Source organism: Schistocerca americana, chromosome 6 (assembly GCF_021461395.2).
Source record: "Schistocerca americana isolate TAMUIC-IGC-003095 chromosome 6, iqSchAmer2.1, whole genome shotgun sequence".
Taxonomy (NCBI): Eukaryota; Metazoa; Arthropoda; class Insecta; order Orthoptera; family Acrididae; genus Schistocerca; species Schistocerca americana.
In genome coordinates, this window is record NC_060124.1 from 610,576,132 (window position 1) to 610,718,260 (window position 142,129).

Here is a 142,129-nt window from a genome sequence, read left to right on the forward strand (position 1 = left end):
GGAATATTCCTGCTGCTTGGGATTTTTCATTTATTTTTCATTTCTTTTAAACGTGAGTTTCTTGTATGACTGGCCCATACAAAAAGTTGTCAAAATTTTCTATACGGAACATTTTTTATATAACATTCCCCGAAGTGTGTTATACAAGGTCTTTGAGAAAGTACGAAATTTGTTTCGCTGCATAGTGATTATCGATATGTAGTAGAAGTTTCTCGATTATCTTTGAAAATATAGGTATGAGGGAAGTCTGTGGTGGGAGCACGTGAAAGGGAAGGTTGTGTGTTGCGGTGGGATTGAAATTGAGAAATAGACAAAATGTTGTTCGTTTGGAAATACGTTGGCCGTAAGGCTTTTGATTCTACTTACCATGTAACGGAATCGGCGAGTAAACATCAGTTTAGTACGCTTCTGAATAAGGTATAGGTTCCTGCGTTGCAGGACAAGTATTCATAAATCATTGGGATATCAGATTGTTGGAAAATAATCTGCTACTGCGATTAGTATACAACTATATGTATTAAATGTTCAGGCTTGTTGTACTTGCATTGGAGTTAGTGGTATTTACCTCCCTTTTTTCAGGTCGCTACACCGGCTCTTGGCGCAAACCAAAATGTTACGCAATTTAGGCACAAGTAAGTACTATATATCAACTGCTTAAAGTTCAAAACCGTAACAAAGATTCTAGTGAGATTATTATGTTTACTTGCTGCCCTTTGTCGTTACATTGCATGATGCAATATATTATATTTTTGCATGGCCGGTGTTAAATAAATTTGTTGGGCGTACTGGACAGAAACGATGTCATTGATGAGGCACACTGGCATGTTTTTCGTTCCAGGCGCGTCTTATGAACATTCTTCAAGATAACAATTTTTGCCGTGAAAACATTTTCTGGTCGAGTCTCGTGTATTGACGTTCTATAACTTGCAAGTAATTGGAGTATGATGAAAATGTAATTCTCTGCATTATGTAAAAGTTTATCAGGCCAGAAAAGAGGACAATGGTTTATGTGAGTTTGTAATTGCTGCAGTTGCACAAATTTAGTGATTTGGCTTTCTCAGTAACTTTGACCTCGTCAGTTAGTGAAATATAACTAATCAAGTGTTATATTTGATAAGACAAGCCAGTGCGTTTTGTACTTAGGTGTGAGAAAATGTTTGATGCTGAGTTGTTAGGTCTTGTTCCATGTAACAGGGTTGTGGTGAGATGTCATTACAATATTAAACCAATCTTTGATTGTATGCCTCGTGTGTAAGTGCAGTTAACATCAGTGATTTTGAGTTTCTACTGCCCAAACTGAAAGATCAAATTCTGTTTTAATTGAAAGTCAAGCTTATGTTCGTAGTGCTGTTCTACATCTACATTTATACTCCGCAAGACACCCAACGGTGTGTGGCGGAGGGCACTTTACGTGCTACTGTCGTTACCTCCCTTTCCTATTCCAGTCGCGTATGGTTCGCGGGAAGAATGACTGTCTGAAAGCCTCCGTGCGCGCTCTAATCTCTCTAATTTTACATTCGTGATCTCCTCGGGAGGTATAAGTAGGGGAAGCAATATATTCGATACCTCATCCAGAAACGCACCCTCTCGAAACCTGGCGAGTAACCTACACCGCGATGCAGAGTGCCTCTCTTGCAGAGTCTGACACTTGAGTTTGCAAAACATCTCCGTAACGCTATCACGGTTACCAAATAACCCTGTGATGAAATGCGCTGCTCTTCTTTGGATCTTATCTATCTCCTCCGTCAACCCGATCTGGTACGGATCCCACACTGATGAGCAATACTCAAGTATAGGTCGAACGAGTGTTTTGTAAGCCACCTCCTTTGTTGATGGACTACATTTTCTAAGGACTCTACCAATGAATCTCAACCTGGTACCCGCCTTACCAACAATTAATTTTATATGATCATTCCACTTCAAATCGTTCTGCACGCATACTCCCAGATATTTTACAGGAGTAACTGCTACCAGTGTTTGTTCCGCTATCATATAATCATACAATAAAGGATCCTTCTTTCTATGTATTCACAATACATTACATTTGTCTATGTTAAGGGTCAGTTGCCACTCCCTGCACCAAGTGCCTATCCGCTGCAGATCATCCTGCATTTCGCTACAATTTTCTAATGCTGCAACTTCTCTGTATACTACAGCATCATCCGCGAAAAGCCGCATGGAACTTTCAACACTATCTACTAGGTCATTTATATATATTGTGAAAAGCAATGGTCCCATAACACTCCCCTGTGGCACGCCAGAGGTTACTTTGTCTGTAGACATCTCTCCATTGATAAGAACATGCTGTGTTCTGTTTGCTAAAAACTCTTCAATCCAGCCACACAGCTGGTCTGATATTCCGTAGGATCTTACTTTATCAGGCGACAGTGCGGAACTTTATCAAACGCCTTCCGGAAGTCAAGAAAAATAGCATCTACCTGGGAGCCTGTATCTAATATTTTCTGGGTCTCATGAACAAATAAAGTGAGTTGGGTCTCACACGATTCCTGTTCCGGAATCCATGTTGATTCCTACATAGTAGATTCTGGGTTTCCAAAAACGACATGATACGCGAGCAAAAAACATGTTCTAAAATTCAACAACAGATCGACGTCAGAGATATAGGTCTATAGTTTTGCGCATCTGCTCGACGACCCTTCTTGAAGACTGGGACTACCTGTGCTCTTTTCCAATCATTTGGAACCTTCCGTTCCTCTAGAGACTTGCGGTACACGGCTATTAGAAGGGGGGCAAGTTCTTTTGCGTACTCTGTGTAGAATCGAATTGGTATCCCGTCAGGTCCAGTGGACTTTCCTCTATTGAGTGATTCCAGTTGCTTTTCTATTCCTTGGACACTTATTTCGATGATGTTATGAAACACAAAAGTTTGTGTTTACATTGCAGATGTAGCTTGCACTCTGAAATGCTTCCTTATAGAAGTATTGGAAGGGGAAAGGAAAGTATGGATAATTATTTTTTTCTTGGGGACATATTGTGTTTGTAGTTGGAGATCTGGGTCAAAGTGGAATCTGATAGCAAATTTTTGATGCTCTTGTAGTAGATTCCATCAGGGTTGTTATATTCACTTATTGTGGACGAGAACTATGCCACGCACTTTTACTGAAGTCTGATAATTTGTAATCATTGGAAAATATAATTTGAATTGTGTTACATGTGAAATGCAAGAATTAACCATATAAAGCAATATGACATCGTTAAAAAATTGTTGTATTTTGCTCCTTGGTGCATGTAAGAGTTCGTTCTACTCACTTTCTTACTTTTATTTTCAGATCAGAAGGTGTGAAAGGGGCTGTAGTTGGTATAGATCTAGGCACCACGAACTCGTGTGTGGCAGTAATGGAAGGCAAACAGGCAAAAGTAATTGAAAATTCAGAAGGTGCAAGAACCACACCGTCAGTTGTGGCTTTCACTAAAGGTATTTCTGTTGACAACAATTATTTCTTCCTTTTGATGTGACTATCTTAAGAAAATCCCTTTTTTGTATTCATACTCTAAGATTGACTTGTGTTGTATTTTGTGGTAGTTTGTAGCTAAACTATATGCACAGTAATGTATTTAGGAAGAAACCTAAGCTGATGATCTGTTCTCTCTGTGCATATGTGATATCACACCCATCATTGTCAAAAGCCAGTTTCGACATGCAGTTATCAGTCGATTCAACCAACCATAGTTTTGATTTTTTATCCGAGTGTGGACTCTTGGAATTTTACCAAACAAGGCAATGGTTAAAATCCTTATCCGGCAGTCCAGATTTGGATTTTCAATGCTTTTGCTAATGTCTATAGTTCCTTTGAAAAGACAACAATATTGGCGTCGACAGAAGCATCCGATCCCACGCGTCGGCTTTGACCCGTGACGTAAGGGTGTTGTCGTGTGTCACGTCATGACGGCGCGGAGTTTGGTTTTAGTGTGGCTGTCTCCAGTTCTGTTTTATCTTATTTTATTTACTTTTCTAATCTGTTCGTTCTACCTCGTGAGATTTTTTTTTTTTTTTTTTTTTTTAATTTAAAAACACTTATTACTTATTTTAATTATGTTTCCTCCAATTTCTGTTTTAGTTTATTATATTTATCTTTCTGATCTGTTCGTTCTATCCTGTGAGATTTTTTTTTTAAAGACAAAAAACACTAATCAGCTATTGAAGCATCTTTATCTTCTATGGGTTGCAGGGGTTACGACCCCTGGGGAGGTGGGTGGGTATTCATGCATGGCTGTCTTCACTTACACGTTGTAGCTACACAAGGCGTCTGAATTTGTTTATATTTAGTTTGCCCCCCCCACCCAAAACACCCCATTTCCCGCGCTTGTCCCGTTAGTGTCCTTAGGCTTCTTGTGGAAAGTGTGTGTGTTTGTTTTTGTTTCCGCCATATTTGTGACGTCATGGGTCAAAGCAGACGGGCGGTATCGGACGGTTCCGTATTTCCACAATATTGCCAATGTCATTCCTCAATCTGAGTTTTGTGCTGTTTCTGATGTTGGCCTCACAATAATTTTAATCCTCCTTTCTTCTCAGAGTGATGGTAAAGCTCAAAGAGATAGTCTTTTTATCTGGGTAGGCATTTTGCTGAACATTTCTGTGTTGTGTGAAGTTGTGGTACTATATATCTATATCAATTTTTTTTACAACAGTGTTAACACATTTTGTAATGTCAGTCATGTTCCACAGGTGAGTGAAGCCAGTGCAGTCTCGTCTTGCACTATTGCTTTGCCAAAGTTAATTCAAAGACTTTGTACTGTGGATTGCAGAGTCATAATTTTAGGAATTGCGTAGATGTCATGGGGAGATGTGTCAAACTTAAAAAAAGGCGGCAGTGTTGATTTCGCACTCAATTTAAATTGTACGAAACTGCGATGAGGAAAAAATGGGTTAGACACTTGTAAATTATAGAGCAGATCATTATTGTAGTGTCCTGCTGGGTTAAAGAATATACATTAGAAACACTGCCTCTGAAACAGGATTATCTACAAATATTGTTTGTGGTTATTATGGTTTTGTGTGAGGTATGTGATGTTATTGTCATGGGTAGCAGTGTTGCTATACATGGTGAAAATAAGGGTGTTGAAATAGATGAATTGCACGTCACAACCTGCAAGTAAAGGAAAGGACAAATTTTGAAAACCGAAATTGAACAGATATGGGTGTTTGGAGGTGTATGAAGGGTATCTCAGAAATGCTTTATAGTTAATGTATTTGAAGAATGAAGATCAGGATTTTGAGTAAGGTGAGTTAAATTACATTTAAGTGCTTCATTGGAAGACATTCATCTTCATCAACACTGTAACCAAAATTGGTATCTTGTGCCATGAGTTGCGCTCTTGTTCTCCATTGCTTGCAACAGATGTTGAAAATTACCAAGTCTACTGCCCCTGTGTCATTAATGTTACATTGTAAAGCTCACAGGTCTATGAATAACTGTCAACAGTCTGTGGAATATGGTTTAGTGCTTTTTTCTGAATTCAGTAGTGCTCCAGAGATAAATACTGATCTTTCACAGTTGTGACTGGTTCCAGTGAACTGTGAAGTCAAATAATAATGGTTCTCTGCACATGTATGTGCATTCTTAGACGTAAAACCTGTCCAATGCAGAGACTAAGTCACTCGTTAATGTAAAGCGGCCAATCAAACTGGCCGCCCTCAGTTGTGAGTCTGCCTATACGCATGATTTGGCAACATGGTAGAGTGCAGAAGTGTCTGGAGAAAATATAGTCTCTTTATTGAGCTGTTACAGTATTGTATTAGCTCGTAGTCTGGTACAGGATGATTAATCATTAACACAACCACCTGGCAAGGGTTTCTTGCAGACATCTTTCTAAGGCTAGTGGGAATTTCCTGTGGCTCTGACCAAATGGCTATAAATTTACTGAAGTTACAGCCCACTTTGTTTTCGGTTGTATCATGGTTCCACGAAGTGGATACATTAATTCACAAGATAACTGTTACTGGAGTTCCAAAGAACCTAACATAATATGCTTGTACCAACTGCGTAATTAACAAATAGGAATGTGGTGCGCTATTAGTGGTGGAAGCAGTTAAGTGACAGATACGTGCAAAAACATTTTGCAGCTTTTTTTCCAAATTAACTGAGAGAGAACTTGCTTTTGCTACCTTTCACCAGGAATATGTAATGGCACATAAGGCCAGCTTATCATTATAGGAAATTGTGTATTTCAAGATAGTTATCACTAACACCATATGGCCTCCTTATTTCTCCAGTTTAACACCCTGTGATTTGTCTCTAGGAGACATTAAATGAGAAAATGTGCAGATCAAATCGATGAACTTCAGATGAACTAATATACATCGAGAAATTGCTACCATGTCACGGAAAGAACTGCAGAGTGTAATGTTTATTTCCTAAGCAGGTGTTAGAAATTCATGAAAAATGAAAAGCAGCAGTCCAGATCTCCTTCCTTAATGTATGTGAGAAATTAAAATCAATTTTTAGGGCTTTATGTTGTGTATGTTAGAAATAACTTCCATGACAGACCACACTATATTTACCTGCAGACCTCCTATCACCACCCGCATGCCACGGAAAGTGATGGCTTTTATGAGTGATCACCCTGTAGTAAGTATGGCAAAATGTAAACACGAAGTCACAAGTTTGATTCCACGCATCTCCTTAGTTTTTAAACTGCATTTGTGCTGTCTGCCTGAAGTTATCAGTCTGAAACCTCAGAGATAATTTGCATCACTTCCTAACTCACGTGTAATAGCAAAAACTTTTGGAAAGAATTCAACTCAGTTTGTGGCTGCGTCAAGAACAAAATAGAATATACTCAAGTGTTTTTTTTTTTTTTGCCCTACTGCCTCTACTGGCCATCTCAGGTCAAGTGCTGTCCAAATGACTGCAGCACTGTGAGTGTATTTATCGACTCTCATTTTCTTGTTTGAAGTTCTAGTATTCACCTTGCAGTTACATATTATAAGTTGCATACTTGAAACTTACTAATGTTGTGTAAGCATTGTAAAATATTTACAACTGGAAAAAAGTTTCACATTTCAGACATATAGCTGCATATTCCTTGAATGTCATTAGATCCCTCATTGAGCATTCTTTTGTAGTATTGTTGTTGGTGACAATTTATGGCTGCTATTTGTTGCCAGCACCTGAGACACGTTTTGGTTGCAGTGTACAAAAATACTATTTTTTATACCATTTGTTTTTTGATTTGTTGATTTTTGAAGTTTCCAAAGTTCTGCAAGCAATTTTTGTCACATTTTGGAACCTTAAAATGGCCATATCTCAAAAACTACTTGCATGACAGACCTGACATTTGTATCAATCTATTCAGTTTCTCCTAAGCTTTGCAAAAATATGCTATATTACTATATTCATAAAGTTGAATTTTCCAAGACCAAAATTTTTAAAATTGTAAGAATTTCAAAATTGGAATTTTTTTATTTTGAAATAAATATGTTAATTCTACACTGTGTGTAAATGTGAGGGTATTCCAATGGGAACATGTTAAAATAAATTTTATTATATTGCTAAGCAGAGCATCCAACATGATGTCCATAGGACTGCACACTTATTACGAAGCTGTAATGGAAATCTTACATGGCAAAAACCGTGTAAGGTTGTGTGTGGGGCACTGTGTCAATTGCTTTTTGGAAATCCAGAAATATGGAACCTGGCTGTTGTCCTTCATCCGTAGTTCTCAGTATATCATGTGAGAATAGGGTAGGATGAGTTAAAGTGAACAATGCTTTCTAAAACCATGCTGCTTTGTGGACATAAGCTTCTCTGTCTCAAAAAGTGTATTATATTTGAAGTGAGAACATGTTAAAAGATTCTGCAGAACACAGAAGTTATGGATATTGGTCTGTAATTTTGTGGGTCTGTTCTTCTATCTTTCTTGTATATGGGCATCACACGCACTTTTTTTCTAGTTGCATAGGACTTTGTCCTGAGTGAAAGATTCACGATAAATGCAAGTTAAGTGGCCAATGCCATAGAGTACTCTTTGTAAAATCAAACCCAGATTCCATCGTAAAATCAAACCCAGATTCCATCGTTACCTGGTGATTTATTTGCTTTCAATTTTTTTAAATTGTTTCCCTATGCCATTAATGCTTGTTGCTATGTCACTCATACGGGAGTCTGTACGATGGTCAAATGACAGTATGTTCGTAAGATTCTCCTGTGTGAACAATTTCTTGAATGTGAAATCTAAAACTTTGGTTTTTGTTTTGCTATCTTCATCTGTCACACTAGAATGGTCAACAAGAGACTGAATGGAATCCGGCTGCTTTGTCACAGAATTGTTAAAAATCTAGCCTCCAGTGAGACCGGAACCGCAAGCCAAAACAACCTTCACTTTACAGACAGCTACATTCGCTCAGAGCTATTGCAGGGCTACCGTATTTCTCTCTCCCTTATTGTCCCAGTGGTGGCAGTGGCAGATATGACATTGTATAAGTTGCTATTAGTTGCCATTTCTCTGTGGAATAACTTTCCTGGACTCAAAACCATGCATTGCTACCATTCTTCAGAGAAAATAACTCCATTTATACAATGGAAATGTCATGAAAATCAAATGAATTTGGCAGGATGATTCTGTGCTAACCAAGAGGTAACTCTCCTGTCACAGACGCGCCAAACATACTATGTTTTTGCAAAGATTTAGTTATACTACTAGCAGGAAGAATACCAGCCAGCAAGTTCCCTGAGTAGACTAGGAAGCAACTATACCTTAAGTCTCAGACGTGGCTGTCGAGAATACACAAAGTATGTCAGTTAGCTTTACTATGATTTCTTTAATAGTATTTAGGGACTAGAGCATTGTTACCAACAATACTCAGGTGCATCGAATGAATAATATACTTGTACATCAAAAACTGTCATTATTTATGTTTTCCTATCTTAAGTGGGGTCGGCTGAAGCGTCTGATCCCACCTGTAGGCTTTGACCCGTGACGTAAGGCTGTTGTGTGTGACATCATGCGGAGTGGAGCTTGGTTTGTGAGGGTGGCGTGTTTGTAGGTGTCGTCGTGTTGCGGTTTGTGGTGCCCTCTGGTGGTGTGTTTAGGGGTTTTGTCTTATGTAGTGGTCTTACTGATTATAGTGGCTGGTTCGTGTTTTGGCTGTGTTTGGAGCGGAATTGGTTTCAGTGAGTTAACAGTCTAGTGGTTTTGTGTGAAAGTTATTGTAGTGCTGTTTGCTGTAGTTAGTATTTTAATGTGAGTAAATGAATTTGTTGTTGGTCTTGTTAGGTATGGATATGACTGATAAAATAGTGTGTGACTCCATGCTATGATGTTGAAGCTGATCAAATTTCTACAGTTTTTGGGTTGATTGTGGAGGTGGTGAAGTGTGCTGTCAGAAGGAAGTGACATTGGCAGAAGTTCCGGCATCTCGGACCAGGGATAGTTGTGTGGCAGTGCCGTAGGGATAACCTATGGTGCTCCATACGTCACGGTTCCTGGTTCGAGAAGTCTAGGTTGGGCCTGTGCAAGATTGTGTTGTTGACATATTCCTTTTGTTATAGATCCTCTCAAAGTTTTTGCGCATGAGACTGGGTGAGTGAGAGGAATGTGCTTGACTGGTTTTCGTTTTGCTGTGAAGTGTGTTCTGAGTTTATCGAGTATAGGGGTAAGTTGGGTGGGCCTGGGGTTGTGGTGGAGGTGGAAGAGTCACAGCATGGGAAAAGTATGGCAGGGTTGGTCTCTGGGGGTGGGGGTTCTGTTGTACCGGTTGGGTTGGTGTTTGGAATGTGTTTTCAGGGTTGTGGAGGGGGTGGTCTATGGCGGAATTAGTGTGGTTGGTTGAGGAGTTTGTAGAACCAGGTTCCACTGTAGTTCCAGATGCTTTTTCTTCTTATAGGGGGTTGGGTGAGAGGGGGTACGGTCATTTAATTGTTAACCATAGTTAAGAGTTTAAAAATCGTGAGACGGGGCTTGTGCGCGAATACTATAGAGGGGATGTGGGGGGGCTGTTAAGTCAGTTCTTGGGGGGGGGGGGGGAGGAGGAGGAAGAGCCGCTCTTTCAACCTTCAGTCTCATTTGGATGAGTACTGTTGGCGGAAGAGCGTCCCTGAGGGCTTTTTTTTTTTTTAAAAGGGGGCTATTAGTAAGATGTACAGGCCGAAAGTGGTTGGTTTGGGTGGGTGCAGCTGGGGGGGGGGGGGGTGTTGTGTTGGTTTGTGATTTAGTTGTGGAGGATCTATTCTGTTGCAGTTTTTGTTGAGTTGTAGTGTGTGACTGAGATTTTTTTATTTTGAGTTTGGTTTTTGTTTATGGGTATTTTATTTTGGGGTGATGAGGGAGGTTGGGTTGGGGGGATGGCATGTGGGTGGGTTGGGTCTTTCTTTTGGTTGTGTATTTTTTGTTGGTTTGTGGTTTTTGTGTGTGTGTGTGTGTGTGTGTGTGTGTGTGTGTGTGTGTGTGTGTGTGTGTGGTGGCCGACCTGGGTTGCGGTGCCAGGACTTTGTTGTGGTAAGTTTTGTTTTTCTTGTTTGTGCCCTGAAACCCCTATCGTTCAATCCTCCATCTCTTCTCAACTCTCATAGGAGTTGCATGAGAAGATACGGTTGAAGCCCTCTCTGAACCAATATGTTGAACTGTAAAACAAGCACACCGTGCAAGTAGAACGGGAGGCTTGGAGTGTCACTGAAGTATTAGTTGGCCCAGTGGGAGTGGATGGGTGAGGGGGCAAAAAATAAACTGTTAAGATTAAACTACAAAATGAACACAAGGGAAGAATGTTTTGGTTGTTTGTGACACAGTCTGCAAGACTTCGAATGGTACATACTTGGGATCAGTGAGTCTAGGCTCAAAGCTGCAGTACTACTATCCTCAAGTCTGGACACACCCTATTAAGTAATAACTGGGACATAAATTGGTATATTGGCAGCATAGCTCTGCTCATTTGCAATAGGACGAAACAGTTTTTCACCAAGTCTGATATTTCAGACAGTGATCCATGTGATCCTTAAGGTGAATTCTAAGGTTAGTCTTCAAATCAGTTGTGCTTATGCATTTACTTGTACTTCAACCTGTGAAGAATTAGAACAGTCCTATGAAGATTCCACAACAGCAAAAAATTCAGAAACTACCGCATTTTCCATAATACTTCAGTGTTAATACAAAAATGGGAGCGAAGTCTACAGAAAACGATCCCGTTGTTGCAGACTTTGGATTTTCAGCACGACACCAGAGCGCATAAATTATGATTTTTCTTAACAACCACTGACAAGTTAAGAGGAGTGGATCTGAATGAACTCTTGACAGCACTCCAAAACCAGACAAATCGAAGATTCAGCTTTGAAACAGAACAGCTGATAGAAGAAAGGTGAAACACTGACAGACGCCATACACTCACCTCAACAAAAATGTGAAGAAGGCGATCAGAAGAGATCATTGAATGCACAACAAAAGACTGATCGAGGAAACCGTCAAAATCAGTGTGAACAAAAAGTCCTTTGTACCAATCAATCAAAAGGGAAACTTAGCATCCACAAAATTCATAATGGCTGAAGGGAAATCGTTACCGAGAGAGAAAATTATAAAAACTGTCGGACTTTCATTAGACGCTCTACTGTCACTGGCAAGCCAAAGCCTGCGTGATGAAATAAGATTTGTTATTAATGTGGGATCATAAAAACTGGAACCTATCAAAAAAATGAATTGAAACAGCTTTGAAACAACTCAACAATTTTAAGGTGCTGGGAGATCAGATCAGATCATGTGTGAGATGCTTAAAATTCAGGGAAGACAAAGTGACACTCCTAGTTCAATTAAATAAATGTCTCAAGGAAGGAATATTTTCAGAGTCATGGAAAAATCCAGAAGTCATTCTCTTCTTCGAATAAGGTGACAACATGAACCCCGAGAATTAGTCTTTTTATCCATATTTTGCAAGCTGCTAACAAAAATCATTACGGACCACGGAAGTCAGAAATTTCTCCTCAGCCATTCTTAATGGTTTGTTTTACATTGACTGGAATGAAGGGCTCTCATGCTCACATGGATTCTGATGGTCTTCTCGATCGGTCTTGTTTTGCACTTGCTGATCTCTTCTGATGGCCTTCTGTGTGTGTGTGTGTGTGTGTGTGTGTGTGTGTGTGTGTGTGTTTATATCCGTCCTTTTTTTCCCCCTAAGGTAAGTCTTTCCGCTCCCGGGATTGGAATGACTCCTTATCCTCTCCCTTAAAACCCACATCCTTTCGTCTTTCCCTCTCCTTCCCTCTTTCCTGATGAGGCAACAGTTTGTTGCGAAAGCTTGAATTTTGTGTGTATGTTTGTGTTTGTTTGTTTGTGTGTCTGTCGACCTGCCAGCGCTTTCGTTCGGTAAGTCACATCATCTTTGTTTTTAGATATATTTTTCCCACGTGGAATGTTTGGAAACATTCCACGTGGAAAAAATGTACCTAAAAACAAAGATGATGTGACTTACCGAACGAAAGCGCTGGCAGGTCGATAGACTTACCTTAATTAATCGAATTAATTAATTACATTATTTTCATGTTTAATTTGTACGAATTTTGCAGCGAATGAATTGTCTTTCACTTTTAATTTACTGATCTTGTAAATTGTAAGTCAGTGGTGGCGTAAACACACGTCGATTTTGCTTGCTTTACGTCGTTGAGATTTACAGAATTTGGTTTTATGCTTCTTCTTCCACCATGACTACTTCTCATTTTTGACTGTGAATACAATACTGATTTTTATCGGACTTCCTCTTCAGATGCAGGCAGCTAGTGACGTGACATTAACATAATGCACGGAAGAAAAGAAAACTTTCGTGGTTTTGCACTTAAAAGAACTCTAATACTTCCATAAAAATTATTGTTAGGTAGCAAAATGTCTACTACACACTTCACAAGGATATGTCTTCTCCCCACGAGAACTAAAGACAATGTCCTCTCAATATTATTGTTAGTTATTTTATGGCCTTCATTGGACCACTGTAGTCAAAAATACAAAGTTCTAAACAAGTTGTTACACATGGATACAATTTGGTTCGACAATAACTTAATATATGTAGGTAATATAATTATTAGAGGCTATTCTTATATGAAAGGTGTTATTTTCTTTCTTTCTTCATCTGAGACAACTCTTCCTGTACTCCTTTTATCGATTTTCATTTGTAGTCTGGTTTGCGGGTCTTGCAGTATTCTGGTTTTCTGTGTCTTGTTTTTTAGGTCATCTACTGTAATTTGAAGTTCTTTTATATCTTCCTTAATTTCTGTGATCCATTTAATGTCGCCCTTGCTATTCCACAATTTTTGTGTTATTTTTTTACTAATTCTGTTTTCTGGAGTTCTCATCAGATGTCCAAAGAATGAGATGCGTGTCTTCCTGATTGTGCTCATGACTGGTTCTATTTTCTTATATACTGTTTCATTTGATGCTATTCTCCAATGTCCATTTATTTTATGCTGTTTATTTATACATGTCGTAATTATTCTTCTTTCTATTTTTAGTATTCTGTCAATTTCTGCTGTATTAGTTGTTTTGAAGATAGTTTCAGCTGCATATGTTATTTCTGGTTGTGTAACTGTTTTATAGTGTTTTAATTTTGCATCTATAGATAGTTTTTTTTTGTTGTATGTAGTTTTGGTAATGTAATTTGCATAGTTCAGTTTTTTAATTCTATTTTGCCATGTCTTCTCATTTAGATTGTATTTTATTATTTCACCTAAATATTTAAATTTATCAACAATTTTGATTTCCTGTTCTCCTATTGTAATTGTGTTTGCAAGTGGTGGATCAGTTAGCATAATCTCCGTTTTTTCAAATGATATTCTAAGGCCTACTTTCTCTGCTATTTCTTGTAGTGATTTCACTTGTTGCCTGGCTTCTTGAACGGTGTTGGCTAGGAGAGCAAGATCATCAGCGAATCCCAAGCAGTTTAAGCTAATATCATCTTTTGCACTTCCAGTTCTTATCCTCTTTGGATTGTCCTTGTACCATTCTCTCATTATGTATTCCAGTGCACAGTTGAAAAGTAATGGTGATAGGCAGTCACCTTGTCTTAAGCCTGTTTTTGTGAGGAATGGTTCCGAAATTTCTCCTCTAAACTTCACTTTTGATTTGGTGTTGGTTAGAGTGAGTTGTATTATTTTAATTAGTTTTGGATGGAGTCCTAGATTTCTTAAAATTTTTAATACTGAAGGTCTGTGGAGACAGTCATATGCCTTCTTAAAATCTACAAATGTTATTGCCAGAGGTTTGTTCCGTTTCTTGTAGTATGCCGTAATCAATTTTAAACTAATTATCTGCTCTGCACAGCTTCTCCATGGTCTGAAACCTCCCTGATATTCCCCTAATTCCTGTTCTAATTGCTCCTTGATTCTTTCATATAGGATCTTGGATAGAATTTTATATGTGCAATCTAGGAGAGAGATGGCTCTGTAGTTGTCTGGGTTGCTCTTATCTCCCTTTTTGTGTAGTGGGTGGATGATAGCTGTGGTCCAATGTTCGGGAAATTGTTCTGTTACCCAAATTTTTGTTAGAGCCATGTGTAAGGTGGTCTTCACTGTGTCACTTGCATATTTCCACATTTCAACAAAAACATGATCTTCTCCACATGCCTTATAATTTTTTTGTTCTTTAAGAATTTCTTCTACTTCTTGGAAAGTTGGAGGGTCTAGTTTGTTTTGGTTTTTATTGGGGTATTTATGTTGATTTGTAAGGGTTCTTTGGGTTCCTCGCAATTCAAAAGTTTGTAAAATGCTTTTGCCATGATTTCTGCATTTTCCTTGTTACTGTGTGTCATTCTTCCATCTTCATCTTTCAGTATTAGTGTAGGGGCCTCATATTGTTGTAGTTGTTTCCCGAAGATTTTGTAGTAGTTCCTAGAGTTGGTTTTATGATAATTACCTTCTATAGACTTTATAAAATCTTTATGAAATCCTCTCTTGATTCTTCTAATATTTTGAGTGAATTTTTTTCTTTCATTTTTTAGGTTGATGGCATTTTCTTCAGTTTTGTGTGTTTGAAACTTTAACCATGCTTGGTGTCTATCTTCATGGAATTTGTCACATTCTGATGTCCACCATGCATGTTTCCTTCGTGGATTCAAGGGAGCTAGATTCTCTGCTTCTTTTTTAAGATTAGGCACTAGTTGTTCTAGATCATCTGTTAATTTGATGGTTTGTGTTATTTGTTGGTACTTATTATTTTTAATTTGCTGATGTGGGTCAAACCTCCTTTTTATTTTATTAGTTTTTCCGGTCCTCTTCTTTAACGGTGTGAATTTGATTTTAACCATATAATGGTCTGAGCCTGTGTCTACTCCTCTCAGTACTTTAACATTGTGGATCTCCTTATGAAAATGTTTGTCCATACAGACATCGTCTAGCTGCCACTCGCCCTTCCTCCAGTCTGGATGTTTCCATGTTTTAAGTTTACTTGGCTTCCTCTTAAAGTATGTTGATTTAGATATAAGGTTGTGCTCTCTGCAGAGTTCTACAAGCCTTTGACCGTTTTTGTTTGTAAATTGACAAAAAAAAAGGAATTTCCATTATTTGTCATTTGCCTTCTGGTGTAGCAAAACACATCTTTTCCGACGCTTAACAGCAGTCGCGCTAGTGATTATTATCATTGGTTTTAAATTTTTGTTGTAGCTTGTTGGGGCTTTTCCTTATGTACTTATACATATGGTTTTGTGTATTTTGTGTCTGTATTTGGGTGTGTTTGTCAATGTTTCTGTGTTATTCCTCAAGCTCTTTTACGGTAGTTTCTTGTGTACTCATTGGCTAAACTCATTTCTTTTCTGTTTAAACTCATTTGTTGTTTGTCGGATCTTCCTTGGTATCATATGTTTCATGAGTTGAGTGTTAATGTGGCTGCCGGCTGTTACGGAAATGGACAGTTTATAATTTGATGATGATTCTGAAAAAATTGAAAAGGTACTGTTTACATTTTCCTAATCATATGCTACTAAAATGTTTTATAAATTGTAATGATTTCCTTTTGGAGTATGCAGTAAACCTGTCTATGAATGATTTCATCGCAGCAGCTTACTAAAGGTGCATTTATGCTTAGTTCAAAACATGTTCTGAAACATACTTCGCGGCTAGTACTGGACTGCCAGTATTTGCAACATGTTGTCAACATCTTGGCAACACATAATCAGTGTTAATACAACTGTCTATATAGATCAAAGGTACATCCTTCCTGTCCTGCTACCACTAAATGCTGCTAAACTGTGCTAGTGTTTTATTTTGCTGTCTGTAGTGTTGAGTGTTGTCTTTATGGATTTGTCTATCTCTTTTAGGCAGAGGAGTGCATCCAGAATGTTTGGAGTGATTGCTATCAAAATATTAAACAGAAGAATGACTCCCTACAAAAAATGTTTTTCTTCACACCAGCAGCAGTGGTGTAGATAGAATAATTAAATCTCTAATTCCCCAACACTGCAGCAGCAACAGCAACAACAGGATTCGCGATCCAAGTGTGGAAATCTTTTGTCATCTGCAAGTTAGATGAGCCTTTGCTATATGAAAGGGTGGGCCGACAATAAAAGTAATTACAATATTTTCTGTGCAGCAGAAATGAATGTACATAGGTGGTAGCAGTCCATAGTAAATGTGGATGTGTCAGAGGAGTCATCACCTGCAGATTTTTTGTTCAGTCATTTGAAGGTGTGTGACATTTAGGCTGGAGTAGTTTTCTTTAGTAAAGATGATGATTTGGGTTAATTTTAATATGAAAATAAATGTCACCAGTTAATTGCATCTTCTCTGTTTAGATTCAGAATGTGTTTGAAACATAGTGTTTAAAAGCCTATATCAGACTTCTTATATTTAAATTTTTCTGGCAGCTGGATGGTGTGTAGTGGATCTCCCCTCCATATTTGCCATGTTATTGACAGCCTCTTCTCAATGTTGGCAGTTGTGTGTTAGTATGGTTTCTGTTTGTAAATAGCCCATGGTTGTTGCTATATGTGTAGAAGATATTTATGAATGACACACCTTAGCAAAGTCGGTTGTTCGATATGATGTAATCTACTAATATCTTAACTGTGCTTGGAGGGCTTCTGAAGGTTCACTTGCTTTTTGGGTTTACTTTGTCAAATGTGTTCATGTAGAATAAATCATCTTTATTGCTGTTTGATTACTGGTGGTAAATTGTATCCGTAGTTCGTTCAGTTCCATTCCTCTTAACTTTTTTGGTTGGTTGTTAAAATTCATCATTTGCCCTCTGTTTTCTGCGTAAAGTCCCAAATTTTCAATGCGGGGATGGTCTTCTATGGACTACTTGTATTTTGGTGTTGAAGTTGACGAGTATTAATGAAAATGAGATGGTTTTTTAATTTTTACCTGTTGTCAGATCTTCATAGAACTGTTATAGTTCTTCCTCGTTTGAGGTAGAGGTAGGTGCATAGGCACAATTCGTTTGTAGGCTAATCTTAATATTCTACTTCTACTCAGATACTGTGGAAATCACATTTAAGCACCTGGCAGAGGTTTCATCAAACAACATATTTGTTTAGAGACTCAAGTAATGGATATGGTATTTCTAATAAAGTGTACCCTCCTGTTATGAATTAGCAGAGCCATGCTGCCAGTACATGAAATTGCCTGATTTACTGTGAAACACTAGGTGCCGATGCTTGAGGGCACTAGTCATTTCACTTTTGAGACGTGTTTCACTGACTCCAAGCATGTCTTGTTTGGTGTTCTGTGATTTGTGTTACAAACAGCTAAGATATTCTTCAATTTTCCAAGTGTTATTGTTATATGAGGTAGCAAAAATAGTTTTGTTCAAATTGAACCTATTTCCTGACTTTTCAGTGTGACATTCTTACGCTCTGGCTCTACTTGCCTCTGGCTATGCTTGTTTTAAAGGTTCAGGGAAGATTTGGACCATACATTGTTATGTTGATCCAGTGTGAGTTGAGAAGAGGTGGAGGATTGTACAAAAGTGAAGAGCTTTTGATGGATAAGGATTTTTTGGGACATGTTCCTTTCAGGTTATGCAGGTGAGGAAGAAAAAGTGCTCATGTAAGGTGCGGTCGCCACTCCCTGAAATGATCCTGCTCCTACCAGTTTGCGAGAGGGAACCAGCTGCTATCAGAGTTTTCACATTGTGCTTTGATAATTATCATATAAATATTTTGCTAAGCTATAGCCATCGTTTATATGAACTCAATACAGATTAAATTGATAAAGCCTACGCTAACTGTGAAATGCTGCACTGAAAATTAGCACCATGCACAGCTTATTTTAGATAATACTGTTAACAGTTCTGTGTTCCTTGTTCAAAATTTTGATAAAACTGCTCCACCGTTCATTAGCTGGTTTGACTGCCTCCACGCCTTTTTGAGCCCACTGTTTTGCTCATGGCGTACGGTTTCTGTGCACAGTAAACTTTCTTGATATGGAACTTTTGTTATTTATAGCTCACAGTCTCTCTGTGGAAGTTTTTAGCGTGAAGTACATTTAAGATAGAAAAATATAAATAATTATGACAGTTTTTGATGTACAAGTATATTATTCATTCGATGCGTCTGAGTATTGTTAGTAACAATGATCTAGTCCCTAAATGTTATTAAAGAAATCATAGTAAAGCTAATTGACATACTTTGTGTATTCTCGACAGCCACGTCTTAGACGTAAGGTGAAGTCGCTTCCTAGTCTACTCAGGGAACTCGCTGGCTGGTATTCTTCCTGCTAGTAGTATAACTAAATCTTTGCAACAACACGGAGTATGTTTGGCATCTCTGTGACGACTAACCTCCTGGTTAGCACAGAATCATCCTGCCACATTCACTTGATTTTCATGACATTTCCATTGTATAATTGGAGTCATTTTCTCTGAAGGTGTGAACTAATGGTAGCAATGCATGGTTTTGAGTCCAGGAAAGTTATTCCCCAGGGAAATGGCAACTTATATATTGTCATATCTGCCACTGCCACCACTGGGACAATAAGGGAGAGAGAAATACGGTAGCCCTGCAATAGCTCTGAACGAATGTAGCTGTCTGTAAAGTGAAGGTTGTTTTGGCTTGCGGTTCCGGTCTCACTGAGGGCTAGATTTTTAGTCATTCTGTAACAAAGCTAAAAGCAGCCAGTTTGAAAATCAGTAAGGAAGTCTAACAAAATCTTCGACATCTAAAGTAGTCTTGCTACTTCCAGTAACACCATAGTGTAAGGGTGAACATCTAATGACACTGCACAATTGATGCCTCTTTACACTTTTGTGTGCATAATTATTGGTAACTCTTTATGAAATGCCAAATTTTCATTCTCTTTGAGTATGACACAACAGCTAGTAAACATGGACCATTTCAAAGTCCAAACTGCATTAACATATCTCTCGTCCATAGTGATACAGGCACACTCATAAATATTTTGTTTTTATTGAAATAGACTTTTGTTGTGTGGTTGATATGGTAAGTTGTATTTAATGTGTATTATTAAAGTGCAAATTTAAATAGAGGTTTCCATTAGTTCATTAAACAGAACAGAAAGCACCAGCTATAAATTATAAACAATACAGGTTCTCCTATGAGGAATGGTCAGTATTTAGGGGTATGGTACAAACTATCAGTTGAAGCAAAAAAGTTTAGTAGTCACGGCACAGCTTAAGAGCTGTGATCACATCATCATCATCTTCAGTACTGTGAAGCAAATCTCTTCTGGGTCTTTGCTTTCCTTTTTTTGAAGCAAAACAAGAAAAATGTCCTATAGTGCAAACCATAAGAACTATTAGCAGTTGTTCATCTTTGCTATTGTGGAACACACCTCTTTTTCTGAACAAATGCCCATAGCTCGTAAGGTATGGTTTTTAGAGACTAGTCAGTTATTTTTCTCCTACTACCTCCTTCCAAAATACGGAGAGGGTAGAAGAGATTTTCTACATCTACTTACATACTCCGCAGTCCACCATACGGTGCATGGCGGAGGGTACCTCTTACCACAACTAGCATCTTCTCTCCCTGTTCCACTCCCAAACAGAAAAATGACTGCCTATATGCCTCTGTACGAGCCCTAATCTCTCTTATCTTATCTTTGTGGCGGCAGTAAAATTGTACTGCAGTCAGCCTCAAATGCTGGTTCTGTAAATTTCCTCAGTAGCAATTCACGAAAAGAACGCCTCTTTTCCTCCAGACTCCCACCTGAGTTCCTGAAGCATTTCCGTAACACTCGGGTGATGATCAAACCTACCAGTAACAAATCTAGCAGCCCGCCTCTGAATTGCCTCTATGTCCTCCCTCAATCCGACCTGATAGGGATCCTAAACGCTCGAGCAGAACTCAAGAATAGGTCATATTAGTGTTCTATAAGCGGTCTCCTTTACAGGTGAACCACAGCTTCCCAAAATTCTACCAATGAACTACCAACTATCCGCCTTCCCCACAACTGCCATTACATGCTTGTACCACCTCATATCGCTCTGCAATGTTAGGCCCAAATATTTAATCGACGTGACTGTGTCAAGCGCTACACTACTAATGGAGTATTCAAACATTATGGGATTCTTTTTCCTATTCATCTGCACTAATTTACATTTATCTGTATGTAGAGTTAGCTGCCATTCTCTACACCAATCACAAATCCTATCCAAGTCATCTTGTATCCTCCTACAGTCACTCAACGACACCTTCCCGTACACCACAGCATCATCAGCAAACAGCCGCACATTGCTATCCACCCTATCCAAAAGATCATTTAGGTAGGTAGAAAACAACAGCGGACCTACCACACTTCCCTGGGGCACTCCAAATGATACCCTCACCTCTGAACACGCACCATCGAGGACAACGTACTGGGTCTTCGAGCCACCCGCGTATGTGGGAACCAATCCCATATGCTTGTACCTTAGTTAGGAGTCTGCAGTGGGGCACCGAGTCAAGCGCTTTCCGGAAGTCAAGGAATATGGCATCCGTCTGGTACCCTTCATCCATGGTTCGCAAGATATGTGAAAAAAGGGCGAGTTGCGTTTTGCAGGAGCGATGCTTTCTAAAGCCGTGCTGATGCGTGGACAGCAACTTCTCTGTCTCAAGGAAATTCATTATATTGGAACTGAAAATATGTCCGAGAATCCTGCAACAAACTGATGTTACGGATATTGGTCTGTAATTTTGAGGATCTGTCTTTCTACCCTTCTTATATACAGGTGTCACGTGCACTTTTTCCATTCGCTCGGGACTTTACGTTGGGCAAGAGATTCGCGATAAATGTAAGCTAACTAAGTAGCCAATGCAGTAGAGTACTCTCTGTAAAACCAAATTGGAATCCCATCAGGACCTGGCGATTTATTTATTTTCAACCCGTTCAGCTGCTTCACAACACCAGGGATGTGTATCACTATGTCCTCCATACGGGAATCTGTACGAGACTGAAACAGCAGTATGTTTGTGCGATCCTCCTGCGTGAAAGATTTCTCAAATGCTAAATTTAAAATTTCAGGTTTTGTTTTGCTGTCTTCCATTGCCAGGCCAGACTGATCAGTGAGTGAGTGGATGGAAGCCTTCGACCCACTTACCGAATTTACATAAGACCAGAATTTCCTTGGGTTTTCAGCAAGATCTTTTGCTAAGGTATGACGGTGGTAGTGGTTGTATGCTTCGCGCATCACTCTTTTTGACAGCAGCACGAATCTCTACTAACTTTTGCCCGTCCTCATTCTCCTGATCTTTCTTGTACTGCGAGTGCAACTGTCTTTGCTTCCTGAGCATTCTCCAAATTGCACTGTTAAACCACGGTGGGTCTTTTCCGTCCATAACCCACTTTTTTGGCACATACTTCTCCAATGCGTGATTTACAGTGTGTTTAAATTTTGCCCATAATTCTTCCATGTCCATCGTACCGGAAGTAAATGAAGTCGATTCATTTACTAAGTGGGATGCTAACAACTGCTTATCTGCTCTTTCTAGTAAGAATACTCTCCTAGCCTTCTTGACCGACTTTTTAACTTTCGTAACCATAGTCATAATGACATCATCATGATCACTAATCCTTGTCTCAACACTGACACCGTCGTTTAGGTCTGGTTTGTTTGTGGCTACCAGATCTAAAATATTTCCATTAGGTGTTGGCTGTCTATTTGGCTGCTCAAGACAGTTTTCGGATAATTTGTTCAAAAGTAATTCACACGACGGCTTGTCTGTACCACCTGTAATGAATCCATAGACATCCCAGTCTATACTAGGTAGGTTGAAGTCGCCTCCGACTAATATAGCATGATCCAGGTAGTTCTGCGATACAGAATGTAGACTCCCTTTAAATGATTCTAGAACTGTCACGGTGGAACCTGGTGTCCGGTAATAACACCCAACAATAAACTTTTATTTCTCCTAGCCCTGTTAAACGTGTCCAGATAACTTCACAATCATGCTCTACTTCGACCTCAGTAGACACAATATTTTTGTCAACTGCAATGAAGACACCTCCTCCTACGGTGTCTAATCTGTCTTTCTGATACACGTTCCAACCCTCACTAAATATTTCAGAAATTCCTATCTCAGGATTCAGCCAGGTCTCAGTCCTGAGAATAATTTGTGCACCACACACTTCCTGGAGGGCAGTAAATTCAGGAACTTTATTCCAAACATTCTGAAAATTTATTGCTAATATCTTGATAGCTGAAGTGTCTTTACACTGAGCGCGTCCTGATATCCCTGCCTGCATGTCGACTGGTGAGTGTTCATCAGGAAACCTCGCACTACTGCCTAGCCTAAAAAACCTTCATGTGCATGCCACAAGTACTCTGCTACTCGAGTAGCCGCTTCCTGTGTGTGGTGCACCCCTGACCTATCAAGGGACGTCCTACAATTCCCCACCCAATAGAGCAAGTTTAGAAATCTGCAGCCAAGACCGTCACAGAGTCAATGAAGCCCTCCATTTGGCTCCAAACCAAATGACCCTGATCCACTCTGGGAACGATGCTGCAAATAGAGAGCTCTGCTTGCACCCCACGTGCGAGGCCAGCGGTCTTCACCAAATCCACCAGCCGCCTGCACGAACTGAGGATCACCTCAGAACCCAAGCGACAAGCATAATTGGTGCCGACGTGAGCAACTACTTGCAGACGACTGCACCCCGTATGCTCGATAGCTGCAGGCAAGGCCGCCTCCATATCTTGGATGAGGGCCTCCGGCAGATAGAGTGCACGTTGGAATTCTTTCCAGCCCTGTACGCTATTTCCCTAAGGGGTTCAATCACCCGCCAAACGTTGGAGCTCCCAGTAACCAGCACGCCTTTGCCCCCGTGTGTGCCTGCTCGGGCCCTGCTGAAGGAGCAGCCACCTGCCCACTGACTGTATCGAAGATGAAGTGCTCATAGCTAAGGTACGCATCATAGAGCCCATGTTTACAAGGCTTTCTTGCTCCAAATGATTGGTTCGGTCATCTCCAAATATTTATCATTCCTCCTGGTACACCTTGCATATTCTTTTACATTACCTAAAATTGCCTGACAGTGCTCCTGTAGTTTACATATTCCGAGCCTGTAGGAAACTTCCGAGCCTGTAGGAAACTTCCGAGCCTGTAGGAAACTTCCGAGCCTGTAGGAAACTTCCGAGCCTGTAGGAAACTTCCGAGCCTGTAGGAAACTTCCGAGCCTGTAGGAAACTTCCGAGCCTGTAGGAAACTTCCGAGCCTGTAGGAAACTTCCGAGCCTGTAGGAAACTTCCGAGCCTGTGGGAAACTTCCGAGCCTGTGGGAAACTTCCGAGCCTGTGGGAAACTTCCGAGCCTGTGGGAAACTTCCGAGCCTGTGGGAAACTTCCGAGCCTGTGGGAAACTTCCGAGCCTGTGGGAAACTTCCGAGCCTGTGGGAAACTTCCGAGCCTGTGGGAAACTTCCGAGCCTGTGGGAAACTTCCGAGCCTGTGGGAAACTTCCGAGCCTGTGGGAAACTTCCGAGCCTGTGGGAAACTTCCGAGCCTGTGGGAAACTTCCGAGCCTGTGGGAAACTTCCGAGCCTGTGGGAAACTTCCGAGCCTGTGGGAAACTTCCGAGCCTGTGGGAAACTTCCGAGCCTGTGGGAAACTTCCGAGCCTGTGGGAAACTTCCGAGCCTGTGGGAAACTTCCGAGCCTGTGGGAAACTTCCGAGCCTGTGGGAAACTTCCGAGCCTGTGGGAAACTTCCGAGCCTGTGGGAAACTTCCGAGCCTGTGGGAAACTTCCGAGCCTGTGGGAAACTTCCGAGCCTGTGGGAAACTTCCGAGCCTGTGGGAAACTTCCGAGCCTGTGGGAAACTTCCGAGCCTGTGGGAAACTTCCGAGCCTGTGGGAAACTTCCGAGCCTGTGGGAAACTTCCGAGCCTGTGGGAAACTTCCGAGCCTGTGGGAAACTTCCGAGCCTGTGGGAAACTTCCGAGCCTGTGGGAAACTTCCGAGCCTGTGGGAAACTTCCGAGCCTGTGGGAAACTTCCGAGCCTGTGGGAAACTTCCGAGCCTGTGGGAAACTTCCGAGCCTGTGGGAAACTTCCGAGCCTGTGGGAAACTTCCGAGCCTGTGGGAAACTTCCGAGCCTGTGGGAAACTTCCGAGCCTGTGGGAAACTTCCGAGCCTGTGGGAAACTTCCGAGCCTGTGGGAAACTTCCGAGCCTGTGGGAAACTTCCGAGCCTGTGGGAAACTTCCGAGCCTGTGGGAAACTTCCGAGCCTGTGGGAAACTTCCGAGCCTGTGGGAAACTTCCGAGCCTGTGGGAAACTTCCGAGCCTGTGGGAAACTTCCGAGCCTGTGGGAAACTTCCGAGCCTGTGGGAAACTTCCGAGCCTGTGGGAAACTTCCGAGCCTGTGGGAAACTTCCGAGCCGGTGGGAAACTTCCGAGCCGGTGGGAAACTTCCGAGCCGGTGGGAAACTTCCGAGCCGGTGGGAAACTTCCGAGCCGGTGGGAAACTTCCGAGCCGGTGGGAAACTTCCGAGCCGGTGGGAAACTTCCGAGCCGGTGGGAAACTTCCGAGCCGGTGGGAAACTTCCGAGCCGGTGGGAAACTTCCGAGCCGGTGGGAAACTTCCGAGCCGGTGGGAAACTTCCGAGCCGGTGGGAAACTTCCGAGCCGGTGGGAAACTTCCGAGCCGGTGGGAAACTTCCGAGCCGGTGGGAAACTTCCGAGCCGGTGGGAAACTTCCGAGCCGGTGGGAAACTTCCGAGCCGGTGGGAAACTTCCGAGCCGGTGGGAAACTTCCGAGCCGGTGGGAAACTTCCGAGCCGGTGGGAAACTTCCGAGCCGGTGGGAAACTTCCGAGCCGGTGGGAAACTTCCGAGCCGGTGGGAAACTTCCGAGCCGGTGGGAAACTTCCGAGCCGGTGGGAAACTTCCGAGCCGGTGGGAAACTTCCGAGCCGGTGGGAAACTTCCGAGCCGGTGGGAAACTTCCGAGCCGGTGGGAAACTTCCGAGCCGGTGGGAAACTTCCGAGCCGGTGGGAAACTTCCGAGCCGGTGGGAAACTTCCGAGCCGGTGGGAAACTTCCGAGCCGGTGGGAAACTTCCGAGCCGGTGGGAAACTTCCGAGCCGGTGGGAAACTTCCGAGCCGGTGGGAAACTTCCGAGCCGGTGGGAAACTTCCGAGCCGGTGGGAAACTACTGGTTCTGATTTAAAGGTGTCGTCGAACCTGGTTTGAATTGCATTTTCGTCTGGAACAGAACTTTTCTGATGGTTGTTCAATAAGAAATGGGAAAAGTAAACATTTGAGGGTGGAAGATCGGAATAATAAGTGTGCGAGGGCAGAATTCCCTAACAGACTTGTAGATAGTTTTGTTTGTGACATCAGCAGAGTGTGTTATTGCATAGTAGCAACACGTTATGCAGTTTTCTTAGTTATTTTTTGTACGTTGCAACCGAAAGGTATCTCGGATGTTGTCATCAAATACCAGCTGTGATGGACTCATCCTTAGGGAGGAGTTCGTAGAGCACAACACTAATTTGGAGCCTCCAGATGAAAAATATTATGTTGACTCTGCCCTTTGCTGAAGTAAATTCTTTTCTCAGGGCTCAGCCATTCTTATGACATTGAGGTAAACACCTCATAACTCGTCACCAGTAACAATACTGTCCAGGAATGCTCAGCAGGAAAACCAGTGATGTTCATGCAAATAAAATAAAGCATTTCAATTTTGTTGGTTTGTGTTAGAGCATGCAGTACTTCTGGACCTTGTCTATTGAATGCAGATCTCCACAATGGGTTAAATGGTTGCAGTAAATCATATATGTTGGTCAGTTATTGACACTTCCTGAATGCTGAAAATCATTCATGTCAGAACAAAGTATCTTGAAACAAGAAAAGCTTTTTCTGACGTGTTTTCCTGAAAGCACTTGTTGTGCACACAATACAAAGGATTCAAGCTGCTACAGCTGCCATCATTTCTAATGTGAAGCAAACAATAAGTCACTAATGAGCTACTCTTTCCCCTCTGGTGACTATTTTTCAATGCTTCACAACATTCATATTTTTTAATTATGCAAAATGCAATATAGTATTCCCCCTCTTTTACACTTGTCCAAGGATTGGAGGATTGGTGGGGCAAATGGGGGGGGGGGAGTGTAAATGAGGTAAATCGCTTTCAAAGGTAGAAATGCTCTGGAAAAGCCAGGCGAAGGTTTCGAAATGTTGTTTGTTATATAATAGTGTACATTGATCTTATTTCTAGTACTTACCTCAAATGTGAAGTGAAAAAAAAAACTGCTGATATTGCTCTGCCTTCTAATTATGCTTATCCAGTGGCAAGTTGAATGGTACTAATGGTTGGAACAGATAGCCTTCATGTGAGCTGATTATTTGTTTGCTTATATAATATAGCATGAAAACTGGAGCTATCCATAATAGAAATGTTATGTCTTTTTAAGAAACATCCAGATTTTAATAACAACTCAATATTTACAATTCAAAAAAATCACAGTTGTAAGTATTATTGTTGTTTACAAAAGAAATCCATAATAGTTTTGTTGAGCTCTTGTTTGATATGCCTCAGTCTGTTCCTCCAATTTGTAGAGAGTATCAAGTGTATATTCACGCCCTTCAACAGAAAAAAAAGTCTTTAGTCCCTCCACCGCTGCAATTGCTTGAGCACTGGGGCACAGTCTTCTCCTCCATCTTCTTCTCAGTCACTGAGAGAGGAATTAGGTGGCAATTCTTCTGCAGTGAATTCCCCCATGGTTCTTTCTTCTGCAGTTATAATGTTGTCATCTACCTGTAGAAATTCATTAAAAGTGCAACTTTGGCTGCAGTGTTTTCTGTCCCGCAGGAAGTAAGCCTTTGCTTTCTTCTTCCTCACCTTCTGGCAGCTGCAACCTCATACCCTTACTGAATCCTACCGCTTCGGTTTTTTACTGTATCCTTCACCAGCCTTCCACAACATAGCTGTGAAATACAGTGCTTTCAGAACTGAAATCCTGCTAATGTGAGACCATCAGGGACACGTCTTTCACTGAGATTGTTAATATAAAATGACGTGGAGTGTAAAATTCCCTGAGCTGCATTTGCTTGTGCTGTTAGCTAGGAAAAATTCTAACTGCACGTTTCTTAAGTTCACATTAAGAGGATGTGCAGGACAGTCATCAAATGAAAGTTTTTTCTGTTTTGAACCCCCATTTTTGCATCAGGTGTAGCTAACAGCTTTCTAAAAAGATGAGGTCATACAAGCTTTGTGATTGGCATCATATCTAGCTGGAAGTGAACATTTATCTACAAAATGAGGCTTTTGTTATTTCCCTGTTGCAAAGGGGTTGAGCTCCTCGGAGTCAACATTTGCACCCATCATCACTTTTAGCCTTAATTTATCGTGTTTGCCACCATAGCATTTATCACCATTGAATGACAATATTTTGTTTGGCAACAAATTTAAAAAAGTCCAGTTTCATCAATGTTAAATATGTTTTTGGCTTCATAATTTGCAGTTGACTTTGATAATTTTCTGTTTATCTACTGCTACACAGTACCACTGTCTGCATGATTTGATTCACCACAGACAGTTTTATAACAGGCATATCTTCTTCTAAACGTGGCTGTTCAGCCATTGGAGGTGCTGAAATTCTCAGTGCCAAGAATGTTGACCACTTTAAGTGCTTTGTCCCTTAAAAGCATGACATCAACGGGAATACATTCTGCTGCCCTTAATGTCTCAGACCAATGTTTTGTTATTTTATCCAATTATTCACATTCGAAGAACATCCCTTACTTTTGTTTTTGGGCATTTGGTGCACTTCCTCTGGCACTAGATGTATTTTCTGTTTCTTTTCCTTTTTTTTCCAATTGTGTTTAATGTTCATACTGAAAGTTGCAATTTGTGGGGAGGAACCCACTTTCTCCAAAATCTGGACCATTTCTTCAATAGTAAAATATTTTCTTTCTTTCCTCTCCATTGGTCAGAATCAGTAAAAATATCATAACACGCAAAGATTAAGAAGGAAACTAGTCAAGAAACAAAAGCAATTGTGGCAAATGTCGTGGCCTCCCAACTCTGGTACAACAACAACAAAAATCAAAATGAAAACAAGAAAATGACAGGTGATAAATACTCTCACAGCGCTGCACCGTGGTCACCTGGTCGTATGCCACTTGATGTGAGGTGAGGTGGCGTGTGACCAAAGGCCACAGTGAACCAAAGAAACTCTCAAGCGTATACTGTGCATATATTGTTGCAGTCGAGGTTCATCACACAATAACTCTAGCACATAGCTGAAATGTGGTTTAAAAAGTAAGCGAGTGTGTGAACTTGAACTTGCTACTTTGTATCTACATTTTGTGACATTTACTGTTGGACCACGAGCTCGTACAACATAGTAACAGCTGTAGAAGACAACACTTTCGCGAGACATCCGTATTCAATTGTGTTACCAAATCATGGGTATGGCTTAACTTGGAACTCTTTGACAGGTGGCTGGTTCTGTTGGCTGCCTTAAATGAACAACTTGGACTTACTTGTCTAAGACTGTACATGCATTACTTTGTTTGGGAAACACTTGAGTGACCCTGTCAACTCCCTGTCCCCCAACTATGTAATTGACAAACAATCTTTTTAAAGCATTGTCCATCAGATTATTATACATTTTTCCACTTTTGTATGATGTGCCACGTACATATCTAATGATATCTTCCAATTAAATCGAATGTAATGCTCTGGAAAGTATTGCACCCAATCTCATACTTATTCATATATTCTGTAAGCATGTATTTTCTATACTATGTTAGGGTGCAGAGCTATATTAAACGCTGTCCAAACGTCAAGAAAGATGCCCAAATGTCAATAAACATTGCATAAATGTGTGTTCAGTCAACAGCGTCATTCTGTATCTTATGGATAAACACCACTGGTGCTTGCGAAATCTATGTTGGTTCCCACAGGAAAGATCTGCAGTATCCAAATATAATAATCAGCTGTAAGTACAAAGTAAGTTCCAGAAATTTCTGATGGGTCAGACTGGTTCTGTGCAGCTACTCTATAACTCTTCTTAGCCTGGAATAACCTGTACATCTAATCGTGTAGGACACTGTTGTTTTGCCGTTCTGTGAAGACTTCTCCTTAGATGAAACATTGTATCTCACTAACTCAGTTCTGACGGAGACAAAAAAGAAAAATTATCATGTTGGGGTTTTCTGTGATCTTGCTACTGCTTTCAGTTGTACGGATTAACACCATACAATTTTACAAAGGCATTGCACTTCCATGGATAGTTGTATCTTAGTGATGGAAAATGAGGATCACATTGACCTTCTTTTCCAGCACTACAGCTCATGATGAGACGGGGCCTTGTTTGACCACCTATGTCATCTAATCCTCTCTTGACTTCACCAGCCTTATGCAGTCTGTACTACTACCTTTCTCAGATATGTCGTCCAGCCATTGCAGTCTCGATCTCCCCACTGAGTGGCTTTTATCTGACTTTGCAGTTAGCACCTTCTTTGGCTGTTGTACTTCCTATCTTTGACATTTCTGACCTGTTGTGTTATTGTCCTTGTTCTGCACCCATACACAACTGGTTTTATAACTGTTTCGTAAACTTATGTCTTCAGCTGTCTTATAATGTTAGAAGATTGCTACATGTTACAGAAGCTATAATAAAAAAAAGAAGCTATAATAGCACCTGTTACCTGCAGCTATTCTTGCCTTTGTCCCTCTTGTTACTGTATTATCTTCTGTAACCATGTCTCCCAAATACTTGAACCAATTTACTCTCTCAAAGCTTTCGGTCTGCTCAACGTCTCTCCACCTTGTATGGATTTGTTTTTTTCATACTCATGACCAAGCCAAGTGTAGCCACTTTGCATTCAAATGCTACAGTTTTCCAGCGTAGCATAGCTGTCATCTGCAAATACCTTATTCCGAGTTGTTCTGTTGAAAAGTGTACTATTTATTTTGCTTCAGTTTTCACATGACAGCCTCCAGAGCCAAATTCATATTCTTGAGGGGGAAAAACCTTGTTTCACAAAGCGACTAGCATCCAGCGCACGGTAGTCTATCGATTATTCATATGTCTTTGAAATGCATACCTGTCGGTTTTTGAACACATTCTAAGTTGATTTCTGAATGAATGGTAAGTTGATCTGTGAATGTGTGCATAGTATACATGATGTCTCTGTCAGAGGAATTCTCGACGCATATGGAAACAAACTTTCCTACAGACAAAAGGGGCTATACGAGCTGAGCGGAGTTAAGGCCGAGTGTTTATGACCTGTCGCCGCTCGTGGCATGACTTGTTTTTGTGCACGCTACTGCAGCTAACAATTAAAAAAAAAAAGAGGAATCGTCTCATTAGCAGAACAATGGCAAGAGACTGCTATTTATTGTTACTTACACTGCTGCTGCACTAAGCTAGAATGTTTGTCTGCAAGTGTTTTGGACTGCAAAACATTAAAAGTCTAACTTTTTGTTGCCTTGTCATAGTGCTTATTCAGTTTTTGCTATGTTATGTACGTAGATGAATACAAATTTCAATGTTTCTTCACACTTATGAAAGCAAATTAGACTGCCGTGAAACAGTTGTAGATCTGTTTAGTGGTTTGTCTGCACCACTGCAGTGTAGTGTGTGATCCTCTTTTGTGAATTAGTAAGGTAAGACTAGCCATATGAGGAAGATGCTACACCAATTTAGATTCTTAAATAAAATTTTCTGGTCTGCACTATTCGCAAGGTTATGGGAAATGCCAGAACAACTGCTTTTTCCTCTTATTTTTTACCTCAGCCAAAGCATCACTTAACAAACATACGTAAATGTGATGTGCATGCAAAGCTCTGCTCAGGAAAGTGGACCAACATTTTATAATACATTGCTTACTAGTAGAGATAAATGGAAGATTGTGTAATGTGTTTGTAAGAAAAGTTGAATTTCATGGGTTATGTTGACATTGCTAAATCATTGACTGGTAATGAAAGTGTATCAAAGGTCATACAAAAGCACAGCGTTGTAGTACTCCACAAGTTACACTGCCATACACCAAGAATTATTGCATATTAAAGATATGATGATTACCGTCCCCTCCTAAGGGATGTAGTTTTTCCTGCATTTAAACTTGAAATGACTTGTGTTTACGTTCGATATGACTCCTGTAACATGGAGCAGAAAGCAATACTTAAATATGAATCTCCATATGCTGTTGCTGGCACATCTGCGAGAGTTATCCTTTGTGTTTTTAAGCTTCTTTGCCTCAAAGGTATTACTTTGTCATATTTTTTGTTGTCTTACAACTATGCCCACCAAAGTGTCTTCTACATCTACTCTCTGCAAACAATCACGAGGTGAGTGGCAGAGGGTACATTCCATTGTACCAATTATTAGCATTTCGTCCCGTTTCACTCATGTACGGAACGCAGGAAGAATGAGTGATTGAATGCCCTGTGCGTGCAGTAATTATTCTAATCTTATCCTCACAATCCCTATGTGAGCAATATATAGGGAATTGTTGTATATTCCTAGAGTCATCTTTTAAAGCTGGTTCTTGGGACTTTGACGTTCTCAAGATAGTTTACATCTATCATTGAGTCTCTTCCAACTCGGTTCATTCTCTCTCTCTGTGACACCCTCCCACAGATTAAATAATCCTGTGACAATTTGCGCTGCCCTTCTCTATATACGTTCAATATCCCCCATTACTCGTATTTGATATGGGTCCCACACACTTGAGCAATACTCTAGAAACATTTACACAATTTATTTGCAAGCAATCTCCTTTATGGGCTGATAACAGTTCCCCAATAAACTGAAATCTGCCACCTGCTTTACCCATGACTCAGCCTAGTTTTTTTTTGGTCAGCTTTAGTCTTCCTGTTATCTAATTAGACATCTGGACACCTCTATTGACACAGCAGTAATGAATTTTTCTTTTCATGCTTCATATGCTTACATGATTGTTTTAATTAAATCTGGTAGCCTATAACTGTTGTGGAATATTTACCTAGTTTGTTCCATGAGCACATTGCACACATTTAACCTGCTGTATCTTGTGTTTTTGCTCAAATGCGCTAAGTCTTAACCATTGTATTAATCAAATAACTGAAGAAAAGTGTGAAAATTAAATGTGGCATTTGGAATGCAGGTACTTGGTAGTTGCAACTATTTGTAAGGAGGGGTACAGTGATACGCAGATTTGACACATCATCAAACTGTGGTGAACTAGTTGAGACAGAACTGTGACTGTAATGATGAACTCTCGCCCCTCACACTTGGCATTCCATTTTAACTCATCTGTTTGAGATATGGTCAATCCTTTGAATACACTTGTATGGTGGTGTGTTTTTTACCAGTGATACTTGCTTTAGTGCTTTCTTCCAGTCCTATCTTGTCTGGAGTGCAAACAGAAAGTTTGAGGAATTATTTGTAAATAAATCACGTGCATCATTGTAGGTTGTGTTGTAACAGAATTCTTCTTTTGGTATTTGGAGGTAAATATTATTTGCTGATAATTGTCAGTATCATTTAGTAGTCACTAACAACCATTCACCATAAAATATTCCAGATGGCGAAAGACTTGTGGGAATGCCAGCAAAGCGTCAAGCTGTTACTAATTCTGCAAATACGTTTTATGCAACCAAGAGACTTATTGGAAGAAGGTTCAATGATGCTGAAGTGCAGAAGGACATGTAAGAATTGTGCCACTTCTCTAAAAGTTGAATTTTTCTGTGCATATAATTTACTGTACATTGGATACTATTTGAGTACTAAATTTTGTGTAAACAAGAAACACATGACTTAATCCGTGCTTAGTTATAATCCGGTTTAGAAGCATACATCACACAAGTTTACAAAAGTGTTTTCTTTTAACATTCTTTGACAGTGTGTCTTTCCTTTGTCGAAGTTAATAAACGTTATGGAAATGGCTGACTCACATGTTGACAGTGTGGTAACACAATGATACCTCTAACTTGTAGTAGTAGTATTGACACAGTATTTGAGACTGGCTGAATAGGTCCACCTCACCTGCTCTGTATTGCTCCCACCACTCTGAGAATATTCTCAGTCATTTGAGAAAATTGTGAAAATGAACAAAATACTGTTGAATGCTCAGACATGCACTTAAAGTACTCTCAAATCCACATATTCAACAGTATTTTCATTTATCCTTGATCTGCTCTAATGGATTTCCAAAAAGTGTACCAACACATCCATCTCATCATTTATATACACCCTTCTGAGTGAGAATGTATCCCCACAACAGAATAATGGAACATTCTGAAAACTAAAGAGTATTTGGGAAGTTACTACTTGACAGCCTTCAATGGGAGGCTGGCAGTTTAATATAAATGTTTAAATAGCTCACATGAGAGAAGAGAACAGAATGAGCTACTTATGGTCTGCTCTTCATTTGATTCTCTCCATTACATAGTAGTGAAATGCCTTATAGATCAAATGGGTTGTCATCATGGGAATAAAATTCATTTCCATCTTGTGCTAAATTGATATGGTCAGAATCATGGTTGCATCTAATGATTTAGTGGAGAATAAAATATGGCTCAAGCCAAATTGGTTTATTACTTTGTTTTAGTAAATGCGGCAAACTTACAAAAAATAAAATAAATAAAAAAATCATGATTGAAGATATTCAGCCTGAGGGTAAACTGTGATGGACATGGCCACTCCACTTATAGCACTAGTAATGCCTCTGTCTGTAAATATATGAACTACACTGATGATTAAAAACATTGTTTTGGTGTTTGTTACTTCTTGTGCATAATTGCCACATAGGCAGTCACTTGTCTTGCTTAAGGCTGGGATAACAAGGAACCTGCTGCCAACAAGGGCCGAATGCAAGTTTTCCAGCTGCAGGCGACAACTTTTAAATCAGCCGCCGGTACTAGTAGCCGACAAATTACATTTGTAAGCTGCACTATTCAAACACTATGCTAACTGATGCTGTTGTGGCACGTTGGCATCAACAGACACTTATGTGACACTGAGTGCTCTTGTTAGAGGAACTAAGTTACAAGGTATAGTGTGAACCAACAAGTAATTTTAATCAAGCAGTAGCATGTGTAGTTCTTGTGAACTCCGTGTTGCTGCAAATGGTTATTGAAAAGTGAGCATTGATGGAACACTTACATTGTATCATTATTAGGTTTATTATTTTTGAAAGGGTTGTGGTGACAACTCTGCAGGGTACCCCAGATTTTACGCTAGTTTCAAGGCAAAATCTGTGTTGCAATAACAAGTACATGAATTAGTATAGATTGCTACATACCACATAGAGACGGTGTTGGATGGCAGGCACGCACATTAAAGAGTAAGCTGAGCTAGCAAGCATCCATCACACATTCATACTTACACACATTACGGTGAGCACCTGTCCCCCAATGGGGCTCACCACTCTGTGGTGAGTTTGTGTTTGGCTACCATGGGCTCCCAGCTTTTGCAGCACATTTTCCCTCTCATACTGCATGTCTATCCTCCTATTTTTGTCCCGTCCCTAGGGAGGGGAAATTTGCAGGAACATGTCTGCACTTTCAGTAGCCTGACGTCAGAACAGTCCCCACACATCTTTTCCCTATCCTTACTGTGTTTCGGCGTTTGATGATTCTTTGTTTCTTCTTCCTCACTGTGCACTCATCCCAAGCGTCTGTCGTATAACAGGTGACTAATTCCCAGCCTCAGGTCGACAAGTAGGTTGTGAGAATACCCCATGGTACAGCCACGGCCCAGGGAGAGGTGATTGCCTGAGCTGTTACCTTTCCAAATTGCCAATTGGTCCCTCAGTTAGGAGCTCTGGAGGTGTGACCTCTGGTGTGAGCGCCCCCCCCCCCCCCCCCCCCCAATCTTGAGCTGGGTTGCATTCTATTCCCTACATCCAATCCTTCCCACCCTAGCTCCCACCCCCCTCTTTCTTCTTTGGTGTTTCCCTTTTTAACTCGTTTCCATAGTGTGAGCCATTTGGGGACGAATCCACTCCCTAGTGTCTCTGGTGTGGGTTCCTCTCCTCCTCCTCTCCCCCCCCCCTCCTCCTCCTCCTCCTCCTCCTCCTCCTCCTCCTTCCCCACGATAGTCTCCCCATCCCACCTCAATAGGTCATGGCCACATGTAGCCAGTCCAGCTGCCTTGTGTATGTGTAGGAGTTGTTGCTCATCATTTTGGGGCATTGTAACTTCCAGCAATAAAGTCCATGGCAGGTAGACCTTGGCGTGGCTGGGTACACCCATGGGGTGAGCCCCTGATAGTAGTGGGTGCTAAGCTTCATGCTTCTGGCCACTCTTCCACGGCTGCATCTTCAAACAGGAACGGTTATGTCTTCTCTTACTGTTGCTTCCCCACCCTTCCCCTCCAGAGCCACCCAAACTGGTGGGGAAGGGCGGCAGACTTTAGTACGTTATAAACTGCTCTGCATGTGGGGACAGTCTTTGTCCCCTCTCATGAGATTTCCTGTTGATTTTTCGTCAGGGCACTGATGACCGTGATGTCGAGCACCCCCTCAACCAAACTCATCATCATCATCCAGGGCCACCCTTTGGGAGGAGGGCCAGGCCTGCTGGCTTGGATCAAAATCCTTTCCCCGTTACTTGGTCTGCACCAGGACAGACGAGAGACTTTAACTGCTCCCAAGCTGCTCCTTTCTGTAGAAAATTTGGTGAAGTTGACTCACTAAGATGTGACCTGGTTCACTACTGGTTAAAACATCTGCCAGTCATTTGACTTCCCTTTGTGCTTTCAAGTGCTTTGGACACATCATGGTGAGCATCACTCCTCACCAGGCCTTAAATATGACCCAGGCCATAATCTTCCAAGGGCCATCCTCTTTCAGTCTGACAAAGAACCCGGGACTGATCCGGCATGGTGCAGCATTCATTTCATCTGGCAAGTCTAGAGAGGTTTTTTTTGAAGGAGAATCATGTTGATGCAGGCATTTTTATCCTGTCTTTGGAGGGGATACTCTTCTGGAAAAAGTTATAGTTAACTATTGCGACATGAAGCCTTATATCTCACTTCCAATGTGTTGCCTCCGGTGTCTCCATTTTGGTCACATATCTTCGCGATGTGATGTAAATCCTATTTGTGGTGACTACGGCTGCCTCTCCATGTGGGGCATCCTTGTGCTCCACTGCCCAAGTGCATGAACTGTTCTGGTCCATATTCTCCTTGCTCATTGGGTTACCTGATCTATAAAAAGAAAAGGAAGGTACAGGAATTTAAAACTCTTGACTGTTTATCCTAATCATAAGCCTGACAGAAATTTGACAATCTCCACCTGATATCTTTAATGTCTGTCTTTGCTTCTGTTTCATCCTTTCCTCCTCTTCCTCCCTCCCCCCCTCCCCCCACGCTCTTCCCCCACTCCTCCTCCCTTAACTTTGGCCTGTTTTCTTCCCTTTCCTCCTCTCACAGAACCGCTCCTTCTCTTCAGCCAGAGAAGAAATCTTCTCTGGCACCCACAGAGGATGGGGCTCCCACTAGAAATCCCAATCTCCAATGTCTCCAGGACAAGAAACCTTTTATTTTGAACAGGACCAATGCTCTGTGGGCCTCAAGGCTGCTCATTCTTTCATATCTTACAATTCCTATGACTCTCTCTCTTTGCTACCACATCTCCTCACACCCTCCTTAGGAGGAGTAGCAGACGCACAAGTTCAGGACAAAGCCTCTCTGACATCCTATGGGGTGTTGCTCCCCCTCCCTCTGAATTCAATCATACATTCATTGATGACACTCAATGCTTACCTCTGACGGTCACTGACTTGGCACAGTGATCTATTCTGGCCTGTTCAGTGGCCATCCAGCCTCTAATACTACTCTCCTCCGATGAAACTCTTATCACCATCTTCCAGAATTGGTCTCTTCATTCTCTCTGCTATGTAGCTTTCGTTGTATTGCAGGAATCTTGTTTCATGGATACACATAGTGGTTTCTGAGCCTTCTGCCAGAACTGGGTTGATCCTTTGAGAGCCTCCAGTGTACATTGGTTCACATGGACACAGTTAGTTCTTGGGTTCATCCTTATACTTTGCTGGAAGCAGTGGCTGTTCAGATCTGTTTAGACTCTGCTGTAAAAATATGCAATATTTTGTATCCCCCCCCCCCCCCTCCCCAGACTGGCCTCCTATGCCTCCTGCTGTTCTTGCCCTCCTTAAACAGCTCCCTCCCCCCCTTCCTTCTTCTTGGTGTTTTGGCACCCCAACCATCTGTTGGGTGGTATTGTGACCACTAATTGGGGCAGCACTAACTGGGGCAGGCTTGTTAAGACCTGCTGGCTGGGCTTCATCTCTGTCTCCACAATGCAGGGGCCCTGACACACTTTGGTGTGACACATGGCACTTAGTCAGCCGTTGAGATTTCCTTCTGTAATCCTGGATTCCTCCCCTCCATTCAGTGGAGAATTCATGACAATTTTTGCAACAGCGATCAATTTGTGATCATCTTATCTCTTCTCCAGCATCACTGACCTTGGCCTTTAGTAATGTGGGTTGGGAGGGCTTTTCCTCAGCTGCCATCCCAAGTGCTCCACCACAGGATGGCATTGATGATCCCTTCAGCAGTTGCTTCTGTGATTCCTTCTTCCTCAAATTCTTCCCCACAGAAGACTGTCCCTTGGTGGACCAGCAAGATTGCTGCTGTTGTTAAAATGCACCATCACACCCTCTGATGCTACAAGCAGCATCCATCTGTCGATCAACCCCTGGCCTTTAAACAGCTTCTTATTTGGCCCAAAAGATTTGTAGGGGACAATATATCTCTGCCATAGGGCTGCATACTCCCTCTTGACAGGTGTGGGCAAAGATCAGATGCATATTTGGCTGTTGTCCTGTTGTAGATGTCCTAGGAATTTCCAAAAATTGTGCCGTTGCTGAGCATTTAACCCAGGCCTCAGAATTGGTCCACTAACTGTCCACATTCAGTCTTCTCAAACACCGTCTGGAACAATTCCCTTTCTTTCCCTGCTGCCTGGAGCCTTGTAACACCCAGTTCCGTTAGTGGCAATTTACCAGTTCCCTTGCCATCTGCTCAGACATGGCTCCTGGACCAGATCGGGTGCACAACCAATTGCTTCAACACTTATCAGTGGCTAGCAGATATCATAAACTTGCCCCTTTTTTTTTTTTTTTTTTTTTTTTTTTTTTTTTTTTTTTTTTTTTTTTTTAAAAAAACAGTAACTGGAGTGAGGGGGAATTCCCTTCCCAGTGGCGAGAAAGTGTCGTTCCAGTTTTGAAATTAGATAACTATCATCCAGTCAGTTAACCGACTGCGCTCTGCAAGTCACTTGTACAAATGTTGAGTTGAAATCTGTATTGGATCCTTGAACATTTGGAACTTTTGGCTTCAACTCGATGGTTTTTCCCAAGGCTGCTATACTGCAGATAATTTAGCCCACTTGGAACCTGATATCCAAACAGCTTTTGCCCAGGGTCTACACCTTTTTTCGATCTGCCTAAAGCTTTTGATACCACACAGTGCCACCACATCCTTGCCGCTTTACATGAATGGGGCCTCTACAGCCTGCCACTGATTTTTATCCATAACTTTCCACGTCGCACTTCTTCGGTACAGGTTGGCACCTTCCAGCTGCACGATGATGGAGTTGCACAGGATTCTGTTTTGAGTGTCCCTCTCTTTTTAGTGACTGTCAGTGGTGTGGTGGCAGCTGCAGGATCTGTGGTGTCCTCCCTTTGTGTACTGATAATTTTTGTGTTTAATTTTGTTTGGCCTTAATGGGTGGTGTTGAATGCAGACTGCAGGGAGCAATACATAGTGCAATCTTGGGCTCTTCGTCATGGTTCCAGTTTTTGGCTGCAAAGACCTGTGTTATCCATTTCTGTTGTTGCTGTAGGCCAGTTCCTCCTTGTGACTGACTAATTGTTTTTGGGACTGGTCTTTGATGCCCAATTGACATAGCTTCCCCACCTTTGTCAACTAAATAGTGCATGTTGATCTCACCTTAGTGCTCTTCGATGTCTCAGTACCGCCATTTGGGGCATGGACCACTCTACTCTGATACGGCTTTATTCAGCATTGGTCCTGTCCTGTCCTAGATTACGGGAGTCTCGCATATGGCTCAAAGTTGCCTCTGATGTTACAGATGCTGAACCCGATACACCGCTGTGGGGTATGACTGTTAACTGGTGCCTTTCGGACTAGCCCCATGATCAGTCTCCTAGCAGAGGCAGGGGTTCCACGAAGTGTGCTCTGCACCAACAACAGTTGAGCGCTTAAGCATTATGCATCCGCTGGTACCTGGAGCATCCGAACTACCATCTCGTCTTTCCAGATATGTTGATCCTCTACCAGCAACGGTGGCCCACGTCTGGAGTTATGATCCCCACTGCTGGCACAACGTATTTAGCTGGGACAGTGTAGCCGTACAGATTAAATACACACATCAAAAAAAGTTTTGCTTCACCTCGATTTTGTAACCTATACGGAAAATTGGAATAATAGTGATCAACATAAACGTCATTTCTGCCCCCCCCCCCCCCCCCCCCTCCCGCAGTAGCATGTCCTCTTGTGTTGACTATCCACAATTTCATCAAGGCACTGTTGGTCCAGATTGGCTCACTCCTCAATGGCGATATGGCATAGATTCAATCTATCCCAGGCATGTTTGATAGGGTTCATGTCTGGAGAACATGCTGGCCACTCTAGCCAAGCAATGGCGTTATCGTAAAGGAAGTCATTCACAAGATGTGCATGATAGGGGCACAAAATTGTCATCCATGAAGACGAAAGCCTCGCCAGTATGCTGCCGATGTGCTTCCACTATCAGTCAGAGGATGGCATTCACATATCGTACAGCTGTTACGGCGCCTTCCATGACCACCAGCAGCTTACATCGTCTCCACATAATGCCACTCCAAATCAGCAGGGCACCTCCAGCTTGCTGCACTCACTGGATAGTGTGTCTAAGGCCTTCAGCCCGACTGGGTTGCCTCCAAACACATCTCCGACGATTGTCTGGTTGAAGACATATGACACTTACTGGTGAAGAGAACATGATGCCATTCCTGAGCAGTCCATTCGGCATGTTGTTGGGCCTATCTGTACCATGCTGCATGGTGTCATGGTTGCAAAGATCGACCTCGCCATTTACGTCAGGAGTGAAGTTGTGCATCATGCAGCCTATTGCGCACAGTTTGAATCGTAACAGGATGTCCTGCGGCTGCACGAAAGCATTATTCAACATGGTGGCTTTGCTGTCAGGGTTCCTCCGAGCCACAATCTGTAGGTAGTGGTCATTGACTGCAGTAGTAACCTTTGGGCGGCCTGAGTGAGGCATTTCATCGACGATTCCTGTCTCTGTATCTCCTCCATGTCTGAACAACATTGCTGTGGTTCACTCAGAGACCCCTGGACACTTCCCATGTTGAGAGCCCTCCCTGGCACAAAGTAACAATGCGGACGGGATCAAACTGTGGTGTGGACCGTCTAGACGTGGTGGAACTACAGACAACATGTGCCGCGTACCTCCTGCCTGGTGGAATGACAGGAACTGATCGGCTGTCAGACCCCCTCTGTCTAATAGGTGCTCCTCATGCATGGTTGTTTACATCTTGGGCAGGTGTAGTGACATCTCTGGTTAACGTCTATCTTCAGGAGTTCTGGGAACTGGGATGATGCAAAACTTTTGTGTGTGTGTGGACAGAGCCTATATTCTCCGGGCATTTTTTTCATCCAGGACAAATTTGGGAAACAACCAAGAATTTTTGAGGATTTCGGAAATTTTTCGTTTCTTAGTTTTCAGTTAAATTTCTGTGGAATAATTTTACTTTTATCTTACTACTGCAGAATAATACTGTAGCAATAAAACATAAACGAGAGAATAACACCAAAATAAAACTTTAATTGCAAAGAAACTGCACTGTTTGGAACAAAACACAGTGGACATACAAGTGTCTGGCAACAGCAAAATGTGCCAAGGCTTTAAGATTAAAGAGTATATAATACTACAATAACAGCAAAGTGCTTTTGATGAACGTGATGTCAGAACTGTTTATGTTTCTAACAAGTTGCAAGAAAATATTGTGAACCGTGGTTTGAAAAGCATTACATAGTAAATTTCCTTTTATGCAAGACGAAACATGTTACGTGTGAGGATGTGCTATGAATTTCTTAAATTGTGGGTCGTTTGATGCTTTCGAAACTTAGAACCAGCCACTCAGAAAAATTTCAGGCTCAGCATGTCAACCATTTATGCCATCATTTAAAATTTTACCGGCACATTCGTATTTGATGCATCTGAAAGAGTAACGCACACTAAAAAAAGACCAATTTTTTCGAGGTTATTTTTTCATATTTATCATAATACTTTCATAGATTACAAATTATGCAATAACAATGGCAAAAAGTATAATTAGCCTTTAAAAAAAGTTGAGGTGAATTCTTGAGCATTTTCACGCATATTCAGCTTTTTTATGGAAATGTTGAAGTGCTCTACGGAACATGTATTCAGCCAGGTAACCCATGAAATGTTCGCTGCACAACAGCAGTGAAATTTATAATCGTGCTTTTCAGATGGTGCAGTTTAACCTGTGCTCTTAGGATCCTGGCTACCACACACTCTGAACAAGAGCAAACAATTTTTGACGACCAGTATTATATGTGAAAGCTTAGCCTTTCTTGATGAAAAATATCATCTAGTAGTCGTATTCTGGAAAGCAAGTATAAATGTTACTGGATTATATTTTCCCGAATTCTAAGGCCACTGAGTGCTATATGGTCTCTTTTTCCATATAGTAGCATGGGTATTCTTGTCTTTTGATGATCTGTGTTCGAAAATTACCTTGCTGTATTTGATGAATTTGTATATATACTTTTGTAGTGCCAAAATAAGCACTGTAATTGTTGCCGCACATTAAAGATCTTTCATGAATGTGTTGTTTTTGCTGGGAGTGCCAGAAAGTTCTACACCGGTGTATAAAGTCTCTACCATTCAATGGATTGATATCATTTACAGGTATACTGTGTGAGGGAGTGTTCGCTTTTAACAGAATATGGGCTGTGAGAAAGTAATTAAAGGGAAATTGCCTGGTAGAATTTAGCACAGAGTGCACACATTTAATCATTGTTAGTTGGTTTAAGAATTGAGAAAGAAGGATGTAGGCCTACATGTAGAAGAGACAACGAGACACTGGATGGTTTCAATTTTATTTTATAATGTAATGGTAAATAATGAAAGGATTAAAAGTAACCACTCACTGTACAGTGGTGGCATTGAATTGTCAGTAGGCACAAATAAGGACAGAATGTTGCCACCTTCCGCTTCACAATGCACACTCTGTGCAAAATTCTCCCATGTTGCTTCTGTCTTCCAGTTCATTACTCCAGTCCATTTTCCACTAATATATTTCCTTCCTTCCTTCCTTTTCTTATTACTGAATACCATTTCAGTTTCCATCTCCCGTAAAATTACTAAATCACTTATTTTATTTCATCATAAATTCTTCAATCTCCATCTGCGGTACTAGTCTGCCTACATATTTTTATTTCTGTGAGGCTTTGTCTCTTTCTCGGCAACAGAAATACATTCACTGTGGTATTCATAGTTGTTAACCTGCAATCATTTATTTTTTTTGGTTCATTATTAGGCATACTCTTATATTGTCCATTTCAAATTTTGTTGGTAACCCTGTACTCATCTAGCAATAAATCTTTTTATTTGTGCCACTACACTAATTCCACTTCAATCTCTCCCATTTCAAGTTCTCTAACCTACATGTCGAATTAAGGGACATAATGTTGTATGCTCTACCCTGTAGAATGCCAGTAGTTTGTTCTGTTCCCAGTAGTCCTTGCCTGTGATTTGGTTGCAGACCACACTGGCTGACAACAGAAAGTGAAGCACATCAGAAGACATGGTCAGATATCAATGTAATGCCTTACGTGCAACCACCGCCAGTGGATGTGCAAATGATTAAAGAGTTTTGGCACTGGCATACAGAACGGCTGTCAGAATGCATTAGTGTTAGTGTTGGGTATCAAGCTAGGTAGAATATGATGGTGGCCGGGAAGTAACTATGTATCATTGAATTGATATTGGTTGAATAATATTGGAAACAGTGCAGATACACAGAACATTAAATAGTATAGTGATTTTCCATACCGCGTAATACCGAGGTGGTACACTCGACAGTGAGAAAGATGGCCGACTGCATGGATTGCTTCATAGTTTGAAGTTTGAAATTTGATTGTTCTTTTGGAGAGTTGCTGGCATACAGTGAAGGGAAGAAGTGAATCAGTTTGTCTGGAGGCAATAAAAAATTGTCATTCGAAGATAATGACCACAGATTTGGTGAAGAATGCAGTGAAAACAGGTGATCCATCCATGTCATTGGTGTTCTGAGAATGTGACAATTCTGCAGAACTCGTGCAGTGATAGCCTGAAGAAATCGATACAGCCTGCAGCATGTGAAAATGGACTCGTGGGGCACCTGTGCATCAAGTATTTTATAAAAAATTAAACTTTTGAGCATGGAAATCCCATTACATGCAGCAGCTGACACTGGAAGACTGTGATTGCAGGATGGAGAATGGGGTGTTGTTATTGGATTGGCACTAAGATTGGCTCCAATTGTATCACATCACCTTCTGGAGTGATGAGGCCATATTTCTTGATAAGTTTCATCAGTCAGCACTATTGCCAATACCGGGCGTCACAGGATGCTGATGTTACGGTGTAGAGGATGTTTTCTCGTCCAAAAGTGACCATGCGGTGTGGCATATCAGCTACGAATGTCGTTGGCCCATATGTTGTCTGTGACACAATGAACAGGGAACACTACCTTTGACGCAGTGAATGGGGAATGCTACCTTCAAATACTTCATGATCACATTTGGTCCATGATATCTGGATGGGAAAATAATATATTCAGTATCTTCATGCAAGACTGTGTACCATGTATCTTTGCAATTGTTGAGTGGGACATTTCCTGGGGAGATATGGACATCACGAATGGCCTGCAAGAAGTCCAGACCTGACTTTTTATGGGGCTGGGCAAAAGAGGTGTACCAGACAAAACTTTCACATCGGACAGATCGGAAGTACGGATTCAGGAAGTTTCTTATTCTTATCAACATCTTACACAACTTCCTCCAAAAAGCTGTGTATTCCATTCCAGATTGTTTGAGAAGATTGGTTGATGCCAAGGTCCCTACGTTAAAATTTAATGGACTTTTAACGTGCGCCTGATATTCTCATATAGTTGTATATAATTAATTTCAAGTAAATAACTCTGCAGGATAAAAGTTATGTCAGTTTCAGTACCTAGTTACTTCTCACCCATCCTGTAAAAGGGTTGTGAAAAGTGCCAGATGTGTGAAGGACACAGAGATGGTGCGTGATCGTATAAGGAAAGGGCTTCAGTGTGGGTCTCCATTTGGCAGGCTTATTGAATTGTGCAATATCTGGACTTGTGGGGGAATTCAGATGTTACAGAAGTCCAGTGTTGGACTGCAAGGAAACTCAGTGGGAGGCATACTTGTCTTAAAGATTCTAGTTAACCACTACCCCCAATAGAGGATTGCTGTATTAGGCACCAAGCACATTCTAACCCCTTAACATCTGTGCCTGCCATAAGAGAATAGGTAATGGACTCCCTACAACTTTGTATGTCATCCTAGAGCATTGGTCAGAGATTAGGAGCAGCTATACTAGGGAATTATAGTCACATGTAGGTGCTGCTAACACCTCAACACAAGCAAGTGTTTAGAGTGGTGCTATGACTGGGAAGCAGGCCTGCTGTGAAGGGTTTCATATTGTGTTCAATGGTGGATCACAAATCTGTGCTAACCCTGATGACTGTTGCAACCTGGTGAGGAGAGCCATCAGGTGTTACTTAGTCTGGACTGGTAGTAATTGAGGGAACTCTGGGGGGCACAATGCTATGTCAGGGACATCCAGCATTCACGTATGTTACCTCTCGTGTCACATTATCGTGGTGGCAATTTCTCAACAGTACAATGCTTGTCCACAAATGAAGTGTGTATCTTTGAGCTGTCTGCTTGATGTTGAGGCTTTACTGTGGTCTGCAAGAACCCCAAATCTGTCTCCGATAAAATTTGTGGGACTAGCTTAGACATAAACGGTGATGCAGTGACAGTATCAAGGAGTGGCCACAACAGTTGAAGGCCAGCTTGCCTCAGGAGAGGATACTGTGGCTGTGTAACACCCTTTCAATCCAAATTAATGCATGCATGCATGCAAGCAAGCCACTTATCATCCTAATAAGTGGGTTCCTACTGCCAAATTATTTGCAAATTTGACTTGATATTGTAGTAAATAAAATAAAGTTCTGTACCTTTTCAACCACTGAGGTTTCGTTTTCTTTCCACTGCCTCTTTAGGGGCTTAACTTTTTTAGTCAGGCAATGTGTGTCCTTTCTCTGTAAGAAAGGCAGTGGGATGGTATTAATAACTATTAACTATGACATCTGCCATTTCCCTAGACATGTATTAACATATCAGGACAGTTGCTTACAACTTAACTTCACTGTTGCACAGAATCTACGTTTATACCCTGTGATCCACTGTAAAGTGCAAGCCGGAGGGTACCAGTTAGTAGGGTTTCTTCCCTTCTGTCATGTACGGAGTGCAGGAAGAATAATTGTTTGAATGGAGGAAAGTGCACAGGCATAGGCATAAAAATATTTGACCAGCTCCCTTGTCAATAAAAGGTCTTAATGGATGTTGTAATTCTCCCTATACGACAACTCCTACTCCGTAGATGAATTTCGAACGACGACGTATTTATGTGGTTGGGTTACATTTAGCAAATTTTGCTGTTGATTAGGATTAAAACAAAGTCCAGTTATGTCAGTGTAGTCTTATAAAGAGAAATTATACCTTATTTTTTGAACCTACTGACATATTGCCAACTAAACTAATGCTACTATCTGTACTCAAAATGAATGGTGGAAGGATTGCTTCCCCATTTGATCAATCTAATTTTGACTCTGTGATTTTTCTGAACAAATCAAAGAAATCACTTGGATGGTTTCATTGGAAGGGCCAAGGTAGTTTTCCTTTACAGTCCTTTAATTATGTGATCTTGTGCTCTATCTTTAATGATCTTGTCATTGGTGGATAATAAACTATAATCTGCCTCAAGTACTGCCAGTGTTTTCATGTCTCTTTCCCATCTTATTTCTGTCCAGCTTTTCCATTTGAGTTACTTTTCTCTTTTATGCTGGTATTTCTTTCCTTTCCTACACCTTCACTACTTACTTTCAATTTTCCTGTTGGTTTCTTTGTCTATTCTTCCACGTTTGCTACTGTTTCTTAGAAAGTAAGATTTTTTTTTCCATTTGTTGTACTTGATTATTAAGAGCAATTCAGAAGCCACAAACCAAATTGAACTGTAATACTTAACTTCACTACTTGTAGCTTTACTGTGTGTTGAACATACACAGCCGGTTTTGGAAGTTTGTGCTATTTTTAGTTGAACACCTTTATTGCATATTCTCTACTCTCTCCTGCTTTTCTTTCCTTTACCTTTACGTGGAAGGTAACAGTTCCATGGCACAACTTTGTTGACTTGCAATGAATGCAAGTTGCATTATTAACAGCAAAGTTTCGGACAGAAACATTTTTCTTTCGTAGTTTGAAGAGTGAAAACTTCACACACAGTAGACGGCTGTCCTTTGACACTACATATATCAACAAAATGTGTCTGCGTGCATCACGAAGTTATTGGGCCCTGTACTGAAGGGACTTGCTCATCATTCCCATGAAATAGCCTTAGAACAAAATAACTGGACTACTTTAACTAATATCTTCAAAGAAAGTTTCACTTATAGAACACACATTACAGAAAATATTCAGTTTTATACAAACAGTTTATACCAAGTACTCTACTGATAAATGAAACAAAAGAATAGAACTCTCCTCTTTTTCTATGGGCACACAAAAACTACTTCACATTATTCAGCCACTGTTGGCATTACCTTGTCAACAGAAAAACTATTAAATCCCTCATGAGAATCTCACAATATGAAATGATTGTGTGTCTCAGTGCATCAGTACTAGAAGATCCGCAGTTTGAGTTTCTATCTCCGATCACTTTTAGGATCTGTACATCAGTTATCACCTTTCACAGTGTTTGTTAATGTGAAATTTCATCATGTTTTGATGTTCATTTTAAAATGTCAGTCTGCCTAAATAACAATAAGTTAGTTAAGGTCAGGGGAAGGCAGTACTGTACCACTTCCATTAGGACATGCTGAGTAAAACATGGCGCATCCCAAACCGACTTTCTGATTACACTTCACCTTCTTTTTTATGAAACAGTATGCTAATTAAAACCTATTCTGGAAATAATACCGTAGCATATCAGTTTGCAGCTGTTCCTGTTCATGTTTTGAAAATATGCTAAAAAAATAAGTCGCATAATTACTTCATTCTAGTGACTTCACAAATAAATTTCTGGTCTTGACAAGTCAGTGTGAGTGAGACAGAATACCTTTTGTATGTTAATTCAAAATGCATGGACATTTTAAATGTGATGACCACTCATGAGTACCTCTTGCATTGTGATAACCGTAAACTGTTTAAATTTACAAATACTTACTTTTGCAGGAAAACAGTTTCGTATAAGATAGTTAAGGCATCAAATGGTGATGCATGGGTAGAGGGCAGTGATAAGAAAATGTACTCTCCAAGTCAAATTGGAGCATTTGTTTTAATGAAAATGAAAGAAACTGCAGAAAGTTACCTCAATACATCAGTTAAGAATGCTGTGATAACTGTGCCTGCTTACTTCAATGACTCGCAGCGTCAGGTAAAGATTGTGTTTCACACCGCATCATACTTTACAAAAATTCTTAAAGTACCATAGTTCGTATGAACTATTGCAATGATGTCTTATTTTTCGTCTCTGAATTATGTATGAAGAGAGAATTTTCTGAGTGTGCAGACATTATAAATAATGATTACTCAAAATAGTTGTAAGTCTGAAACCGAATGCATTCTCTATTTCAGGCAACGAAGGACGCTGGTCAGATTGCAGGCTTGAATGTGTTGCGTGTCATTAACGAGCCGACAGCTGCTGCATTGGCATATGGCATGGACAAAACAGAAGATAAGGTGTAAGTTTCTTTTACTTATAAAATTGATATCAGACCAGTATAGTACATGCTTCTTTATAATAAACAGAGCTGCCCTCCAGAATGAGATTTCCACTCTGCGGTGGAGTGTGCGCGGATATGAAACTTCCTGGCAGATTAAAACTGTGTGCCGGACCGAGACTCGATCTCGGGACCTTTGCCTTTCGTGGGCAAGTGCTCTACCAACTGAGCTACCCAAGCACGTCTCACACCCCGTCCCCACAGCTTTACTTCTACCAGTACCTCATCTCCTACCTTCCAAACTTTACAGAAGCTCTACTGTGAGGTCCCGAGTTCGAGTCTCGGTTCGGCACACAGTTTTAATCTCCCAGGAAGTTTCAGAACTGCCCTAACAACATACAAAAGGCAATTTTATTTTAAACTAGTGCACAGTTTATACACTTTGTATGGCGTTATGCAATGATGTCTAATTTTTCGTCTCCGAACTGTATATGTGGAGAGAATTTTCTGAGCATCTTTAAAACAAATGCCAGTACAACAAACTTGAGATGTGATATTACCTACAGATTTGGTTTTTTGACCTGTTTACTTTAACAGCTCTCTTGGTAGCCTACTTTAACAGTATGTTGATGGATTACTGTCAGCTGTTGGTTTCATAAGCAATGTCAGATGAGGACGATGGTTCAAACCTGTCTTGCCATCCTAATTAAGGTTTCCCGCAATTTCCCTAAATCACTTAAGATGGATGGGGATGGACTTGTCAGAAAGTTAAATATTTTGCTGTCTCTTTGATTGTGCCTGTCTGCACCTCAACACCACCTCCCTATGATAACTAGCAATCTATCCTTTCCATTTTGTTGACATGTTATGAAAACAATAGATTCCTACTCACCATATGGCAGAGATGTTGAGTCACAGGTAGGCACAACAAAATAATGTCAAAGAAGTAAGGTTTTGGCCAAAAAGGCCTTCAGAAGAATACCCCCCCCCCTCTCTCTCTCTCTCTCTCTCTCACACACACACACACACACACACACACACACACACACACACACACACACACACACTATATCTGGGTGGTATCCCGCTGTCTGCTGAACCTACACAATATCCTCATCCATCTCTACACAACTCCTGATAAATCCTGATCCCAACCCCTTGCCTCATGGCTCATATATATACCTGTAATCGATCTTGATGCAGGACCTGTCCCATACGTTGCCCCACCACCGCCTACTCCAGTCCAGTCACAAGCATTACGTGCACCATCAGAGGCAGCACTGTGTTGCGTTCTATGTCGGCATGATGTGACAGCCATCAAGCTGTCAGTCAGCATGAATGACCACTGATAAACTGTGGCCAAGAAACAGCTGGACCACCAAGTTGCTGAACACACTGCCCAACATGTTTCTTAATTTAATGATTGCTTTTCAGCTCTTGCCCCTTGGATCCTTCCTTCAAACACCAGCTTTCCTGAATTGCACAGGTGGGAATGAACTCTTCCTGCAATATATTCTATGTTCCTTTAAGTTTCATGGCCTCAACCGTTGTAAGTCCTTGTTTACACCCAACTAATTTTCTTCCCTGTTCCCACTCCAGTACTACACAGCCTTCTATTCCACCAACATAACCACAGTCTTTATACTTCTCTCATTTTCTGCTGCCCGCCGTCTGTCTAATTTCTTGACTGCATCTAGCTGCCCTACTCTCTCCCTCCACCTTGTCTCTGTATGCTCGCACAAGCAACACTTACCATCCCGCACTCCTATCCTGCTGTCCCTCCCCCACCCCAGTCTCCTCCTTATCCCCGCCACTGAGATTGCATCTCCCATCATGCGCTGCTGCTCTGTCTGGCCTCGGCAGTCAGAGACTGTGGTAGTGTGTGTGTGTGTGTGTGTGTGTGTGTGTGTGTGTGAGTTGCTCATTTGTGTGTGTGTGTGTGTGGGGGGGGGGGGAGGTGTCTTACTCCGATGAAAGCGTTTTTGATTGAAATCTTACTTGTTTGACAGTCTTTTTGTTGTGTGTATCTACAACTCCACATGTCTGTTATATGGTTAGTAACAGTCAAGCTTTTTCATAAGTGTGTCATTATTCCATCCAGGACTTCCCATTTTGTTGCTATTTAAATTCTTTGAGTGTGTTAGGAAAGACAGTGAGAATTTAGTAAGAGCGACAACTTGCAATAACAGAACGATGACTATAACTTAGTTTTAGTAGAAATCACATTTGGACATTTAAGATGACATAGGAGCTAGCAGAAATATAAGTAGGAAAAAGTAATGTAACCATGTTGGTACACAGGCCTGAATGATTTACATGGAATATGCCATAATTTATATTGAAACAAGTTTTGCTTTTAGAACTGATAGTCCGTCAATATTTAAACGCCGTTTTTAATTTTTCGTTGTTCATAATAAAGCCTGGTCCCCAATTTTCTCTCTGCATTGTTCCTCTGTAACAAGGCGTGTCTAGTTCTCAATTCTCTATTGGCTGTCTTTCTTCCTTTGAACTTCTGATAACCCTGCTATATATTATTTTATTTGTTTTTAATACAGTTTCTGCACTACTAAGATGCCTTTGATTGTTAAACTTTGGCAACTTATTTCTAGCTACATGGAAAGTAAGAATGTCGATAACAGATGGAAATGTTATTGCTCACTCAGCAAAACTTTTTGCGAAAGAAATAGCAGGGGATGTCCGCTGGGCTGAAAGCATTACTAGAATTCTGTCAGCCCACTTCTCCTCATAATCCAATATTATGAAAAGTATAGTTGTTATTCACCATATACCGGAGCTGCTGAGTCACAGATAGGCACAGCAAAAATAGTTGGAAAGTAACAGAAAGTAAGCTTTTGGCCAGCAAGGCCATCAGAAATAATCTCTCTCTCTCTCTCTCTCTCTCTCTCTCTCTCTCTCTCTCTCTCACACACACACACACACACACACACACACACACACACCAAATGACTGCTGTCTCTGGCTGCTGAGGTCACTTTCTGACGGCCTTTTTGTTGTGCCTGTCTGCGACTCAGCATCTCCGTTACGTGGTGAGTAACTGCTCTCCTTCATAATATTGTTACATTCCATCCTGGATTTTCCATTGTTGAATTTCTCCTAGTATTCCTTCATCCAATCCTAAACACTGACGTCCCAGGAACTCGCATATAACCATGGTACACTAGCTTGCCAGGGCCTTGAGAATTTGGTGAGATGCGTGATCAGTGTCTGCTAAACTGTTGCAGAACTATGCTAACAACAATCTCAGCCTAGATCTGAGTGCCTGCGAATATGAGCAAGGAATCAACACAACCTGTTCACATACCAAGCATGTGCTACCAGAACCCTGATCTCTCCAGTTAAGTGTCATTATTTGGCATTTGGCCAGTCTGTGGCCTGTAGTAGGTTTGGTCCAGATTGGTGAGAGTTTGACACAGGAAATTATCTGCAGTGCAGATAGGTTGTAGCTTCTCCCCGATGTTATTCAATCTGTATATTGAGCAAGTAATTAAGGAAACAAAAGAAAAGTTCGGAGTAGGTATTAAAATCCATGGAGAAGAAATAAAAACTTTGAGGTTTGCTGATGACATTGTAATTATGTCAGAGGCAGCAAGGGACTTGGAAGAGCAGTGGAACGGAATGAATGGACAGTGTCTTGAAAGGAGGGTATAAGATGAACATCAACAAAAGCAAAACGAGGATAATAGAATGTAGTCGAATTAAGTTGGGTGATGCTGAGGGAATTAGATTAGGAAATGAGGCACTAAAAGTAGTAAAGGAGTTTTGCTATTTGGGGAGCAAAATAACTGATGATGGGTCGAAGTAGAGAGGATATAAAATGTAGACTGGCAATGGCAAGGAAAGTGTTTCTGAAGAAAAATTTGTTAACATCGAGTATTAAGTGTGAGGAAGTCGTTTCTGAAAGTATTTGTATGGAGTGTAGCCATGTATGGAAGTGAAACGTGGACAATAAATAGTTTGGACAAGAAGAGAATAGAAGCTTTCGAAATGTGGTGCTACAGAAGAATGCTGAAGATTAGATGGGTAGATCACATAACTAATGAGGAGGTATTGAATAGAATTGGGGAGAAGAGAAGTTTGTGGCACAACTTGACTAGAAGAAGGGATTGGTTGGTAGGACATGTTCTGAGACATTGAGGGATCACCAATTTAGTATTGGAGGGCAGCGTGGAGGGTAAAAATCGTAGAGGGAGACAGAGAGATGAATACACTAAGCAGATTCAGAAGGATGTAGGCTGCAGTAGGTACTGGGAGATGAAGAGGCTTGCACAGGATAGAGTAGCATGGAGAGCTGCATCAAACCAGTCTCGGGATTGGAGACAACAACAGTTGAAGTCTGTAACATGTTTGTGTTGTGTTTATTAAACTTAGGCAGCAATGTAATATGTTATTTTTATCTTATTGTAATTAATTTACTGGTCTTCTGTCATTACTTACTCTGTTCAGTTCCTCCGTCATTTGCTGAAGTTCTGTTGGATTCCTGGCAAACCACCATTTGCAAATCAAACTTGGTTCTGAAAAGATCCGTTCATCCATACTCCTGCATCGTCGTCATCTTCATTTCCCCTCTATCCAACATCTGGTCAGGTTGGGGTATCAAGGGTACTTCGCCACTTTACTAGGTCTTTTCGCCATTCTTCTTCCACAATTTGGTTCCATGGCAGGTTTCTCCTCCTGAAACTCATCTTTGTTGTATCAATCCGTCTTGTTCTTGGTCTTCATCTTGACCTCTTGCCTTCAATCTTGAACTCTTATCATTCTTCTTGGTATTCTTCCCGCTCCCATCCTCTTCACATGCCCAAACTGTTTTAATCTATTATTTTCAATTTTTTCAGTCAACTTCTCCAATTTCCTTCCTAACATCGTCTCTCTCTCTCTCTCTCTCTCTCTCTCTCTCTCTCTCTCTCTGTCTTGCGAGCATACTTCTCAGAAACTTCATTTCACTGGTTGTATCCTACTCTCCTCTCTTCTACTCATAGTCAAAGTCTCTGAGCCGTGAATTAGTATGGTTGTGAAGCAAGTCTTGTATAGCACCAGCTTGCACTTCATTGGCACTTCCCTTCCCCACACCAAGCCCCTCACACACAGGTAAAATGTACTACTCTGATGTATTCTTTTGCCAATTTCTGTCTCCAAACGAGAATTCCCCATTAATACACTTCCCAAATATTTAAAGTTGTCTACTATTTTAATATCCCGTCCCTTAATATGAATTTGTCCCTTGCCCTCTCTATCCCCTCTGGTTACCACCATGGTCTTGCTTTTCTCCACACTAAATTTCATTCCATATTTCTCGACCATATGATTTAGGGTGTATTTGTTTTTGTACCTCCTTACTTCTTGTTTCCCACACTACAATATCATCAGCAAATAGTAACAGCTTCATCTCTTTCCATCAACTGTCTCATACTAAAGATTGGGTCCACTGTTTATCTACCATGAGAAAAGCCATACTGCTCCTCTTCTAACTGCCCTTTCACTTTCTCTCTCTCTTCTTTCCAGTATCCTCTCCATTAGTTTTGCTATTTGGGATATGAGTGTGATCTCTCGATAGTTGCCACATACTTTCCTCTCACCCTTCTTGAAAACTGGGGTTATTATTCCCTTTCCCCATTCTTCAGGTACACATTTTTGGTTCCAAATGCATCTTATTAGTCTATATAGCCGCTGTAGCCCAACTCGTCCAGCTGCCTTTATCATCTCTACGGTCATTTCATCTATCCCAGGTGCCTTTCCTGTTTTCATTTTCGTCAGGGCTAGTTCCACTTCTAACATCGTTATATCCTCTTCTTCCAGACGCCTGCCTTGCTTCTATTCCCTTTCCATTCCCGCTCTTCACATTTAGTAATTTATCAAAGTACTCTTTTCCATCTTTTCCTTATCTCCTCTGGTTGCATTAATAGCTCTCCGCTTTCCCCTTTCACTAGTTTTGTGTTTTTTTCCTTCCTCATACTCTTTGTAATTCCATATATCATCCTCTTACCACTAGTAACAGCTTTCTCCAACTCTCGGGTGAATTTCTCCCAGCTTTTCCTCTTTTCTTCTGCTACCATTTCTTACACTTATTTCTACTATTCTGGTATTTCTTTTTACTTTCAGCTGTTTGGTCTCTGTTCCATTCATGTCAGGTTTTTTTTATTTTCTTTTACTGCCTCCTTCACCTCTCATTCCACCATCGTGTCTTCTTTTCCTTTACCCTTTCAGACACTCTGCCACAGGTCTTCTCAGCAGAGCTTACAGACGCTTCTTTGAACTTACCCCATTCGTCTTCCACATTGCCGTACTCGGTGTTAGGGATTTTACACTTTTCTTGTACCATGCCATCCTTTAGTTTCCACACTTTTTTCCTTTTCCTTTCTTCCTTTATGCCTTTCAATTCATCGAATCTCATCTTTGCCACCACCACTTAGTGGTCTCCATGAAAAGCCTCTCCTCGGAGTGCAGTTACATCCATCAACTGTCTCCGATTTTTCTTTTCCATCAGAAAGTAATCGATGACTGTCTTCGTCCGTCTATCACTCCATCCATATCTCGTTACCATTTGGCTATTCTTTTTATGGAACCATATTACCCACAATCAGCCAGTTTCTTTCACAGAAATCAATCAGTTTCTCTCCTTCCTCATTTTTCCTTCCATATCCATATTGGCCAGCTATCTCCTCCTTCCCTAGCCTTTCTTTGCCTACCTGCGCATTTAGGTCACCCATTACTATTGCTTCCACACCTATATTTTCTAATACCTCTAGAAAATCCTCTATTTCCTGTTTGTGGTGCATATACTTGGATGAAGTCCTCCACTACATTCCTTGTCCTCAGCCGAATCTCCTATGTTTGGATTTACTATGATACCTACTCCATTCACCTCCTCCCCCAGGGGACCCACAGTCCCTTTTGTGGGTATGTGTGTGGTGCGCACGGGGCCTCGAGCTATTGCAGTCTTCTTCCTTTTTCCAGACTACATTACCGTCCGTGTTACTCTCCTTCCCTGTCCTTGCTCCTTTCTCCCTGCCCCCCTCCCCTCCCTCCCCTCCCTTCCCTCTTGGTGAACTTTTTTATATCGACCTGGCTATTCTCTCTGCTCTGTTTTTTGTATGTGCAATTGTTTAGTTTGCTGTTTACATCTCCTTTTCAGGGTTTTTGGTCCCCTTGGGGTTTGACCTCCATTTCAAACGTTTTCCATTCAGTGTGAGCCATTTGGGGATGAACTCCCAACCCAGTTTCCATAGTGCAGGCTCCTCTCCCCCTCCCCTCACTTTTCCCCTTGCACCTGGCTCCTTTCATGTTAGGTTCCCAGCACGGTAGTCAGTCCGTGTGTGGAGCTGTTAAGTACTCACTTGGCTGAGCCCCCTGACAGCACAGGGATCACACTGGTAGTATGCGAAACACGAAGTCAGTTCTTCCCCTTTTCCACTGTTAGGACTTGTAAAATCCTCTTCCACTTTCCAACCGTTGTCTGTCTTCAACTGTTACCCTGGCGAGGGGCCCTTACAGGGTAATACCATCGGGAGCCAGATGGACCCAGGTTTTTTAATGAGGGTGTTACTCCTCCGCCACCTCTTTCCTCACCACTTAAAAGGTGAGGCCCCAGGCTTGCGACTGGCACTGGTGGAGTTCCATACTCCTGCATCCAATCTAAATGATTTTAAGACCTCTTCCAAGGCTGTAGAAAAGGGTTTTGGTGATATGGTCACCTCATGCAATGCCTTTTCAGTTTTACTCTTTTAAGATTCTAGGTGTAGTCATATGGATGTTGTATTCTTGAATTTTTTCCTTCTGTGAAGATTTTCGAAGAAGTCTTCAGATAACTTCAGTATGGTCTCCTTGTTTGTCATAACAGTGCAATCTGACATCCTGACTGATGTGATAGATCCATGGTATAATTACCTGTTTCATTTACTTCATTTTTTGATTATCAGTTGATGTCTTAATAATCTTATCGTAATACATTTTGACATTTCCTTGTGAGAAAGTTTCTGAATATTTTTAACAATGATGGAAATTCCTGAATCGAGCAATACCCAAAATGAGGGAAAGGCAGCCACTCACTTATAGCAAATCAATGTGTGAAACACAATAACACAACAGTAAACAGCACTAACGCTAGTTTTTCAAGAATTAGTTCCCTTTGTAGCAATAGTACACGCGAATGAATGCACGCACGCATGCACACACACGTACACTTCATGGCAATGGGAAGTCTTGCTATGGCCATTGGAGGTTGTATCTGGGTGTCAGTTTGGAAGCTGGCTCTGGACATTCTCTGCCATACCCTGCATGGGAGGCACGATTGCTGTGTCTGATAACGCCAGCACACAAAACTATTCTACATGAAGTGGACATAAATGTTCAGTTGCAACTACAAAGTGTTTTAATAAATTGCTATACGTGAAACTGTAGAAAGGCTTTACTTAAAATAAATGCAATTTTATAGCTCATCTAAATTGCTTGCTCTCCTGATTTTTCTTCCTCCTCATCAGTGAGCTTCCTTTAAAGTTTTAAAATCACTTGTAAATGGTCAAATCACTCATATTTTCTGTTTACATATTCTTTGACATTACAAGACTCCCAGTGCCTTTGTAAATTGGCTTTGATAAACTAAACATTTTGCAAATTGATACTTTTGTGTAAAAAGATCTGATTCGTCGCACCGCAGATTGGAATGTGAATCCGTGACCCCCACTAAGTCGCAACTGTCGTGCCCTGAGAGAGAGAGAGAGAGAGAGAGAGAGAGAGAGAGAGAGAGAGAGAGAGAGAGAGTGCAGGGAGAGTGCTCAAATGATATTGTGAAGCTCTGCTATACAAAAAGACAGTCCCTCACTGCTGCTCTGATAGTGTTCATTTTATACCCCCTCTGCTACCCCACTGCATCTCTCTTGATATTATTTAGTTTCAGTTGCTGTAACCTATCTTCAGTCCCATGTATCCTACTGTTTAAGGTCCCTGTATGGAATGTGGTAAAAGCTGTCTTGGAGTCACAGCAGTTTATTTCAACCAGTTTCTATGCAGCAGGATGCAGGTGTACCCTGTGTCATGAATACATTGCCATAGTTCATTAAGTCCAGTGCTTCCCACATCCCTTAATCCAGTCTCAGATAGTGACACTCGGGAACTTTCACACGGCACATTTGCCACCTCGTAACCTGGAAGGCCCCTAAGAATTTGGTAAGACACATGTCTGCATCTAAATGTCACCACAGCAGAGATTAAACAGTTTCCTTCTGTTTTCGACAGCTTCTAAATGTAGATGATGGGTTTGCGTGTCTGCAAGGAACATTCTTCTGTGGTTAATTGTTGTCTCCTGTCTGATTAGAAGGGTGCTGATGCCAATGCTCTCCACACTCTTGTACTCTTGTGGTGCAGGTTGGATAGTTGCTTGCATGTGCCTGTTCACTAAACTTAGTATTTTTCAATCATCATCACATAGGACTACGATACAATCAGGTGAGCTGTGCCGTGGGGACTTCAGTGTTTACCAGGACTGTCGACATGGACCAGCAGCATACTTACGTGTTAGATGGTTTGGGCAAGGGGAGAAAGATAGTAGGGAGGAAGAGAGGGTAGGGTGGTTGTTGTCAGGAAGGGGCAGGAGAGCAGTGGGCATAGAGGATAGGAAAGCTGCATGGGTCACCTCACTTTGGTGGCATTTGTCTGCCGTGTCCTGCGGAACCCAGAACTCCAAACACTATTGTTTCATGTAACACGGCCCAAGTGAGCTCTCCTTATATTCCACCAAAGAATGTATATTCACTATAATGTATACATGAATGTTCAGTGAATGTGTATCCATGAACTTCACACCTTAAGTGGGAGTAACTGGTATTTATATCTAGAACTTCAGAAACTGTGAGATGCTGTCCGATTAATTGGGAAAAAACTTACTGACATGCTGTTATTTAGGCTCAGATTTAAGAGACAGGGCAAGAAACAGAAATTTAAGCATTTTGGTAGACTTAGTGTGAACGTGCCTCAGATTCTGCCAGAGGTGCAGTGTAGTAGTTGCAATGAAAGTTCTGCACTGTGTATGTGCACGTAGGAAGAAGGGGAGTGAAAATGCTCAAGGATTTGTAATAGGGAAAGAAGTATAAAAATTGAGTATTCAGAAACTTTTTCCAGACCATTATGAATATCTTTCCTCAAGACTGATGGAACAGTATTGATATCAAATAGGGCTTTACTTTTTTATCTGGTTTTGAACCCACCAATGGCTCCTTTTGTTGAGGAGTTGCAATTGGTATTTCTTGTTATTGCCATAGCGAGATCATCCAGGTTTAGCATTGTTTTGACATTGCACAGATGGGCATTCAGTACTTGGGAGCATAAGATAGCTCAGATTTCCTACACCATAGACACACCAGTGGCTTCAGTGGCCATTGAGACACAATGTTGGAATGTTTTCATCAATGACCAAGGATTGTAGCTTCACTTTTGGGATCCAGATGAAGTTATAAACCTAAACAACCAAACTAAAAATTTTAAAAAATCAGGGCAGCAAAGGTATAGTGGATGGAGGAAAGGCAAGAAGAAATTAAAAAATAAAGGTTGGAGGACTAATTCAGCATATAGAAAACTCAGACAACCTCTGGCGAAATTAAGAGGAAAGGGTAGTAACTAAGAGTGCAGCAGGAATTCCACTCTTAAATGCGGAAGGGGGAGAGGATGGGGGTGGGATAGGGTTGAAAAAGTACACTGAAGGCATCTATAAGGGGGAGGAATTGTCTGATGACGTGGCAGAAGAGGAAATTAGCGTCAGTAGGTATGTCATACGGGATCCAGTATTAAACTGTTACTCCCTTAATCGTAAGAAAAAAAACTTCATGTGAACATTACACTATGTATTCTTCCACATTTGCTGGAACTTCATTGGATTTCATTTAACATGGAGCACAAGCCAAGCTGTCTGGAGTACAGTCAAGTATGATAATGAGGATACATTTTGTCCTGTGTGTTACACGTACATCGACTCAGTGATATGGGGCAATGGCTTTACCAGCACTTTTGGGAAACTTACCCTCATTAAGTTTGCACAACCAGTTTTGTTGCATTGTCACCCAAGTTGCCAGCAGACAAGATTCCATTCCTTTCTAGAAATTGCTAAGCCCCATCCCCTTCTTTGTTTCCCCATGTGTGAGTGCAGGGGGGGGGGGGTGTTTGTGGACTGGCACAGAACTTGTTTTAAAAGCAGCCTTCAGGTTGATTGTTGCTTCGGTTTTGCTTTACGAATTATTGCACCCTAAGTACCAGATCACTTCCGTGGTAGAAATTGTCAGCAAAAGTTGTATTTACTTCAGTTAGTTACTGGTTGAAAGTTCAATTTGTGAATTATCTTGTGTTACTGTTTCAGGGTAGCTGTTTATGATCTTGGAGGAGGTACTTTTGATATTTCTATTTTAGAAATTCAGAAAGGAGTTTTTGAGGTAAAATCGACAAATGGAGACACATTCCTTGGCGGAGAGGACTTTGACAATGTTCTGGTCAACCATTTGGTTGCTGAGTTCAAGAAAGATGTAGGTTTCCTACAGTTTAATTACATATATTTTTACACAATTAAATATTATTGCTAATTTTGTGTGTTGTGTTCATGTAATTTGTTCTTATTTTGGTGACACATATTCTTGCAGCAAGGCATTGATATTACAAAGGATCCAATGGCCATGCAACGATTAAAGGAAGCTGCGGAAAAAGCGAAGATTGAACTGTCATCTTCCCTTCAGACTGATATCAATCTTCCTTATCTTACAATGGACGCTTCAGGGCCCAAGCACATGAATCTCAAGGTGGCTTAGTTTGTCTAGTCTTATTGTACACAGATAGTTTTGTAGAACGTCAGCTAATTGAAATCTGATTTCAGCTAACTCGTTCAAAATTTGAAAGCCTTGTGGGGGATCTCATTAAAAGAACCATTCAGCCTTGTCAGAAGGCCCTCCAGGATGCCGAAGTGAACAAGAGGGATATTGGAGAAGTATTGCTTGTTGGTGGCATGACAAGAATGCCTAAGGTAAGAACACGACTATGTTGTATGTGGTGTGCTCTATACTTGGTGCGCTACGAGTGATGTATGAGAGAAGAAAGTAACATGCTGGTATTGATATTTTATGATGTACAGTTTCATCCAAAATTTTGTGGTGTAAAAATGTTCAGTGTAGTTGTATGTTGCAACTAAGTAGTTGATTTCAGTACTTCCTATGTGATTATGCACAGGCTAGATTATTTGATGGTTAGGATATTGAACATTTGTGTAGGGGTAGTGATGATCGAATCCCTGCCTATCAAACCTAAATTAGATTTTCTGCGGATCCCATAACCAGCGATGTGATTGCAGAGTGTGTTTCTCATACAGTACTGCAGTAACTTTCCTACATGTCAATATAAAATTCCTTTATACCCTCTCTATATGACTGATACTGTTGGGCTATGAAACTATAACCTTACTTTCATTAGTTTGTGTAACTAAAATCTCCATAGACCATGAACATCGATGAGGAGGGATTGTTTGCATGCTTCAACAACACAGGTAGCCATAACTTAGATACAAGTACAATAGAGCAGTATCTGTGGAGAGGCCAGACTAACCTGTGGTTCCCAAAGAGGGCCAGCAGTCTGGATGATTCACTAATCTGGCCTCATAGCACTAGCCACAGTTGCCTTGCTTTACTGGTACAGTGAACAGCTGAAAGAAAGGAACTACTAAAGCTGTTGTTTTCCCCATGGGCATGCAACTCCACTGTATGGCTTAATGACGGCGTGCTCATGGGTAAAATATTCCGGAGTGCCCCTTTCAGGTCTAATCAGGATGATGACATGAGGAAAAACCAAACTGTCATTTAATGGAGCAGAGTGTGGAATTTTAGATCTTTTAATCAGGTAGGTACACTAGACAATTTGAAAAGGGAAAGTAATAGATTGAAGTCAAATTTCTGATTAGTTGAGTTGAGGGTGATAGGGGTTGCAGGAACAGAACTAATTATGAACAATAAAATAAGAATATTGGTAAGCTACTACAAACAGTATAGTGAACACATCAAAGTCGAGGTAGACACAAAGCCAACAGCCAACGGAGTAGTAAAAGTTTGTACACCACTGTCTCTGCAAATGTAGAGATTGAAAGAATTTGTGTTGAGATAAAATGATTCAGGTAATTAATGGAGACAAAAGTATGTGACGAAGGTGGAATTCAATATTAGGAAAAAGAAAAGGTCGTAAAACAATAGGAAAGATGCTTCTCGCGTAAATGTTCATAGAAAATGTACCATAAATCATCTTCTTTTCCAATAAAGCTATGATGTAAATGTGTCAGGACTGCTCTTGTTCTTGATATAAATAAATTATCTTACACACATATATGATGTACAGCAATCTGAAACTGCTTGCTGACAGCCACCTTGAAGGTCACTTACAGGGAAAGTGAATTGTTGACTTAGGTTTATTGGGAGAATCCGAAGATAGAGTAGCTCACCTGTAAAGGAAACTGCATGCAGAACACTTTTGTGACCCAATCTTAAGTACTGTCAGAGTTGGGGATCCCGAACAGCCCAGACATCAAAACAATTAGGAGGCATGATGCAAGATCTGTTACCATTCAGGCAACAGACTACAAAACGGTCCTACTGCCATCTGCATATGTCTCATATAAGGTCTATGAAGGCAAACTGAGAGTGGAGCTTATGTGGAATCATATAGACAGTAGTTTTTCCATCACACTGTTGAGAGGGAAACAGGATAAGGGAGGGCTAGCAGTGATAAGAGGCACCTTCTGTCATGCAATTTATAGTAGTTTGTAGCGTGCATATGTGGATAAATAGATTTCATTGCCACCTAAAAGTAATCACAGAAATAATCTAATGTTCTTGGTTGCACAGGAAGATGGTGAGGAAAATCACTAACTACGAAGCTTATGGAATGCTAAGACTTTATTCGAATCAGGCTTAGCTCGGCAGACAGAAACAAAGAAAGTTTTCAGTCAGTTATATAGAGGAGGGAATGCCAGTCTTAAAAGTGGAGTTGAACCTTTGTGCTACAATTTTGAGGTCCTTTGCAGTGTTTGACAAACATTCCCAACTGTGCCTAAATTCTGTCCAGCTTTTGAAAGTATTGGACTCTGATTCGAACCCATAAAGAACGTCGTGCCATTCCTAAAGACTATTACTATAAAAATCTCGACTTCTAGCTGCTGCATTGTAACACCTTGGGGAGGGAGAGGTGGATTTGTAAGGCACCTCTATTTTTTAAGTGCTGGAAATGAAGGGATGAGTAAAGGTATGTTTGTAAATTTGAATGAATTTTCATTGTGTGTCTAACCCATAAAACTTAGTCACTATTTTATTCCCATTAAGTGACTTTATTGCACAATGTGACAAAAACGTCAGTGATATCAATGCCAATTCTGACCATCCTGAGATTCTGCGATGAACTGCAGATTATTTGTGTAAGAGGGAAATAAAGCAATGGCTGTAGCTTCAATGGTTGGCACTCTGGACTCGCATTTGGGAGGACGACAGTTCAAATCGGCATCTGGCCGTCCTGATTTAGGTTTCACTCCAGGCAAATGCTGGGGATGGTTCCTTCCAAAGGCGTGGCTGATTTTCTTTCCCCATCTTTGACACAATGTGAGCTTGTGCTCAGTCTCTAATGACCTCGATGTCGATGGGATGTTAAACCCAATCTTCCTTCCTTGTAGAATCAGATCAGCCAATGTTGATTTGTTGAGGTTGTCTTAAATTGTCAGTGTGCCCTGCTTTTCCAGATTATTGTTTGTGCAGTTGTTGCTTTGCATATGTAGATAGTTTGCTCCCTTAGGAATTCACACACTTTTGAACAGATGTAGATACATAGAGAAATATGAAACACTAATGAGGGATGTTACATGCATACTAACATCAGTTTCTCTTTCCAGGTGCAATCAACAGTACAGGATATATTTGGTAGGCAACCTAGTCGATCTGTGAACCCAGATGAGGCTGTTGCTGTTGGAGCAGCCATTCAGGGAGGTGTTCTTGCTGGTGATGTAACAGATGTTCTCCTGCTTGATGTCACACCTCTGTCTCTGGGTATTGAGACACTGGGTGGAGTCTTCACGAGGCTTATATCACGAAATACCACAATACCGACAAAGAAGAGCCAGGCAAGTTTAAATTTAGTTGTGGTGCGTGGAATGCGTGTGTTTTACTACAAAAAAAAAAAGCTTTGGTTGGAATATGTTGTGTTCCATTATTGTTTTGTGTAATGTAAGGAAGTGGGTGTTTTATGTATCCAGAGATCGAAGATTACTGCATTGAATAACTTTCTGAAGAATTTATTCAGTAACATAAAAAATAAGTTTGAATTGTGTACAGGCCCCAATAGGATTTTTAAAAATTCCATTAAGTAATTAAAGATAATGGTATTAATAACTTTAGTGGAAATAACTGGGAAATCCTTTTTGGACATTCCAAGGTTCGTAGAGAGCATTTGGATACTGAGGTAATGCTTTGGCCATTCTTTCAGTACCATTATCAACAGTAGAAATACAGCTCAGTGGTGATTGATAAATATATTTGAATCCCCTGTCCTTTGTGGAATTAATGTGATTCCTATAAAATAATTTATAGCTGTGCTGGTGGAACAGCATTGCTGGAAGGGAAAAGTCCTGTTTCACATAATTATAAATGCAAACTTCATCACACGATCATGAGAGGATGACCGTGGGAAAAACTACAAAGGGCACGTGATAGATGAGAACGTAGTGCGTTGGAAACCCAGATTTCACACAGAATGGATCAGCGACAATTCCAATAGAAGTTGAGATCAAAACAACATTATCTAACATAGAAGGCTACTCGTAACAGAGGCTTAGAATGCAAGCAAACAAAACTACGAAACTGTTCAGTTGTTGTTGTACACAAAAATGCAGAACTGTAAAACCGAAGGAATTACAGATTGGAGCATTATTGGTCACGAAAAGAACTAAGTCAATAAAGCAAATTATATTCAGCTTCCTGGTATGGTAACAGTGTGCAGATGTTAAAATTAAAGTCATTGGCTGCTAAATGCAAAGTAGTTCTTCCTAGTAGTAATTGAAGAAGTGATTTAAAAAAAGAGCCAGACAGCTGATCCATTAATTAGGTGGGCATCACATACTTCACAACCAGACATGAGTTTACCCAAATTCTCTATTAGAGAGAGAACAAAAATCATTAGTCTCTGGAGAGCCGTAACTCTCCTGGTTAAGATGATACGTCGACCAAAGTATCAAAACTTTCAACAAAATAATATAATTGGATGGATAAAGTCTATTCACCAAGTGGCGGCAGCACACACACACACACACACACACACACACACACACACACACACACACACACACACCTAAAAGGAGGTTATAATTAGGCAAGCTTTCGGAGCCAGTGGCTGCTTCTTCAGGCAGAAGGGTTGAAGGGGAAGGAAGAGGGGTGAAGGAAAAGGAATGGGGAGGTCTAGGAAAAGGGGTGGATTTCAAGAAAGTCACTCAGAACCACAGGTCACGAGAAACCGGATGGGATGAGATGGAAGGACTGACTGTTGGGGCTGCACTGGGTGAGATTTGAAAACCTGAGAGCTTAAAGGTGGAAGACAGGGTAATACGCAAGACAGAGATTACTACTAAAACATCGTGCACAAGTTAATAAGAGTGAAAAGCCAAGTGCATTGTACGTAACGGGTGGGAGGGGGGTGGTGAAAAATAGACAGGTAAGAAAATGAAAGATGTAGAAAATCAAATGGAGGACAGAAAAGAGTTGTTACTGTGCAGAAATGCAAAGGTGGAAGAAATTAACACATACTAATGCCGAGTGGGTGGCAGGAATTAAGGACATGTTGCATCACTAGTTCCCACCTGCAGAGTTCTGAGAAACTGGTATCTGGGGGAAGCATCCAGCTGGCGGGTGTGGTGCAACAGGCAACAAGATCACAGTTGTCATGTTGTAGTGCATGCTGCGCAACAGGATACTGCGTGTTGCCCAGTATAAACCGTCTGCGTGTGCCCATTCATCCTAACTGATAATTTGGTGGTATTCATGCTGATGTAAAAGGCCGAACAATGCTTACACTGTCATTTCACAGGTGGCTCTCCCTTTTGATAGTGTGTGTTTTGCCAGTTACAAGGCTAGTATAGGTGGTGGTTGGAGAGTGCATATGGTAAGTCTTGCAGTGGGGTCAGTCACAGGGGTAGGAGCCATACGGTAGGGAGATGGGTGCAGGAGCAGCATGGAGTCTGACGAGAATACTGCCTAGATTAGGGGGGTGGTGAAAAGCTGTTCTAGGTGTGGTGGGAAAAATCTTGTACTGAATGGATCTCAATTCAGGGCCTGATTTTGGGAAGTCAGTGCCTTGTCAAAGTAGCTGATTAATACATTCCAGACCAGGATATTATTGAGCGACCAGTGGTTTGCTCCAGAGTTATTTGGAGGGATCAGCAGTACCAGGATTGAATATGATGGCCCAGGAAATCTGCTTTTGAACTAGGCTCGTGGGGTAATGATGTCCAGTGAAGGCTAAGGTGAGAATGGTGGTATATTGCTGTAAAGAGTTTGCCTCAAATGCCAAGGCTGTATGTAGAAGTTAATTTGTTTTGTACTTCAGTTTCTTGGTATTTTACTACATTCTTTTATTTTAAACAAATCATCTAAATATGACTTGGTAACAAATGAAAACCAGTAATGGTACTCTTCTGTGATCTGAGGCTGAAACATACAATAAAAAAAATTACGAGGCAGTCACTGTGTTTTCCTGTGTATGAAAGCGGTATATCTTAAACTCAGCCCTGGTAGAGCTGAACAAGAAAGTTTTTCGTGTCTGCATTTTCTATGATGCCAAAGCTTTCAGTTGCCCCTATCCCCCCCCCCCCCCCCCCCCCCACACACACACACACACACACACACACACACACATGTATCCTAGCTTTTAGAAGTAATAGTTACTGCCGTGGGGAGGAGAGGGAGATAGGTTGGGGAAGGTTAAACGGGAAGAGCAGGTAATGCAGACCTCAGGATGAGAGGGACCGGCCTATTGTGAGGGTGTGTGTGACGTGCCCTTCCTTTTTAACATTCTCCAATCTATCTATATCTTCTTCTCAAGGAAGGAAAGATTAGTTCCAAAAGCTACGAAGGTGTGTGCACTGTTATGTGTGCATCTATCAGCAGTACTGACATTTCTCATCAAGGTAAGTACTCATCAGCAGTTTTGTTGCAGTATTTTATAATTTTCTTGAGAGAATTTTCCCCCGACACAGAACAGGCTTAAAACTATTTCACAACAAACAGCTTAGCTCATAGTATAAAAAGACTTCCACTAGAAAATTCTAAGCAAAAAAAAAAAAATGGTTTACAGGTATCAGAAGTGGAAATCAGCAGGCACCTACTATATGAAACTCCATCTTTGTAGTTTTTAGGTATCATATTGCAACAGCATGTGGATAAGTTTAAAAAAAGCCTTAGATCCGTGTGTGTTGCACTTATAAGTCTCTTCCCTTGTTCTGATGGGATTATTAGCATACTTCCACTCAGTACTGTCACATGGTGTAATTTTCTGGGGTGATGCAGATCTTGCAGCAGAAGGCTTTTGTGAGTCTTTTGGATTCTTAAATATTTGTCAGTGTGTCACACTGTAATGGCATTTGAGGGTAATAAGTTAATTTTAAGGTGAGACGTGAAATTCTTGACCACGAACTAGAAGTAAAACGTATTTTCATACAGGCAATTGTGTCCTTATCTAGTTTTATATCAAGTTTTATATCAAGTGCGATGATGTATAACAGTTGGGCGACAGATGTCGCCAAAAACTGCAAGGCCCCAGTTGTGTGAATTGTGTTCTACAACCCATCCCTCTAGGGGAGATTTGACCATTATTAATAGAAAAATTGTTGGAAATAAGTCATTTATTTAATCACTTTAATCTTTATACTTTTTTTTCTTCCAGGTATTTTCAACTGCTGCTGATGGACAGACACAGGTAGAAATTAAGGTCCATCAAGGAGAACGAGAGATGGCAGCTGACAATAAATTATTAGGTCAGTTTACGTTGGTGGGCATCCCACCAGCTCCACGTGGTGTTCCGCAGATTGAAGTCACTTTTGATATTGATGCTAATGGAATTGTCCATGTTTCGGCCCGAGATAAGGGAACAGGAAAGGAGCAACAAAGTAAGATTCCTGTTATTATTTATTGTATAAGTAGTACATCTAATAATGAAAACAAATTTATCTCAATACATAGAGAGCACACATTAGTTCTACATGTGACTCTAAAAATGTAAAGCTGAAGCAGTATATTGAAATGTCACTTGTTTTCTGACATGTAAGTTCTCTGTGGGTGGAAATGTACGTTACTTACTGATCACCATAACTTTCATAAAAGATATTTGAGGTCTGTTCAAAAAATTCTGGAACTTTGTCCACAAAATTTTTCTACACTTACCTTTCACTTATTGTGCATGGTCTCCTTCGAAATACTATCCTCTGCAATTGATAGACTAATCCCAATGCTGTCCACTTCCCGAAGCAGTCTTGGTACACCTCTTGCTGGATTGTGCGATGTGCAGTCTGCGAATTTTCTTTTATCTCGTCTATCATTGCAAATCTCCATCCTTTCAACAGGGTTTTCAACTTCAAAAATGAAAAAAATTCGCAGAGAGCAATAGTCACATACCAACAGGGATGAATGTGCAGGTGTGCTATTGTGATGCAAGAGCCATGCATTCTCCCACCACATTACTGGCTGTTCCCTTCTCACATTTCCTCACAGGCGTCACAGCTTGTCCCTGTGGCATGAATTCATGATGAACATATCCTTCGATAGGTGTCGAAGGGTGCCGTGAATGAGGGTCATCTTCAACTTTTGTCGGACCATTTTTAAATGGTGTGAACCATTTGTAACACTGAGTACAGCTTTATTACTCATCACCATTGGCTTCCTGCATCACTTGGTGTGTGTCTGTAATGATTTTCTTGAGTTTCAAGCAAAATTTAATGCAGAAGCGTTGCTCCAACACAACGTTCTATTCAATGCAGCACCGAACAATAACGAAAAGACATACTACAATTAAACTTCCAGCAGTTACACATTAAACGCAGGCATGTGCAGGGATACCAGCCGCATTTCGCTGCAACACGCCATTGGTGCAAAATTATGAACACTCCATAATTTTTGAACAGACCTGGTAAATCACATTCTGATATTGAATTCTACAATTAAGTTAATACCAAAGCTGCAGAATTGAGTGGGGAAGGGGATCACTAAACAGGTAGATCACTAATTAAAGTGGAGGGTCATTGAACATGAAAAACACTCAAGGCATGAAAAAGATAACCATGTGGTGAAAAATGATGTACAGTTCCTATAAGCAGACAAATTGGTGACTGAAAGTAAGTGCCAAAGATCCTGTAAAACTGAAACAAGAGATGGTTAAATCTACTGCAATTAGTGGTGAAAAGCAAATAAGACTGCAAGGAAATGATCACAAAGTATAGAAAAACAGTAGCCAAACGAGAAAAGTTGGTAGGTGGGCAAAGAAAAGAAATTGCAAAACAGAGAGAGAAGGCAGTTCAACAATAAAATTGGGTAACCAATAAAGAAAATTGGATTGTAAGACACTGAAGATACAAGCTAACAGGAAATAGGTCACAAACCATTGAAAAAAGATACATGGTAAATTGAGTAGAATTGATATTTGGTAAGCTAACTGTCACATGTTAACTAAAAATTAATTCTCGTCATGTTAACTACAAATTGATTTTCGTGAAGTGATTCTTCATGAATCCTGAACTGTGATTATTGGTTAGTGTTGTTAGCTGACAAAAACAGACATTAACACATTGATATTGTTGTATTATTACATAAGAATCATTGAGTAGCTCTTGCAGAGGCCTTAGGTTAATAACAAGCTTCACGCTTAGCATTACCGATATCGGCAGTAGGGTGTGTGTTGAGGGAAGGAATATTATTTCCAATTGTAACAATAATGGTAGTGATCTGGTGGTAAGTGTTATGCATTGTTTGAACAATGAAATAAGTAATCCTGCAGTGAAACGGTCAGTAACAAGGACATGACAGAAGACGAGCTTTAGATTTGCCACAACAGGTTGCTCCACTGGCAACTCCCAGTAGCAGTAACAATGATGGTATCTGTGAACATACAATAGAAAATGAGGTGCGCGTAGATCAGGAACCATTGCCAACAGATTGAAATGTAGCAATACCACCACCAGAAAAACTTCCATGAGACTTATGCAAGCCCATAGATAATGGTCTGTGCATAATTTATTTATAAAGCTAGAAAACTGACACAAGGAGTATAGGAAAAATTATTCAGTCACATGCTAAGGATCCGTGGCCACTATGTTAGTATCTCACAAGCCGGCAGAAACAGTTTAAAAATTGAAGCCAAATCCCCAGCAGCTGCATATTACTTAGTACAGTCAGAAATGATATCTGAGCTAAATTTTGAGTCAAATGTTCCTAACCATATTGAGGAAAAATATTATTTAAAGGCAAGAAAACATTTTATTAACTTTGTAATTACACCCTGGATACGAAAAAAAACACATTTACTGTAAGAAGATACACAGAAGTTACACACAAGCCAAGAATAAAGATATTGACAGCAGAGTCATGGAGCAGCACATAAATAGAGACGTCAAGGAATTTTTTCTTTTCTTTTAACACTTCCTCCAAAAGAAAAAATCATGAAATTATTGCTTTGTCTCTTGCATGCCAATTTCTGAACATAGAAAATTAAATCGAATTCGTTCAAGAGGTTTAGTCAAAATATCTGCCAACTGATTGTGTCCATCAATGTGTTCCAAGAAAATCTCACCGTTCAGATATCTTTCACGAACATAGAAATGTCGGACCTCTATATGTTTAGAACGTCGATGATATTCTGGATTTTTTGCCAACTTCAATGCACTAGCATTGTCAATGTAAAGAACTGGAGGCTGCCCCGACATTTCCACTAATTCTGATAGCAGACGACGTAACCAAACTAACTCTTTTGCTCCTTCACTAGCTGCAATTATTTCCGCCTCGGTTGTGGATGTGGCCACTACTTTCTGCAACTGACTTGTCCATGACACTGCACCACCTGAGTACTTTGCAAGAATTCCAGTTGTTGAGCGCCTTGTCCGGTTATCACCTGCGAAATCTGCATCAGTGTAAATTTTTAACTCTTCTTTTTTATTATATACAATTCCAAAATTTAAGGTCCCTTTCAAATACCGGAAAATGCGCATTACTCTATTTCAGTCTTCAGTGGTTGGTTTCTCCATAGCTCGAGCAGCTTTATTGACTGCAAAAGTGATGTCTGGACGAGTTACTGTTGAAAGGTACATGAGACAACCAATTGCTTCACGGTAGGGTACAGATGACGAAACTTCTTCGTTTTGATTATTGCCCTCACGTCCAATAGGAGTTGAGATTGTATTGCATTCTGCCATTCGAAATCTTTGCAGAATTTCTTGTGTGTATTTCTCTTGACTTATCATTATTGCTCCATCTTCATATTGCTTTATTTTTATGCCAAGAAAATTGTCAAGACTGCCAGTTGTTGTTTCGAATTCATGTTGTAAAACATCCATAAAAACAGCAATTTCTTTCTTGTTACTGCCGACAATCAGGCCATCATCAACGTAGATTGCCACATAAAGGCTATTTCCATTTTGTCTACGATAAAATAGGCATGGGTCTGCATCACTGTTTGAAAAACCAGCTTTCTTCATGAACTCAACAAAACGTTTGTTCCAGCAACGTGGCGCTTGCTTCAACCCATAAAGACCTTTTTTTAAGAAACATACTCGGCCTGTACCATCTTCGAAACCTTCTGGTTGTTCCATATATACTTCATCTTCAAGTATTCCATTCAAAAAAGCTGTCTTTACATCGAATTGTTCTAGCAGCATTTTCTTTGAAGCAGCTACAGCCAACAGAGTTCGTATGGTGTCATAACGTGCCACAGGGCTAAAGGCGTCATCATAATCAATTCCTGCTTTCTGAATACAGCCTTTTGCAACCAATCTGGCTTTAAAGCGAGTACCTCCATTGACTGCGACCTTTCGCCGTAGAACCCAGCGGTTTTGCAATACTTTGGCATTCTTCGGACGGTCAACCAGCACCCAGGTATTGTTTTCCTTAAGTGATTGAAGTTCTTCACTAATAGTGTGCATCCATTCTTCCTTCTCGTTTGACTGCAATATTTCTGAAAAACAGTTTGGATCTTTGTATCCAAGTGCATCAACTTTTGTTGCCATACAAAATTCACCACTTTCCATCCAGGTTGGTTTTCTTCGTTGTCTTTTATTCTTCTGTTTCTCTTCATTAGAAGATTCAGCAGCTTCTGCTTTTAGAAATTCTGTTAATTCTTCATTTTCTTCAGATTCACTCGACTCTTGACTTTCTCTAGAATCGAGAGTGCCAATTTTTTCTTGAGTTTGGCTTCCTCCAGAAGTGTACAGCCTAGGAGATTTACATTGGTCATCTTTAGATGAATTCGGATCATTAAATTCTTCCCGAGGGACTTCAAATTCAACATGATCACTATGTAAATCACAAACAATTTCTGGCTTAAATTTTACATCGTGACTCAACACCACTTTTCTTTTAGATGGAATCCAAACTCTGAACCCATCTTTGTTATTAACATATCCAACAAGTCGTCCAAAAACTTCCTTATCATTAAACTTGGAACGGAATTGTTTGTTAATGTGAACATAGCAGCCTGTACCAAAAATTCTGAGATGATCAAGTCTTCCTACTGGTCGATTAAACCATAGTTCATAAGGGGTTTTATTTTCAACTGAAGATTTTCCAGTACGATTTATTAGGTAGACTGCTGTGTTACATGCCTCTGCCCACAACCCTTTAGGTAATTTACTCGGATTTAGCATTGACCGGGCAGCTTCAACAATGGTCCTATTTTCCCGTTCAGCCACACCATTTTGTTCAGGAGTGTAAGGAGGAGGAATCAGTAGCTCTATTCCCCTGTCTGCAAGCAGTTCACTGACATTCTTATTGTTAAATTCTTTGCCACCATCACATCTAAATTGTTTGACAACATGTCCATTAGTTCGTGCTTCATTTAAAAACTGCTTAAGCACAGTACACACTTCACTTTTGTGTCTTAAAAAGAAAATTCGACGAAATTTACTAAAATCGTCTTTGAAACATACATAATAATGCTTGCCTCCAAAAGATTTCGTGCTCATTGGTCCATTTACATCCGCGTGGATTAATTCACCAGTACTGGTAGCGTGTATTGTTCGTGTTTTGAATGGCAGCCTATGCATCTTTCCAACCGCACAGCCGTCACAAAATTCACTCTTGGCATCTTCCACATTAATGTTCATTCCTTTTAAAATATTCTTCACATGATGTTTATTCTGATGACCAAACCTTTCATGGTACACTTGCAATGTTTCGGATGAAGTCATCAAGCTCATACGATTCATTTTTGCATTTCTAACAACACGCATGTTCAACACATAAAATCCATTTTTCACATAACCTGTCATAACAATATTGCCACTGACTTGTTTTCGAACACAGACATTATTATAACTAAAATTAGTACTGTAGCCTCTGCAGGCAATGGCTCTCACAGAGAACAGATTAGCACTTGCATCAGGGACGTATAAAACATTGTCCATTCTAGCATTGTACCATTTATTGTTTCGTCGGATTTGGATGTAAACTGTTCCTTGACCGTACGCACACATTTTCACATTTTGTTTTCCCAATGAAATTACTTGAGGAACATCAAATTCACTATACGAAACAAAATACTGTTTGTTGGGAGTGATATGATTTATAGCGCCACTGTCGCAATACCATTTATTTGGGTCACTGTGATTACTGGTACACACACCCATAGCGTATGAAGTAAATGCAGCGTGTTCACTGTCTCGCTTCTTCTCTTTTCTTTTATTGCTGTCACGAGTGTTCTGTGGACACTCTGCTGCCCAGTGACCTAATTGTTTGCATTTATTACACGGAAACTTCTGTTTTAATTGTGACTTCGTCATCTTTACTTGCTGATTACTTGTTTGCCGTTTTCTTGTTTTAGAAACGACAAAAGCTGCACTTCCATTAACGTCTTGTTCACGCAGTTCAATAGTACAGAGTTTTTCAATCAATAAATTCAAGCTTTGCTTTTCTGTCGGTATCGTATCCCAGAGATCCTTAAAATTGTCGTAGTCTTTTCCCAGTGTAGACAAAATTCGACCATTTAAGATTCTTTCAGATAGAGTATTTTCTTCATGTTTTGATAATTCATCGTTCAGGTCCACAAATAACTTTTGCAGTTTGGCCACATGTGCACTAATATCTTCAGATTCATCACGTTTAACACGGAAAAATGTTTCAATCAACATATTCAAACGCTGAGTACTGCTACGTTCAAATCGGGCGCGTAATTTTTCCCAGATTTCTTTAGCATTCTTGCACGTTAAGACGAGTTCTGCAACAGGTTTACTTAGCGCACTTGCTATAAGACTTGTTGCCTTTGCGTCGTCCTTGTGCCATTCCACGTACGCTTCTTTTTGTTCACTTGTCGCATCTTGCGGCAACTCTACACGTTCACGTGTACCGTTAATAATAACTTCTAGTCCATATGAACGTAGCACCATAGAAATATGCCATTTCCATTTAGCCCAGTCGTCAGGTCCTTCAAGCTTATCAATGCTGACCTTATAATCGCTGCTAGCAGTCATGTTTCTTTACAGACATACGCTCATTTCAAATATTGTTTTAATTAAACTGTGTTGTTTGCCTTTACACGTGTACTGGGCCCATAACCTGATGAAAAATATTGTTTTAATTAAACTGTGTTGTTTGCCTTTACACGTGTACTGGGCCCATAACCTGATGAAAAATATTATTTAAAGGCAAGAAAACATTTTATTAACTTTGTAATTACACCCTGGATACGAAAAAAAACACATTTACTGTAAGAAGATACACAGAAGTTACACACAAGCCAAGAATAAAGATATTGACAGCAGAGTCATGGCCAAGAATAAAGATATTGACAGCAGAGTCATGGAGCAGCACATAAATAGAGACGTCAAGGAATTTTTTCTTTTCTTTTAACACATATGGTGTTGAAACCTGGAGTAACTCAAGGTGTGTCTACGGAACGTTGTGAACTTCCAATGTTCATGTCATCAGAGTAAAGCGAAAGACGAAACATGTCACTCAGAATTACATATGTTATGTTATAAATTTACAGGCTGGTAGTCTCACGTTTTACTCAAATCCTTCCACGGTATGTGTACATTCATAGCATGCCCTGTGACGTTACTCCACATGTAACAGCAGTGAATCGATGTTTCCAGTGTTTGTTGTGGGCACACAGCTTGGCAATGTTGCAGTCAATATCATTGCTGTCGGTGTTGCTGTCAATATAAAAGAGAACAGCGCCACAATGCCAGTATATCCTGCGTACATTGCTGTGATGGACATGAAGATATGAAGAAAAAAATGTAGTATCTTCCTATTTAGGAAAAGAGTTAATGAAATAGCAGCTCAAGACAACTGGTGCTTTAAAGAGATTAAGAATTAATTACGCAATGCAACCTATTCTCAGACTGTTCAGTCTTTCCCTCTGCTTGCAAATATTAATCTACCTCAATTTCAGCCATTTGGACTTACAAAATTTACAAAGGAATTGGAAACACACACACCCTTTCTCCAGCAAGAATGGACTGGAAAAAAAAGGGAGTGTAGAGGCCCTCAGAATCATACAATATAATAGGTATGACATGTCAACAAACTGCTAATCCCCCCATTGATAGAGCAGAATTGCTGCCAGAAAACACTTATATTGAGCAAACAAAAGAATCACTGAGGCTATAATTATCCACACCACTTGTTAATAGACCCAAGAGGAAGTTACGGAAATGCGATCCCAGATAACACACATTCTCTGGCTTTAGAACCACAGAGTAAACATGGTTGGGGTTTCAGTGATACTCCGGATGAAAAACTCTACAATGTAGTACTTCATTGGATGGAACAAATAAACTGAAGAAAATACACAGCTGTTGTTAATAAAATCATCAATTGGTGACCTACTGGTATCAAGTTATAGGGTTGAACATTTTACAATGGATCAGTTGTTCCATTATTTCAAGTAAAGTAAACTTAGTCAGAAGGCTACAGCTGTGCTGCGTAGCAACTACAGCATTATCCCGAACGCGGCTCCAGCCGAATAAACAATTTTTAGTGAAAGGCTATTGTACTGCCCACCATCGCATAAAAAAAATCCTGCTCAACATGTATAGGACTCTTGTGAGATCGGTCTTGGATTGTGGGTGCATATTTTTATCTTGATGGGAGGCAGGAAATTCAATATCGAAACTATACAAACTTCAAGTACGTATTCAAATATCCACTGGAGGCATGTTTTTTCACACCTACCAATGCTCTCCTTGTTGAGTCAAGGGAACAGTCACTGAATACTGGAAGGGGGAAAACTTGTGAATAAATTCATTTTGAAGTGAGTCTCACAGACAGGACACCCTTTAATAAATGGCATAATGAAATATTGGTCAGACACCGAAAAACTTAACTATTGATCTGAAAAGAAAAGAAACCAGTCGGTTATTAAATCCCTTGAATGGTGAACCTTGTATGAAAAGAAACTACAAAAACATTATTCTTACCAGAATTTCTAGCCCCATTCAGGTACTGAGAAGAAAATGTTCTGATCTTTTATAACATTGCACAGTATAAAAAGTCTCCAAATTTGAAGACTGAAATCAACCCAGTTTGCTCAATATTGTTTTCTTGAATTCAACGAAGATTTACACCGATGGATCCAGGACCATTGACAGCAATAAAACAGGATGTGCAGTATACAACCCTGCAGAAAATTATCAAGTCTTTTATTCTCTACCCTTGGAGGCAACAATCTTATTATGCAGAAGCCATCACAGTTAAGGGAAGCAGTAAAGTACATGATGTCTTGCAGATGAAGCAGTAAGATGGTATTAGCAGATACACTAACAAAATCCTTGTGGATTCCAGAGCACAGTGCCATCTTTCATAATGCAGTATTAGACAGCTTAGAGAAGCAAGCAATGAACTTAAGTGAAATTCTAAGTGAGAGACTTCCTTATCAAGGTATGCTGAGATTAATCAATGAAAAAGTGATACACGACTGATAGAAACTATAAGATTCAGCAAAGATATCAAAAGATGTAAAATGTGGCCAGCTGCAGCCTAAAATAACTGTGTCCTCTTGGTATATTGATTAGAAAAGAGCAGAGGATTCATAACCATTTCGCGCCTGTGCTTAAATCATGACACATTCCCAACCCACCTGTTCTGAGACTGTGAAGGAGACTTGAATCTTCTACTGTTCTTGTGTACCAGATACAAGACACAGGAAAAATCCTTTATGATCACATTGGTTAACGCAAAGATTCCACTTTCAACATCCGCTGCTGTGTTTTTGTCGACCAAAAAGTGTGTAGGGTTTTAAATGTGTTCACCCACTTCTATATGTGTGACTTCACTATCTAGAGACACGGAATTTTGTATATTGTTTTCTTTCTTTTATTATTGTGGTGTGTAACTTTGAGTAGTTGATAGGGGGGAACTAGCATGGCAAACAAGGACTATTAATGTAACTGTTTCATGAATTTCTCATTGTTATGGCGGCTTATTTTGAATAATAATTCAGTTCTCACAATATGACACGTATCGCCAAAGATACAGCCTTTTTATGCGCAAAAACCACATATTCGAGAAGTATACTCTTCTCTTTAATAGCTCTGCTTAAATTTAAGGCAACAGTGACCAGAAGACTTGAATATGCCGTTTAATTCACTACTAAAAGTCTGCAAATAATGATATATTCGTGTTGTACACAAAACTCACATATTTTTCATGTAAGATGTAACGCACCAGACACGAGGCGTAGCTTGCTTCCTTTATTTCTATTGTGCACTATAATCTAAAATCACAAAAACAAATTGCTTATGTGGGAAATATTTCTCATGCAGGGTCTTCCCACATGCCAGTTCTTCATTGGAGAATCAGAAGTCCACCATCATAAGATGGCATTTTCCAACTTCTCCAGTAGAATATTGGCTTTCAAAAATGCCTCAACAGTTTCTTTTACCGAAAATGTAATCTTGCTTACTTCTTTCAGCTTTGCTTAAGCAATCAGCAGTCCATGATTGCCTGTTTTGAGAAGCAGCAGCAGCATTTTCTTGGTGGTGGGAAGAAAGTTTGTCTGATTTAATATGTTTTTTGACATTACCCTTCCTATCCCACCCCATGTGACAGTTGCAAAATTTTCAGAACACTATTTGGAAATCTGTAGCATATAAACCGTGGCTTGCATATTGCTGAGTCCTGTCATGTGCTTTCACAGATCTGCGATCCATAATTCACGTACAAACAATGAAACAGTAAAAACGAAATGAGATCCGAACTTCACCGCGTGCTCTCGAGCGAGACTTTCGGATTCGGTGAGGGGACTGGTGTGAGCAGAGTCAATTATGAAATTACATGGACCAGCATTTATTGGTATCTGGTCGCTACCATTAGTAGTTATCAGATTACATTGTGTTTGGGGCAGTATGCTGTGGATGTGTCATGTTGTCAGTGTTGTGTTTTAGAAGTGACCATAAAGAATTTATAATCGGTGGAAAGTGGGATGGGTAACAACAATATTATGACAAGGATAGACTACTGCCCCTGATAAAGAGAAGACACTCACTCGTAGACATGGTCAACAAAAAGACTGCTGCATGTTTAAGCTTTTGGACAAAAGTCTTCCTGAAGTAAAAATAAAAAAAAAAAAAAAAACCACACACACACACACACGCACACACACACCACAATCTCTTTCTGCTGTGGCTGGAAGTTTTCTTATCTAGCACTTCCCATACTTTGTACTGTTCTTCGTAAATCAATTTTGTGATCTTGCATTAATTCAGTCACACCAATATGCCTAACACGAGTAATCTTTATTTTAAATGCGCGCAAATTACGGTACTGGTAGGTACCTCATTAATATTTAAAATTTTTGTTTTCAGTTGTTATCCAGTCATCAGGTGGCTTAAGCAACGACGAGATAGAAAATATGATACGGAATGCTGAAGCATTTGCTGCACAGGATAAGGTAAAGAAAGACCGTGTGGAAGCAGTTAATCAAGCAGAAAGTATCACTCATGATATTGAGTCCAAGATGGAGGAGTTTAAGGACCAATTACCAAAAGAAGAGGTATGCTAAAATTCTACCAAGTTCTTTAAATTTAGTTGTTGTGCTCTATACCTAAGAGATCACATATATAATCTGAGCATGTCTCAAGGCCTGACTCCCTTTCATTGTCACTGATGGGTCCACTTATTATTCCAGAACACTACTGCCAGAATTTGTCAAACGGTGTGTGAGAAAAGTATCAGTCGTTGAGAAGAGGTGGTGGAGGACCATGTCTTACACTGATAAAAGCGATTGATATATTTTTGAAAGTTGAATCAGCATTTCTGACAGCATTTATATAATTTCATTTCTGTTCATTTATTTCATTTAACATTTGCAGTGTCATGGTACAGCCACGTGGCTCCATTATCTCTGTTCTTCTAATGTGGATATTCCCGCATAGCCTTCGAGTGAACAGCTAGTGTTTGGAAACCATAGTAGGTGGCAATATCAGTGACATTAGAGGTCTGCTCAGGTGGCCTAATGGTTCAGGCGACTCCTCATGATAAGCAGGAAATTTGGTCTGAAGTCGTAGTTTGGTACACACTTCAAATTGCCAGTACGTATTCATTACATTGCGAGTTCAACTGACCTGGACAGTTTACATTCGTATCAGTGCATTGAATTCATTTCATTATGAACTGCCCTCTGGCATAATGGAAGACGAATAACTAAAGCAAGGCATAAAAATAACTTTGGTCTACATATGTCTCATACATTTATAGGAAAACTGTGATCACAAATTCACAATGATGGTGATGGTAAATTAATTGTAAGTAACGTGTAGTGAATAATGTCCCTTGACTACTTGTTAGTAATGGTTTATATTTGAAATAATAAAAACCATGGGTGTCTCTTTATTGGGATAAAAGTAAAACATTATTATTAACTGATCATCAAACAAATGCTGTTATAAATTGTAGCTCAGATTTGTAATTCTGTGTACATATTTTGCGAGGAGCCTTCACTGTGCAGAACGCACATACGTACATTAAATAAGCAAACTTCACGAACTGAAGTATGATTTTAAGCTTTCCCAGTGTATGATTTTGAAATGTTATTGGGTATTCAACCTAGTTGTGCCCTTCCATTTGGAACCCAAATTTGAGTCAACGCAGGTCCTAGAAGTCTTCAGAAATGTCATCAAAATGTTATGCTGTGACATCAGACATGTTTTTTAGTGGGTTGCTACTGCTAAGTACAGAACAGTTGTTCGCTAGTTATTGTCTCTCTTGTTGCAAGGGAAAACGTTCTCCATGAAAATTCCTAGCTTAAGGCAGAAACAAATCTCTGGCTTCTTTTGCTGCTGCTTCTTCCCACATTGGGCCCCTCTAGAGCCAGTGTTCTAATTTAAAGTCTTCATCTTTCCTTTCAGTATTGTTTCACTATGCTTATTTTTGCTTTCTTCTTTATACTTGTTGTTTTTCTTCCTCCATTTCTGAAACTTTCTTCCTAAACCTTTCTCTGTAGTATGTTAACAGGGCTTCTAAGCTGCAGATTTGAAATCAGTGATCTGCAGACTTTGCAGTTGTCGAACTGGGTGAGAGAAGGCACACCTGAACTCAGAGAACCACACTGTTCACCAGTGAAAAAATGCTGCCGCATCTCAACAGAAAACTTACAGCCAACAGAAGAAAATGAGCAAAGACTATTTCACAAAAGAAACTTTTTTTTTTCCCCTAAAGCAAATATTCCACTCAAGAATTATTAATAAAGAATAAAACTGTGTACTCTTTTTGTTAGTACTGCTATTTCTAATCACTGTTCTTTTATTTTTTGCGATCAGTTTCATCTTCAGGCATGCAAATCTCACCAAAAAATAGATACATTTCAGGTCCCTATGTTTGAGTACTGTACGTTTATCTGGCTCACTAGTGTTATTTTCTTTTGTTGTTTTCTGTGGCAATAACAACAATGTTAATAATAACTCTTTTTCAGTGTGACAAAATGAAGGAAGAGATACAGAAAGTTCGTGAACTAGTTGCCAAGAAAGATGAGACAGACCCTGAAGAAATACGTAAAGCAGCAGGTTCTCTTCAACAAGCATCACTAAAATTATTTGAAATGGCATACAAAAAGGTAAATTTACTTAATTTCTTAAAAGATGGTGTCGTACAAGTGTTTGAGCTTACAGAACAAATAAAAACTTGTCATTGTTTTGAACTTTGAAGTCGGTTATTGCATTGCTTCAGGAAGTTTCTAATAAGTTTGTGTGGTAGGTGTTAAATTTTGTAGTGAGGTTGTTACAAAAGCTTCCAAAACGAATAGAAACTTGAAGAGAAGCTGTAGAAGTTTCCTCTGTCGTATTGTTACAACTAATAATGGGTTCTGAGTTAGAGACAAATCAGTAGCATGTAATATTTATTTATCCATAATGGTGAACTTTAGCCCTCCCTCCCTCCCTCAGCCCCCTCCCCCCCCCCTTTTTTCATTTGCCGCCACTCCTCAGTTAACAAAATCATACCACAAAAGGCATGGAATATGACAGTTATCCTGCTGGAAGGTGCCACTGCTTTTGGGGAAGACATAAAGTGTGAGGGGTAACAAGTAGTCCCTGATAATGTTCATAGTCCACAGCTGTCATGGTGCCTTAGATTACTACTGCACGTCCCTTGGAAGCCCAGGTGAATGTACCCCATAACGTAATACTGCTCCCACTGGCCTGAGTGTGTGGCGCACTAAATGTTTTGAGCAGCCATTTGCGTGAATCATGGTATATCTGAACACAAGCATCAACCAGTTTTAGCAATAAACTGGATTCATCCGACCAGGCGACATGATTCCATTGATGTGTGAGCCAGTTTCTATGAGCCCCTGCCCACTGTAATGACAATTTGCCCTCAGTGCCAGCAGGCAGTATACAACCTTGCAGTGGACAATGGTCATAATGTTTTGGCTCATCAGTGTAGCCTTAAGTAAATATTTACAAATATTGGCACTGGGTGCATACCAAAAAATTGTATCATGGACAAGAATTCCAGCCTGTTAAAGAAATGTTCCAGCAGCAAATGGGCTGTGATCAGTTACCACCCCCACCCCCTTTTTTTATTTCCTAGTAAGGAAAGTGTGTGACCTTGAACACTCAGAACTGTATGAAAATGTGCTTACAACATAAATTGCTGATCCTAAAAACAATGACAAGAACCATTTGCATGCGAACTGGAGACGTTCAAATGATCACCAATTTGAGATCTGAGAGAGAGAATTTTGTGACATGAAGAAGCAAAATATGGATATAATTAGGACCATAAACACATGTTTCAATGTCATGACTTATTGCTGTAGATCCCTCAGTTTAAAATGATTACAATATAGGAATAGCAAAATTTTTCTGCTGATCACATAGTGTTGTACCATGATTGTTGGGATGATGAGTTTATATTCTTAACACATTTCTGAACATAACACTGAATGTGTCTACTCATTATGTTATACATTCGTCTTTATGTAATTATCCTAAGACAATACACACTGTACGGGGCTATTATTTTAATGATTCATTCATTTTCAAAGTTCTGTATCCCCCAAGGTGTTACTTGTACAAATATGGTTGATGTACAAATAAAACTGTAAACTCGTGGAGTTCGCATTGTGCCTACCAGTTGGCATTGACAAAATTGCGACAAAACAAAAAGTTTTTGTGTTGAAATATCCAAGATGTTTTTTTACAACAGTGTAGAATGTTTTCAGAAAGAATCATGGACAAGAACCATCATGTAAACAGAGCACTGTGTTGGTATCAAGAATTTAGGGGCACTGGTTGTCCCTGTAATTATAAAAGTACCAGTTGACAAAGTCTTCCAAATGCCATCTCTTTAGAGGATGAAGTAAAGCTTTTTATGCAGTCCAGTCAACAGTATATGCAAGTCACAAACTTGGAGTACAGCAGCAAACTATGGGGAAGATTTTACGGCGGTAGTTACATTGCAAGTGTGGTCTGCAGCTTGTACAGCAATTAAAACTTGAAGAGTAAGGCCTGCACCTTCAATTTTGCATCGCAATGCAGGAAAGACTTGAGGATGAACATTTCACCTCCAAGCTGATGTTTGTGACAAAGCAACCTTCCGTTTACCTGGAAAGCCCCACAAAATTAAGGTGCACGAATTAGATTTGTCAAAGGTTAGTGATTTCTGTACCACGTAACAGAGAATGTATATAGGCAGTGTTTCTTCTATGAGAAGATTAATAGGTACCTCTTAACCTGATGTAATGCAGCTCTGGTTGTTTCTACAACTGACTGCCAATTCCAATAATTACATCTTCCAACAAGACAGGGCAGACCCTCATCAGAGCATTCAGTGTTTGTCACCACCTAAACAACAAACTTCAGCATCACTGAATTGATTTAGTAATAAAGATTATGTGGCTCTGTTCTCTTGGCTCCCCAAAACGCCTTGTGATTTTTTCCTTTGGAGGTCCATTAAGGACCAAGTTCCTGTATCTCCATTGCCTAGAACACTGGAACAGCTTTGAGAATGCAACAGTGCTGCTGTGATGACCATTGACAAGATGATGCTACATAAGGTATGGAGCAATCATGAGTACCGCATAAACATGTTAGGAGACCTGAGAAGCATTCGCAGAACATGTGAAGAGTGCCAGTTATAAACTGGGGGAGTTTACGGTTCTGTTCGTGCACCAAATCATATTTGTACACATCCTACTTTGGAGAGAAAACTAATTGCTTACAAGTTCTAATATATGGGTGTGAAAGTTGGGAGAATTCGTCTGGTGGTGGTAACAATAATAATAATAGCCTATAACCTGTTCTTCTCACCTCCCCTCAGATGGCTGCAGAGAGGGACTCCTCCAGTACTGGAAGTAGTGGCAGCAGTGCAGATAAACCTGAAGAAGAAGAGAAAAAAGCAAAGAAAGAAGAATAGAAACAAATCAATATTCCATTGCATTAGCAAAATATAGTGCAGCTTTCTGCTTGGGAAGCAGAATCTCTGTACATAAACTGCTGTAGGTGTACAGTGGGCCACTGACTCCAGTGCTTGAACGTTACGGACAGTGTACATAAGATACATTTCATGGTCGCATATTCACTCATGGAGTCCCTGAAAATGTGTACAAACTGTGTGTGTGTGTGTGTGTGTGTGTGTGTGTGTGTGTGTGTGTGTCGAGAGATTTTTGTTAACGAGTTATTATCATTGAAACATTTGCAACTGCTGTAGATGTAATGTTGTATTTTAAACAGAGCTTAAGTTTTGTTGAGCTGTTTATTCCTGTAACAGTGTAAACATATTAAAGATTTTTTTTTTTTATTTCTACCTTGCTCAGTTTTTATTAACATGTGTTAACATTTCATTCCTGGTTCCTTTTTCAGAGGTATTTTGTTACTGAATTGTTACCCATTTATATCCAGCAGTTAGCCTACATTGAATCTTAGTTACATTTGGATCAGAATAAAAAAAAAAGTGAGTGACAGCTACTTGTATTGTAGATAGCTACTGTAGCAGCAACTAACCGGAGAATGAGTGTAGCTGCACCTTCTTTTTTGTTCATGGGTGTCATATCTTGCTGCTACCTCAGATGCCAGTTGCCACAGTCAGTTGCAGATGACATTTCTGGCTGGTAACATAACAGTTGTTGTTTGTTCTCATTGTTTACATTTTCTCTGTGCAGTATGTTTATTTTGAACAACTGAATGTCTTAAACTAGTTGTGAAAGGGTGCAGGAAAGTGAAAAATATTTCCACTCTTCTAAGTAAACCCATTAGTGCACGTTAATGGACAACGTGTGAATTTATCGAGATAAGAAAGGTCAGGCTTTTTGTACCACAGCTGTATTGTTCGGGCAGACAAACTGTAACTGACATCACTGCCCCCTTCTGTGCCCGACTGTCAGTAATTTTGTTAATGTAATTGAGCTATTGATGACAGTTTGAAAAGGTTTTTTTTCCCACCTCCTTCATTCTCTGATTATAACACAGACCTATAAAGACAAAAGTTGAATGGCAGATGAATGCTCCTAGATTTCCAAGAACTAGGTATTGCTTGTATTTTATCCCTGCCACCTTCAGAATTACAAAGAGTGTACTTCAGTCAACAGACTCAATAACTTTCTCTGAATCTATAGATTTTAATGATTGCAGATAGAACATCGCCTATTCTAAGAGTTCACTGACCTGAACATTACTGGACTATCAGTTTAAAAAGCCATGGTTGCATAACACTGACACACAATTACAGAAGACTGGAAAAACTTGTAGATACTGATGTTAGGAAAGATACATTTGGATTGCAAAGAAGTGTGGTTACATGAGGCGATGCTGATCAAAAGACACATGTTAGAAGAGAGCAAACACACACTTATGGTATTTGTTGGTTTAGAAAAAGTGTTTGTGACAACATTGACTGGAATATACTCTTTGAATCGAGAAGAGGTCCCCGTGATGGAATTGAGTTTTTTAAAGTATCTATACATTAATGTTGGTTAGGGTCCCAGGTATCTCACCTTGCAGCCATTCACCCTGATGATCCCTCATTTGCAAGTTATCGATGAAAAAATTTCATAATTATGTGAAACTTCAATAATTATAAAGGCATTTTGGTGGAGTGGTTAGCATAAGAGTGTGATGTGTAAAATGTGGTGGGTTCAAATCTCGTAAGCTGCTTTCTAATTTATTTTTATATTTTTACCAAAATGCCTTTGATTGTTGTTCGTATTCAAATAGTTGGTTTATAATTGTTTGTCATGTCATTTGAGTCACTGTATTAATGTTTTCATTTGCTTTCATTTTTCTTCCTATCACTTTTTTTTATTTGGAGTCTTTGTGCAAATGGTTTTTTTTATTGTGTGCATTTTAGTTTCTTCCATTTGATCATCTTATATGTTTGTCCATGTTATTGAATTTATTATTTCTATTCCTGACTTTGCGTGAATATCATTTTAAGTATTGTCCTTTCTTTTGTTTACATCTTCATCTGCATTATTTTGATGATAGTGCAAGAAGAATTTTGTTTTAATTGTTTGTATGACAATTATCATCCAAAAAATATGCATCTTGTCAGCAACGAAAAATACATTTTGACACCATTGCAAACTAATGTAAATATTCTTTTGTGTTTTGGTTTTTAACCGATAGGTTGGCATTTTCAAACATTTAAATGTTATGAGGGATAAATAAAAGTAATTGAAATCACATGCACAAAGGTTCCAAATGCAAAAAAGGATGGAAAGAAAAAATGAGAGCAAATGAAAAAGTTTATATTATGATTAAAATGAGGTGACAAAGACTTAGAAATTTAAAAAAGTACATTTAAACCAATTAATTAAATAAAAATAATAATCAGTTATTTCTATAAAGATTCAAAAATAAAAAATTTTAAGGCACTTGACAACATTTTGAATCTGCAGCCTTCTACACAGCAGGCTGACTAGTATGCTAATCATAACACCACAGTTCCCATATGATTATTTTATTAGTTTTAATGCCATAGAATAGTAACAAAACAAAAACGAGAGTCCACCAGGGTGAACAGCTGTAGGCTAAAGTACCTGAGACCCTAACCATATAAACGATTTCTGAAAGTTGTTCCCATCTCTGGGGCATATCCTTGTTAGAAGTGAAAACTAGTATGAAGATGAGTGTACACTTGCAGTTGAACAGAAAAAGGAAGCAAGAGTGAAATGCTTACAATGAAGGCAGTATGAAATGAATACGGAATACAGGCAGCAAAAGTGTGTGCGAGGAAAAATGGAAAGTCATGATCAAATGTGGAGATGGAAGACCATTACTAATAGTGTGAAAGCAGAATTTTTTTTAAAGAATATTAAACTCAGGAATATAGACCTAATGGTGTTTACAGATAAAGAGAGAGATTTTGTGACAGATAATCGTGTTCTGGCTGGATGGAGAGAGATTTATCAATGGAATTTTGAAAGGCATTCCCACGAGAAGTGAGCAGTTACCTTGTAAAACTGCAGACTGAAAGATAGATCAATTGAGAAGAGGTCGTGAAGGGAACCCACCTCCACAACTGAATCTACGTACTTCAGTTGATAGGAGATGTGAAAAGAATTCCACATTAAACTAAGGGGTCAATCCAAATGAAGTGGTCCAATAAAAATTAAGATGGTTGCTTGACCATTTATAATTACAGTATAACCTTGTTAGCACGAACTCGCGGTTAATGTGAAAAAAATATTGGTCCCACCAGGAATACATTAGTTTTTATGGTATGTTTTATCGGTTAACACGAATTTCGGTTAAGGCGAATTACGAACTCTGTTTCCATTCCTAGCGTAATTAAATTTCACTGTAACACAAACTTCTGACCTTAGAGTATTCTAAAGCATAATTATTTTTCCGAAATGAATGTAGGAAACATAGCTACAAAGCTAATTATACTTATTGTTGACTTGTTTTTAACGTGTTGTAGGTCAGTAGCCAGAATCAGCATATGCTGTACATTGTAAGACATTCAATAATGTGTGCAGCAGCATTTAGGAACGTACTCAGTGCCAGACTTGACAGGTCTTCTGTTAGTCGTAGCCATATCGAGTTGGAATACTGAATAAAAACTACAGTTACAACCGGTACCGTAGCCCATGAAAATGGCAAAGTGTTAACAGACAGCTGTAAGATTCTAGATGAAGTGCACTGTGTACCAAGAAAACAGCAGTTCCAGGGCAGTTTGGAATACCTAAATCTACTTTATCTATGATTATTAAGAACCGAGAAAAAATTCTTAATGCTGCGGCATCAGGTTCTGGAAACAAATCTAAACGACTTCGTACTGCCAAGTATGAAGACATCAAGACATTACAGCTAGAATGGTTCAGTCATATGCGTGCATCTAACATCCCTTTAACTGGCCCTGTGAGTCAGTCAAAAGCAAATGATACTGCTAAAGATATGGGCATCGAAGACATCTGTTGTTCTGCTGGTTGGTTGTATCGGTTCCAAAAGAGACATTCAGTTTCATCTGTACAATTTTGTGGTGAAGCAAATAAAGTTGATGAAGAAAGTGCGAACAGCTGGTTGCATCAATTCAACAGAGTCAGGGTAAAGTATGCCTCATGTGATGTGTTTAACATGAATGAAACTAGATTTCTACAATATTTTTCCAAATCACACCCTGGGGATAAAAGATGATTAGTGTCACAGTGGAGCACGAAGCAAACAACGTGTGACTGTTGTACTGTGCTGTAATGCTGATGGCAGTGAGAAGTTTCGCCCCTGGGTTATTGGTAAATCCGAGAAACCACGTTGCTTTAAAAACATAAATATGGACACTTTACACTGCATCTACTCTCATCATAAGAAAGCTTGGATCGATGGCACATCATTTCACTAGTAGCTTCTTCATTTCAACAGTCAAATGGTTGCTCAAAAAAGACATGTTGTTCTTACATAGGACAGATGTACTGCCCATAACATTCATGATCTGAACCTATCCAACATAAAGGTTCAGTTTTTTCCACCCAACGCCACAAGCCGCCTTCAGCCTTTGGACCAAGGCATAATCTCTCTCATAAAGAGAGCTTATCACAAGCGACTTGTAAGAGCTGGAATTCGTGCTGCTGAAAACAATAGTGCAACCCCAAATTGGAATATGCTTGACGCACTAAAGGCCATCGCAGCAGCCTGGAACTCAGTATCACATCATCATATAGGGATGTGCTTTAACAGAGCTTGGAGACATAGCAACACTGAAGATGTCCACGAGTTAGAAGATGCCACTTCACCTGATGAATGGACAGTTCTGCAAGACGTTGTGAACCCTGGAATTAGCTTCGAAGAATTCATTAGTGCAGATGACGATGTTGCCGTATGTGCTTCTGTGGAATCGGATGTGTCAAAAGCTGTGAACGAGGTGCAAGAAGGGCCATCAGAAGAAAGTGAAGAGGAGGAGATTACAGATACCATTCCACCTACCCGTCAGGAGATGTTTGCTGCCTTGGACTTTTTAGAACGGTTCGCTTCAACATCCGATGTCACTGCTGGGTTTACGGATGCTATCATTACAACTGGTTGTGAAGTTACAAAATATTAAGGTTCCCATGAACGTCGGCAAACAACGACCGAATTTTTTTCCAAGAAAGTAATGTACACAATTTGTGAATACTTATAATTTTACAATCACTTTATAGTGTTATAAGTCTACAATAACTTGATTGATAGTGTAGTGTATTACACATTAGTGTACTGCTGCACATGTATACTTATTAAAATCTGAGTTATTCATGTAACACAATTTTTTTGACACTAACTCCTGATTTTTCGGCCCCTTCAGATTTGTGTTAATGAAGTTTTACTGTATTTTAATTTTTTTGTGTGTGAGTATCCTGTAATTGAGAAGTTCAAAACAGTTTTTAAACAACTTTTACCTTTCATCTGTACTGAATGGCCATTTTCATTTGTAAGCACGAGACGATGTTTCAGTTTAGAGACGTTAACAAAATATGAATATCTCTGTGCTGGGTTAAGTTACATCATCACAACTGACATGACTGTTTTTAGAAAAGCATCCTCTACAACATTGTCTATTACACAAAATACCCTAAATTCAAGAATAACCAGTCAAAATGACCTCCCAAAGTTTAGTATCCAAATTTTCTAAAATCTACTTTTTAGGCCTGAAAATAACAAACAAGGAGTGATTTATGAGTCTTTTTTCCTATAGTCAGTTATCATACACTACTAGCCTCATATAGAACAAGAACACTTACAAATGTTTCCTTAATTTTTTTATGAATTTTTGAAATTAGTATCCAAACTTTGTCACTAGTAGATTTCTCAAAATTATGATCTTGGGCCAGCATGGTGGTAAAAATGCACAAAAACATCATTTTCCAAACTTATTCTTTCAACCTCTGCAAGCCCCCACTGTCCATCATTCACACATACCACTATGTCATTCAACATTAAAGATAGATGTAATTTTACTGACACAATGATCCTCATAAATTTCGGTTTCTGATGTTACATAGCATCAAACTAAGTTTTCCGCAATGCCAAGGAATTTGTGGAAAGCATTGTTCCTTTTATTGCTATACAGTTTTTAAATTTGGTTTGTAGTGTTGTTTTCACATGCAGAACTGCTTCTTTCTTGATCAGAAAATAGGCAATTCCTTTAATATTATCCTTGCAAAAGACATACATGTCCTGCACTGTGAGAATTTGGTCTTACTCCATCACATGCATTTTTACCACGGCAAGATGCAAAAAAGTGCCATTCAGCCTCCAACCCAAAGTGTACTTTGTAGTTGCACAGCTTTAAAAAATTCTTTTTGTTCTTATATTGACTACCACTACCATCTGAAAAGTATATCAGCTTCTCAACCTTGGGAAAATTTTCTTTTGTGTAAGTTGTCACATACTTTTGAAACACATGCACGGCGAAAGTGTTGTTTTCCAAGTAGTCGGTAAGAATGCAAATTGAAGAACTCCAAACTTCATCTTTTTCATTTTTAAAGTAGAGAACAAATGGATGCGCTGTTGCCTGGTCATTGACCCAGTTTTACCCTTGTGATTGCATCCTGAATCACAAAAGTAAAATTTTCTGCAAAATCAGCTAGCACTATGCATTCAGTTTCATGAAGTTGTGCTTTTTCGTCCTTTAAAGACTCACTTTGGATTTTAGAAACATAGTGGTGACTTTTGAGTTTTTGCGAGTTATCAATTAAAGATTCCAAGTACTCTTTGTGAGATTTAACCACTGTTATCATTTCTGCCCTGTCAGTTGTGACCCACTGTTTGAAGGTTATACTGTCTGGCACTTCCTCATCATATTCATGAAACAATTCAATAACCGTTTCCTTACCAGGGCATTTGTTACACAAACTCATCATGCAGTCATACTGTTAGTGTTGCAGACCATTAAATCTAATAACTCTTTGTAGTTAAGACCACGGAGTTTAGCACCCGCAATCATCAGTTTGACATTTTGATGATATAAGCAAACACATATGGAGTGTGTCCCTGAGGACCCAGCCAAAATACACCACTTAGGGCGGAGGTCACAAAATTTTGACCTTCCAATTTTGCACTCAGGATGAGAATTTTTTAAAGCTACATAAAGTTTATTTAAATTTGACAGCACTAGTCGTTTCTGCTTAGTTACTTTAACTCCATTTATAACAACACTCTTGCTGTCTTTGCAACCTTCAAAAAACTGCTGGATCTTTTTAATGGTTTCTTCACTTACCCCTACTCCTTTCTTCTTTCCTAAAACTGGAATGCACAGTTCTTTCACTAATTTTCGGTTTACTTTAACCAAACGATGGGGAACGTAGAATTCAGGAACTATTTTTTCTCTTCACCATGAGTCAGGGAGCAAATAAAAATCTTTACTTTTGCTTTTTAGATGTCACTGAACATTTAATTTTTAATTTCTGTATTAAGCTCAAATTTTCAGTGTCGGATAATGCTGGTGGTAGGTTTCCTTCTTCTTTAGAAATAATGTTGGTATCTGTATTATTAAAGCATGAGTCCAAGTCTTTTCTAATTTTGTCTGAAATTTGTTGTACATTATTTTCAATAGCTGCTTTTTTCTTCTACTTAATTTTGTAATTTTCAAAGCAGGAGATACACCTAAATTAGAACAAGCAAAATCCAATATGCTAACAGTTTCCTCATTAGGAATATAAATGTCATTAGCAACGTCCTACATGATTCTGGTTCTGGATTCACAACAAATATTTTTGAGTAACAATTTGGGCACATGGACTTTCCAGGAATCACATTACATTTCACTTGGGAAGTTGTTCTACTCTCGCATAACAAGGACAAATGTTCAAATTTTGTTTCCCTCAAACCTTTAGTAATAGGCTTTTTATGAACTTTAAGTGGTTCACGGCACTTTCTTCCAAAAATGTGGTTGTACTTCAGAATATATTTTTTCTGATGATACTCAAACACTGATGTTACAGAAGAACTTAATCGAAATTTAAACAAAGTTTGTCCAACTTCATCAAAGTCATTGACATTTTTTAAGTTTTTTGAAACTGAACCATAAACTGTTTTGTTACACACTTCACTTGCTATCTGTCCAACAGAGCAATGTTTATCCATGTTATTGCATTCCAGTTATTCTCTCAAAATAAATTACAAATTACACACAGAACAAAGTACACAACACATTCTACACACTATACATCCACTCTAACAGAGGTTTCAGAACAGACTGACTACAACAATGCCACACCCAGCAGTAATGTACTTCTCTATTGACAATAAACCTAAACGTAAATAAGCTTTTTTATTACCATAGAAACAAAGGCAAAAGCTCCTTTCGTTTAATATTGCATTATTAAAAATAAACTAAATCAATATTGGGTGATAGTGTTAACTAAATGTAGGTCACAATTAAATTTTATTACAGTGAAACAATAAACCATTTAAATACTTGTAGGCAACAGCCAGCCATAAGATCAGTAATGTGAATTATTTCCTCATTTTCAAAAATTCATATCTTTGTTCAGTCAGATATCACTGTTGAAATTTCTACAGTACGTTGCTATCATATAGGTGTACAAACTGTGCAAAAATCATATTTTTATATTCAGTTTCACCTGAGATAACTAACCCCAAACTTCGAAAAAATGAAAATTTTCAAATTTCAAAAATTCATAAGAAATTGAGGAAACATTTGTAAGTGTTCTTGCCTATATGAGACTAGTAGTGTATGATATCTAAAAACATACTCTCATAAATCACTCCTTGTTTGTTATTTTTGGGCCTAAAAAGCGGATTTTTGAAAATTTGGATACCAAACTTTGGAGGTCATTTTGACTGATTATTTTTGAATTTAGGGTATTTCGTGTAATAGACAATGTTGTAGAGGACACTTTTCTAAAAACAATCATGTCAATTGCAATGTTGTAACTTTACCCAGTGCAGAGATATTCCAATTTTCGCCAATGTCTCCAGACTGAAAAATCGTCGGGCACCTACAAATAAAAATGGCTGCCATCCAGTAAAGGTGCAAGATAAATTATTTTAAAAACTGTTTTGAATTTCTCAAATATAGAGTGATCACATGTAAAAAAATTAAAATATTTAAAAATGGTCAAGCAACCATTACTGGACCACTCCAGTGCAATGAAGGAAACATGGCTGCTGTTTGAATTTCTGGGGAATGGCTTTGCTAAATGTGGGGAAAATTTTTTCTAGTGGTATGTACAATAGATCAGCAGGAGACAGTTTGAGATAATATCAGTGTGACTTTGGTGGTAATAGGTCAACGGTAGATGAAGTATTTACCATGAGGCAAATACACTCCTGGAAATGGAAAAAAGAACACATTGACACCGGTGTGTCAGACCCACCATAATTGCTCCGGACACTGCGAGAGAGCTGTACAAGCAATGATCACACGCACGGCACAGCGGACACACCAGGAACCGCGGTGTTGGCCGTCGAATGGCGCTAGCTGCGCAGCATTTGTGCAACACCGCCTTCAGTGTCAGCCAGTTTGCCGTGGCATACGGAGCTCCATCGCAGTCTTTAACACTGGTAGCATGCCGCTACAGCGTGGACGTGAACCGTATGTGCAGTTGACGGACTTTGAGCGAGGACGTATAGTGGGCATGCGGGAGGACGGGTGGACGTACCGCCGAATTGCTCAACACATGGGGCGTGAGGTCTCCACAGTACATCGATGTTGTCGCCAGTGGTCGGCGGAAGGTGCACGTGCCCGTCGACCTGGGACCGGACCGCAGCGACGCACGGATGCAAGCCAAGACCATAGGATCCTACGCACTGCCGTAGGGGACCGCACCGCCACTTCCCAGCAAATTAGGGACACTGTTGCTCCTGGGGTATCGGCGAGGACCATTCGCAACCGTCTCCATGAAGCTGGGCTACGGTCCCGCACACCGTTAGGCCGTCTTCCGCTCACGCCCCAACATCGTGCAGCCCGCCTCCAGTGGTGTCGCGACAGGCGTGAATGGAGGGACGAATGGAGACGCGTCGTCTTCAGCAATGAGAGTCGCTTCTGCCTTGGTGCCAATGATAGTCGTATGCGTGTTTGGCGCCGTGCAGGTGAGCGCCACAATCAGGACTGCATACGACCGAGGCACACAGGGCCAACACCCGGCATCATGGTGTGGGGAGCGATCTCCTACACTGGCCGTACACCACTGGTGATCGTCGAGGGGACACTGAATAGTGCACGGTACATCCAAACCGTCATCGAACCCATCGTTCTACCATTCCTAGACCGGCAAGGGAACTTGCTGTTCCAACAGGACAATGCACGTCCGCATGTATCCCGTGCCACCCAACGTGCTCTAGAAGGTGTAAGTCAACTACCCTGGCCAGCAAGATCTCCGGATCTGTCCCCCATTGAGCATGTTTGGGACTGGATGAAGCGTCGTCTCACGCGGTCTGCACGTCCAGCACGAACGCTGGTCCAACTGAGGCGCCAGGTGGAAATGGCATGGCAAGCCGTTCCACAGGACTACATCCAGCATCTCTACGATCGTCTCCATGGGAGAATAGCAGCCTGCATTGCTGCGAAAGGTGGATATACACTGTACTAGTGCCGACATTGTGCATGCTCTGTTGCCTGTGTCTATGTGCCTGTGGTTCTGTCAGTGTGATCATGTGATGTATCTGACCCCAGGAATGTGTCAATAAAGTTTCCCCTTCCTGGGACAATGAATTCACGGTGTTCTTATTTCAATTTCCAGGAGTGTACATGGAAATGGAAACATGAAGTATGCTATTGCTGCGTAGGTCTCACTCATTTGAGCAACTATGGCTGGTCATGTCATATAGGCACAAAATATACAAAGATACATGCATATGTAAATGATGTAGCAGTTATTAATGGAAGAGGCTCATTTGAGAGAAGAATATTATATGAGCTGAAGGATGCAACACAACCTCAAAGGCCTTGCTTTCAATAGTGAAGTAAAAGTAAAGTTGTGTGGCATGTATGGATGGGATACATTGAAGGGCAGGCTCAGCCACCTAATTGGAAAAGTTTTTCTCTATCCTTTATACCCACAGACACCTTTCCATTGGGAAGTATGTCTGCCATGTGCGTATCTTAAGTGTAGGTGACTGTCTATGAAAGTACATGATATATGCCAGGAAGGAAACAAATAATTATTACCAACAAGTTTCAATTCTGATTGTGTGTAGCGCTATTTGTAATTTAATGTTAATGTGCCAAATTTCATGTCAACTGAAATATCAACAACATTATATTAAATTGCAAACACAGGGTGATTTAAAATTCCTGTTACAGGCTTCTATGGTTGTAGAGAGGACTTGGTAGTATCAGTTTTGACAAGGAATCCATGTCCGTATATGCACTGTTTGGGTGTAAAATCAGTTTAACAATTTGATCACTTTCAAATGTCACACTTCACAGTATGCACACAGTGAGTTCTGACCTGTGAGCTGTCGGAGAACATGATATGGGCAGTGTCTGGAGTACTTGGCCTTCAGTTCTCTTCTATGTGATGAAGGTTGTCCTCTTCAAATTCAAGAGTGCACTGCGTCTGTGGAGCACCACAGCCAACCCTCCTGGTTTCAAATGTACCAATTTCTTGCAGCCATTATAGTCATACGAAGGTGTTTTGAGATGTCATAATTACAACAGGGACTGATGATGGCACACTTTTCTTGGCTTGTGTGTGTACTGTGAAGTTGGAGATTTGAAAGCGATCATATCTTCATACAGACTTCATATCCACATTGTGCAATTCTGGACATGGGTTCCTCATCAGAACTTCACCAGTAAGCCCCCTCTAAAAACCCTAGAAGCCTGTAATAGGAATCTTGGATTGTTCTGTATATGTGAAACTGTGCATTAAGTACTGATAAGCAGCAGCTTTGAAGATTTGAATGTAAAATTCTATGCAAGCTGTATGGCCAGTTTAGGATAATACTGGCACATGATCTAGAACAGACTGAGTTGGACTGTTGTATACAAGAAGCTGTCATTTCAAGATAAAAGAAGTAGGGTGTGTTCATAAGGATGAAAGCTGGAAGAGAGAGATTTATGAACACAGGCCAACTGAAAAGAGGAGGAAGAGTAAGAAATCAGTGAACAGACAGTGTAGGCGTAACATTGCAATGGGATGGTGGTGTTGGGGTTTACAGGCATACATAATCTAACATTCCAATGAACAAAGTTCATCCTTTTATTATGCGCAAATATGTAAACAGAAAATTCAATCAAGAGGTGAAACCCCAGTCAGCCTCACAAGAGAATCGATAAAAAAAATTTTGTAACAATTTTCTGAATGCTGAACAAATAACGCTTAGGTTTTTAAAATAAAACTATTAAGATCAATGAGCAAGGAAAATTTCAATTCAAACTTTCATTCCCACTTTTTCTCTAAGAAACAATTAATATAAGGACAGCAGCTAATGAACTGGTATGACATAAGCATACTTGGAATCAATCAAAACAACTTTTATCTGTACTGGGTTCACCTTCACGCATATAGAATAAACAATTGTTAAAGTGCCCACAGATAATCTTTACATAAAAAATAAATCCCATCAACTAACATCGCAGACAAATCGCACACACATCACTAGCAGTTAACAAGAGAATATTTAAATTTACACACTGAGTTTACTCTCTTGCATTACAGAATACATAATATTAAAATGATCACAGGTAATACTTACACAATAGAAAAGTCCATTCCTACATTTAATGGATAGCACATACATCAATATTACCCATATACAGCCCTCCCCCAAAAATCTGGAAGACACCTTTTTCAACAATAATTAAATGAATAACAGGGTACACAATACTCAAATGAATGGCACATAGTGTAAATAAATGATTCTTGTCAAGGCAAGCACACCCATCCAAAACTACATGGACTCAGTACAATAATCATGATACACACCATTAGCATACTTCATTACAATCAACCAAGTTACTCATGCGTCCGAGCAACAAATACACCTTTACAAGCAGTAACGGCCACTCATATTCACATAGGCTAAACAGTTGCAAACGTCCATTGTGACCAACATCACCTTTTTTTTTTTTACATGGCTGTTTAATTTCATTTAGAGCCCACAATTCCACGAATGGCGGTATGCAGCAGTTCCAGTGGCCCCCTTTGTAAAACTCTGCATGCCCACTTGATCCAACAACAGCTTGGAACCTCTTGTTGACAAACCACGCTCCCCGATGATTCCAATGGATCACCAGGGTAAGGACTGCAGCCGATCTCCATCGGCCGTCTCTGTTGCAATGAGAAGTTTACGTCATCCACCTCTGGAAGGTTCGGCCGCATGCTACCAGCAGCATGCATATGGCTGATCCCGGAGTACCCTCTGTCATTGCAGAGACGCCAGTCAGTGGTCATTCGAAGTGGTGGCCGCTGGTGCTGGAATCAAATTGAACTAGAATGCTAAAATTCTCACTTCCCATTTAGTGATGTGCCTGGTACGCCTCGGTCTTGCCAACACCCAGCTAAGGACCTGGTTATTTGTTTGTAAGACGAATGGATGGTGTGAGATACTAAATTTTTCGAATGCAAATAACACCGCATGAAGCGTACGCAATAGTGCAGCGCCCTTGTCATCCTCCTCCTGCAGAAGGACAGTTGCAACACCTGATGTCGATGCATCAGTCTGTACTATGAACTACTTGTTAAAGTCAGGTGTTACTGACACCGGAGCACTCACCAAAGAGGCTTTCAATGCCTCAAATTCTGCTTCTTGAGATGGGCCACCACTCGAATTTTCTCCCTTTCTTCCTAAGATCATTTAAGGGAGCCACTAGCTGGGCAAAGTCAGATATGAATTTCCTATGACAATTTAGCATTCCAATATAATGTGCCACCCCTTCGGTACTCTTTGGGGGACAAAACGAATGGATGGCTGCTGTCTGGCTTTGATCCACCTTGACCCCCTGGCTGGAAAGTATGTCTCCTAAAAAGGAGGTTTCAGATTGGGCAAACTTCATTTTGGCTGGCTTAACAGTGAACCTACAGCCTTTCTAAGAGACTCCAAAATCTCTCTAATATGCTCAAGATGATGTTTGAAATTCTCACTAAACATCACTAGGTTATCAAGGTAATGTTAAATACATCTAAATTTTAACCTGGAAAAAACATTACGTAAGATTCTGGCAGGACTGTGGCACCTGTGAAAAGCCCAAAAATTCCGGTCAATAATGAAAGCTGTCATGGGTTTTGATTCTTTGGCATTCTTAAACCAGCTAAAACACACATGCAGATCATGTAATGGTACTGATTGCATAACTACCTCCTTACTCAAGGCTCTGTAATCCACTACTGGGTGTACCCCATCCTTTCCCTTGGGTACCCTAAGTGCGGAGGATGCATAGTGTGATCTAGACGTCCCCCTGTCTCAACATTTTCGCCTATGTACAACTTGAGCTGCTTAATATGAGGCGGAGAGAGAGGATACAGTCAATGCTGTACCAGTATGTTGGCAATAAGCTCAATCTTATATTCCTCCCCTTTCACTACACTCAAGCAATCGGTCAATTAATCACCAAACTTACTGCACTACTGGTGTAACCCCCATGCCTGTTCAGAGGATATAAGGCTCAAATCATAACCAGCCTTAACTCTCTCCATCGTAACCACTCTAGACTAATTCTCGATACCCCTTCCTGACTGCTGCTTACAATACTTATAATGGTGCATCCTATCAAAGCCAAAAGACGACTTGCCCATCCTCCAATCAGGAATCTCCGCAGCGATTGGTCAACTGGCTAGCGTTCCAGCCTTTGGATAATGGGGTCCCAGCTAGTGTTACTTAGACATCGATAAACTATAGATTAATCGATAGCATCTGCACCATCGTCACTATCAATAGTCTGGTTTAACTATCGATAGTTCTATCGTTTATAATGTATTTCTTTTTGAATTGAAACCTGAAAATTTGTCGGTTCCTATTACCTCTATGGCGTTTGCAGTGCTTATGTGGAGGTATTTAATCAACTATAAATACGGTGGCGCCTTAGCCAGACTAAATTGTTTATAAACTATGATGTTAATCTATTGATCGCTGTGGGGGAGGGGTCGTGAAAGAGGGAATTTCTTGTTTGTCTTTCAGTGATGACAACTCACGGTCGAGCAAATCTCATACCGATCAGATGCTTATGGTAAAAATTACACACACAAATAACATGGATTCGTGAATGTGCATTATACTGATTTTCATCCTCAAATGTATGAGCTTGCTTGCTTGTAGCAAGGAATACAAATGTAATTAAGGGTGCTGTAACACAACACTGTTAGTAGAAGAATAAATGACATTTTAAAGATTTGTTAAGTGTTTCTGATTGTACTGTAAAATAAATACAATTATTGTCATTATTAATTAAACACACCTGCTACTGTCCTTTTCTGTTTCTGAGTCCTCATTGTACTTACAAGTGTTTTTAGTTTAACATGTTAATCTGTAAAGCGATTCGAAAACATGGACGCAATCCTAATGCCCCTGTGTCACTTCTGATTTTGCAGAACCACAAATATTATTCGTATGTCGATTGCCCATGTTCGGGTCGATTAGAGGAGCTTGTTCCTTCAAGGACGCACCAGCTCCCGCAAAACTGAATAAAGTAAAAGCACAACCCATCGAGTGTCAAACTTTATTATTTGTATGGTGAATGGGCATAATCAATAAAATATACAGCTGTATTTATATGCTGTCTGCTTTTGCAGCATTGCAGTGCATATTCGTAAGTAATTCGGGCGAAATGGGAATGTTTCAGTGGATGTGAGACAAAACTTCTTGCCAAGAGTTAACTTTGAATATTCTGGAATGTTTCTGCAAAACTCCATATCCTGTAGATATTTCTTAAGCTTTTGCCCGTTAGTGCTGAGACCCCTTGTTTGTGCAGTGGGTGAATAAGATCACCATTACTTTTTTTCATTTTTTTGAGTTTACATAATTTTGCAACCTGATTAATAAGTTTTCGAGTGTCACAAGCAAGAATTCTGCGTCTAAAGCTCCTAGCTCTACAGGGTATTGTAGGAGGTGACTTCAGTGAGACAGCAGTGGCTTCTTCGTGTGGATATTTTTTTTTTTTTTTTTTTTTTTTTTTTTTTTTTTTTTTTTTTTTTTTTTTTTCTCTCTCTCTCTCCAAGAAAGTGGGGGAAAGTTGTCAGTTTGTTAAGTGTACCATCAGCATTAAAGATTATAAACATGGTCGGGAATAGAAGTAATTTAAGAGACCACTAAAAGGAAAACATGGGAAAAAATTAGGAACTAGGAATTGGTAATATAATTGAAAGGTGAGGGATCAGCTTGTGAGCTAGAACAAGTGCAAGAAGTGCAACCAAGAGAGTTGAGAAGCTCTATAAAAAATTATTTTACCACAAGTCATTTGTATGATGCCAGTTCAAATGTAAGAAAAGAACTTGATTCTCTTGATAAAACCACACTTAAATGTTTACTGATCTCAAAACTATAGGAACGGAGAAAGAATAAATAGAGAAAGCTCTTAGAGGATGTAATTTTTTAGTGTTACAACGGACATGTGGTAAAACAATGCGGATGAAGGTATACTGCCACTGACTTGCTATTTATTATAGACTAAAATTACTTTCACTCATATTAAAATTGACAAAAACTTCAGGTCATCACAACGCAGAATCTAGGCATACGAAACTAACATTTTTGAAATGTTTCTTTCTTTAACTCGTTAATGCCACGCTGAGTTTTGTTTCGTCCTTGTGATCAGTAGATGTCGGTGTAAGTCAAGTCAGTGTAACTTGTGAGGTATTTCGTGGCAGTTTTGTCCCTCCCCTCCCCGCCCTAACTTCCCCTCACCAGTCTTGTCCATAGAAATCTGAAGTCATCGTGTCATTTTTGTTCTGTTTACGGATGCTGCTAACCGTAGCAAATCATTGAGTAATTGTGTTACTACAGGCTTAATGTATTTTCTTATTCATTACTACAAATAAACAACATATTTGAACATAGATGTCTCTATGATGTGCTTCCTCAAAACATTGTTACTTCTGCAACCAATGTTTTCATTTGAGAGTTTGTGCGATAGCAAACTAGCAAGTGAGGAACAAACGCAAACCCCAACACCATATGAACTAAAACTAATACAGCATAGCAAAATCAGCTGCCTGTGGCATTACAATTACTGTGTTGCTGTCTTCCGAGTACGTAAACAACTTGTTTTTGTGGTGATTTATGCGGAAGTGCTTCCATTGTGTTAGCGAATTGGAACAGAATTAAAACTTTCGCTGCTTACAGAACAGCATATTAATGTATGCATTTCTCAAAAAAGTCTAACCATAGCAAGTTGTAAATATAGGCCTTAGTAACCGAATTGGAACTTTCCAGTGGTTAATGGAAAACTCTCAGCTGTTGTGTAATGGAAGCTGTTGTATCGCCACTACAGTGAGGCCGACGAAACACCATCAATCAGGTTCTGTCAAGTGCAAACTCAGAGCCACGTGGGTATAAGATTGGTAGGATGGGTGAAGGTGCCAGCACTGCTGTCACTCGCCGCACCTTTCCTTACACTTCATTAATACCGTATTGTGCTCTTTCTACCACTCTGTGTGCTTCCCCCGACGAAAGGCAAAACACCCAACAGAACTTCTACAAGCTACACACTTTTAATGTCGAGTGCACTAAGGTCACAAGTGCTGCTGATCTCAGTGATTTAGCAACTGTAGCACTGCAGTAGAGTGATGGCTTTTTTTGTTTTGTATTGGGTGTCAACTCAACTGAGAAAAAACGTAATGAATGAGGAAGCCACCCTTGATCTCTTCAATGCAGTTTCAATCTTGTTATTCCCATGTGCAGTTTATACTGTATCTGCTGCAGTTCATCGGCAAGCTTGCACACCTAAGGTAGCAGCATTGCATGGCAGACCAGTGAACACTTTGCCTCTCACATCCCCATTCCTTATGATGACTGTCCACCCCCGGTAGCTGAGTGATCAGTCTGCCTTCGGCAGGGCAACAGAGCGGACGCGACTGTGTTGACTGCGTGCAGAGCGCGAGCTCGCCTTGTTTACATTCTGACGGCCGTTGCTTAAGTGTCAGCTTACCTTGTACGATCCATGGTGAACCTTACCGTAAATCAACACTCCGATTTACTTTCTGCAACGATTATGCCCGACCCAAAGCACTCACAGTAGAGCGTTATCTGCGAGAGGAAGTGAAGATCCCAGCAACCGATATTATCGGTATACATTTGTCAATGGTGAGCAGCACGGTCTATGTTAAAATAATTAGCGACGCGGTGTGCGAACGCATACTATGTGAGACCAAACAGGGGCTCCGCTTCTGTCATGCTGTTGGCAATGTGGGGGAGGCAACCGTCGACCACACAGGCTTAGGTATGCGAACGATACGCATTTTCGAATTGCCATTCGAACTTCCTGCTGAGGAAGTCGTCGCAGCACTATGCCCATACGGCACAGACCATGGCCACATTGCGGAGAAGTGGACACAGTTTCGGACGTATCCTGTCCTAAACGGGGTCCGACAGGTCACCATTGATCTCCGAAGCCACGTCCCGTCCTACTTACAGATCGGCGGATGTCGTGCAATAATTATATATGACGGCCAGCCTCGGACCTGTTCCGGGTGCGGCAAAGAAGGCCACCTTAGATCCGAATGCCTACAACGGCGTATTACGCAGCTTCCAGCTGCCGAAGAACCACCTACGTCGCAACCTACAATGCTACCGGTGACCTACGCCGCTGCTCTAGCACCCCTACCGCTTTGCAACGTCGCGCAGTCACCACAAACAACGCCACCAACGAGCCCGACCAGACACTGACGGAGAGCACCTCAGACGGCCCGCCGCCTTGGCCAGCAATCGACACCGCTCCAACGATGCCGACGCAACCGGACGCTGACCCTGACCTCGGCAACACGATGGAGATCGACTCACTCATCGTTCCTACAGCGGCCTTTCTGCCAGAGCGACGCGACTCCCTTCCGTCATCGGACACGGAGGGTCGCACAAGGAAACAGCGTTCTCCGAAACGTCGCAAGCGATGACATCGCACAGATTCCGGCCAAGAGGAGACGTTACAAGTCGAGGAGGACGCAACCATCGACCAGCATGAGGCCTCAGAACCTGCTACTGCTGACGAAGACGTTATGAGCACGGAGACATCTACTGGTGTGCCTGGGCCCGTGCAGATGCTGAACTAAATCATGAACGTATCACAGGCGACACAACACCACGCACCATTACAACATCTTCTGCGGACAAAATGGAAGATACACCAGTGTCCGCTTCCACGACGTGGCACGAGGAGGAGGTCGAGGAACAGGACCTGTTACGGGACCCTGCGCCATTGCGGCCGCACCACTAATCATACTCTCCCCAGAATCCCCTGCAGGCCAGTGGGATAACGTTCCGCTGCGACGCCCATGCCCTTGCGCGGACGGCAGAGTGGACCAGCCTCCAGCAGTCCAACACCAGGCCTACCGGATAACAACCATCAACACCAACAACATCTGTTGCAGGGTGAAAATCCGCCTTATGCAGGAGATGTTCTGGGCTTTGGATATTTATTTCGCCCTTCTGCAGGAAGTTCACGTGGCTAGTCTCCCGGATATCAATGGCTATACCACACACGCCTCCGCGAGTGATCCTATGGGCCGCGGGATTTCTGTGACCGACGTCGCCTTCCTTCCATCAGCTCGGGGCATGGCACTCACTGCCATGGGGACACGCATCTTTAATGTATACGCTCCCTCAGACACCGACCGACAGCATGAAAGAGCCCAGTTTTATTCCAAGGAAATCGCTCCCCTGTTTTTAGGGCGTTATGACCACTGCCTATTAGGAGGTGATTTTAACTGCGTTCTGCATCCCAAAGATCAGATTCCCCACTATACTACATGCCAAGAACTACGTATAGTGGTGCGAGACCTCCTGCTCCATGATACCTGGGAAGTTCAACACGGCGACCGTTCTGGCCATACCTTTCTTACCAGTCATTCCGCAAGCCGACTAGACAGGATATATGTCTCACAAAACTCTTAGATCTGCGATACGGGGCGCGGAACGCTGGCTGCTGGCCTTTTCCGACCATTGCGCTTACATCTGTGCGGTCCTCCTTCCGCCGTAATCAGTACTTCACACTTGCATGACCTGGCATATCGCCAACAAGTCACTGAAATGTGGACAGCCTGCGAACGACGCCTTCCCCACTACCACTCGACATTGACATGGTGGTTGGACTGTGCCAAGCCGGCAATCCGGAGGACATTGATGAGATACGGGAAGGACATGGCCGACTGGCATCGCAACACTGTTGACTTCTATTATGCGATTCTCCGAGATCTGGATGCTCAACTGCCAACCCCGGACAACCAGTTGGAATGGCAAAGAACTAAGGCGAAGATAATTGCACTGGCACGCCGGAAACTGCAAGGGGTTGTGATACGGACGCGACGCCACGATCACGCGGATTTAGAAATTCCATCCATGCATCATATAGTGTCCGACGAATGGTGGTGTCGTCGGCAGATCATCAGCACTCTGACCAAGCCTCATGGCACGCAGGTGACCACTCAGAATGACATCGTCCACGCATTCGTCGAGCACTACCGTCGTACTTATAGTGAAGAAGATGCTGAAACTGCAGCAGACGACTCCATTTTGCATTACGTCGCACGCACCCTCCCGCACACGGAGACAGATGCTTTGACAGTGGCGGTCACATGAGACAAAGTCAACAACGCAATCGCCAAGAGTGCTGTCAACAGATCGCCCGGCATTGACGGCTTACCGATTGAGTTTTACTGTACCTTTCGGGACCTCATGGCACCACGGTGGACGACTATGTATCAAGAACTGATGACATCTGAGCAAGCAATACCACCTGCCTTTGCTGAGGGCATCATCATACCGGTCCACAAACCAGCCCATGGTTCGATGGTCACGAGTTACAGACCACTCACCCTATTCAATGCCGATTACAAGATTTTCGCGCGCTTACTGGCAATGCGGCTCCGAACAATACTCCCTCATATCCTCCCACCAGAGCAAACGATGCCTGGAGGACAGGTTAACATACAGACTGCCACAGGGGAATGCCGCAACTTAATTGCGATGGCTGCGGCCTGCAGACTCCGTGCAGCAGTCGTCGCTATAGACTTCGACAGCGCCTTCGATAAAGTGCGTCATCGTTTCCTGTTTTCGGTGGCAGCCCGAATGGGCATCCCCCCTCCATTTCTCGACGTCATCCGGCGTCTTTACGACAGTGCCAGTTCACGTGTCCAAGTAAATGGTCGTTTAGCAGGGCCGGTGCCTATCTGCCGTTCGATACGGCAAGGGTGCCCTCTCTCTACCCTCCTGTAAGGCATTGCCCTTGAGCCCCTTATTGGGGGCTTGACGACCAAGCTTTCGGGCCTCACCCTACACCAACACACTTTTCGCTGTCGGGCATATACTGATGACCTCCTCCTCCTCATTCGCTCCGGCTCTGAGATTCGAGAAGTCCTCGAATTGATTACACGTTATGGGGCTACCACTGGCAGTGCCATGAATGTTGCCAAATCCTCTGCAATGCACATTGGACGAGGCCTCCAGGAGGGCGAAGTGGCACCCCTGCCGCTTGTGCGGACTTTCCGGTACCTTGGCATTACCTTTACCCCCACGGTCACGCGCACAGCGGCAATGAATTTCCGTCACCTGTTACACGTCATCCTCAATGACGTCCGCCAGAACCTCTTGTGCCGCCAGGACACACTTCAACGGGTTGAGTTTCTTAATCTTTATGTGGCATCAAAATTGGTTCACATTGTGCAAGTTCTCCCTCTGCCAACTGCAATTGGGCGCAACCTTCAGGCGGCTTTTGGCTATTATCTCATGGCTGGTTCCATGTTTAAAGTCCGTTACGAGACACTTACCCCGCCCCCACGGGATGGTAGCGTTGGGCTCGTCAATGTCCGTATGCGAGCTGCAGCCTTGTACATGAGTACCATGAGAAAACAGTGGATGGGCCAGGGTACATCTCTAACATGCAGCTTGCTTGAGGTCCTCCTACCTGCTTCCACCTCACCACTGGTGTCTGTTGGCCATATCATGCCTCATTTGTCTCACATTTCGACCTTTTTCGTCGACTACAGTTACATACATACCAGTCTGCCAGATACGCGTCCACCCAGGACTAAGGATTTTTACAGCCTGCTGCTGCGCTGTGTTCCCCGGAATATGATGGAGACCAAACATCCCTCCATCCAGTGGTCCATAGTGTGGACTACCGTCCACCAGCCCTTCCTCCCTATGAATGTCCGGGCACTGTGGTATCACATAGTCAACAGGAAATTTGCCACGAAGCAGCGACTGCACAACATTGGCTTGTCAGAATCCCCTCTTCATCTCCTTTGCCAGCAACTGGACACTGATGAACATCATTTGACATGCGCCTCATCGCAAGATGTGTGGCACTTTGTGCAGCAAATCATTGCCTGCTATCTCCGGGTGCCACCAGACACAATCGTACCTCGAATGTTTCTATACCCGGAGGACAGACATTTTGCCGCCGCCAAATATCATGCTATTACGTGGGTCAAAGGGTGGGCGGTGGCTTATCTCTTTCATGAGGGACCTAAATCCCGCCTCGACCTCTGGACCTATTTACGAACAGCCCATGCAGCTCTTGAAAACACGCCACGTTACCGAACACTATTTGCTAACTATCTTTGAGCGGTCTTTGTTATACCTCCACTGAGTTGGGGGCGCCTGGCTCAGAGGACACCTACCCCTCCTCCCCCGGCGGTGTCTGAGTTTAAACCGCCTACGATCTATTCTACTTCTGACCTCTGCGGATGGGAGAGCGTGTCGCAGATTTATTTCTTTTTGCTTTTCCTTTTTCTTTTCCTTTTCTTTAACCAGAATTTGTATTTCTTTTCCTCTTCCGGCTGATGTGTTTCACATAATTTAATGATAACAGTGAATATTACAAAAACACATGCAAATAAATAAATAACAACAACGCCTTCCACTACTGTTGATTCCTGTGTCTCCCACTTCCCTAAGCCCCACAGGATCGGTGGTGATGAGGTGGACACTGTGGTCAGGCCTCAGGTTTCGACCCCTGCCCACTTTGCCCCCCGAGCCCCCACCGGTACACATCCTTAAAAAAGAAATAAAAGAAAACAATAAAAAAAAAAAAAAAAAAAAAAAAAAATGTGGTCAGTGTGACAGACTATTGATCCTAAGGGCCCGGGTTCGATTCCCGGCTGGGTCGGAGATTTTCTCCACTCAGGGACTGGGTGTTCACTACCATCCCCCTCACCACAGAAGTAACACAGGCGCCACAACCTCTGCCACAAAGCACAAATGCCGCTCCCAACAACACACCAATACCCGCACAAGCGGCCGCTAACTCCACAACAGCACCTCAGGCTGCCACACTCAACACCAGCACACCACCTGGGGGAATACTGGAAACACTATTCCCCCGACACACGACCGTTCAAATCCTTACCAAGGTGCTGATGGCCGTCACTACACTCATCACCCAGCTCATGAGCGCCGAACCCGGGCAATACTGGGCTGTCATACACACTGCCATCACAACACTCTTTCACACTCTTACATGAATAATACACCACACCCGGTCCATAACGCAGACCCGCATACACTATCACGGATCCTGTTCTGGAATGCAGACTCGATCCACAACAAAAGGGCAGAATTTGCCGCGTTCATGGAGCGCAAGGGAATCCTTGTCGCGCTACTGAGCGAGACTAAACTTAAACCGCACAAGCAATTAAACTTTCCTGGCTATTGTGTCTATCGTACTGACCGACCGGGTGACGCCGTGGCAGGTGGAACTGCAATCGTCATACACAAAGACATTGAGCACACAAACATAGAGCTCCCTGAACTGGAAAAAATTGAGGCTATGGCCGTCAGAGTCAAGTTCAACGGAGCCTACACCACGCTGATATCGGTATACAACAGCCCCGTAGGCATCTCAACACGCGATATCAGCACATTACTCAACATTTCACCGTGAGTAATAGTCGCTGGAGATCTGAACGCAAAACACCCAGAATGGAATTCACGCATACGAAATCCCAACGGCAAAAAACTGTACGAACATTCGCTAGGTAGAAACTACATTACACTAGCGCCGGCTGAACCGACGCACATTCCCTATCAGAGGGGACACAGGCCAGACGTGATAGACATGGCCCTCATCAAGGGCATTACAGCGACACTCAATGTTGCCGTTGAAAACGATCTGCCCTCAAACCACCAACCTGTAATACTATACATTGAGGAAACACTGCAGCACACAGAACAACGCAAGATGTTGGACTACGGGCGTGCGAATTGGACATTGTTCAAGCAAACGCTTGATAGCCACATCCCACCTATACACGAAATTAACGAAACAGGACAAATTGACGAGGCAGTGGAAACCCTCACTAACGCCGTCCGGGACGCAATGGCAGGCACCATACCTGATCACACCTCACAACAACGCAGTGCGGCCCTGCCCCAGGAAATCCTGGGCCTAATCTCAATGAGGAATCGCCTCAGGAGACAATGGCAGCGCACCAGGCGTCCGTACTTCAAACGGCACATTAACAGACTACAGGGCATCATACACGATAAAATACAAACACATAGAACACAACAATGGAATCAAAAACTCGAAGGGCTGGACACCGCACGACCTGGCGTGTGGCAGCTAGCCCGACATTTCACCAGGGAGAAAATATACACCCCAACGCTTCAAGGGCCTGACGGACCTGCATACTCAGCGGAAGAGAAAGCAGAACTAATGACTCGAACACTCGCAGCGTCATTCACACCGAACCTGGTACCATCAGATCCAGTGTTCACACTTGCTACTGACCAAGATGTTACACGCATTCTAGCCCAACCATCGCGCGACGACATTCGACATTCTAGCACAGCCGAAGTCTCCTGGGCTATAATGCATTCCGCTGCTAGGAAAGCCCCTGGTTATGATGGCATTCAAAACCGTGTCCTCCAGGAGTTCACGGATAAAGCAACTGAGTACCTAACACACATAACGAATGCCATACTAAAACACCAACACTTCCCCGCCTTTCGGAAGACGGCCAAGGTCCTGATGTTCAGGAAGCCGGGGAAAGACCACAGCCTCCCACAAAATTACCGACCCATCAGCCTTCTGAGTTCGCTCAGTAAGATTGTTGAGAAGGTGATTCTCAAACGCATCACTAGGCACTGCATAACAAATGACATCCTGAGACCGGAGCAATTCGGCTTCAGGAATCACCACTCCACAACACAACAACTCCTACGGGTCGTTGAACATATAACACATGGCTTCAACATAAACAAAGCTACAGGGGCAGTGTTCCTGGACATCGAAAAGGCTTTCGACCGTCTATGGCACAACGGCCTCATCCGCAAACTCAGCGACGCGGGATTCCCTGACGGGCTGCTGCGTCTAATACACTCATACCTCACAGACAGGAGTTTCAACACTGACGTGCAGGGAAAACAATCAACACAACACGGTATACACGCGGGAGTACCCCAGGGAAGCATCCTAGGGCCCGTGCTGTTTAACCTCTACATAAACGATCTCCCAACCACACACAACACAATGATGGCAATCTACGCGGATGACACAGCCATCCTTGCGTAAGATTGGAAACCATCAAACATTACGTCACGCCTACAGACTGCACTCAGAGTGGCCGAGCCTTGGTTGGAGAAATGGCGTGTTAGAGTAAACGTCGACAAGTGCGAAGCCGTTCTGTTCACTAGAAGACCGAAGCAACTGCGCAAACACCGACACTGCAGACCAATAACTCTACATGCACGCCCAATACGTTTCCGTGAGAAAGTCAAATACCTCGGTGTCTGGCTGGACCGGAAATTACTCTGGGGGGACCACATATAACACAAGACCAACCGAGCTAGCGCGAGGCTCAAACAGCTATACCCTATGCTCAACAGGCATAGCACACTGAACAGAAGGGTGTCGAGGTCCATGTACATGACACTTATCCGACCCCTGATGACGTACGCAGCTCCTGTCTGGGGATACGCTGCGCCTACACGTCTGCGCCGTCTGCAGCTCATACAAAACAAAGTACTCAAAATCATAAGCAATGCTCCACGATACACACGCATCGCGGACCTGCACCGGGAATACCGACTTGAGACTCTCACGGAGGTAATCCACAAACTCACCACAAGACTATACAGAAACTCCAGACATTCGCAGAACCCGTTTATTCTGAATCTGGGGAACTACGACCACAACCATAGATGGAAACATAAAAGACCAAAAGACATACTTGTAAGGACATAACATCTATGGCCAAGCATACGCAAACATAACGGAACAGGCGAGCCCCTGTAAATCAGACCCATTACTGGATATCCAGCTGGATTGGAGTACACTGCCGAATAACTGGCATCACACAGGGAAGCCGTACCGTACACTGCATGCAAACAAGCTCCACACATCCCCCACACAGTGAGATGATCTGTGGCCGATCGCCACTACTGTATAACGATCTTGATTGTTCCAGGAATGCAGCAGCAGCAGCAACAACTGGGACACATCGCCATCGCTTGTCATGGTAATGATGCATGATACTTATACTAACAAATCCAACTTTGCATGAACTATCGCAGCTAGTAAGCCACTACTGCTCTTACTACCCATCCCACTGTCGCAGAGGTTTTTTTCCCACGGCACGAGCCATGGCACTTTTTTTTCCTCTGCTCTTCAAATCGCTACCCTCACTCGCGTTTCGTCCACTATCTATCACCTGATGGACCGTGTTAATGCGTAGCCTTACCCAGACGCACGGACAACATCACAGCCCAGCATCCTGTGATCCACATACTAGACAACTAACATGTTTACGGAGGTGACAGTAGAACTTTTGGTTTGATCACCACGTTGGTGCGGGCGTGGAGGGGCCCCATCTTAAATTAAAAAGTAATATATTGGCCCAATTTTTATGACAATTGTTTTTTTTATATGTGATAGTAATTTTTCAGATAACAAGACGAAAAAAGAAATTTTTTGACAATATTATGCAAAATTTTGGATATATTGACACTTTTAACACTACATTTTTTTTCTGGTCATCAATCAGATCTTACTAGAATACAATATCCGTAATAAGACAGTAGTAGTGGGTTACAGACAACTCTGCACTTATGAAAAAGGTGTCTAAACTTTAAGGATTCGACATTCACCCCATCTTGCCCACTGCATCAACTTAGCGGTACAAAATTATTTCAAAGCAGAAACATTTTCGAAAATTTCACTAAAAACAAAGACTATTGTGACTTTCTTTCCTAGCGCTACACTAGCCAGTGACAAACTGGGCATTGTTCAAAGAAGAGCAAATAAAAAAGAACTGAGACTGATACAAGAGGTGCTGAATCGGTGGAACAGCTCATTCCACACACTCAAAAGATTTTGGAAGTACAAAATGAGCTTGAGATTGCGATCAATGAAAGTTTAAAAGCACTGCCTGCCCTCACAGCATAAAATTACTTAGTTATACAAGAGAGAATAGATCATCTTGAACCTTTTGAAGTAGCAACAACAACAATCTCAGGAGAGTCATACATCACTGCTTCCTTAATTACCTCTATTATGAGGTATTGCTGCAAAGTTTTCAGACACTTAAAGCACCTTAACTACTAATGAAGGACAAAGTGTTCTGGGTTCCTTGATAAACCAGTCAATGAAAGAATGAAGCTATTTAACGCATTGACTGTTAATATGTTGTGACATTATCAGATCCTAGGTTAAACTTAAACTTTCTCCCGCTAGTGGTCACACAGCCCCAGCAGTCTCTCCAAATGGAAAGGCCTCTTATGATGCAATAAAATATGATCACAATGTGTTCCCTATGTTGGCCATGTGGTGGGAAGACCTCAGACTAGACGGCAAGGAGAAAAATCCTCCCTCCAATATCTGGTCTGTACCAGGACCAAGGGGGGGAAATATTTTTGGCCATAAAGCCCTTATTTTTTGTTGCACACATTGAAGACAAATGCTGGGAAGTTGCAGCCATCTCTAAGGTGAAGATTGGTGCCCTCATGATTAAAACCTAATCTCGTTCCCAGTGACAGGTGCTGCTCTCTTATGAACAGTTGATTGACTTTCCCATGACTGTCACTCCCCATAAGAGCCTTAGTGTGGTCCAGGGTATCATCTTCCAGCCTCAATGTGGTCCAGGGCATCATCTTCCAACATGATCTTCTTGTGCAATCTGATGATGAGCTGCAAGGCAACTTAGAGTGATGGGATGTGCACTTCATCTGTTGTGTCCATAGGAGACCAAGGGAAAACAGAGTTGCTACTGGGGCCTTCATCTTGACTTTTGAGGGTGATACGATGCCTGAGAAGGTCAACATGATGGTCTACCCATGTGACATGAAGCCTGTAATCCTCCCCCAATGAGATGCTTCTAGAGTATGAAGTTCAGACTTCTCATTGTACCAGTGGGCCTTCAGAGGTGCCCACTAATACCTGCCCCTGAGGTGGTTGGTGGTCCTTCTGGTACTTCCACTGCAGCCACTTCAGGAGTGTTGGCCCCCCACCTGCCGAGGACACCGGTCCCCATCCCCCAGCTGGAGGCACCTCATCCTCCTCCAGCTTCTCTGGCTAGCAAGAGGTCCCTTTGGACTCTTCCTTCCATGGTTCCTGCTGGTCCACAGCCAGACGCCAGCCTGTGGTTGAAGGAACCACAGTCTGTCAGACTTTTTGTTCTTCCTCTGTCCTGGAAACCATTTCAGGGAAACCTTCCCAGTTCTCATCTTCTAAGGAGGAGGAGGACAAGAAGGACAAAAGGAAGTCCTCAAAGGCAAAGGAAGCTCTGGTGGTCTCCACACAACTGGAAACTGCATAGCCTCCTTCTGTGCCCAAGATGGAGATTCCAATGGCCCCTGAGGCACCAGATCTCTCCAGGCAATGTGCCACAGAACCTGTGTCAGTGGATCCCTGACATCTCAACCAGTGGCAGCACATGACCCTATTTCATAACCAGCTCTCCCCTGGTTGCTTCATAGCCCCACAGTGTTTAGACAGTCTTATCCTCCAGTGGAATTGTAACAGATTTTTCCACCACCTGGCTGAGCTATAGCAAGCACTTATCCTGCAATCTGTATTGCCATCCAGGAAATATGGTTTCCAGCAACGTGGACAACTGCCTTTGTGGCTACCGAGGTTATTTTAAGAATCTTACTGACTTTGAGAAGGTATCTGGTTGAGAGTGTATGTATGTGCTGGACTCTATATAGTGACCTTGTGCTGCTTGATACACGTTTGCTGGCTGTGGCTTTTGGGGTAAGGGCACATCAGGATTTTATCATCTGTAAGGTTTATCTCCCTCCCGATGATGCTGTGTCCCAGAATGTGCTGTCCGCACCGCTCTCTCAGTTCCTCCCACCTTTCCTAGACTTGGGTGACTTCAATGCCAATAATCTTTTGAGGGCTGGAACAGTTATCACTGGCTGTGGTAAAGACATCGAAACTTAATAGGCACAGCTCGATCTTTACTTCTTGAACTCTGGTGCCCCACACTCTTCACTGTGGCTCACAGAACTTATTCGGCCATTGATCTTTCCTTTTGCAGCCTTGGTCTTCTACCATCTATGCACTGGGAGGGTGGGGGTCCACGATGACCTGATCTTCCTGTACCTCCCTCATCATTGCTCCCTGAACCCCATCCAGATGGGCTCTCTGTAATGCTGACTGGATCGGTTCACCTTTGCTGTCATCCTTAGCTCCCTATTGCAATGCAGTATCGATGCAGCTGTTCAGCACATAATGGCAGCTATTCTTTTGGCTGCCAATCAAACCATCCTCTCTTTCTAGGCATACCCCCACTTCTTGGGGATGCCCCCAACAGAAGACAGAACCTTGGTAGACACCTGAGATCGATGTGGCCATTACAGAATGAAGGCAGGCTCTCCAGTGCCATAACTGACACCCTTCACTGGAAAACCTCATTGCCTTTAAACGACTCTGTTCCCACATCTGCTGCCTCATAAAATGATGAAAGCAAGAACCCTGGGAATGGTATGTAAAATATCCGCAGTAAGAGGATAGGAAAATCTCAGAGTGTGTGTTATAGCGTTTTTATTTAAACTATAGTCTTTCTTCGAAGTTTACAAAACAATATTCGGGAGGTAGGACTGATCCTCCAAGCCTACCAATAACTAAATCAGAGATTCTTCCAAATATAAACTGTCTGTAGTAACCATACAACTTCACCAAACCAAGCCCCAGGCGTCTTGTGAAGAGTGGCGCAGAGTCCACATTGCTGTCACCTGAGTCCGAGGACAAGTAGAGGCCCTGCGAGGATGGCTCTGGTACGCGGCGGCTACAATGACACCAGTGGGCTCGCTCGGCATGAACTGCCTCTCCAGGCTCCTGCACCAACCTAAATACTGCTTGGCACATGGATATGGCTGGCTCTGTTTGCAGTCACGTGTCGAGCGGAAGGAAAGAGGTCTGCGGTTGTAGCGACCTCTTGCGGCACCGTGGACACCTCCTGGTGGTCTCTGGGAAGCGTCTGTGTTTGCGGGACAACCGGCCAGGCTGACCCCTACTTGGTCCGGGGCCCACTGTACCGGTCTGCTTTGCAGGAAGCGAGAGTTGCAGGCGCTTAGTCTGGACACAGTAGTATGTTTCCATAATTGGATCACATACCTCTCCATAATGGGTATGGGCAAAGATCAGATGCCTCTACGGCTTCCAGTCCCAAAGTATTTTCTTAGGTCTTACCATTTATACTGATCCAGGCTCTTTCACCAAATATTTCGCTGAGAATTACGTCTGCGCATCTGCATCTGAGAACTACCACCCAATCTTTTGGTTCATAAAACCGTGGTTGGAGTGAATGAGCTTATTTTTCACTTCCCGCAACCTGCTCCATTCAGTGAATGGGAACTCTCCAGTACACTACCCCTTTTCCTGGGCACAGGGCCAGACTGCATCCACAACCAAATGCTGAAACATCTCCCAGCAGACTGTCAGAATCACATCCTTGGCCTCTTCAATCAGATCTGGAACAAGAGTGAGTTCCCATATCAGTGGTGAGAAAGCACTGCAGTTCTTAGAGGTGGACAATTATCGCCCACCAGCCTTACTGACATTCTCTGTAAGTTGCTTGAACACCTGTTGAGCAAGTGGCTGTGTTGGCTCCTTAAGTCTCGGGGCCTTTTGGCTGCATCTCAGGACAGTTTTCACAAAGGCCACTCCACTGCTGATAATTTGGTTCATCTGGAGTCACAGACAGCCTTTGCATATCATCTGCACCTCATCGCACCTTTTCGGCTTACAGATGGCTTATGATACAACATGCCGTCATCACATCCTTACTACGTTACATAAGTGGGGTCTCCGGGGTCTACTTTCGATTTGTCACATCGTACTTTCTGGGGTCAAGTGGGTGCTTCACTCGTAACTCCCCTCCCCCCCCCCCCCCATATCCAAAAGAACAGGGTCCCACAGGGCCCTGTACAGAGTGTCCCCCTCATTGTGGTGGCCATCAGTTGCCTAGTGGCGGCTGTGAGATCTTGAGTAGCACCTTCCTTACATGCCGACAATTTTTATCGTTCCTCTAGTATGGACTACAGGGTGCCATACTAAGGGCACAGTCATAGGCTCTCACTCAGGGCTTTCAGTTTTCAAGTACCAAGACTCATGTAATGCACTTCCGTCACTGTCGTACTGCCCATCCACACCCAGAGCTTTACCTAGATGATCAATTGCTTCTTGTAGCTGAGACACACTGCTTTTTGGGACAGGTCTTTGATTCCCGGCTGGCGGGGCTTCCCCACCTTCCCCACCTTCACCAGCTTAAGTGAAAGTGCGGGCGACACCTCAATACACTTTGCTGCCTCAATAGCACTAGCTGGGGGTGCAGGTCGCTCTGCCCTTTTGTGGTTCTACAAAGCTCTGATTCTGTCCTGTCTTGGGTATGAGAGCCTTGCATATGGTTCAACATCATCCTCAGCATTATGGATGCTGGACCATTTTCATCATTGTAGGGTCTGACTTGAGACAGGAGCCTTCCAAACTAGTCCTGTGAACAGTTTACTAGTTGAGGCTGGAGTCCCTCCATTACCTATCAGGTGCCAACAACAGCTGCTGGATTACGCAACACATGATCGTAGGTTTCTTGAAGATCACAAATACAGTGTCATTTTCCCTGGAAGGGAACTGAAACTTCCTCCACTGACACTTATGGTGAGGGAGGCCTAACATCTGCCCCCATGGCTTATGCCCCAACCTCGGATTTGTCTCCAGGTTTCCTTTGGTCCAAACGATTCTATTGACTCCACAATTTGTTGCCACCTGTTCTTGGCTGCACTTGAGATGTATCTGGATGGAATTCACCAATGGCTCAAGAGTTGACAGATAAACAGGCCTTGCACACACACACGCATGGTACACTGCACTCCACTCCATCCCAAACAGTTGCAATGTCTTCACTGCTGAATTGATGTCCATTAAACCAGCCCTTAGCTACATTCATTCTTGTACTGTAAAGAGTATGCTAATCTGTAGTGACTCCCTTATCAGCCTTCAGGTTATAGACCAGCTCTACTCTCATCACCCACTGGTTACAGCTATCCAGGATCTTGTCTCTGGCCTCTATCAACCTGGATGACCAGTCGTTTCTGGTTGGACCTCTACTTCTACTTGAGCCAGAAGAGCTCACTAAATGTTTTACAACTACAGTAAATGAATTAAAATGGAAAATTAAACAGTCAGACATACCAGCAATTGATATATTTGCTGATCAGCTACTTAAAGGGCATGAATTTCACATTGACCCTGTCACACCCACAGATAAAATAAATGTTGTTAGAAAATTATCAAACTCTAAAAGCATGGACTACTACTGGCTATCTAACTACACAATAAAAAGGACAATATGCCTCATGTGTAGTCCACTTGCTTTTATTCTGAGTAAATGCCTAGAAGTTGAAGTTTTCCCTGATCAGTTCAAAATTTCCAAAGTTATACCTATATACAAAAAGGGGGAAAAACACCTCCCTGAAAACTAAAGACAAGTGTCTATTGTACCAATCTTTTCCAAAATATTTGAAGCAATTTTCCACAAACAGCTAAGCAAATATTCTGAAAAGTATGACCTTCTCTGTAATAGACCCCATGGTTTTTGACAAAGGAAACATACCACCTCTGCAGTCCTTGAAATAGTTTATCAGACATTAACTGCATTAGAAAATAAACAAACAGTCTCACGTGAACTTTGTGATCTGAGTAAGGCATTTGATTGTATCCCCTTTGACATCCTACTAGCCAAACTAATGTAATATGGTATAAATAATACAGAGTTTGAAATAATCAACTCTTATCTAAATATTACTTTATTACTCGATCTGTGTCGTTTACCAGTCATGACTGGACAGACTGTGTCAAGATTAATTACATATATACATTTAAAAAAATATTCACAAAATTTAGACATTTGTACTTAATAGAAACAATATTTGTTTGTCCATTCACTTTGGTCACTATTAAAGAATTCACCAATGAAGTACAATGGGCGTTCTTTCAGGTTCTGTGCTACTCTCCTTCTGATTGTTCCTAGCGGCAGGGATTGCAATTCTTGAGGCAGTGAGTTGAACATCTTTAGGGCAACCACTGGAAAGCTGTCTTGCGTTCCCGTCAGTTGATACCTGGGTATTTCGATGCTCCTCTTGTTACGGGTATTGTGATTGTGTAGATCTTGCCTCATGCTGAAGGCTCCTTGGTATTCTTTCACGCTGATGAGACATAAAAACACATACTGGCTGAATACTGTCATAATTCCTAACTGCTTCAATATGGGCCTGCAGTGCTCCTGTCTTTTGCTTGATGTGATTATTCTGAGAGCTTTTTTCTGTAGAATTAGCACATCCTTACAACCTGCAGAATGTCCCCATAACAGTAGGCCATAATTGATGTGGGTATGAAATAGGGTGTAATATACTGTTATGAGATATTGGTCACTCAATACACCTTTTAACCTCCTCAGAAAGTATATTACACGGGAGAGCTTCAAGCACACGTACACTGTGAGTTTGTTCATTATTAGTTTCCTGTCTATCATGAAGCCCAACAGTTTGACAGCCTCCATATTATAATGGCATCCGATGTTGTTAAGGGTGCATATCAGATGATGTGTTTTTTCTTCATTCATTTTCATTTTATTTTTGATGAACCATTCTTTAATGTTTTGAAAGAGTACATCTGTTTCTTGGAGTGATTCTGCAGCAGTTCTTCCTTTGGTAAAAAGGGTGGTGTCATCAGCAAACTGTAACATATTGTTGTTATGACCCATATCATTGACATAAATAAGGAGCAGGAGAGGCCCTATGATGGACCCTTGGGGTACTCCATATTCCAGCTTTTGTTCTTGTGATGTTGCTCCATGAATTGATACCACTCGTCTCTGGTTTTCCAGATAAGACTGAAAAGTTGCCAGAACAACACCTCCGACACTGTAACACTTCAATTTATTGTGCAGTATCTTGTGGGAAATGCAGTCAAATGCCTTGCTAAGATCACAGAGTGTCAGTGCCACACTTTCTCTGTCTTCAAATCCTTGCCTTATTTTTCTGGTTAAGTCCAGTGCTGCCGTAAACGTTGACTTTCCCTTGCAAAAAGAGCTTATTTATTTCAAAATAATTCTGTAACTGGAGTTACATAACAGACTCCATAACTTTAGCTAGAATAGGAATGATAGAAATTGGTCTGTAGGTGGACACTTCACATGGGTCACCTTTTTTGTAGATTGGTACTGTCCATGCTAGTTTAAGAAATTTTGGGAAGACACCAGAGGATAAGCATTTGTTAATTGCTATTGATAATGGTTGAACAAGCTCTAGAATAATTATCTTCAGCATTGTGCAAGACATACCATAGATATCTACGCTCTCTGAGTTCTTGTACGAGTTAACTATTTTTACGATATCCTTAGGGTGCACTTCCTTCCAGTTTTCAAAAGTGCTACTGGTTATGTTTCTCATTTGACTTGTGGGGACTAAGCTTGAGTCAGGTATTTCATTAATACTATCTTTCACTATCCTAACAAAGTACTGATTGAAGGTGTCAGGGCTACCAGAATTTAAGGCTGAGGTGGGCTTTTTTCTGCACTCGTTTACCAGATTCCAAGCTGCTTTGCATGGATTGTGAGCCTCTTTAATGAACCTGTCATTGTATCTCTTTTTTACCTCCTCCACTTGCTTTCTGTAAATTCGTTTGGCTCTTACATAGTTACAATGAAACAGGTCTCTAGATGGGATATCTCTAGCTGCTTTCATACAGTCCCTGAAAATTAGGACAATGCATTTTAGTTTATTTAGCTCAGGGGTATACCACATCTTCCCTGTAGTAGGTTTGTTCCTTCCTTTAACTTTGCCTGTAGGATACTTCTTGTGGATTTCTGGAAATAAATCATCAAATTTAGCTTGTAATTATTGGAACAGACATTTGAATGAGGCACTGGCCCCCATTCCTGCAATTTTTTGCTGCCAGTTTACACTTGACAGGGCTATTTTAAGGTCATTTAGCCTTTTTTCTTTTATGATCTTTTTACTAAATGTATAACTGGAGTGCAGTGAGCTTGGTTGCAGTTGACTTGAGCATCTCATACTTATTTCCATTACTAATGCACTATAGTCAGCAATCATTGGTTCGACTACACTGATATTATAGTCCCAGGTATTGAGGTTAGTGATAACTTTGTTTAGGCAGGTGTCACCTCTTGTTGGCAGTCAGTTTGCAACAAACAGCCCATAGCTATTTATCAAAGTCATGAAGACTCTCTCTTTAGTGCTTCCATCACCTATATGTATGTTGAAATCTCCACACAGTGCAATTTTAGATTTAAGACATGTTAGGTAGGACAAAAGGTTTCCATTTGAAACTTCCTGGCAGATTAAAACTGTGTGCCGAACCGATACTCGAACTTGGGACCTTTGCCTTTCGCGAGCAAGTGCTCTACCAACTGAGCTACCCAAGCATGACTCATGCCCCGTCCTCACAGCTTTACTTCTGCCAGTACCTCGTCTCCTTCCTCAGTCCGGCACACAATTTGGTTACATTTTCAGTTTTTGACAATTTGTGTCAATTCAAAATAGACACTCTTGTATTAATAGTGCCACATCTGGTGTACCTCAGGGCTCTGTCCATGGTCCTTTCTTCTTCATTGTTGCAATTGGTGGTTTGCCATCTTATGTTGGGCCTGAGTCAGTTATCTGCTATGCAGATGATACAACCTTAATCAGCACAGATTGAGATTTATCAAAGCTACACCAGAAATCACAGGACAGTCTCACCTTAATACTAAAGTGGTTCTCAGCTAATAAACTTCTATGTAATCCAGATAAAACTCAGCAACTGCAGTTGGGACTGGCTAAAGAGGCAGAACCAAAACCCAAAAAACTGCGTGGCATACACATTAATTCCAAACTTAACTGGCAGCCCCATATCAAGCAAGTCTGCAAAAAGTTATCAGGGGTGTCCCATCTCATCTGGAAACTGCCTGATCCAGTGAGTAACAAGTATCTCAGAACAGCTTACTTTGGAATATTTCAGTCTCGTATATATTACGGGCTGTTACTATGGGGCCAATCAGTGATGTACTTCTGATGCAGAAAAATGTGCTATGAATAATGTGCTAGGTTGGTCCAAGGAAACACTGCCATCCCTTAATCATCAAAATGGAAATAATGACAGTGATAAATCTTTACATTGATGCATCACTGATATGTGCTAAAAAGAACAGAACAAAATTTAACACCAGAGAGAACATACACTTTCATGACATCAGAAACAAAGAGAATATTGAGATTCCTAGGCATAGGCTGACAAAAACAGGCAACTGTCACAAAGTGAACTGTTTGAAATTATTTAACAAACTACCACATACTACACTCAATACACCTTTCAATAATTGTAAACTGCACAAATGGTTGATAGAGAATTCATACTACAATCTTACAGAGTTCTTGGATACTTGTAACACAGAAATTGAGTTTTAAGTCTATGGTTGCACTACTGTACAACTGATTAATGTAGCATAAATAATTTGAACTTATAATGTAAACACTAACTAATATAGCAACTTTTATGTATCATGACATCATTGTAAAGCCTATTTCACTACATGTGGTCAATGGCAAATAAAGAATTTGAATCTGAATCTTGTCATGTTGGGATTTTGGGAAATTAGTGAGTTGGCCAAGCTAGCCACCAGGATGCTGTTTCTGAAATGGGGGCCCCAGAACCAGACCTTTGGTTGTTTATATGGCATCGATTGCTGCAAGCCTGGAACTCAGAATGGTCTGCCCTGATTTCCCCTAACAAATTAAGGACAATTAAGGAAACCATGACCACGTGGCAGTCTTCCCTGCTCACTTGTCACAGGGAATCCATCATTCTCTGTCGACTCCACATTGGCCGCACTTGGCTGACTCGCAGCCACATTCTCTGGCATAAGGATCCTCCTCCGTGCTGATGCAGAACCCACTTACTCACAATCTGCGTTAATTTGGCTGCTTTGAGGCTTAATCTTCATGATGTGCTACATATGGTGTTAGCAGATGATGCCAAAGTGGCTGAGCTGGTGTTGCATTTTGCTTGTGAAGTTGGTGACTATTCATCCCTGTAAGGTAGGGCTTTTTGGCCTCATTGACCGCCTGAAGGCTTTGTGAGGTGCATCCCTCTCCTGTTCCACCCCAACCAGTGGCAGATACAGAAAAACCCCAAGGAGGGGGCGCTAAATGTATCTTGAGCTACCTTTATTTTTAGCGTGACAAAAAATAATCAAGTCACATGCAAAGCTTAAGAAAGTTTTATTTAAACTGATTATACACATATACAAGGCAATGCCATCTTATTATATAAAAAATTTACAGTTGTGGTTCTCTTCCTTAAACAATGAATTCTGTGCACCTATTCTTTCTGGCAAATTGGTTAATTACATTGTCATAGGACAGTCATTGTCAGGGGGCAGCACAGGTGGCAATGCCGACGGCCCCACAATTGAGGGGGTGGAGGGGGGGGGGCGCACGCCCCCCGTATTTATCTGCCACTGCCCCCATCCCCACCCCGTGGTCGCTTGGCGGCCCTTGCTTGGTGGCTCAGCGTAACCTCCATCCTTCCCTTTTTTTCTCTTTATTCGTTTTTCATTTCCCGATTTCCGTGCCATGTCTTGACTGATCTCTTAACATCTTGTCTGTGCTGTCTTTTTTCTGAGCTTTCATCTCTGTTTTTGATTGGGTTAGTTACATTTAAACTTTCCAGGATTTCCCTTTTGCCTCCTTTCTTTGACAACCATTCCTAGTTTGCCGGTTAATGGATGAAGGGACTGATGACCTTGCAGTTTAGTCCCTTTCACTCCAAACCAACCAACCAACCAATGACACAAACCAAAGAAATTATGGTAGTTTGTAAAGGCTGTTAGTGGCACTAAAGTTAAGTCAGTGTCCAGTCCCTAGTGAACGAGACAGTGAGGGTAGCAAAGAAAAAGCTGATATGCTTAACTCCGTTTTCAAATGTTTCTTCACAAAGGACAAGCCAGGTGAACTGCCCCTTTTTAATCCTTGTAGCACTGAAAAGATGAATGAAATAAGTATTAGTGTCAATAGTATTGAGAAATGGCTGAAATCATTAAAACTGAACAAAGCTCCAGGGCCCGGTGGAATCCCTGTCAGATTCTATACTGAATTTGCGGCTGAGTCAGCCCCCCGTATAACTATAATCTATTTTAGATCCCACAATCAAGATAGCCGCCGAATGAGATCACAGGTATTTTCTTCGTCCGCTTAAAGAACTTATTTAAGAGAAAATAGTGTCAAATTTAAATTTTCTTTGTTTTGCATACTTGCTGTAGTGTCTGTTCTTGTCACACAACTGAATATTATCGTCCCAGCAGACCTTTTTCTTGAAAAAACTTGTTCTTTAGCTGAAAGGAAGATCTGCAGCAGATAGGCACTTGGTGCGGGGAGTGGCAACTGACCCTTAACATAGACAAATGTAATGTATTGCGAATACATAGAAAGAAGGATCCTTTGTTGTATGATTATATGATAGCGGAATAAACACTGGTAGCAGTTACTTCTATAAAATATCTGGGAGTATGTGTACCGCAAGACCGCTACGGTCACAGGTTCGAATCCTGCCTCGGGCATGGATGTTTGTGATGTCCTTAGGTTAGTTAGGTTTAAGTAGTTCTAAGTTCTAGGGGACTAATGACCTCAGCAGTTGAGTCCCATAGTGCTCAGAGCCATTTGAACCGTTTTTGGAGTATGTGTGCGGAACGATTTGAAGTGGAATGATCATATAAAATTAATTGTTGGTAAGGCGGGTGCCAGGTTGAGATTCATTGGGAGAGTCCTTGGAAAATGTAGTCCATCAACAAAGGAGGTGGCTTACAAAACACTCGTTCGACCTATACTCAAGTATTGCTCATCAGTGTGTGATCCGTATCAGGTCGGGTTGACAGAGGAGATAGAGAAGATCCAAATAAGAGCGGCACGTTTCATTACAGGGTTATTTGGTAAGCGTGATAGCGTTACGGAGATGTTTAGCAAACTCAAGTGGCAGACTCTGCAAGAGAGGCGCTCTGCATCGCGGTGTAGCTTGCTGTCCAGGTTTCGAGAGGGTGCGTTTCTGGATGATGTATCGAATATATTGCTTCCCCCTACTTATACCTCCCGAGGAGATCACAAACGTAAAATTAGAGAGATTCGAGTGCACATGGAGGCTTTCTGGCAGTCATTCTTCCCGCGAACCATACGCGACTGGAACAGGAAAAGGGGATAATGACAGTGGCACATAAAGTGCCCTCCGCCACACACTGTTGGGTGGCTTGCGGAGTATAAATGTAGATGTAGATGTAGATGTTAGTCCTGATAATCACGACATAACCCGAAATTTTTCATGACATAAACACAAAAAATTCTATTCAAGTTTTCTTGATAGTGCAAAATTTGTTTAAAAAAACAGCTATAAGTTTCATCAGTGTCTATTGTCACAACGAAATTGGAATTAAACGTTTCTGAATCGTATTTAACTAACAAATTTCATATTGCAGTGAAATTGGTATTGTGAGGCCAAAAGTGCAGGAGGTCAGGTCCATGTGTAGGATAAGAGTGGAGAAACTTCAGGATAAGGAAATCAGACACAAGTACATAACAGTGATCTCAGAAAGGTACCAGTTAGTTGAATGTAGTCAATTGCAGTCACTGGAAAAGGAATGGACAAGGTACAGGGACACAGTACTAGAAGTGGCCAAAGAATGTCTTGGAACAGTAGTGTGTAAAGGTAGGATGAAGCAAACAGCTTGGTGGAATGACACAGTCAAGGCAGCCTGTAAAAGGAAAAAGAAGGCGTATCAAAAATGGCTACATACCAGAACTCAGGTAGACAGAGAAAGTTATGTTGAAGAAAGAAACAAAGCCAAACAGATAATCACAGCATCCAAGAAGAAATCTTGGGAAGACTTTGGAAACAGGTTGGAGACCTTGGGTCAAGCTGCTGGAAAACCATTCTGGAGTGTAATTAGCAGTCTTCGAAAGGGAGGTAAGAAGGAAATGACAAGTATTCTGGACAGGTCAGGAAAACTGCTGGTGAATCCTGTTGATGCCTTGGGCAGATGGAGGGAATATTTTGAAGAGTTGCTCAATGTAGGTGACAATGCGATCAGTAATGTTTCAGATTTCGATGTACAGTGGGACAGGAATGATGATGGAAATAGGATCACATTTGAGGAAGTGGAGAAAATGGTCAATAGATTGCAGTGCAATAAAGCTGATGGGGTGGATGTAATTTAGTCGGAACTCATCAAATACTGGCTACACAGGATAATTGAAATGGTGTGGGAGTCAGGACTGGTTCCATTAGACTGGACTAAAGCAGTAATCACACCAATCTTAAACATGGAAACAGAAAAGATTGTAACAACTACAGAGGTATCTCTTTGATCAGCATTGTGGGTAAAATCTTCTCAGGTATTGTTGAAAGGAAAGTGCGAGTATTAGTTGAGGACAAATTGGATGAAAATCGGTGTGGGTTTAGGCCTCTTAGAGGTTGTCAGGACCAGATCTTTAGCTTACGGCAAATAATGGAGAAGTGTTACGAGTGGAACAGGGAATTGTATCTATGTTTTATAGATCTAGAAAAGGCATATGACCAGGTTCCTAGGAGGAAGTTATTGTCTGTTCTACGTGATTATGGAATAGGAGGCAAACTTTTGCAAGCAATTAAAGGTCTTTACACAGATAGTCAGGCAGCAGTTAGAGTTGACGGTAAATTGAGTCCATGGTTCAGAGTAGTTTCAGGGGTAAGACAAGGCTGCAACTTGTCTCCACTGTTGTTCATATTATTTATGGATCATATGTTGAAAACAATAAACTGACTGGGTGAGATTAAGATATGTGAACACAAAATAAGCAGTCTTGCATATGCGGATGACTTAGTTGTGATGGCAGATTCTATTGAAAGTTTGCAAAGTAATATTTCAGAGCTAGATCAGAAATTTAGGGACTATGGTATGAAGATTAGCATCTCCAAAACAAAAGTAATGTCAGTGGGAAAGAGATATAAACGGATTGAGTGCCAAATAGGAGGAACAAAGTTAGAACAGGTGGACATTTCAAGTACTTAGGATGCATATTCTCACAGGATGGCAACATAGTGAAAGAACTGGAAGCAAGGTGTAGCAAAGCTAATGCAGTGAGCGCTCAGCTATGATCTACTCTCTTCTGCAAGAAGGAAGTCAGTACCAAGACTAAGTTATCTGTGAACCGTTCAATCTTTCGACCAACTTTGTTGTATGGGAGCGAACGCTGGGTGGATTCAGGTTACCTTATCAATAAGGTTGAGGTTACACATATGAAAGTAGCTAGAATGACTGCAGGTACTAGTAGATGGGAACAATGGCAGGAGGATGTGCACAATGAGGAAATCAATGAAAAACTGGGAATGAACTCTACAGATGTAGCAGTCAGGACGAACAGGCTTAGATGGTGGGGCCATGTTACATGCATGGGAGTAACAAGATTACCCAAGAGACTCATGGGTTCAGCAGTAGAGTGTAGGAGGAGTCAGGGTAGACCAAGGAGAAGGTACCTGGATTTGGTTAAGAATGATTTGGAAGTAATAGGCTTAACATCAGAAGAGGCACCAATGTTAGCATTGAATAGGGCATCATGGAGGAATTTTATAAGGGGCACTCTGCTCCAGACTAAACGCTGAAAGGCATAATCAGTCTTAAATGATGATGATGATGATGATGATGATGATGATGATGACTTCATATTGCTTACTAGCAAGATAGACGCGATCTAGGCCTAAATTTTCCGAGTTATAAACATTTAAAAACCTGACCAAACACGACTGATAACATAAATTCTCTAAAAGCAAAGTAATTACAAATTCATTCTTCTGTCATTGTATCTCTAAATCAGTACAAAAACAACAACCGCCGCACATAAGACCTTTGTGTCGTTTTTTGTTTACACACTGCCAATCTCGCGCCCTTGACAAATTTAAAACAGTCTTTAAACTTAATTATTTTTTCGAAACTGACCATGAGTGAGAAATGTCGGAGCTGTTATAGGGGATAGAGGGATTTGTTGCCAATCTTGTAGGAAATATTTTCACTGGGGGTGATGCAGTGGGGAGAATGTTTGGAGAAGAGACTGGAACTGCAGAGTATGCAGCAGGAACATTTTGATTGGGGAACAGGAAAGGAAAATCTGTGCCCTTCAGGCACAGCTGGAGGAAGCAATGAAGGAGCTCATAAGGATCAAAGGAGACAGGGGGGAGGAGGGTGGTTGGGACTGGCAGCTGGTAGGAGGATAGGAAGAAAGAGAATGCGATGTGACAGTTTTATGATCAACACGAAAAACAGGTATCTACCACTGCTGGAGTTAAGTGGAGAAGAACCTCAGGTAGAACGAGGAGCAGGAAATGTGCAACACAATTCAACTGAGGCCAAGAAGCCTAGGAATGTACAAATTCTTAGGAATAAGAAAGTGCTGTTGCTAGGCAGTAGCCATGGGCAAGGTGTAGGCCATCAGTTACAGGAAAGTTTAGGGGCAGTGTACCAGGTCGCAAGTATCTTCAAGCCAAATGCAGGGCTAAGTCATGTGATAGAGGACCTAAGGTCTTTAATTAAAGGCTTTAGAAAAGAGGACCATGTAGTGACAGTGGGTGGGACGGGAAACAATTTGGACAGCGATGGGGCATATGACATAGGCCTTGACCTGGACAAGATAGTTCCCCTGACTAACTCATGGTACCAACGTACGTTGTTCCGGTGTCATGATTGACCACACCTTGATGGAGGTGTGAGGCAAAACAATGTGGGGTTAGGGATGGCTCTGAGGACAGCCAACTATGCTCATGTTTCTCTGGTGCTCATTGGGACTATCAACAGATGGGGTAGGCATGGCCTACACCTAAACATGAAAGTATAGGGGGTGGATCTTGGGCCACACATGGTCAAATGCCTGTTGTCATAAGTAGGAAAAGTAGGTCTTTTTAGGATAAATTTAGAAACAGGTTCCCCTGCCTAAAGAGTATCTCCAGTAGTTTAAAAAATACTGAAATAATCACTCACAAAACAGATTTTAACACTTCAAATATCACATATACCAGATGTCACAAAGAAAAACAAACCATTGGAAAGAGTAACATGGGGCATTTCACAGACGTAACAATCCTCCATCAAAACATGTAATCAAAACAAAATAAAATACAACTATTATAAGTTCAGCTCCAATCTTTGAACTGCACAGTAGTTTGTGTTACTGAGCACTGGTGTAGAGACACAGAAATCCAACATGTAGTATTATCATTGTATGAAAAGGCAAACTCTTACTGCAAAACTAATACAAGGGGTGGAGGATTGTGCATTTTTATCAGAAAAGGAACACACTTCAATTCAAGACATGACCTCAGTATAGTAAGTGAAGACAAACACTTAGAAATATCACCTATTGAATTAACAGGGCTTGATATCGCCAAGAAATTAATCGTTTTGTGTGTGTATAGATCTCCCAGTGGTAGTGTGGACATTTTTTTCAATAAATTAACAGAAGTTTTAGATAAAGTCTCCAATACAAAGGTCAATGTAATTCTGTGTGAGGACATTAACATCAACACTAATATCATAAATGAATCCAGCAGCACCTTCATAAATATCCTTCAAAGTTTTGGCATGTCTGTATTGGTCAATAGTGCAGCAAGGGTTCCTACAACAACTGCATTAGTAATTGATCATGTGGCCACAAATATTGACAGGGAAAAATGCGATTTAGCTGCAAAAGATCTCGGACTATCAGACCATCTCTGTCAAATAACAACAGTAAAATCAGGCATCGAATCATTCCCTAAACTACAAGCCTAAAAACGACATCTATCAGAAATCAAAATAAAAGATTTTTCAAAAGAGCTAGAAAAACAAAGCTGGGATGAAGTGTATAAGGAAACCAATGTGAATATGAAATTCTCTAAATTCTCCACATTGTTTAAATTGAACTTTGAAAAGGCATTTCCCAAAGTATGCATGTCTGTATCAACATCTAACAGAAACAGATGGATAACAGCAGGTATTAAGAAGTCTTCCCAAACAATTAAACACCTCAGTTCCATGAAAAAGATTCACAATGATCCAGAATTCTTAAATTTCTATCATAGATGCAAAAAGATGTATAGGAAGGTGCTGATTGCTGCAAAAAAGTCATTTAATGACAAAATGATATTTAATGCAGAGAATAAATGCAAAGCAGCCTGGGATGTTATAAAAAAGGAAATGGGGACAGGCAAACAAACGCAGAATAACATATTCCTAAGGGAGGAGGGATAAGGTAATAAATGATTCACAACACTTAGCAAACTTTGTAAATGAGCATTTTTCAAGTATTGCAGAGAAGTTACGGCAAAAATTCCCCAAAACAAATATAACACCTGTAAATAATGTGGCACTAAATACAATGATGTTACTTCCAACCACAGAGAATGAAGTCAATAAAAATGTTCAAAAACTAAAAAATAAAAAGTAAGTAGGCTTAGATGAAGTACCAAAGTAAAGAGGGAAACTGGCAGGACAACAGGGAACATGTCTCAGGTAGAGATTAAAACAGGGGACAGTATCATAAAGAAACCTGAGTTGGTTGCAGAAATATTTAATAACCACTTTTTGAGAGCAGCAGAGAAGACAGGCTGTAATGGTTCTATGGAAGAATCACTATCTCTCCTACAGAAAGCTATTAGCAACAGAATTCCACAGTTATCTTTACCTCCAGTTACTGTGAGCGAAGTCATAAGAGGAATTAGATTACTAAAAAATAAAAATTCCGCTGGTGTGGACAATATTTCTAGTAAAATACTGAAACACTGTTATAAATTTGTTAGCCCCATCTTATGCAACATATACAATACATCCCTACAAGAAGGGATTGACCCTGACAGACTAAAATTGGCTGTAGCGATTCCTCTCTTTAAAAAAGGTGATAAAAGCATTGTTACAAACTATCGCCCAATATCCCTATTAACTACCTTCTCAAAAATTCTTGAAAAACTCATGGATAGGAGGATTGTAGACCATCTCAACTTCCACAGTATCTCAAGCAAAAATCAGTTTGGTTTTCGTGCCGGTCTTTGTACTGAACAGGCAATATTCTCTTTCAGCAACCAAGTTTAGGAAGCCATTAACAAAAAAATGTGTCCAGTGGGTATTTTTTGCAATCTTATGAAAGCATTTGACTGTGTAAACCACCAAATTCTTTTGAAAAAGGCAGAATACTATGGTTTAGGTGGTACTGTTGGCTTGTGGCTACAATCATATCTACAGGATCGAAAGCAGACTGTAATGCTAAATGGCTCTTCTGGAGAACCTGCCTCGTCTGAATGGGGAACGATAACGTGTGGGGTGCCTCAAGGCTCCGTTTTGGGCCCACTGCTTTTCCTAATCTTTATTAATAAATCACGATCTTGATCAAACTACAAATACTGTTTTTAATGACATCTTAAATTGGTTCTCCTCAAATGGTCTCTCACTCAATGCAGATAAAACTTATTATATGAGGTTCCCTACATCACAAAGTAAGAATGAGATTTTCACTCTGCAGCGGAGTGTGTGCTGATATGAAACTTCCTGGCAGATTAAAACTGTGTGCCCGACCGAGACTCGAACTCGGGACCTTTGCCTTTCGCGGGCAAGTGCTCTACCAACTGAGCTACCGAAGCACGACTCACGCCCGGTACTCACAGCTTTACTTCTGCCAGTACCTCGTCTCCTACCTTCCAAACTTTACAGAAGCTCTCCTGCGAACCTAGCAGAACTAGCACTCCTGAAAGAAAGGATACTGTGGAGACATGGCTTAGCCACAGCCTGGGGGATGTTTCCAGAATGAGATTTTCACTCTGCAGCGGAGTGTGCGCTGATATGAAACTTCCTGGCAGATTAAAACTGTGTGCCCGACCGAGACTCGAACTCGGGACCTTTGCCTTTCGCGGGCAAGTGCTCTACCAACTGAGCTACCGAAGCACGACTCACGGCCGGTACTCACAGCTTTACTTCTGCCAGTACCTCGTCTCCTACCTTCTTTACAGAAGCTCGCAGGAGAGCTTCTGTAAAGTTTGGAAGGTAGGAGACGAGGTACTGGCAGAAGTAAAGCTGTGAGTATCGAGCGTGCGTCGTGCTTCGGTAGCTCAGTTGGTAGAGCACTTGCTTGCGAAAGGCAAAGGTCCCGAGTTCGAGTCTCGGTCGGGCACACAGTTTTAATCTGCCAGGAAGTATCACAAAGTAATCTTGATGAAATTAACATAAAATGTAGAGATCAACCAATACAGAAAGTTGAAGATACCAAATTCCTGGGTGCTTACATAGACAGCAAATGTAATTGGTCAGTTCACATTCTTCATCTATGTAAAAAACTTAGCTCGGCAACATTTGCATTATGGGTAATTTCTTCAGTGGCTGAAGTTGACACCATTAAGGTTGCCTACTTTGGCAAGTTTAAATTGAAACCTGTACAATTTGACATGTTCCATATCCTTGTGATTGACTCATTGATGTCATATGCTATCATATTCTGGGGGAACCAACCAATTGCAAAAAAAGTTTTCACCATCCAAAAAAAAGCAATCAGAATAATGTGTGGGGTCCATCAAAGACACTCTTGCAGGCACTTGTTTTGGAAGATTGGTATCCTAACAACTGCCTCACAGTATATTTTTTCCCTGCTGACCTTTGTGTGCAAAAATTATTCTATCTACCAAGACAACAGTAAATTCCATGGCTATAACACCGGAAACAAAAACAATCTACATTTCGAAATGAAACGTCTCACTCTGGTACAAAAAGGAGTTTACTACTCCAACATTAAGCTGTTCAATGCTCTACCACTACATATCAAATGTGTTCATACAGAACTGCAAAAATTTAAACAAGTTCTCAAAGATTACCTGACAGAGAAATCTTTTTATACTGTGGATGAATATCTGAAAGAAAATGTATACCATCACTAAACTTATTGTGTCTAGAAGTAGTTCAATTGATTTTATTGTGCATTTGAGCATTAGCACACTTTTTGTGACAACAAATTGGCTGTACCTGTATTTACTCTTGTAGGCCTAATATATGATTTAACTTTGTGCTCTTATCTTTAACCTTTATTTAAAACTCCTTTTTCTGTTAAATGGTTGAATGTTATCTAGCTGACATTGTATCTGTTACAGTATTTATAGTATGTCTTGCTTAAACTATGTACATTAAACTATGTACAATTTGGCATTGAATTGCCCTTTTATTTATTGTAAGTTTAAATTGAAACCTGTACAGTTTGACACGTTCCATGTCCTTGTGATTGACTCACTAACTGGATCCACAGAACATGAAATAAATAAATAAACAATGTGTATACTGAAACATTGCTTAGGAATTATACAAGGCCCTTGACAAATATAATAAATGAATCCTTCACATAAGGGACATTTCCAGAGCAGTTAAAACTGGCAAGAGTTATACCTTTGCTCAAGAAAGGTAATGCGGAAGACATAGAAAATTAATAGAAGCAATTATGAAAGACAGATTAATGAATTACCTGAATAAATACAATCTTTTAAGGGAATCACAGTTTGGTTTCTGAAGTGGCAAAACCATGGAGTCAGCCATAGTAGAATTCAGAAAAGTTGTCCTTGATGCTCTTGATAAAGATGAGTGTGTCACAGGCATATTTTTGGATCTTTCTAAGGTGTTGGATACAGTCGACTACAAGATTCTATTAAATAAATTAGAAGCATTAGGAATATTTGATCATACCTTACAGACAATGTACAAAGAGTAGAGATAAAACATACTTCAAATAGAGCTAAACATTTAGTAAAGCACTTATCAGAATCAAAATACATTATAGGGGTTCCGCAAGGTAGCATATTAGGACCAATACTGTTCCTGATACACATCAATGACTTTCCCAGTAGTGTTACTCATGGTGAAAAATATCTGTTCGCTGATGACAGCAATATTATAGTCACTAAGAAAACAAGAGAACTCCTTGCCGAGAAAGCAAATGAAACTCTCAAGGAAGCTAATGATTGGTCAATAAGCAATAAAGTGACAGTGAACATACAGAAAACTAATACCATGAATTTCAGTTTGAAGAGGAAAAATGGCAATGTTAAATTAAATGTAGATGGCACCTGTGTAGACTGTGTAACAAATTCAAAATTTCTAGGAATGAGTATTGATTCGCAGTTGAAGTGTGTGAAAACACAAAGGTACTTGCAAACAGAATGTCATCAACATGTTATGCCCTTAGAATCCTATCATCAGTATGTAACATGCAGTGTCTTTTAGTTACATATTATTCATATGTACACTCAATTCTTAGCTGTGGCAATCTTTTTTGGGGAATAAATGCACAAAATATTAACACAATTTTCAAACTCCAGAAAAGAGCCATAAGGAAAATAACCAAAAATACTAGTCAAGCTCATTGTAAAGATCTGTTCAAAACACGGGGGATTTTAACTGCTCCATGTGAATACATTTACCAATCAGTTGTACACGTCATAAATGTGTTGTTGTTGTGGTCTTCAGTCCTGAGACTGGTTCGATGCAGCTCTCCATGCTAATCTAACCTGTGCAAGCTCCTTCATCTCCCTGTACCTGCTGCAACCTACATCCTTCTGAATCTGCTTAGTGTATTCATCTCTTGGTCTCCCCCTACGATTTTTACCCTCCACACTGCCCTCCAATGCTAAATTTGTGATCCCTTGATGTCTCAGGACATGTCCTACCAGCAGATCCCTTCTTCTAGTCAAGTTGTGCCACAAACTTCTCTTCTCCTCAATCCTGTTCAATACCTCCTCATTAGTTACGCGATCTACCCATCTAATCTTCAGCATTCTTCTGTAGCACCACATTTCGAAAGCTTCTATTCTCTTCTTGTCCAAACTATTTATTGTCCATGTTTCACTTACTATACATACAAATACTTTCAGAAATGACTTCCTGACACTTAAATCTATACTCGATGTTAACAAATTTCTCTTCTTCAGAAACGCTTTCCTTGCCACTGCCAGTCTACATTTTATATCCTCTCTACTTCTACTATCATCAGTTATTTTGCTCCCCAAATAACAAAACTCCTTTACTACTTTAAGTGTCTCATTTCCTAATCTAATCCCCTCAGCATCACCCGACTTAATTAGACTACATTCCATTATCCTTGTTTTGCTTTTGTTGATGTTCATCTTATATCCTCTTTTTCAAGACACTGTCCATTCCATTCAACTGCTCTTCCAAGTCCTTTGCTGTCTCTGACAGAATTACAAAGTCAATGGCGAACCTCAAAGTTTTTATTTCTTCTCCCTGGATTTTAATACCTACTCTGAATTTTTCTTTTGTTTCCTTTGCTGCTTGCTCAATATACAGATTGAATAACATTGGGGAGAGGCTACAACCCTGTCTCACTCCCTTCCCAACCACTGCTTCCCTTTCATGACCCTCGACTCTTATAACTGCCACCTGGTTTCTGTACAAATTGTAAATAGCCTTTCACTCCCTGTATTTTACCCCTGCCACCTTTAGAATTTGAAAGAGAGTATTCCAGTCAACATTGCCAAAAGCTTTCTCTAAGTCTACAAATGCTAGAAACGTAGGTTTGCCTTTCCTTAATCTTTCTTCTAAGATAAGTCGTAAGGTCAGTATTGCCTCACGTGTTCCAGTGTTTCTACAGAATCCAAACTGATCTCCCCCGAGGTCAGCTTCTATCAGTTTTTCCAATCGTCTGTAAATAATTCGTGTTAGTATTTTGCAACTCTGACTTATTAAACTGATAGTTTGGTAATTTGCACATCTGTCAACACCTGCTTTCTTTGGGATTGGAATTATTATATTCTTCTTGAAGTCTGAGGGTTTTTCACCTGTCTCGTACATCTTGCTCACCAGATGGAAGAGTTTTGTCAGGACTGGCTCTCCCAAGGCCGTCAGTAGTTCTAATGGAATGTTGTCTACTCCCGGGGCCTTGATTCGACTCAGGTCTTTCAGTGCTCTGTCAAACTCTTCACACAGTATCGTATCTCCCATTTCATCTTCATCTACATCCTCTTCCATTTCCATGATATTGTCCTCAAGTACATCGCCCTTGTATAGACCCTCAATATACTCCTTCCGCCTTTCTGCTTTTCCCTCTTTGCTTAGAACCGGGCTTCCATCTGAGCTCTTGATATTCATACAAGTGGCTCTCTTTTCTCCAAAGGTCTCTTTTAATTTTCCCTTTAGGCCGTATCTATATTAACCCTAGTGAGATAAGCCTCCACATCCTTACATTTGTCCTCTAGCCATGCATGCTTAGCCATTTTGCACTTCCTGTTGATCTCATTTTTGAGACGTTTGTATTCCTTTTTGCTTGCTTCATTTACTGCATTTTTATATTTTCTCCTTTCATCAATTAAATTCAATATTTCTTCTGTTACCCAAGGATTTCTACTAGCCCTCGTCTTTTTACCTACTTGATCCTCTGCTGCCTTCACTACTTCATACCTCAGAGCTACCCATTCATCTTCTACTGTATTTCTTTCCCCATTCCTGTCAATTGTTCCCTTATGGTCTCCCTGAAACGTCACAAATAACATTGGTAATTACTGCACAAATAGCTCTGTCCATGACCATGCAACAAGAGATAGACTCAAAACAGCATTTTCTACCAAGGAATAAAACTGTACAATAAATTACCAAAAGAGGTTAAAGAAATTGCAGAAATACATTCATTTAAAAAGGTATTGCATAACAAGTACTTTTTAGCTAAAAAGTACTTGTTATGCAATACATTTTATGGATTGAAGGATTACTTAGATAAAACAGAGTAGGGGTTTGATAAACAAATGTTATACAAATAAATAATAATAATAATAATGATTATAAAACATCCAAAATTCCACATAACACCTTCACTTTATGTTTTTTCCTTCTTTTTTCCTTTATAGAAATACTTACTCCCAGGGTATGCATAGCACAATGCTAACACCTCTTCCTCTTTCTGAGCTCAACTTGTCTCTCATTATGGGGGGATGCTGACTCAGTTTTTCAGGATAGCAAATGGGAAGTTGTGGTACAGAAAATGGCCCAGAGATCACCAGTGTGTGTGTGTGTGTGTGTGTGTGTGTGTGTAGTGAGTGAAGTGTTATGAAACAATGTGTGTATAATGTGTTCAGTGACTGATAGTGAGATATGAGTAAAAGAGTGGCATTACATTATTTAATAAGTTATTTGTAAACAAAGTATTGTATACCAGAAGTAAATCTAATGATCTCTAACAAGAAGTCTGTAAAGATATGTGTGTACGAATTAGCATATTTTAAATTGATCTAAATTTGTAAATATTTTGACATGTCCTATATCCTTGTAAAAAGAGATCTATGGATGAATAAAGCTACTACCACTACCACTACTACTACTACTACTAAAACAAACAAAAAACCGTGCCCAGTTCTTGGAAAAAAGCAGAGGTCGCGCCCATCTACAACAAGGATAGTGGAAGTGATCTACTAAACTACCATCCAATATCTTTGATATTGATTTGTTGTATGATCTTAGAGTGTATTCTGAGCTAAATAATGAGATATCTTGAACAGAATGACCTTCTCAATGGCAACCAGCATGGATTCTGAAAACATTGACCATGTGAAACCCAATTCGCATTTTGCTCACATGACATACTAAAAGCTTTGGATCAAGGCAGTCAGGTACATGCAGTATTTATTGATTTCCAGAAAGCATTTGACTCAGTACTGCACTTATGCTTATTGTCAAAAGTATGATCATATGGTGTATGAAGTGAAATTTTTGACTGAATTGAGGTTGGAGAATCATAGTCAGATGTAGAAGTAACTGTGTGCCTCAGGGAAGTGTGTTAGGACCCGTGCTGTTTATGTTGTATATTGATGACCTTGCAGCCAATATTGATAGTAACATCAGGCTTTGTGCAGAAGACGCACATATCTATGAAGAAGTACTGTCTGAAAGATGCTGCATAAATATTCAGTCAGATTTTGATAAGATTGGCAACTTACTTTTTTGTGCAGAAATGTAAAATTGTGCACTTCACAAAATGAAAAAAATGTAGTATCCTATGAATATAATATCAATGAGTCACTGTTGGAATCAGCCAACTTATACAAATAGCTGGGTGCAACACTTTATAGGGATATGAAATGGAATAATCACGTAGGTTCAGTCATGGGTAAAACTGGTGGTAGACTTTGGTTTATTGGTAGAATACTGGGGAAGTCAATCAGTCTACAAAAGAGATTACTCATAAATCACTCATGAGACCACTTCTAGAATATTGCTCAAGTGTGTGGGACCCGTACCAAATAGGACTACCAGGAGACATTGAAGTTACACAAGGAAAGGCAGCACAAATGGTCACAGGTTTCTTTAATCCATGGGAGAGTGCCACAGAGATAGCGATGGAACTGAACTAGCAGACTCTTGAAGATAGAAGTAAACTATCCAAGGGGGAAGTCTAGTAACAAAATTTCAAGAACCAGCTTTAAATGATTACTCTATGAATATACTACAGTCACCTAGGTATCGCTCACATAAGGACAATGAGGATAAGATTAGAATAATTACTGCTCACACTGAGGCATTCAAACAATCATTCTTCCTGTGCTCCATACTTGAATGGAACAGAAGAAACCCTAATAACTGGTACAATGGGATGTAATGTTTGCCATGCACCTTACAGCTGTTTGCAGAATATAGATGTAGGTGTACATTCTCTTCAGTATATTGGGGTATTATGGTGTCACTTGCAATGCAGCAACAGGAAACAAAGAGTGTCATCACGAAATACCTGTGCAATAAGCAGTCAGTCTTCACAATATTGTGAATTAATTACATGTTATATTCCTCAGGTTTCCATCTTGGGTCCAGTGCTTTCTATTGTGCATATTAATGACCTCTTGTTTTGTTTGCAGGTGACACAAACATTGCAATAAAAAGCAAAGCAAGTTAAGACCTAGAAATAGCTGGCAACCAGATTTTCACTGACATTAATAAATGGTTGCAGCTAATCCACTATCATAAAACTTTGGAAAGACCCACTATATGCAGTTCAGAACCTGTAAAAGATTTTCTTCCAAATTGTATATAATTTGCAAAGACATGCAGATGGAGGAATTAGACAGCGTTAAATTTGACACAGTTAGAATGAATTGACAGTGTTAAATTTCTGGGTTTGCAATTTGATAAGAAATTCAGTTGGGATGAGCATACCACAGAATTGCTGAAGCACCTAAACAAGTCTGTAATTGAAATATGAATGATGTCAAATGTAGGAAATATAAATACAAAAATACTTACAAAATTTGCTTACTTTTGTTCCATTGTGTCATTTGAGATCATATTCTGGGTAACTTGTCAAACCGAGCTAAAGTTCTTAGACTGCAAAGCGAGTGATAAGTCTCATTTGTGGTGTAAATTCAAGAACATCATGTAGAAACCTGTTCAAAGAACTGGGTATTACAACCACTACTTCTCATTATATTTATTTCTTAAGTAAATTTGCCCCCCCCCCCCCCCCCCCCCAATGAACCATGGACCTTGCCGTTGGTGGGGAGGCTTGCGTGCCTCAGCGATACAGATAGCCGTACCGTAGGTGCAACCACATGGAGGGGTATCTGTTGAGAGGCCAGACAAACGTGTGGTTCCTGAAGAGGGGCAGCAGCCTTTTCAGTAGTTGCAAGGGCAACAGTCTGGATGATTGACTGATCTGGCCTTGTAACAATAACCAAAACGGCCTTGCTGTGCTGGTACTGCGAACGGCTGAAAGCAAGGGGAAACTACAGCCATAATTTTTCCCGAGGGCATGTAGCTTTACTGTATGATTACATGATGATGGCGTCCTCTTGGGTAAAATATTCCGGAGGTAAAATAGTCCCCCATTCGGATCTCCGGGCGGGGACTACTCAAGAGGATGTCGTTATCAGGAGAAAGAAAACTGGCGTTCTACGGATCGGAGCGTGGAATGTCAGATCCCTTAATCGGGCAGGTAGGTTAGAAAATTTAAAAAGGGAAATGGATAGGTTGAAGTTAGATATAGTGGGAATTAGTGAGGTTCGGTGGCAGGAGGAACAAGAGTTCTGGTCAGGTGAATACAGGGTTATAAACACAAAATCAAATAGGGGTAATGCAGGAGTAGGTTTAATAATGAATAGGAAAATAGGAATGCGGGTAAGCTACTACAAACAGCATAGTGAACGCATTATTGTGGCCAAGATAGATACGAAGCCCACACCTACTACAGTAGTACAAGTTTATATGCCAACTAGCTCTGCAGATGACGAAGAAATTGAAGAAATGTATGATGAAATAAAAGAAATTATTCAGATTGTGAAGGGAGACGAAAATTTAATAGTCATGGGTAACTGGAATTCGAGTGTAGGAAAAGGGAGAGAAGGAAACATAGTAGGTGAATATGGATTGGGGGACAGAAATGAAAGAGGAAGCCGCCTGGTAGAATTTTGCACAGAGCACAACATAATCATAACTAACACTTGGTTTAAGAATCATGAAAGAAGGTTGTATACATGGAAGAACCCTGGAGATACTAAAAGGTATCAGATAGATTATATAATGGTAAGACAGAGATTTAGGAACCAGGTTTTAAATTGTAAGACATTTCCAGGGGCAGATGTGGACTCTGACCACAATCTATTGGTTATGACCTGTAGATTAAAACTGAAGAAACTGCAAAAAGGTTGGAATTTAAGGAGATGGGACCTGGATAAACTAAAAGAACCAGAGGTTGTACAGAGATTCAGGGAGAGCATAAGGGAGCAATTGACAGGAATGGGGGAAACAAATACAGTAGAAGAAGAATAGGTAGCTTTGAGGGATGAAGTAGTGAAGGCAGCAGAGGATCAAGTAGGTAAAAAGACGAGGGCTAGTAGAAATCCTTGGGTAACAGAAGAAATATTGAATTTAATTGATGAAAGGAGAAAATATAAAAATGCAGTAAGTGAAACAGGCAAAAAGGAATACAAACGTCTCAAAAATGAGATCGACAGGAAGTGCAAAATGGCTAAGCAGGGATGGCTAGAGGACAAATGTAAGGATGTAGAGGCCTATCTCACTAGGGGTAAGATAGATACCGCCTACAGGAAAATTAAAGAGACTTTTGGAGATAAGAGAACGACTTGTATGAATATCAAGAGCTCAGATGGAAACCCAGTTCTAAGCAAAGAAGGGAAAGCAGAAAGGTGGAAGGAGTATATAGAGGGTCTATACAAGGGCGATGTACTTGAGGACAATATTATGGAAATGGAAGAGGATGTAGATGAAGATGAAATGGGAGATATGATACTGCGTGAAGAGTTTGACAGAGCACTGAAAGACCTGAGTCGAAACAAGGCCCCCGGAGTAGACAATATTCCATTGGAACTACTGACGGCCGTGGGAGAGCCAGTCCTGACAAAACTCTACCATCTGGTGAGCAAGATGTATGAAACAGGCGAAATACCCTCAGACTTCAAGAAGAATATAATAATTCCAATCCCAAAGAAAGCAGGTGTTGACAGATGTGCAAATTACCAAACTATCAGCTTAATAAGTCACAGCTGCAAAATATTAACACGAATTCTTTACAGACGAATGGAAAAACTAGTAGAAGCCAACCTCGGGGAAGATCAGTTTGGATTCCGTAGAAACACTGGAACACGTGAGGCAATACTGACCTTACGACTTATCTTAGAAGAAAGATTAAGGAAAGGCAAACCTACGTTTCTAGCATTTGTAGACTTAGAGAAAGCTTTTGACAACGTTGACTGGAATACTCTCTTTCAAATTCTAAAGGTGGCAGGGGTAAAATACAGGGAGCGAAAGGCTATTTACAATTTGTACAGAAAGCAGATGGCAGTTATAAGAGTCGAGGGTGGGAAGGGAGTAAGACAGGGTTGTAGCCTCTCCCCGATGTTGTTCAATCTGTATATTGAGCAAGCAGTAAAGGAAACAAAAGAAAAATTCGGAGTAGGTATTAAAATTCATGGAGAAGAAATAAAAACTTTGAGGTTCGCCGATGACATTGTAATTCTGTCAGAGACAGCAAAGGACTTGGAAGAGCAGTTGAATGGAATGGACAGTGTCTTGAAAGAAGGATATAAGATGAACATCAACAAAAGCAAAACAAGGATAATGGAATGTAGTCTAATTAAGTCGGGTGATGCTGAGGGAATTAGATTAGGAAATGAGGCACTTAAAGTAGTAAAGGAGTTTTGCTATTTGGGGAGCAAAATAACTGATGGTGGTCGAAGTAGAGAGGACATAAAATGTAGGCTGGCAATGGCAAGGAAAGCGTTTCTGAAGAAGAGAAATTTGTTAACATCGAGTATAGATTTAAGTGTCAGGAAGTCATTTCTGAAAGTATTCGTATGGAGTGTAGCCATGTATGGAAGTGAAACATGGATGATAAATAGTTTGGACAAGAAGAGAATAGAAGCTTTCGAAATGTGGTGCTACAGAAGAATGCTGAAGATTGGATGGGTAGATCACATAACTAATGAGGAAGTATTGAATAGGATTGGGGAGAAGAGAAGTTTGTGGCACAACTTGACCAGAAGAAGGGATCGGTTGGTAGGACATGTTCTGAGGCATCAAGGGATCACCAATTTAGTATTGGAGGGCAGCGTGGAGGGTAAAAATCGTAGAGGGAGACCAAGAGATGAATACACTAAGCAGATTCAGAAGGATGTAGGTTGCAGTAGGTACTGGGAGATGAAAAAGCTTGCACAGGATAGAGTAGCATGGAGAGCTGCATCAAACCAGTCTCAGGACTGAAGACCACAACAACAACAACAAGTAAATTTGATACAAATAATATGTCTCTATTTCCAGCTCAATAAATAATAATCAATACTAGTAGTAAGAACTATCTACATAAAGATCTAAAATCATTTACATTGGTCCAAACAGGGGTCCAGTATTCAAAAATACACATTTTCAATAAAGTTCCAGCAACCATTAAAAACTGGTTTTCAGATAAATTACAGTTTAAGCAGAGCTTGAAAGACTTTTTGGTAGGCAACTTCTTCTACTCTGTAGATGAATATCTTAACAGAGACCATAAGTGTGGTGTCACCGCCAGACACCACACTTGCTAGGTGGTTGCCTTTAAATCGGCCGCGGTCCAGTAGTATACGTCGGACCCGCGTGTCGCCACTGTCAGTGATTGCAGACCGAGCGCCGCCACACGGCAGGTCTAGAGAGACTTCCTAGCACTTGCCCCAGTTGTACAGCCGACTTTGCTAAAGATGGTTCACTGACAAATTACGCTCTCATTTGCTGAGACGATAGTTAGCATAGCCTTCAGCTACGTCATTTGCTACGACCTAGCAAGGCACCATTATCAATTGCTATTTATCTTGTGATGCATGTACCGTCAGACCGATGTTCACCAATTATGGATTAAAGTTAAGTATTCCAACAGCTATGTACTTTATTTGCTAGACTCAAATCCTTTAACTGTTCCAGACCTCACGCCAGCCTGCGTGAGCTTAAACGCGTGCCTTTCGGCTTCACCTCCTAGTGGCTTGGCTGTCTTGCCAAGTCACAGCAATAAGAACAGCTTAAGTAAAAATATCTGTTAGATTTCAGTTTTGACAGCACTTGGTCACAACAGTCAAGATTAGGTATTTTGTGTACGACAAGATTTACTAAAAGTGCATATCTATGTTTCATTCTGAGCATGTATAAATTCTCTAAATATTAGCAGTTCCAGTTTACTGTAATGTATTTATATATCTTGACAGTCTCCTGAGAAATGATCAGGGAAGTGAGTATTATATTCAAATGTTCTATTTTTTATGTTATACTTTCTGATATGTTCCACACACATGAGAATTATCTCATTTTTGAAGCTATGGAATGAAAATTGAATCTAATCTAATACCACCAAAACCTAATGTGTTAGGAGGAGTGTACAGTCATAAGGCAGACATATACATCGATTTACATAGTGAAGTGTCATTGATATCAGAAGAATTATTACAAACTATAAAATAGAATCA

At 41.0% G+C, this 142,129-nt stretch overlaps 1 protein-coding gene across 1 annotated transcript; it reads left to right on the forward strand.

Annotated features, from left to right (window-relative positions):
• Positions 1-229: 229 nt before the first annotated feature.
• Positions 230-83,890, forward strand: LOC124619360 (heat shock 70 kDa protein cognate 5). The gene is made up of 14 exons (XM_047145682.1): positions 230-417; positions 580-632; positions 3,291-3,436; positions 32,876-32,999; positions 47,899-48,100; positions 48,301-48,407; positions 59,746-59,908; positions 60,023-60,178; positions 60,253-60,399; positions 63,295-63,522; positions 67,332-67,554; positions 78,451-78,638; positions 80,556-80,696; positions 83,405-83,890. Exons 1-14 carry the CDS (start codon positions 316-318, stop codon positions 83,498-83,500), a joined length of 2,076 nt encoding a protein of 691 aa, XP_047001638.1. The 5' UTR covers positions 230-315; the 3' UTR covers positions 83,501-83,890.
• The last annotated feature ends 58,239 nt before the right edge of the window (positions 83,891-142,129 follow it).

Bases quoted from the DNA above. Each gene is read 5' to 3' on its own strand.
- LOC124619360 (XM_047145682.1), top strand. From the start codon at position 316: ATGTTGTTCGTTTGGAAATACGTTGGCCGTAAGGCTTTTGATTCTACT. The intron at 60,400-63,294 runs GTAAGAACACGA...TTCTCTTTCCAG, and splicing joins GCATGACAAGAATGCCTAAG to GTGCAATCAACAGTACAGGA. The intron at 63,523-67,331 runs GCAAGTTTAAAT...TTTTTCTTCCAG, and splicing joins TACCGACAAAGAAGAGCCAG to GTATTTTCAACTGCTGCTGA.